Source organism: Anabrus simplex, chromosome 14 (genome assembly GCF_040414725.1).
Source record: "Anabrus simplex isolate iqAnaSimp1 chromosome 14, ASM4041472v1, whole genome shotgun sequence".
Lineage (NCBI taxonomy): Eukaryota > Metazoa > Arthropoda > Insecta > Orthoptera > Tettigoniidae > Anabrus > Anabrus simplex.
The window spans coordinates 13,707,636-13,851,814 of NC_090278.1; the positions used below are offsets into that span (position 1 = coordinate 13,707,636).

General features: G+C 40.1%; 1 protein-coding gene across 1 annotated transcript; it reads right to left on the reverse strand.

Moving 5' to 3' along the window:
- Nucleotides 1-54,374: 54,374 nt before the first annotated feature.
- On the reverse strand, nucleotides 54,375-107,174 carry LOC137503008 (uncharacterized). The gene is made up of 5 exons (XM_068230348.1): nucleotides 107,099-107,174; nucleotides 104,504-104,633; nucleotides 87,617-87,712; nucleotides 67,170-67,252; nucleotides 54,375-55,515 (listed from the first exon to the last, which is right to left on the reverse strand). Exons 2-5 carry the CDS (start codon nucleotides 104,567-104,569, stop codon nucleotides 55,398-55,400), a joined length of 363 nt encoding a protein of 120 aa, XP_068086449.1. The 5' UTR covers nucleotides 104,570-104,633; nucleotides 107,099-107,174; the 3' UTR covers nucleotides 54,375-55,397.
- Nucleotides 107,175-144,179: the final 37,005 nt, after the last annotated feature.

Sequence of the window (144,179 nt, forward strand, 5' to 3'; positions counted from 1 at the left end):
ATTGAGACATAACCACTCAATTATCCTTCGGTGAATCTCCTTAAATTAATTAAAATCTCTCCTGCTTCCCCCACCATGCGTGGTGAACTCCCTTTCTCGAGGAGGTGTCGTGAGAATAAACAGATGGCCCAGTACCTTTCCCCTCATGTTTAGAGGAGATATCAAGGAATGAAACACGCTACTATTTAATTATGTCAACTCACCGAAAACGCATAAATAACACCAAAACCTTCACACACAAATACACGTGCTCTTATGACGGAATCAGTAGTTCTCAGGTCTACCCGCTAGAGAGAGAGCTCTAATAGTTGTCCCTCGATATCTCGCTGATTGTCGCGTATTGTCTCTCCTGTATTTAGTTGTAGCAAGTGAAGCGCTCCACCGGTGTTCTCCGGTACTACTGCGGAGAATTGTGGCTGTATACGGAGGGTGGCGGAGGAAACGGAGCGAACGTGCTCTGCTCATTCAGATCAAACACTCCTTCCTGTCAGTTTGCGTGTGACGGGTGAACTTTCCGGCACAGTTACCTTCACTTTGTAGCTAATGCCACGAAAACCATCAGTTGTTCGGAATTTTTTTGATGTAGAAGGCGATCAGAAGAAATCTGGCAAGTGCAAATTATGTGCACGTAGTTTTTCAACGGGAGGCGGCACATCACATTGATCATTTAAAGAGGAGTCATGAGCAGTGTTTGAAACCAACAACTGAGCATAGTAGCGAGGTGGACGACCCAGGCAGTGAAGAGCATAAGCGCTTGAATCGGAGTTTGGCTATGTTTGTTTCTATAGCTATGCAACCGCTCGACATTGTCCGGGATGAAGGCTTCAGGAAGTTTGTTAACGATTTAAATCCGAGGTCTGAACTACCATGTCGCCGAACTCTGTCTGAGGTAGGTGGAAAATGAACTCATATTGCACCATTTCTTTCTTTCTTTCTTTGTCGTTTAGGCCAACGAGGACCACGGGGCTCGTATCTACTCTTGGGTAAAGTTGTTGCTTTCTTCTTCTTCCAATACTCCTTCATTTGCTGACTATGAGCCAGCTTTCTCTCCTCGGTCCACTTAGTTCCTGTAGTCTTCTTACTTGTAAGGGACGTTGGGAAAACTCCGTGTCGGATGGCTTGACGGAACAGTAGTCGGTCATGAGTTTGTCCCGGTGGGATATCTAGTTGTTCCATATCTGACTTAACTGACGTGATCCATTTGTTCTTAGAAGCCTTGCCTCTTCCTGTTACTGTGAATATCCTGTTGGTGAGTCTTTCGGAATCCAGACGGGCCAAGTGTCCATAAAAGTTCAGGCGCCTTTTCCTTATAGACGTGACGATGTCCTCCTGGTGTTCATACAGTTCATCATTATGGCGGATTCTGTAAGTGCCTCCTTCCTCTCTGATTGGTCCTAATATCCTCCTCAGGATGTTCCTCTCTTTTAACTCCAGCTTTCTAAGTGGGCCCTTCCTAGCCATTACAAGGCACTCAGAAGCATACAGAGCAGATGGTTTGACTACCGAGTTGTAGTGTCTGAGCTTGAGGTTCTTGGAGAGGCACTTAGATGAATAGATACTACGACACGAGTGATAAACCCTTTCAAACTTGGTACATCTGGCATCTATGGCTGGGTTCTCGCTCTGATTCGCAGAGATCCATGCTCCCAAGTACTTAACCGCAGGTACTTTTCGTATGGTAGCGTCTGTGAGAGGAATTGTAGAAGGGGCCTCCTTGATATTGGTCATAAATTCAGTCTTCTGGATGCTGATTTTCAGACCAGTCTTAACTGCTACACAATAAAGACTCTGTAAGTTGTAGGTAGCCTCCTCAATATTGTTTGCCAGTATAATGAGGTTATCGGCAAAGGCTAGGCACGGGACAATGAGGTTGTCTCTCTTGTACCCAAGCTTCAGTCCAGCTCCCGGTGGTAGCATAGTTCTCCATTCTCTGATGATCTTTTCCAGGACACAGTTGAAGAGAATGCAGGAGAGACCATCACCCTGTCTAACACCTGTTCTGATTGGAAAGCTTTCAGATAGTTCACCTCTGAACCTGACCTTGGACGTCGTGTTCCTCAGAGTGGCTTGAATCAATCGTAGGGTCTTCCCATCCAGACCAAGTTCCCATAGTATGGAGAAAAGGGTGTCTCTGTCCACAGAGTCATAAGCTTTCTGAAAATCTACTAGGACCACCACCCAGGGATGTCCACCTCGGCTTTTGTAATTGAGAACTGTCTTAAGATTGTATACCGTATTACAATTAATTGCCAGCTATTTCTGTGATCGACATCTATGTTATATTTATTTTTTCTTAGGGAATTCTAGGCGAAATATATGACGAAGTACGCAATAAGCTGAACATCGAACTGGCAGCAACAAAACATATCGCTTTAACGACGGACTGTTGTACATCCAATAGACAAGACCCGTACATAACTGTGACTGCCCATTTTATATCAAAGGCGTCAAATGCACTGATGTCCGCATGTCTGGCTACGGAAATTCTGGAAGGAAGTTATACCGCGGAGCATATCGCTAGCCGCTTGTCAGACATCATCAATTCTTGGCAGCTGTCTGGTAGTGCCAGCAATTACTACAGATAACGCTGCAAATATGGTAGCTGCGGTGCGAAAGTTAAATATCCGCCATGTTTCCTGTGTTGCGCACACACTTCATTTGGTCATAAGTGATGTGGTAAAGAGCACGTTCCCTTTTCGTACGCTTTTGGATACTTGCTCAAATATTGTCACGCATTTCAAGTAAGTACGCCACAGTAAGATTAGGGTTGTACGTTTTGAAATGTTAAACTCAACGTATTGCCTAACTATGGCTTATAAAAATACATTTGCTCCACGCCTTCTCGCAACGCTGCTAGTGTTTGTTTCCTTATTTTTCTTCTAGACAAAGTACTGTTGCAAACCATAAATTAAAACATCAACAGTTAGAGTCCGGTAAGCAGTCACTCTGGCTTATTCAGTACTGTACGACCCGATGGAACAGTCAGCTTGCCATGATGCGCCGTCTCCTCGAGGTAAAGGACCAACTCATAGTGCCTCAGTCGGAACTTGTGAATACGCCGCAAGCGCTGACAGGTGAGAATTACGAATACAGTGTAATGTTTCGAAAATTCTGTCTTTTTGTAACATTAGCATGTAATGTATGACCTCAACTTTTTCCCGCTGACGAATGGTTGACCTTAAAAGAGTGCGTAGCAATTCTAGACCCATTCGAAACGATGACTACCGTGTTATCCGGAGAACTATACACCACGTGTTCTCACGTGATCCCTTTGGTGCAAGAGTTATTTATCTCTCTTTCTACGGAAGTAAGAAAACCAGCTACGGAACCACTGTGGGACAGACTGTCCTCGAAGCAAATATGTAAGCCGTAAGAACGCGACTTTTTGCAAATGAAACTCGTTCTGTGACAAACTTTTCTTGGTCCTAGGTACAAAACAGGTGGATTTTGAATACTAGATCATGCAGAAGAATCACAAAAACAGGTTAGTGTTACTATTTTGAATGGAACAAAAGCACGATGTGTTCACTGTCTGTATAGCCTATCCCTTTCAAAAAACCAAACATGTGACAATTTTTCAGGTTGAAGTCGAACTAAGGACTACGATCAAAAGGCGCGATAGGCTACAAGCAGCAGCAGAAAGTTCAACATATTTGGAAGAAAAGCCTGTTGCAGGAAGAAACGAAGGCAGACGTAATCTCCTAGCGTTTTTTGATGCAAAGCTTGCCCAGAAGCGACGTGTTGCGACGCTTACGTCGATTACCACGATACTCCTAAGGCAGTGCGTGGAATAAGAGCCAGAGCATAGGTTGACTGACCCTGTCAAGTACTGGGCTCAAATGGCGAACCCATCGAATCCGCTTCATGAAATAGCAGGATACTACCTTTGTATTCCAGCTACCTCTGTCCCAGCGGAGATAATGTTTTCTGCTGCCTGACTAATAATCACAGCAAGAAGAAAAGCTTTATCGCCAGAACGAGCTAACACTTTCCTTTTCTTACATGGAAACTCTAAATATTTCTTCAAGTAACGTATGTAGCCTTGTTCTTGACTGAAACGTTTGTTTATTGATTGATTGATTGATTGATTGATTGATTGATTGATTGATTGATTGATTGATTGATTGATTGATTGATTGATTGATTGATTGATTGATTGCTGTGGCTCCGAAAAATTGGGTGCATTTACTGTGAGGCTGCCTTTTTATAATATACACTGACTGACAGAGCAAATGCAACACCAAGAAGGAGTGGTTCGAAAGGGATGAAAGTTGGGGAAAAAACAGAGGCGGCACGGACGAATAATTGATGTTTATTTCAAACCGATATGCAGGTTACACAATGCGCACGGCATCGACTCAGTAGGATGTAGGACCACCGCGAGCGGCGATGCACGCAGAAACACGTCGAGGTACAGAGTCAATAAGAGTGCGGATGGTGTCCTGAGGGATGGTTCTCCATTCTCTGTCAACCATTTGCCACAGTTGGTCGTCCGTACGAGGCTGGGGCAGAGTTTGCAAACGGCGTCCAATGAGATCCCACACGTGTTCGATTGGTGAGAGATCTGGAGAGTACGCTGGCCACGGAAGCATCTGTACACCTCGTAGAGCCTGTTGGGAGATGCGAGCAGTGTGTGGGCGGGCATTATCCTGCTGAAACAGAGTATTGGGCAGCCCCTGAAGGTACGGGAGTGCCACCGGCCGCAGCACATGCTGCACGTAGCGGTGGACATTTAACGTGCCTTGAATACGCACTAGAGGTGACGTGGAATCATACGCTATAGCGCCCCAAACCATGATGCCGCGTTGTCTAGCGGTAGGGCGCTCCACAGTTACTGCCGGATTTGACCTTTCTCCACGCCGACGCCACACTCGTCTGCGGTGACTATCACTGACAGAACAGAAGCGTGACTCATCGGAGAACACGACGTTCCGCCATTCCCTCATCGAAGTCGCTCTAGCCCGGCACCATGCCAGGCGTGCACGTCTATGCTGTGGAGTCAATGGTAGTCTTCTGAGCGGTCGCCGGGAGTGCAGGCCTCCTTCGACCAATCGGCGGGAAATTGTTCTGGTCTATATTGGAACAGCCAGGGTGTCTTGCACATGCTGAAGAATGGCGGTTGACGTGGCGTGCGGGGCTGCCACCGCTTGGCGGCGGATGCGCCGATCCTCGCGTGCTGACGTCACTCGGGCTGCGCCTGGACCCCTCGCACGTGCCACATGTCCCTGCGCCAACCATCTTCGCCACAGGCGCTGCACCGTGGACACATCCCTATGGGTATCGGCTGCGATTTGACGAAGCGACCAACCTGCCCTTCTCAGCCCGATCACCATACCCCTCGTAAAGTCGTCTGTCTGCTGGAAATGCCTCCGTTGACGGCGGCCTGGCATTCTTAGCTATACACGTGTCCTGTGGCACACGACAACACGTTCTACAATGACTGTCGGCTGAGAAATCACGGTACGAAGTGGGCCATTCGCCAACGCCGTGTCCCATTTATCGTTCGCTACGTGCGCAGCACAGCGGCGCATTTCACATCATGAGCATACCTCAGTGACGTCAGTCTACCTGCAATTGGCATAAAGTTCTGACCACTCCTTCTTGGTGTTGCATTTGCTCTGTCAGTCAGTGTACTTCTCTTTAATATACCAAAAAATTATGAATTATTGTTACATTAAATGATGTATCGGTATTATATGATATACAGTAGTTTCTTCATTCAAAACAGCACTACTGCATCTGTTGCTTAAAAACGGTACCATACATAACAGTCCAACAGCTTGGCCGCGTTGACACTCTACTTAAAATAGGTTATAATAAAACAAACTACTCCGCTCCTACCGCTCCTTTCCTTGCATAACGGTTTTAGCGGAGACAACGGAGGTAATCGGTGGTACCGATTCACGTTGCGCGAAAAACTGCTCCGCTCCTACCGTTCCTTTCCGAGCACTAATACATAAGAGGGAAGGAACCTCTGCTTATGTGGTTCTCCCTGATCCTTAATACCACATCTTAACCAGGGAGTAAAGAATACAGGTAGATGCCTTGGAGCTCTGAGAGTGAAGCCCAATGACAGTGGGCTACATAGGGGGCGTGGTCGTAAATAGGCGCGAGAACCCATGCTAATTTTTGATAGTCACATCTGTCACAGCTCATTGAAGTGAATACGGTGAACGCAAATTGTAATTGCGGGAATTTTCAGGTGCAATCACTGTACGACACGCTAAAACGGAAAAAATGTACTAACATTTAGTTGACGTTGTAGCTCGTACATTGTCGTCTTGTGCATATGGTTGCACGAATCGGAAATCCAAAAATATTCCTGGAATAACATTTCACGGGTAATATTCCAAGTACCTATGGCTTGTAATATGTAGTACAGTATTACCGTACGTCCATTGTTATTGTCTCAGAAACACCGTCCACATTTCGTAAGAATTTTTAGGTTAGACTTCTTGTTTATCGTCAATTATTTCTGTGGTTTCCTGTTCATGAATAAGGGAGAACAGAGTGGATTAAGGCCATTAGAAGGAAAATTGGATACCTTTTCCTTACACCAGAATATGTTCAGCACAATTCAAACCGGAATTGTTTGATCGGTCCATGAATAAATTTGTTTTGAAGGTGAATGCAGTACCTACTATTTTCGAAGCATTACCTTCTTACCTACAGAATTAGAGCACTCGAGGCCTAGAGAGTTTTTCATTTTCACGCCCTTCGTGGCCCTTGTCTTCCTTTGGCCGATTCTTTCATTTTTCGAAGGATCGGATCCCTTCAATTTTTCCTCCTAATTAGTGTTAATAGAGGAGGGTTGCCCAGTTGTATTCCCTCTTAAAACAAAAATCACTACCACCCAGGGGCGGCCGTACCTTATGTGCTGAAGTGCTGCAGCACATTGTCTACTTAAAAAATAAATTACTTTAAAAATATTATCTGCAATGAAATACAGTGCATTGACAAAGACGTCAGCCAAAGAATAGGAAAGTCTTCAACTCTCCTCACAACCAGGTAAGTAGTCGTGTGCTGCACGCAGGGTGGCTGTGCTGGGCTGTGCGATCACAGATCAGCGAGAATTATTAAACTTTTTGCCAGAAAGCAGGAACTCTGCCTTTTGCTCATGCGTGCCCAACTTTTCCGATAGGATGTGGAAACAATGGCCAAGACATCACTTCACAGCGATTCTTCTTCCGAACACAGACAGGCAGCACTAGTCACACTTGCTTTACGACTGAAATGAGAACGTGGCAAGTGGCACCTTCTTGACTCAGCGGTAGTATTTAAGAGGGGATCGCTCAAAGAAAACGGGAAAACAATATACTGTAGAGCTGTTCCTACCAGGTATTTTCATACCAAAGAGGATGGAATACTCCCAACTTGCCTATTCCCTAACCACCTTTGTAAATCGATGAACTATAAAAATTGTACTTTTTATGTTGTCTAAATAAGGATATGATATTGTGATTTTCTTTAATGAAAATGTCTAGTTTATAAATGTCCCTATAAAAACATAACATGTAATTTTGCATTACGACGTTGCTGGTTTTATTTCAATTTCTTACCACCTACACTTCCCTGTAAACCCAGATGAACAAGTCCTGGGTGTCCTAAGATGTGTCCTACCATTCTGTCTCTTCTTTTCATCAAATTTAGCTAAATAGATTTCATTTCGCAAAATCGATTCTGTACCGTGAATCGATCTATCCAGCTCACCTTTAGCATTCTTCCTTTACACGACATTTCAAAAGATTCAATTATCTTTTGTTCTGAGCTCGTTATCGTCCATGTTTCACTTCCATAGTTTGCCACGCCCCAGCCGAAAGACTTCAAAACGTCTTCCCGATTCCTATATGAATGTTCAATGTGAAGAACTTTCTTTCCTTAAGAGGGACCGTCCCTGCTTGTGCTAGTCCGCATTTGATGTCATCCTCACTTTTACCATCGTTAGTTGTTTCACTACAAAAATAACAATATTCATCTGCTTCCTTTGAAGACTTCATTTCCTAGTATAATATTTCCTGCATCACCTGACTTCTTAACATATTAATTATAAAGCAGGCCTACGTTTTTATTATATTTTATTATGTAATTACCTTAAACATAGAATTTCAATTACATGCATTTCTCAATCTAAAACGGGTTCCTTTACGTACTGACTTCCTCTCCACTATTCCTTGTGGGATGGTATCGCTTTATGTGGCTTTTGTCAAAATTGTATTGAACATGTTGACCAAACAAATATATTCTCTCGAAGAATTGTATTGTAAAATATGTTTGTCCTTACCATTTAAAATAGTTTTAAATGAATATATGTTGCATTCCATTCCGTTTCAGCTAATAGGAATAACATTTATGTAGTACCAAGTATAATTCTTCGCTTCAGATATTTCTTATGCCACAGTATGGATATCAGAGAGTAAACTTGCTAAACAGGAACACTGCCAGGAGGTGGACATTTTATCTTCGACGCCAGTTTAACTCTGCGGAAGTTGATCTAATTTTTATGTTAAGAAATTTCACATTCACATCCTCATTGCAATTATTAGACATAAGGACAATTTATGGATGTTGTACGAGCTTTATTCTGTGTTACAAGAATTATTAACATATTGTAACAGATGCATAACCTGCATTATTATATCCATGTACTTATTGCGATATTAGACTTGGAAAAATATGATAAAACCATGTACACTGCGAAAGTACAGAGAAACATGTGACCACTTAACATGACCAAAGATGTATCGTCACTGTCCTTAGCACTTGTATTTTCTCCAGGAAAAGATATTTTAACACTTTCCCTCCTTCATATTGAATTATTGACAACTTCCACGTTTTCCTTTTCAGGATGTTCGTTTAAGCTGGGTGTAGTTACTGTCACTTCCTGAAGCAATCAGAGAACAGGTGCCATCGTCTGTGCGGGACGTCATACTTAAAGAAGTTAATGACCGATTATTTCATTCCGTGCATTCATAACGAAATACATATTTTAATAAATAGACGTTATTTACAGGAACGTACCCGCGAAGAAACAGACTTACCTCTTGCAACAGATAAAACATGGTAGGTGACAGCTGGTCTACAAGACCAAGCCACTCTCCGACGCCAAATCTGAGGCTGCGCTCAGGTTGTTTTAGGATGATACTAAAGAAGGCAATATTTAAACTTGAGGCAATATACAGTATATAATGTGGGATCTGATACCCGGCACGAGCTCTCCAGCGATACGAAATTTAGTAAAATTGGAACTTGGAATTTGTTCGCACATATTTGATTTGAAGGTGTACTGGTCTACTACTGGTGTGGTTACCAGATCTGCACTGGTGGGGCAGCAGGAATACAATAGTGGTTATGAGAAGGGACGGCAAGAAAATTCGGAATAATAAGAAATATGAGATGGATAGATCGAATCACGAATGAAGACATACTGAATCGAATTTGCGAGAGGAGATCGATTTGGCTAAATTTGCCGAGAAGAAGAGATGAATGATAGGACAGATAACTGTTTGCAAGAGGTAAGTCTGTTTCTTCGCGGGTACGTTCCTGTAAATAACGTCTATTTATTAAAATATGTATTTCGTTATGAATGCACGGAATGAAATAATCGGTCATTAACTTCTTTAAGTATGACGTCCCGCACAGACGATGGCACCTGTTCTCTGATTGCTTCAGGAAGTGACAGTAACTACACCCAGCTTAAACGAACATCCTGAAAAGGAAAACGTGGAAGTTGTCAATAATTCAATATGAAGGAGGGAAAGTGTTAAAATATCTTTGCCTGGAGAAAATACAAGTGCTAAGGACAGTGACGATACATCTTTGGTCATGTTAAGTGGTCACATGTTTCTCTGTACTTTCGCAGTGTACATGGTTTTATCATATTTTTCCAAGTCTAATATCGCAATAAGTACATGGATATAATCATGCAGGTTATGCATCTGTTACAATATGTTAATAATTCTTGTAACACAGAATAAAGATCTTACAACATCCATAAATTGTCCTTATGTCTAATAATTGCAATGAGGATGTAAATATGAAATTTCTTAACATAAAAGTGAGATCAACTTCCGCAGAGTTAAACTGGCGTCGAAGATAAAATGTCCACCTCTTGGCAGTGTTCCTGTTTAGCAAGTTTACTCTCTGCTATCCATACTGTGGCATAAGAAATATCTGAAGCGAAGAATTATACTTGGTACTACATAAATGTTATTGCTATTAGCTGAAACGGAATGGAATGCAACATATATTCATTTAAAACCATTTTAAATGGTAAGGACAAACATATTTTACAATACAATTCTTCGAGAGAATATATTTGTTTGGTCAACATGTTCAATACAGTTTTGACAGAAGCCACACAAAGCTCACAAAATGCGTCATATTCAGCTCGTATACATGGAACATTTCCCAAGTGAAGTACGTGGTTAAGTCCTTGGTTATTCACAGAAATTATGACTATTTTTGTCTACCATATTTTCTTTCGTATTGTGCATGTATGCATGTATTTATGTATGTAGCGTATTCAACATGAAGGCAGGTTGGATTTTCATAATTGTTATTATTTGCGAACTTGTCAAACGTCTGAGTCTTAAAAACTCTCCCACTTTTTTTTGCTCAATTTCTCAGCCAGAGATTTTGTTTGGCTATTATTTTTTTTTTAATCCGCGGAGCAGAGAAGGGCGAATGGTTGTCAAGATTAAAAACAATTTAATACAGTAAACAAATCATTTTGGAAGTTTGTCTTTTCTTTCTTAATATGGAACAGTTAACAAATGTCGCAGATCGGAAAGTTCCTTCATTTATTTCCCAAGAGTTGAAGTGCTCTGGAATTTACATTGATTAATTAAGAAATTTTACAGCATGAGGAACTCGCTGGCTTAAGATATCTACAAGAGTAATATAAATTAACTGCAACTCGGTTTGAGTAGCACAGCCGAACTTTTTGACCCGCAGGTCCTAAGATACTAGCGAGAGGGAAGACAAGGAGGAAGACGAAGTTTCACCTTCCACAATATTTACAATGCGCAGGGTTTCTAACCCCGAGAGATTATTTACATCATAATACAATTTGCTCCTTGTGGGTTATGAACTTACACCTCTGACCACCTCGGTCATCGTCACAGTATAAAGCAGCAGTACACTGCTGTACAAATACCCCTACAAGACTAAAATTAATGCTACCCTCGAAAATAGAAATGATTTACTGAGGCATATACCGACACTACTTGGCCGAAGAAAGAGAAGATAATTTTTCAGTTTACAAGGCCGAAAGTACGCAGTGAAAGGGAGGCGAAAATCCGAACTCTTCAATTTCATTTTAAAAACAAAATCCCAAAGTAGGAGTCCAGCCCCGTACCACCAGGTGACTAAATATTTGAAAGACTAAAGTTCGAAGAGTAAAACAAATTTAGCGGCTTAATAGAATTTGGACACCTCACATAAATTTTGAGGAAGTTTAACGAGGGTGACACTCGTGCTTCCTTAAATTTACACTACTTCCGCAGGGGAAATGCAAACTAAAGACTAAAAGTTAAATTTACTCTTGAAAGAGAAAGCCGTACATTTACTCTCGAGAACGGAGCCGGTGAAGTAGTATTCACAAACTGAAGAGGCGCAGAAATCTTCCCTAGCTTTACACGCAGTAGTTGACTTAATAAAATTGATTGCCATACCTTCTTAATTGTGATCTCACGATGCCGAACCCCCGCCTCTGCATCTCCCGAAGGAGATTTACCTCTCCCCTTAGTTCGTAGAACTCACACTAAAGCTGCCGCAAGATCAGACAGGCTATGCTCGAAGTTCACGTCTTACATAGGGGGTTAGGGTGAACCATGTAGACGTTTTATTGAAAACTCCCTTGACTGTGTAAAACGAAATCCATATCAGATATTCTGATAGGTGAATTAGCTTCACATCACGTCTCTAGAGCGGCGGATTAAATGATTTTCAGTTAAGGTAACTTCACAGAATTAAAATAAACAACAGAAGATCAACAGTATGAATAACACCTAAATACAAACTTTCTCCCTGATAAGTAACGACATCTGAACTCTAGATTAGGTAACATTTTGATATCAGAGACATCTACTCCTCAAATGGAAAAGCTACTGTGATTTTATCACGTTCACAGTCTTTCATAGAGATGGATGCACAGTCTGAGAATCCACAACTTTATACCTCACCGAGAGGCCTTACTCATGGCACAATTATTATTATTATTATTATTATTATTATTATTATTATTATTATTATTATTATTATTATTATTATTATTATTATTATTATTGTCTGTTAGGTTATCAGCCCAGAGGCTGGTTGGATCCTCAAATAGCACCACCAAAGGTTATGTGGTTATAAGGAAACCGCAAAAACCAATGGCAGCATTGAAATGAGGCGTACTAAGCAAGACGAGGAGTGAGGTAGTTTGCCATTGTTTTCCTCACTGGGTCAGAAAGTGCTATTGCAGCACGACTGACCCTATGAGCAACACCTTTCATAACACTCAGACGCACTAGTCGTGCTCTGAATGCCACTACTCAGCACCACCCATACTCCAGCAGCTTCCATATTGTCACAGCCATGGATGAGACTGGGACTTCGGTGGAAGCTACACTTTACTCTGGCCAGTGCCAAGAGATGGATACAAAAGTACTGTATCCATCATAAAATGGCAACAGGCAAATATTATTATTATTATTATTATTATTATTATTATTATTATTATTATTATTATTATTATTATTATTACTTTCAATAACGTCTACGAATGCCTGTAGGGGCGTAAAATATATTTTTAGGAATAACTCCAGCCAGAGTTGGTGGAAACCACACATGATTATTATTATTATTATTATTATTATTATTATTATTATTCATACACGGAATCAGGGAAAAACACACTGAGAATCGCTGCGCAGAGCGTGTTAGAAGATTTACTGGCACGTAAGAAACACTTGCGAGACAAAATTCCGGCACTTTATCGTCTTCGAAAACTGTTTGAAGCGTGGATTGCAATTTCAGCACCTGGTTGCTGAGTAGCTCGGACGGTTAAAGTGCTGGCCTTTTCTTTCTTATTGTGTGTGTATGTTGAGTATTCAGCATGAAAGCATGTTGGATCTTCAAAATTATTATTATTTTCAATACCGGCTACGAAGGCCTGAAGGAAAGTACATTTCAAAATTCTTCTACCATACGTAACCTCGGCTGTAGGAAATTTAACGTTTCGCCATCTCCGAATGCAAGCATACCCAATCCTACCGAGTGATTTTTGTGTGTGTGCCCGCGCGCGTCCATGCGTGTAAATTAATCCTCTAACAAGTGGTCTACTTCCATTCACAACTTTATTTTGAAAATTTTGCTTCTAAAGTTAAAAAGTCTCGAATGAAACTTAATTTTTTTTGTGTAAACAAAATAGATTGATGATGGAAACATCCATTTCCTCAAGAACTCAATACCCCCTAAACAGTGAGCCGCAAAATTATGAGGTTTAGCTCAAAATTTATCCCCTAACAGGTGATAAATAACAAAGAATCTCCGACTGTTTCCTTTCGAAATTCCGAGTAAAAATTTATTATTGACGTTAACAATTTTTTAAATGATACTTCAAATGACGTTTAGAGTGAAATATAGGTTGGTAGTTTATACAACACTTAAATTGAAAATTAAGTAACGCTTCAACTGTTCATTGTAGAAAATTGATTTCTAGCCCAAAATGTATCAAAACATTATGCTCTAAGTAGTACAAGATATCAACTAACCCCTAAATGTCTTTTTCCGAAGTTTTATTGCAAAAAAATAACGCCGAACGTTAATAAAGTTTCGATAATACTTTAAATAATGTTTAGAGTAAAAAAGTTTGGGTCTGGAAAAAAACTACTAATTTAAAAAGAATATCTCCTCAACAGGGTGTCGTAGAAAGCTGTTCTTAAGCTTAAGATGTTTCGTTAAACGTGCTCTATGTCTTCACATAACGGTTCTTCTCTTTATCGGGCTATCTATACTACGAACTCTGTAGCGCCTATATGATGTATTACACCACTTACGAAGGTCCGATCACACCAAGTAAAAAGTCCTATCTTGTACAAAACAAGTCCAAAAAGAAGCCTTATAGCACCCTAAATAGGAAATTATTATTTATCTTACGATGAATTTATGTACATATATATAGTTTCAGGATTAATGTGCGTAGTCACAAGTCCATACAATACTACAACTCTAGGTATAGTATGTTGATATGCGGTAAATGTCCATTAGCGTTCCTTTGAATGCTCGAATTGGGCAATCAGCAACAATGTGGTGGATTAACTGAGAAGAGGCACCACAATCACAATCTGCAGAGCTAGTTCAACCCCTTTTGCACAATAGATAACCACATCTGCCTTGTCTAGTTCTTATTCTATTGATGATTCTCCACTGTCGCCTGGAAGATCAAATCCTTGTACGCGTTTAGAAGGGTTCTCAACTAGATGTTTGTTGACTACTGAAGACTGATCCCACTGGGCTTTCCATGAATTGTTAACATGAAAAGAGGTTCTTTCAAGATCTGTTGTTGTACGCCGGGGTGGTTCCCTTGATTTCAGTCGTTGATGTTCAGTGTTTGTAATATCTTGATGGATGGGTAGTTGGGGGTTCTGCTGAATGATTATCCACACCTCTGGAGAGCTTCTGATCGTCTTAGGGCTGGAGGTGGAATATTGCTGAGAACTGGAAGCCATAGCGTGTTCGTGCTCCGAATGCATCCCGTGATTATGCACATTGCCTGATTGAGTTGTACATCAATCATCTTAGTGTGAACACTATTGATCCAAGAGGGGCAGCAGTATTCAGTAACAGAATATGATAAGGCTAATGCTGTTGATCTTAGAACATGAGTATTGGCTCCCCATGATGTACCAGCAAGTTTCTCAAGAAACTAGTTTTAACTTTAGCAGCTACATTTGAGAGATGTTGATTGAAAGTCAAAGTTATATCAAGTGTTATTCCCAAGTATTTTGGTGTACTGCAGAACGGCAACACTTGACCTCAAAATTTTATTGTTGGTTTGTAATTAGACTGTGTGTTGCGTAAGTGGAATGTAGATATAACTGTTTTTGAGGATTTAGGTGAAGGCACCATTTCTTGAGCATTAAATCCAAGGCTTCCAGATCAGTGGCTAAACTAGTTTCAACGTCATAAAAGTTGGAGCAGTGAGTCACCAAACAAATGTCATCAGCATAAATTGATTTTCTTGATGATGTGTCTGGGAAGTCGTGTATGTACAGACTGAAAAGAAGGGGGGCGAGAACTGATCCTTGAGTAAATCATCGATTAATTTGAACACTCTCCTTCTGTCATTATCAGCATAGATCTGGAAATACCTATTACTAAGCATATTGCTAAGTAAGGCCGTAAAACTACGATATGAGATAACACTCACACATTCTAGAAGGAGTTCTTCTCCGCAGACAGTGTCATAGGCAGCTGATAGATCAAAAAATGCAGCAACGCTTACTGATTTCCTCTCATATCCATTTTCGATATACGTGGTGAGAGACAGTATTTGATCATTACAACTTCTTACAGGTCTAAATCCTACTTGCTCTATAGGAATGTAGCTGTTGATAGTTTCAAAGTTTTTATTGCAGATCAGTCGCTCAAGGAATTTATATGTGACACTTAGAAGTGCTATTGGACGGTAGCTTTCCATTTTATATGGATCTTTATTCGGTTTTATTATGGCTATTATCTTTATTTTCTTCATCAAAGGTGGGATGTTTCCAGTTTAGAGAATATTAGTGAAGAAGTTGGTTAACCATTTTATTGTGGCTGGTCAGCAATGAGCCAAAAATTCAGGATAAATTCCATCAAATCCTGCAGCTTTTCGAAGTTTCATACTTTTTATTGCGGCTTTAGTTTCCCCTTCTTTGAATGGAATATAGAATTCAGAAGACTACGGCGCTGCTCTTTCCTTGATGTTCAATTTAATTCTATATCCTTTTTGGTTCGCTTGTCTTTTGTGTTTTTGGAAACTGATATTAGATGATTAGCAAAATCATTCAGATTGATGGCTGTTTTTTATCTTTTAGTTGCAGGGTTTGAAGAGTCCAACTTTCTATTTATAGACCAGGCCTTTCTGCTAGAATGGGCGTAATCTAGGGATTCCACTGTTTCATGCCAGATCCTTCTTCGACTCTCATCCAAGGATTGGAGGAGACCAGCTGCATTGTCTGAATTAGGATGTTCTTCATATTCTCTTAGGAATTCCTCGCTCTCTGAACTCCAGCCAGGGATATACTCCTTACGATATCCTCTAGGGATGCATCGTCTGGCTGCACCTATTATAAGGCCTACAAATCTGATGTAGTTATTGTGTGTTGGTTTGATCCATCTTATATTTAAGTCTGCTCTGAAAATTCAGTCCAGTTGGCTTTCTTGAAGTTCCACTTCGGTTTAGGATGTGATCGAACAACAGGTATAGACATCCCAACCTCCAAGAGAACAGGCCTGTGTTGACTATGTGGGAAAATGTTGAGCACTATACGTCGAACTTGATTGTGTGAATTATGAAGCCGATTTGTGAAACAAAGATCTGGGGTGTAGCCTCGAGACCAGCGAGCTGATTGAAAGGTAGGCAGGTCCTTAGCATCAAAAATCAGATTCAAATTTTCAGTTTCCATCCAGTCCACAAGAACTTCACCATTACAGCCATCCTTGTATCCCTAAAAATGATGATGACTGTTGAAATCACCGAGATATATATAGTAGGATACTGCAGAGAAGGTATAGGAGGATTAGGCCAAGTAATATCTGGTGGCTTGTACACATTAACTATTGTCAAGTTTTCAATGTTAACTGTAGTAGTAAAATGTCATTTTCAGAGTTTACTGATAGTATTTGGTAATTTGTTATATAATTCCTGACATAAATTGCAAGGCCGTAATTTTGATGATAGACGCTATCAATTTAAAGCCCGGAATTTCCCCCTATTGAGTAACTGTAGTTCTTCTGCGGTGTGTGTTTCATGAAGCACGATGACATCAACTGCATATTTCAGTGCAATCCTGGAAAGATACTCATATTTCGCTCGACTAATCCCTTCGATATTCAGTTGACAAATGCGCAGCGATGGTCCAATTCTACGAACTTGAGGGTCCTGAAAAGGACCACACATCTCCTTCTTGTTCGCTCTTTGACCTAGAGGTCGTTTTCGCCAGTTCGGTCTCATCACTAGGTTTATATTTATATTTAGGTTTTAACCTATTTTTCCTCGCTATTTAATTCACAAATTTTGATATATTTGTTCGTTTCACACCTCCTGGAGAAGAATATGTGAATTTCATTCCACCTAAAAAAACCTAAATGAGGGGTTGACACCTAAAATAACCTAAATAGCTGTTTTACATTCTTCAAATAAAGAATGTTATTTTCCCTGCATTGTAAATTATTTCCACCGAAATTACAAGTAGTAGGACGGAGGTAGTTCATGTTACTACCGTTAAATGCAGCACATCCCATGCTTCCCACTACATATGTGACATCTGGTGGCTCTTTGATGTATCTGATAGGTCAGGAGGAACGTAAACAGTTTCGCCTCCAGTCGTCCGTAGAGAGTACAGCCGGCAGAGTGTGTGGTGACTGGTTCCTGCAGTATTTTCTAACCGTAATTGTTGTATAGCGAAACAATGCCTAAATCGCACTTATTGAGAAAATGGATTGCTACAGATGGACACTTCACTACAGACGGTCGAGTAGTCTTCTGTCAGGCATGCTCCAAAGAAGTAAGTTTCCCGTAACTGATCTAAAACCTGCATCGCAATACCCTAGCTCGCTTACTGAAGAGTACTTATGATTTGGATTAAGTCCAGTAACAAGAGTAAGCAAACGTTTATTTCTTCCACAGTTGGCAAGCCTGAAAATAACTTTAACTTTCGCCTATGTCAGGCGTTGGTGTCTGCAAACGTCCCATGGAACCTGCTAAGTAACCTGACCATGAAAACATTCTTAGGAGACATTAGCAGCCGCAGTACACCTAATGAATCGACTTTAAGGAAGAATTATTTTCATCCTGTTTACCAGTAGACATTAGATGAAATAAGAGAAGATATAGGCGATCACTATATTTGGTGTTCTGTCGATGAAACATCAGACAGTTGCGGTCACTTCATTGTGAATATGGTAGTAGGTAAGCTGGATCAAAATGAACCAGGTAACGCTCATCTAATTCTTTGTAAAGAAATAGAAAAAACTAACAGCACAATAGCCTGCGCTGTGAGGGATGCTTTACGCATATTGTGGCCAGCAGAGAATCAAGATATTAAGTTCCTTTTGTTAGTGACAGACACTGCTGCCTACATGTTGAAGGCAGGCCAAGTTCTACAGTCCTTCCACCCGAGCATGCTACACGTTACGTGCTTGGCCCATGGCCTGAACCGCCTTCAGTGACGTCAACAGCGTAGTTTCTTCAGTCAAGAAAGTTTTCCTCAAAGCCCCAACACGTATACAGTTGTTCAAAGCGAAACTATCAACAACACCTCTTCCAGCTGAGCCGATACTTACCCGCTGGGGAATTTGGCTGTCTGCTGCTATTTACCATGCCGAGCACCTACAAGAAATTTAAAATGTTGTCAATGACTTGGAAGAAACAGAAGCTTTCTGTACTGCAAAGGCCAAAAAATCGCTCGAGTGCCCGACCCTCGTCGCTTCCCTAACATATATTAAGACACATTTTTGTTTTATACCAGAAGCTATTCTCCAGTTGGAAAGTGCAACCTTGCCACTCAAAGATTCCCTGGATATTATTGGCAATGTTTCCAGAAGAGAAATACCTGGGGCATTGGGAGTGGCATGTTCTTCGAAGCTGGAGAGGATTATTCAACGCAAACCTGGTTTTGAAGATATGAAAGTTATCAATTATGTATTAGAGGGTGGAAAGTATTCAGGAAAATGCTTTAGCATCTATGTACTACGCTCTAATGACGTCGTGTTCCATTGAAAGAACTTTTTCGTCATATAAGAATGTGTTACGTGACAACAGGAAATCATTTACGCCAGACAATTTGGGTATATACGTTGTTATTTACTGCAATGCCAAAAAATAACTTACAAAGGAAACAGTACAGTGTATTCTCTGTGCATTTTTATGAATATGGCAATGTAAACTTTTGTGAAATATGTACACAAACAAATTTTACAGAACTACGAAAACCAGAAAATATTGCTGCCTGGAGGCAAAAACCCAAAATAAAACCTGAAGTGAAGATTTATGCCACCTAGCACCACCCGAGGGACACGTGTAGGGGAGTGTAGTGGTTAAACCTACAGACGTGAAGCAACATAGAACCCCAACAGGAACTATAATGCCCAGAAAAGGTCCTACGAGGCTAGCCTAGAGGGTCGAACTCGAAGTAACAAGTTGTGAGCCTCCACAAAGTTAGCTCTCTAATGTTAGCGAGTCATAGAAGTAATATATATCCTTAAAGTACCACCCAAAGAAACATGTGTAGGCACTATCATCTTCTGAATTCGAAGCTCAACTCCGAGTCCTTCAGGTCGTCTTCTATTCCTATGTAAGCAATGCACAAGTATTCAGTCTTACACCAGATCCCAGGTCCTATATGACCAATGAACTGTTGCCATCTTGTAGCTCAGCACCGATGCCCTGATGTTGCCCTACAAGTTACTCCTCTATAAACGATGCAAACGTATTCAATATTTTAAACCCACTACTACAGTAACACAGGTTATCAAGCAAATTCTGCATACTTATGAGTACACAGGGCAGATTACCATGATGTTACGAGGCTCCTAATAAAATCAACCTAAAATAGTCCTTTCATTGTAGAGCATGAAGCCTTCTATTCAGGTAACGCATAACAGTAGCCCAAGGCTACAAGATAGTGTAAGGAAATGCAGAAACTTAAGAAGAAGAAGAAGAAGAAGAAGAAGAAGCCAGAGCTGTCACCGTTTGTCCATGTGTATAGCAGCTAGTAAGTAGGCTAGTTTGAAGTTCTTTAAGCATCAAATTTTGGTCTGTATGGTTGATAATCCCTCTGTCAGGTTGGCAAATAGCCGCCATCTTGCATGGTTAGGTTAAGTCCTGGGTCGAACCCGATCGCGCACACACAGCCAGCCATCCTACTTTTCAAATCGCCCACATCAAATCTGTGAAGTTGAGCGTCTCTCTGTTAAGTTGGCTCACCTGTAGGTACTTAGTTTTCAACATCACCCACCAGAGCGAAGCTCAGTCTCCTACGGCCTGTTAACATGAGAGTCAACACAACTTCTAACTTCCCTCGCTTTTTAGCCCCACTCCCCAGCCAGTAAGGAGACAGCATGCGCTCTGAAGTGAAGAGTCACAGAACCAGCAACAATCAAGCAAAGCTTGATCTACTATTCCCCCTAGACCCGTACTACTAGTGAATGTCACTTACAGAAGTAAAAAATGCATTCATATTTTGGGTACTTTCTCCATTTCAGTACAGATGGAGATGTAATATGAAAGCAGACTACAAAAAACATATATTGCTAAAGATGACTGCAGGTGTTAAAATTACTAGGAATTATCGTACCGTTGCATTTCTTGCGGATATAGGAGGACTCTATTTGATAACCAGACAGCCCATCTATCTGAAGATGTGGACATTGTACAGTGAACTGTCACCATGTTCGCATGACGCCATGACCAAACATATGGCTTCCGATTGAGATTGACGACTGAGATTCCTGAATTTTACATTACGCCATGTTCGATTTAACATGGAATATGTCGCAGAGAGTTGGAGTCTGTTCTCAAATTCGACAGAGGTACTGAACCCATAACTTAGCGGTCATAAGACGAGAATTAGCATATTGTTTAAGGTTTTGTCACGTTCTGCCCTCTTGTGGGAGTAACAGGTTTTGGCGCACGGACAAGACAGTCAGTTGTTATAGTCTTACAATTATGAATCCTTTATGTTCTTAGATTTCTTGTTACCTTTTCCGTAAATATAAAAGTGACTGCATTTTGACGAACTAGTCTGCCAGCTAGCTTTTCAGGTTTGATAGAACATTAGAGGTCACCGTGACTGGACCTGAGGTCAAGATGGAGAGACTCGTTAAATTGAGAAAAACCCATACGAGCAGCATTCAAGAAGACTTTTGACTCATTGATGACGGAAACACAACTCGACAAGTTATGAAATGAACTGAGCTGACTGTATAGTTCTAGACGTGATTCTCAACAGTAGCGATGATGCGGATTAAGAATGTAAATGCGATGGCGTTATGAATTAGACAAAACACGTCGGATGGTCGAGAACGTTTATCCAGTAAATGTAGCAACCGTCACAAGTGAAGTTGTCGATGGGCTGAGTGACAATTCCGGTTCCGGCAAGAAAAAATCGAATTGAGGGAATTCAGGGGTGAAGTTAAAGACTGGTTAGGTTCCTGCAGGATACATGATGATCCGGACATAGAAAGGGAAGATAAATTCCAGTATTTAATTCAATCTACTACAGAGGGAAGTAGGGCGGGAGACGTCGTAAAAAGCATTCCGCCTACAGCTGATAACTATGAGAAAGCAATTCAGTGCTTACAGGGCAGGTTCGGAAGAGAAGAATTATTGGTGATGTTCTACTTTCGTGAACTGTTAGGATTATTTATTCAGAATTTCACAGCGTCTCAGAAACTCACTCCTTTGCAACACTATGACCGATTAGAGCAGCATCTTAAGTTGCTTGAATCGTCATCACCCCCAGAAGACCTGCTGAGGGTGTGGTTTAGAACTGCTATTTCTTTGCCTATCAGTGAAACACCAGAGAATTTCTATTGTGAGAAATTGTCGCAACTGTCACCTTTCCTGAAGAACGAAGCAGAGGAAGAACAGCAATTTCTCTCGCCCAGGGGGGATACCATGTATCCTCACACAAACCGGGAAAGCAGAAGAGCAAGTCACACAAACCTGAATCTATACCTACTGCTAGTAATCTGCTTTCTGGAGAAGCAAGGGGTACATCATATGTAAGGAATTGTGTCTACTATAAGAGAAACCATGATACGAAAGATTGTTTCAACCCACATAATATTACTTTGTCTGAGAAGAAGAGTATATTGATGAAAACGGGGTGTTGCTACCAGTGTCTGAAAGAAGGTCATACGGCTAAAGCTTGTGAAGCGACTGTGCGGCGTCGGGTATATACCGTGCTTTTATGTGCCCAAGTTCGCCGTTTAAGGAGTCGAACGTAGAGCAGAAGAAAGAGGAGCCAAGTTTGGAAAAGCACAGTGCAAACTTGAGCAGTCAAAGCTGTGGTCAAGAGATTCTCCTTCAAACCCTAATGGTGAAGATCTTATCCGGAAGACGAGAACGCATCGTCATTGCTTTGATCGACAGAGGATCTGAGCCATATAATTTATTGGAAAGAACTGATGTGTCTGTATGATTTCAATCCTCATCTACGGACGCTTTAACTCATCCTTGGTTTGGAGGTGCTAAACTGACAGGCAATTGCATTCTGCAGTGTGGATGGGATCCCTGTGCTCAGTCAGCCGGTGATTTGTGGTGAAATCCCTAGGCTTCAAAGGGCTCCTGGATGAAGGAACTGAAAAATAAACATTTTTGTTTCTGTTTGTGGTCCCGATAGACCTAAAATTGAAGTAAGCTGACATGTATGGGCCCTTAGTGATCGGGAGAATTTTGGAACAGTAACTTTAGAAACCCATTTGGGGTGGTATGTTATGGGAATTTGGCGGGTCGTCACTCCTCCTGTAGCGCTAACCTGTTTGTAACATACCTGCTGACATTGAATTCTAGTGTGACTGAAATTCTACCGATTCTGACATGATTTCGCTGTGGGAGAATAGGCGCAGTGTCTGACATTAGGAAGGCCTTTCTCTAAATTTCTTTTGTTCCACCCGATGGAGATTTTCTCAGAATTTGTTCGTGGAAGGATTTTGCCCAAGGGAAATTCAAGGTTTTAGACATAGAAGAGTGGTGATTGGACTTAACTGTAGCCCCTATCTGTTCAGTGCTGTGCTTAAACTTCTTCTGGAGGAAAGTTCACCAGAATTAAGGAATACGCCTAAAATGTTAAGGAGGTCTTTCTATGTTGACAACTTTATTATGTCTATTGACACTGAAGAGGAATTGATCTACTTCATTGATGAATCCACAAGACTTCTTGCAGAAGTAAAATTAGAACTTTGGGGCTGGGAAGGTAACTTGTTGGAAAGGACTATACGACTTAAAAGTGTTAATACCGTACTTGGCCTGCTGTGGGATAAAGAGAATGATGAATTCTTCTGTGACGTTCGAATGATGACTGAAGCTGGAACCATTACCAGAAGAAAGATCCTGTCTATGGTTCTAAGGGTTTTTGACACTGAGGAATTTTCATGTCCGTTTACTTTGATCCCGAAATTTCTTACACAGTGTACTTGGAACCTCAAGATGGGCTGGGGTGATCCGTTGCATGAAGAGATGAAGAAGAAATTCAAAAGGTGGGAGCAAGTAATTCCGCAGCTTTCTGAGTTGAGAGTACCAAGACTTAACTGCTTGTGAAACTGAAGAAACTTAGAGTCGCCACACCTTCTACGATGCCATTAAAAGTTCCAATGCAGCAGTTATTTTCCTGACAAGTGGACCGGAAGGATACAGCTTGTCATGGCGGTCAAGAGTAACGCCTCTGAAGAATTTTTCAACACCCAGGTTAGGGCTTCAGATTTGTTGTATAGGGATCTGTTCGGCAGCCAGCGACAGCACTGCACTGGATCAAGACAAATGGTTGTCAGTAGAACACTCATGGGGCAACAAGACTCGAGACATATAGCCGATGATATGAATCCTGCCGAACTTACATCCCGAGGATCTTCTGCACGATCTCTGATTGACTCCCGATGATGGGAGGGGCCAGATTGGTTAAGGCTGGAAGAAAAGGACTGGCTCCTATCATGTGTTAATGCAGACGAAAATGGAACTCAGCAAGAGAAGAAAAGGTCGTCTCCATGCTTGATTACTAATTCACACCAAGACGTAGAATAGTATCTAAGACGGTTTTCCAAATTTACTCAGACTACCAGACTTGTAGCCTGGATACTGCGCTTTGTTGGCAGAACGCTGAGGCAGATCAGGTTCGAAAGCGATGACCTCACGGTTGATGGAATAGAAGACACTCGAAGAAAACTTCTGAGCTAGTCCAAACAGAAGCACTAGGAAAGGGAGTAAGTGACAGTATGAATATTTTGCACTGTCATTGATCGGGATGACCTCCTAAAGCTGAAAACAAAATTACTCGAGCGGAAGGCACTGAAATCTTCAGAGACCAGATTTTATTGCCTTCCAAACACAGAATCACAGAACTTCTGATAGAAGAGTACCATGTGAAACATTCACACGCTGGACTTCAGATGTCGATGGGAGGCCTAAGAGAAAAATATTGAATTTTGAGAGGCCGGAAGACTGTTCGATCTGTAATATCCAAATGTGTTACCTGCAGAAGGTTTAAGTTGAACACAATGGCTTAGCCTGCACCGCTGCCGAAAAACAGGGCAAATGTTGCTTTGGTTTATAGAGTAACTGGAGTGGACCTAGCCGGACAGCTTTACCTGAAGAATGGTGAGAAGTTAGGGAACATGTTGTTTACTGGCGCAGTCTATCGTGCTGTACATTTGGAGAAGGTTATTTGTCTCTCTACAAATGCATTTCTCCAGAGTTTGAGGAGGTTTATCGCAAGAAGAGGAAGGCCTCGTGTGATTTATAGCGATAATGCAAATTGGAAATTGTTCTATGTTATTTTTTATTAAGATATACCTGATTAGCGTGAATCGTGTGTGTCCAGTTTACTTGGTAAGCTGGTAATGCGATTTAAATGATATGGTGCCATAGAATTCCCTACGGAAAGAAACTGACGTACGTTACCGGTCCTCATGAATGTAACAATACGTATTGTGATTGTACGTTGTCATCATCCCAGTGTAGCATTCTATTATGTCACAAATTGGTCACATCTAATTACATAGCTTTCATGTGCAATCAAATAGAGCTGCCCCAAATATAGGACAGTAGGATTATACAAAGAGGTTCGTACTCGCTACCATGTACAGTATTACATTAGTATATGTCTTAATTGCTTTAACAGAATCCGTATGCAGCATGGAAACCATTAATCCTGATGAAATCATGGAGGAGTTGAAAGATAACAAGCAGATGACGGCACGCTTTCGTTTCATCTCCAGATAATGCTGTCCTACACGTTACGATGGCGACGAAGAATATGGCTTATGTTGTAGTGTTTTATTAACATGTTCTTATATCCTGAAATATTTGAACCCAAATGTAAGCTAATACGTCCTTGAATATCCTTACAAGTTTTCCTTCGACACTCAGGTAAAACGAGCATGAAAATCAAAGCTTAAACCACAATTCGAGACAACAGGACATTGAAATGCACCGTAGTGGATAATGCTGCTATGCAAAGGAAGAAGTCGGTTCCTTTAATTACAAAAACTCCAAAAATCAAGTGATTGTTTTTAGTGCATACCTGCCTACCTTCAAGAAGAGAAATTCAGAAGATCCAAAAGCGGACGATCTTTAAGAATACGTCCATGCGTCGCAAAGTCTTGACACAGTGAAAAAGGACGGCAAGGGGGAGATTAAAAACAATACTAATACAAGTCAAATACATGTTGTGATCACCCCTGAAATTAAATACCTACACAAAGTTACATCTTGATGAGTTTCACTGAACCCTGGGAACAGTTCACACACTACAGAAGCAGTGTTTCTCCGCACTTTATACATGCGGGTCACATCATCAATGTCACCGTCAAAATTAAACTAAACATGTACACTTGTTTACAAAATTCTGTCACGTTCACAGTAAGCAGGCTATTATCCAATCACAGTTTGGAGAGGACAGATGGAGATGAGTTGCTTTTTTTGCTTTCTTTGCTTTCTTCAGAAATTCTGTAGGAGAACTACTCAAGTAACACGAACCAGTACGTCTGGTTTTCAAAACAAAAATATAAGGCAGAATTTCGTTTGACATTGAGGACCTACACTGATGTTTGTTCCCTTTCACCAAGCTGAACACACGTTCACACTCAGGGTGAGAACTGAAAGCATTAGCCTGGATATCCTATCATACTTTTTTACTATTGGCTTTACGTCGCACCGACACAGATATGTCTTACGGCGACGATGGGACAGAAAACGGCTAGAACTGGGAAGGAAGCGGCCGTGGCCTTAATTAATGTCTGGTGAGAAAATGGAAAAACACGGAAAGCCATCTTCAGGGCTGCCGACAGTGGGGTTCGAACCCACTATCTCGCTAATACTGGATACTGGACACACTTAAGCGACTGTAGCTATCGAGCACGGTCCTATTTATACTTAGTGACACCATCGGCTCCACAAATGTTCATCAAGCGAACCCATTTTGTGTCATCTGTCAGATTCTCAGACTCAACATTAGCCCAGTCATCAATCTGAAGAGCTACAAATTGGTTCTGAAGCACATTCATTGCATCCTCAACCGACTCACTGTCCTTCTTCGGCGGCAATGATGGAAACCATTCTATAAAGAATTGTACGAAAGAAAACGCGGCGTCTTCAATTTTTGAAAACTTTGCAAACATTGCATGTTTCAATACTTCATCATTGAGAGGGAACCCGTTAATAATAAAATTATATGCTGTACAGAAGTAACCCTGGCAGATGAAAATAACGTTGATTTATCTCTATTATTAAGTTTCTTCACCATGTTCATTGTCTCAACAAGACTAAACCTCACTATTGCCACGTTATGCACATGGTGGCGGGCAATTAAAAAGCCACGGGCTTTTCAAAGCTGTCAGGCCCTACCCAAGTGGGCGTGGGATTTTTAAGAAGTGAACGTGGCTAACATCAGTGCTGCCATCTTGACGGGGCTAAACCTCACTGTTGCCACCTTTTGCACATGGTGGCGGGCAATTAACAATAAGCGTGTTTTTGACAGCTGGCAGGTCCTATCAACGTGGGCGTGAGACTTTTAACAAGTGAACGTGATATACAGCATTTGCTTATCCTACATTCAATTCTATATTTTTGCGTGATGATTGCAATCGAAGAAAGTATTACCTTCTCCTTACCGCATCCTCCTCCTCCTTCCGCTCCCTCAACAATCGAAAAGGGTAAAATCTTATGCGACGAGAATAAGAGGATAACGCTACACCAGTTTAATAACGTAAGTATATCTGCACTCATTCTTTAGTGATGTGACGTTCAATTATATTTGCGCAGGAAGGTATCTGTCCGTAGGAGGAGGGATTGAGCTAACCTCAGTAACTGTGAGGAGGAGTTGCCCTTTTGCCATACGGAGGAGCCCTTTTGCCCTTTTGCCATACGGAGGAGCCCTTTTGCCCTTTTGCCATACGGGTGAGGAGGAGTCATTTTGCCCTTTTGCCATACGTATGAGGAGGAAGTACCCTTTTGCCAGGCAAATAAGGAGGAGCCCAGTTGCCATACGGATTGTCGGCACGGAACTACGTCCTCAAGGACAGCTTGCTTAATCCTCTCTCCAAAAATGGTGTCGCAAGGGACCATGTCGGGAAGGGCAGCTTGCTTGAAAACGATATCTGGATAAGTCATGTTGAGAAGGGCAGCTTGCATTAAAACTCTGTCGGGGAAGGGCTGCATCCAGAAGGGCAGGTTGCAAGAAAACTATGTCGGGAAGGGTCTTGTCGAGAAGGTCAGTCAGTATGCCTTAAAACTCAGACCTCTCCAAGATGGTAACGGGAAGGTGCATGTTGAGAAGGGCAGCTGGCCTTAATCCCCTGTTGTTAGGTCCCTGGCTGTGTCCTTAAATTCCGCAGCGTGGTTAAGTCCTGTCAAGATCATTTGAATTCCGCGCTCCGCAGTGAGCATACGTCCTGTCAAGATGGCAGCAGTGCACGTGGTTAGGACCTGTCAGATGTCAAAAACACGTGGATTTTAAAATTCCGCGCCCCTAGATAGCAACAGTGAGGTTTGAGTTCATCAAGATGGCAGCACAGAGGTTAGCCACGTTCACGTGTTTAAAATTCTGCGCCCACGTGGTCAGAACCTGACAGCTGTCAAAAAGCACGTGGATTTTAAATTGCGCGCCACCACGTGCACAAGGTGGCAACAGTGAGGTTTAGCTCCGTAAAGTTGGCAGCACTGGGGTCAGCCACGTTCACTTGTTAAAAATCCCAAGCCCACGTGGGTAGGACCTGAAAGCTGCCAAAGCACGTGGATTTTAAATTGCCCGCCACCATGTGCATTAGGTGGCAACAGTGAAGTTCAGCCTCGTCAAAAAGGCAGCAGTGAGGTTAGCGATGCTTTGTTGTCTATAAAAGTAAGGTTTGCGTCCATAAAGATGTCAGCTGTCAAGTTTACCTCTGTCAAGAAGCACGTGGATTTTAAATTCCGCGCCACGACATGCATAAGGTAGCAGCAATGAGGTTCAGCCCTGTCAAGATGGCAGGAGTGAGGTTAGCGATGCTCTGTTGTCCTCGAAAGCGAGGTTAGGGTCCGTCAAGATAACAGCTGTCACGTTGACAGCTGTCAAGAAAGCACCTGGCCAAGCACGTGGCTTTGTTTACACAAAATGTGACGTCACGGTCACGTGGTCATGACGTCATGGGGTAAATGACATTGGCCGGTTTCAATAACCTCGGGTGCTGATGCTAGCGAGGTGGCTTAGAATCCATCTTGGCCTACTACGCATAGCGTTTGTTCTCCAGAACAGCGGCTGCAAATGGCGTCTATTCTCCATGTCAGGGGCGGCAGCAGCTCTAAAATGATTGGTGACAGGCTCCGTGACCAGTTGGCTGTAAAATTGCACCGTCATATCTTTATGGAAATGTATCACATGGGATGTTTGAACGTCCCCAGCAAGGGACGCGTGTTGGCAGGCCCAAGGATGGCATGGTTACCTTCTCTCGGGCGGCGACAGCTAAGCAAACGATTCATCACATTCTGTCTCATATCACTGAACGATGGCTGGTCGAAGTAGCGAATGAGCCACAGTACTTGAGAGAAGCCATATAGACATTTGTACGGTGCAGGAAAAAAGATGGAGTGGAGAAAGGTCATTCGACACTAGGTGAGGTAACAAAATTATGTACAACGGATCCCGAAGAACAACTAATGGTGTTGGCATTGTTATGTTGCTTGAGTCATCAGTCCATAGACTGATTTGATGCAGCTCTCCGTACCACCCTATCCTGTGCTAACCTTTTCATTTCTACGTAAGTACATCTGCACTAATTTGCTCATCATATTCATACCACGGTCTACCCCTTCCGTTCTTACCGCCTACACTTCCTTCAAAAACCAACTGAACAAGTTCTGGGTGTCTTAAGGTGTGTCCTATCATTTTATCTCTTCTCGTCAAATTTAGCCAAATTGACCTCTCACCAGCATTCTTCTGAAACACCATATTTTAAAAGCTATTATGCTCTTTCTTTCTGACCTAGTTATCCTTCAATTTTCACTTCCATACAATGCCACGCTCCAGATAAAAGTCTTCAGAAACTTCTTTTCTAATTTTTCTAATTTCTATATCAATGTTTTGAAGTGAGCAAATTTCTTTAGGAAGCTCTTCCTTGCTTGTGCTAGTCTGCATTTTATGGCTTCCTTACTTCTGCCATCGTCAGTTATTTTACTACCCAAGTAACAATTGTCATCTACTTCCTTTACGACCTCACTTCATAATTTAATATTTCCTGCATCGCCTGGCTTTGTTCGACTGCACTCCGCTACTTATGTTTTGGACATATTTATATTCATCTTGTACTCCTTACCCAGAAAAGGTACGATGATCGCTCTACGAAAATCGTATTTATTGCGGATAGAGAGAAAATACAATTTTTCAGTGCCAACGCTCCACAAAACAAAGATGCCTTTTGGCCACTGCTTGACAAGAAGACCGCTGACTATGTTATCATTGGTGGTGATCTGAATGGACACGTCGGACGGAGGAAACAAGACCACACAGCCCATTCCATACATTGATATGGATAAAAGAACGACGACGGCCGACGAATTCCCGATTATGCAGAACCTGACCATCGCAAACACATAGTTCTAAAAGCGTGATACTCACCTAGTCACATAACACCGTGGCTCCGATGGAAATCACATTGACTACATCCTTGTGAGACGACAGTATCTCAAAGATGTTCTAGACACAACAGTTATTCCTTACGAAGCCGTTCGGATGCAACATCGACCAATCATCTGTAATCTGCGGATAAATTCGCCTAGAGATCAATAGTTTACCAGAAATGGACCAAAAAGTATCAAATGGTGGCGCCTTTAAAATGACACCGACATTGTTGCAAAAATTACGATGCCACTAACCACCAATGTTCAAGCAAGCTGGATTCAACTGAAAGACGCTGTAGGCTCTACTCTTGTAACAACTAAACCAGGACGATGAAGGGTTGACAATGACGGGTGACGATGTTAAGATGCAGTACGGCCGATGAAACAGCTGCATCGCAAGTTTCTTTCAGATAAAACTCCATCTCGAATCAATGCCTACAAAGCAGCCCGTAATGAAGCGAGGAAAGTAATTGCCGTAACAAAAGCAAACAGGTATGCAGGCCTACACGTGAAACTTAAAACGCGCAAAGGCGAGTGGGACATTTACTTGCAAGTCAAATCGAGGCATTGCAAAACGGGAGACATCCAACGTTTTAGGCATCAGTAAGGAAACAGACGATCTGCTCCTCTATTGGCAGGAAGCGCGGGACGCTGGAGAACTACTTTGACAAACTTTCACTCTCGGAATTTCCCCATTTACCAATCCCAGCCACCTCGACTGTTGAAGGCCGAGTTATGGATACTGACGTCTGGCAATGCTGAAGGAGATGAAATCAGGGAAAGCCGGCAGAATGTTGTTTCTCTCAATGGTGGTATGCAGCAATGTGGCTAAAACAGATTTTCAACCAGTACATCAAAGAAGGTCAAATACCCAAAGACAAGCGACGGAGCATCTTTATACAAATTAGGGAAACCGTGCCTATTTTTCTAATTACCATCCGATCAGACCTCTGAGAAACAGAATGAAAGTTTTCGAACAAATCCTCGATAAAAGGATTAGTGATTTAGCCAAGCTTAGAATGAGCCAACCTGGATTTGTGAAAATGTGTGGCACAACAGCTGCAACCCACACTGCATGCCTGTTACTTAAGAAACACCGTGAAAAGGATAAGGGATTCCTAACGACTTTCTGGACCTTGAGAAGGCCGTCCATCGTGTGCCACACGACCTAATCTGATCAGAGCTACAAGAACATGGCATTCCAGAGCACCTTGTTGAGAGGGTACAATTGCTTTATGTAGAACCAAGGAGTTATGTTCAAGCTACCACGTCCCATGACTTCCGCAGAACTGTAGGAGTCCACCAAAGCCATGCCTTATCCCCATGATGTACATTATTTGTGATGGACACCGTTATATCAGACCTGAATTAGCCAATACCACGGACACGTCTCTATGCTGATGGTGTCATTTTGGTTATGGAGGATAAGCTTCATCTCCTGAGCCAAACAGAAGACCGGAACAATCGACTAGAGCAATATGGAACGCACCTCAACCAAAAGAAGACAGAATACATGGCATTAGATCCTCGAGACGTTAAAACCATCCACGTTAACAGTGATGATACACTACGAGTAGATAAATTAATGGATCTTGGCTCCACAATCTCTGACGATGAAAAACTTACAGATGAAGTGAACTTAAGGATATAAACAGCCTGGTTGAAGTGGCGAATGACTACGGGCGCCCTTGCTACCATCGGACGAAGTACCATCTGAAATCTCAGATCTACAAAAGTGTTACCCGTCCTGTTTTTATCTACGACACCGAATGCTGGCCAGCTACGAAGGAGGTAGAACGCCATCTAGGAGTCCTGGATACGAAGATGATTAGGTGGAAGGCTGGCATAACTAGACTGGATCATATGTTATTAGGAAACGCTTTGGCATTTCACTGATCCAGAAGAAAATTCAGGAAAGCCATGTGCGCTGCTTTGGACATATATTGCGTGCAGAGGATGACAAATTGTCAACGTCAGTGTATAAAAAGGAAGTCAGTGGAAAGAGGCGCAATGGACGAACAAGACAGTAAAGGGATGATAAAGTGAACAACGACTTGAAAGCTGTAAGACTACGTACACACATGTCCCCAGAACAAACTAACTGGATACAACTAATCAAAACACCGAACCTTGCCACCAGGCAAGACAAACGCTAAAGGCGGAGAATAAAAAGAAGCAGATTGATGAATATTCTGATGTACGAAAATGGGAAGCAATGGATACTTTACACATTCTAGCATTCAAATAAATGTGTTCAAATTCCCTGCCTCAAAGCCTGTGTCCATTATCTATAAACGACATATTTTCACCAAAAAATAGTTTTTAAAACAGAACGCTTGTTGATTTCGTGTTTAATTCAATCCATTATCTGCATTATTGAGAAAACACATAATTCAACGAAAGAAAAATTTCAGGACTATCTAGGTTGACAGTGGTAGTTTGAATATCTGCTGTAATTCTATGAGTAACAACAAGAGCAAAGTCTCTCAGTGTTTCCTAGGATGTATGGAATTTCACAATTCATATGTCTGCTTACACCCCATCATAGACAGCAGTGGAAGGTAACCCTATCACCAAGTGGATCAGGATCATGTGTCTCTACACAAGTGGAAGATAACCTTGGCATTATGTGGTTAGCTCAGGGCCATGTGTCTCTACACAAGTTGAAGGTAGCCTTGGCACTAAGTGGTTAGCTGAGGGTCATGTGTCTCTACAAAAGTTGAAAATAACCTTGGCACTACGTAGTTGGCTGAGGGCCATGTGTCTCTACACAATTTGAAGGTAGCCTTGACACTAAGTGGTTAGTTCAGGATCTTGTGTCTCTACACAAGTTGAAGGTAGCCTTGGCACTAGGTTGTTAGCTCAGGGCCATGTGTCTCTACACAAGTTGAAGGTAGCCTTGGCACTAGGTGGTTAGCTCAGGGCCATACGTCTCTACACAATTTGAAGGTAGCCTTGGCACTAGGTGGTTAGCTGAGGGCCATGTGTCTCTACACAATTTGAAGGTAACCTTGGCACTAAGTGGTTAGCTGAGGATCATGTGTCCCTACACACGTTGAAGGTAACTTTGGCATTAAGTGGTTACCTCAGGGCCATGTTTCTCTATACAAGTTGAAGGTAACTTTGGCACTAGGTAGTTAGTTCAGGGCCATGTGTGTCTATACAAGCTCAATGTAACTTTGGCACTAAGTGGTTAGCTGAGGATCATATGTCCCTACACAAGTTGAAGGTAACATTGGCATTAAGTGGTTACCTCAGGGCCATGTTTCTCTATACAAGTTGAAGGTAACTTTGGTACTAGGTGGTTAGTTCAGGGCCATGTGTGTCTATACAAGTTGAAGGTAACTTTGGCACTAGGTGGTTAGTTCAGGGCAATGTGTGTTTATACAATTTGAAGGTAACTTTGGCACTAAGTGGTTCGCTCAGGGCCGTATGTCTCTCAACAAGTTGAAGGTAACCTTGACATTAAGTGGTTAACTGAGGGTCATGTGTCTCTACACACGTTGAAGGTAACCTTGGTACTAAGTGCTTGGCTCAGGGCCGTATGTCTCTCAACAAGTTGAAGGTAGCCTCGGCACTAAGTTGTTAGCTCAGGGTCATGTCTTTCCCCAAGAGTGGAAGCTAAACTCAGCACTATGTGATAAGCTCAACACTATGTATCTCTCTACAAATGGAAGGTAACCTGAGCACTAAATGTTTAGCTCAGGGCCATGTCTCTCTCCATAAGTAGAAGGTAACCTGAGTACTAAGTGGTTATCTCAGAGCCATGTGAGACTCCACAAGTGTAAGGTAACTTGAGTACTGAATGGTTAGTTCAAGGCCACGTGTGTCTCCACATGAGGACAGTGATCTCATCACTAAGTGGTAAGCTCAGAGATGTGCACGTTTCTACAGTACCAAATTGAAATGGAAAATATTTTAGAAATTTTGAAAGAAGTCATTTAAGTTGCTGCTAAATATTTGTAGATTGCTGATATGAGAGCCAGGACAATACATTGCCAGAGGTAAGATATGAGAAAAGGTGGGAAGCAGAAGGTACTGTAGAAGCTGCTCGACTGGATCCTTCAGAAGCATCAAAGTCCTTTGATATTCAAATGGAATAAGCTATTTAGATAATGGACTGTCCTCTGCCTTCTATACAAAGGAAAAAGATTATATACAAAAGCCATGTTGCTTTCACGGTTAGAGTGTGCCCATCCACAAGGTATAATAATAAGAAGAAATCAACATTAAACCCTATGCACAAATAGAAATATGCATTGTGGAATAATGATTTTGTGTATGAAAAGTGTTTATAAGCAACATTTTTTCTAGTGGTATTATTAAAATAATGTTCTCTAAATTAGATTAATGTGCCCTGTTACACAAGAATTACAAAGAAACAGGAGAATTTGAACCTCGAACTGTTGATATATCTGAACATCGTCAGTTGTGTGCATGGCTCTACTCTGAATAATGAGAGAATATAAGCTGGTAATGGGCAGTTTTTAGGACTGAAATGAATACATCTTGCCACTTGTTATGAATTTACAATCGGAACAAGTCAGTGCATCGCGTAACAAATGAGAAGAATCTAACAGCCCACAAAATCAAATCAACCTTTCAGCAATCATAGTTTCCATCATCAGTCCAGTATGAAGTAAAGCTTAGGCTACAACTAGCCATTGCAGAACCTGCTGATACAAGGCCAAGCTTATACAATCAGTTTCCAGTGAGTGCAGGATGGGCAATGAAGGATCATTTCACGCAGTAACCAACAAAAGTGTGACAACAGAAAATTAGCTAGCAAATAGCTCAACGGCACACCCAAAATTAAAAGTACAATACGACGTTAAAAGTTCGCAAACAGGATATACAGTGGCACTACTCTGTAAGGTCACTGACCAGTAATTATGATTCCATAATAAAATTATATCATTGCATTACTATTTACCTACATTTATGAGATGGATTTTCTTATGTGAAGAATTCTAGCAATTTATAATAACTGCGTATATGTGTTTGCAATCAACACAGTACGAGCACTTGACTGACTATGAGCACTAAAATGAATAGTAGGAAATGGCAGCAATCAGCCAGTATGACCATAACCCAGGAACAAACTTCGATTCAATACCACAATATCTTGGTACTCTCACAACAATGTGGGAATTGTAGTTGAAACCTATTATATCTAAGAAGTAACTTTCCTACACTGAAGGTTTAATTTCTGCAACACAATATCTGCTTTGGTGTCCACAAATGGAAGAATTCAACTTTACAAACAGGAAAACAGGAAAGATCATAAAAAATGCAATGTATCAAAATACACTGACTGACAGAGCAAATGCAACACCAAGAAGGAGTGGTCAGAACTTTATGCCAATTGCAGGGTAGACTGACGTCACTGAGGTATGCTCATGATGTGAAATGCGCCCCTGTGCTGCGCACGTAGAGAACGATAAATGGGATACGGCGTTGGCGAATGGCCCACTTCGTACCGTGATTTCTCAGCCGACAGTCATTGTAGAACGTGTTGGCGTGTGCCACAGGACACGTGTATAGCTAAGAATGCCAGGCCGCCGTCAACGGAGGCATTTCCAGCAGACAGACGACTTTACGAGGGGTATGGTGATCGGGCTGAGAAGGGCAGGTTGGTCGCTTCGTCAAATCGCAGCCGATACCCATAGGGATGTGTCCACGGTGCAGCGCCTGTGGCGAAGATGGTTGGCGCAGGGACATGTGGCACGTGCGAGGGGTCCAGGCGCAGCCCGAGTGACGTCAGCACGCGAGGATCGGCGCATCCGTCGCCAAGCGGTGGCAGCCCCGCACGCCACGTCAACCGCCATTCTTCAGCATGTGCAAGACACCCTGGCTGTTCCAATATCGACCAGAACAATTTCCCGTCGATTGGTTGAAGGAGGCCTGCACTCCCGGCGTCCGCTCAGAAGACTACCATTGACTCCACAGCATAGACGTGCACGCCTGGCATGGTGCCGGGCTAGAGCGACTTGGATGAGGGAATGGCAGAACGTCGTGTTCTCCGATGAGTCACGCTTCTGTTCTGTCAGTGATAGTCACCGCAGACGAGTGTGGCGTCGGCGTGGAGAAAGGTCAAATCCGGCAGTAAATGTGGAGCGCCCTACCGCTAGGCAACGCGGCATCATGGTTTGGGGCGCTATAGCGTATGATTCCACGTCACCTCTAGTGCGTATTCAAGGCACGTTAAATGCCCACCGCTACGTGCAGCATGTGCTGCGGCCGGTGGCACTCCCGTACCTTCATGGGCTGCCCAATGCTCTGTTTCAGCAGGATAATGCCCGCCCACACACTTCTCGCATCTCCCAACAGGCTCTACGAGGTGTACAGATGCTTTCGTGGCCAGCGTACTCTCCGGATCTCTCACCAATCGAACACGTGTGGGATCTCATTGGACGCCGTTTGCAAACTCTGCCCCAGCCTCGTACGGACGACCAACTGTGGCAAATGGTTGACAGAGAATGGAGAACCATCCCTCAGGACACCATCCGCACTCTTATTGACTCTGTACCTCGACGTGTTTCTGCGTGCATCGCCGCTCGCGGTGGTCCTACATCCTACTGAGTCGATGCCGTGCGCATTGTGTAACCTGCATATCGGTTTGAAATAAACATCAATTATTAGTCCGTGCCGTCTCTGTTTTTTTCCCCAACTTTCATCCCTTTCGAACCACTCCTCCTTGGTGTTGCATTGTCACTGTCAGTCAGTGTAAATAATTTTAAAATGACAACATTCTTTGTGTTAACACACTATTTAATGGAGCCATCAATATAGTGATTAATGAAGTTTTATTACGTAATCAGAAGTAACTATATTGTTTTCATTGTACATAAAAATTTAACCATTTTGAATTTGTAGATTTACTCTTTAATCTATAAAAATGCCTTCCTCTGTGTTTCACTGTTGGTACTAATGTACAAAATTTCTGAGAATGTCTGGAGTTAATAGATGCAGATGACACTTCAGATGATAAAAACGTGATGAAGAAATGATGCAGTGCCAGAGAAAGGAAGAATATAATCTTCATGGCAGCATAATGGTATTATAAACAAATACACTTCAGATATATCTAGCTCTACCAGAGATAGTTTTTGAGATATGTATTCAATACAACTACATCAGGGAACATTGAATATGATCTTAAAGTTCCTGAGTATTTCATATAATTTCAACCAATAGATTTTTACGATGTTATAGCTTAAATATAATCTTGTAAAGAAAAGATTTATTTGATCAAAATGGCCAGTTTACAGAGATAAAGCTCTCACTACTGAACACATATTCCATATTGCATAGCGTTTGTGATGTACGTACTTCTTTGATGTATGGCACCAGCTCATTAACTGTATGTTGTTCTATATATATTTTCTCCTTAATGTCTGCAGAAGGCTATAAGTAAGAAATAAGGAGACGAGGAACAAAATATATAAACAAGATACAGTTGAGAAAATATTTTTCGTATTGACACAATAAGAGTATAATTAATATACTGTATGTCTCAAAAAAATATAAGAACAGGAAGGAACAGGCAAGTGATAAGAGAGATAAGAACATGAAAAGTAACACATGATAGGATAGAACTGGATGAGGTATCAATAGAAGAGGAGAAACATGAAAGGGCAATGACTATCTTCAAATCCTTACCCAATACAATTCCTTGCTTCTTCTTCTCTTTCTGCTGATCCCTACTTCCAACCTGAAAAATGTTTTCTTTATCCTCTTATATTCACATTCCCCATTCCCATTCTTCTATGCATGGCCTGACTTGTTCTTTTTTGTTCCTTTCAATGCCCCTATATACTTTCTTTCCCAAATCACCTCACTGTAATATCAAATAATCACACATTATTCTTACCACTTTCCAAAGAAATGGACAATGCTTAAATCAAAACCATAGAAATAGCCATCATCCTTCTCTGTACATCACATTAAGACCATCAAGAATGAATGAATAAATAAATAAATAAATAAATAAATAAATAAATAAATAAATAAACCACTCAATAAATCAATCAAACACACATAAAATCCATCAATCACCACTGACCAGCATTTAGGGCTGTCACACAGCTGGCAGAATGTTTATCAATTGTTTACATAGAAAAAGAATTAGGAAATTTATGAAACAACTCCTTTGTAAAATTATTTCCCTCCCTAACTCCCCTTTCTATAAATGAACATTTGCCAAAATTGTCACCTTGAATTTCAAAATAATGTATCTTTCCTACTTTTGCAGAACACTGACTTAAATATATTCATCTACTAATGCCATTCCAAGAGATCTCTCCAATGACAACACACAATATGCCACTTAGTTATGCAGCTTGCCTCCCTTCTCCAAGTCTTCCCAGCGCAAATTTTGTAACACCTCTGTAACACAACCCTTTTGTCAGAAATCACCAATAAGAAATGGAGCAGCTTTCTGTGGATTATTTTCTGTACTCTAATAAAGTAATCGTGGTGATGGTCTCATACTCTAATTGTGGCCTTGCTGGAGATATAAATGCCCTATCTTTTACAATCCCTACATAACCTCACAGAATCATTACAGGATCAAATAAAGCTCCACTTACCCCAATGCTCTAATAGCTCTAATAGCAACACGATGGCGACCAGTGCTTGGTAGCGTGTGTTTCAGTCTCCAGGTTTATCAGTGATTTGAAGGTGCAAGATCGGAATTTACGTGTGGAACTTTCAACTAAGTGATAAGTAAAACCACCGTGCTATGAGTAGCCAGTTCAAAATGTGCCACAAGTAATTTACAACATAATCCTTCTTGTAAACATGACGATTCTGCCACTTATCACAACACATCACATAGCCACGTCACATACATTACTGAACTTAATTGTGAAGAATAAACCTGACAGAGTACTGACCCACGGGCAGATGTCTGCTGGCGGACTATCCAATCAAGACTTAATTTATTTAGCTTATTCACTTAAAAGCCCCAAGTACTGACCTAAATTTATTATATTTCGAGACCAAAAAATATAAATGACGAAGCCCTACAAAGGGCACTAGGAAAGTTTTGCAATACGCAGAAACGGTTGGCTGGACATCCCTGTTATGGTGAGGGATGAAAAGAGGGGTGAAAACGGGTCTAGAAGACAACAAGGTGCGACCTTCACCCCATTTGTTACCAAGCAGTAGGACTGAAAGCAAGTTAAGATGTCATTGTGGTCTAAAGTTGAATAACGCGCAATTATCCGCTACAACTTTGCTCGTGGATTAACCGCTGGCCAGTGCCTGGAGGAAATGACTCCTGTGCTGGGGAAGGAGTTTCCACATCGGACAAGAAGTTTCTCTGGCACAAAGAGTTCCAGAGGGGGAATTTTGGGGTTGAAGACGATCCTCGTTCTGGGCGATCACCTGAATCAGTGACTGAGGAAACCATCGAAGCTGTGTGAAAAGTGTTGCAGTAAGAGAGGCGGTTGATATTTCGGCAAGTAGAAGAGACCCTCCACGTCCCTGCACAAGCTATTCATTCAATTCTACGCGACCACCTCCATGTTAGAAAGATTTGATCCCTTCATTTTCAGAGGAACAAAGGGCGTCGAGTGAAATGATGCCGAAAATGCTAAAACAGTTTGGGAATGGGACTTCGCGTAACGTCAATAGCATCGTTACAGCTGACGAAAATTGGTTTTATTATTGCGATGTCCCTACAAAATCCCAGAAAAAGGTGTGGCTGTTTGAAGAGGAGGGTACTCCTGTGTCTCTGCGAAAGTCAAGGTCAGTGAAAAAAGGCTGATTGAAGTATTCTTCACTAAACGGGCATTCCTGACTCGGGTTGTGCTAGAAACACAAAGGACAGTTACTGCGGAGTGGTACAGTCAGACTTGTCTCCCTCAGGTCATCCAGGCTCTCAAGTAGCTCCGTCCAAGGTCACAGCTCAACACTTGGCTCTTGCATCACTACAATGCTACAGCACATCGTGCTAATGTTACAATGGATTTCCTTGCCAGATCAGGGTTGACTATAATTGATCACACTCCATACAGTCCTGATCTTGCCCCATGTGACTTCACACTCTTCCAAAAATATGAAGCTAAAGGAGAGGCGTTTTTCATCCAACGAGGAGCTTCTGGCAGCATGGGATCAAGAGTGTGAAAATGTAACCGAATAAAAGTGGCAGAGTTGGTTCAGTGACTGGTTCCGACGTATGGAGAAGTGTACTGAGTGTGGTGGAATTTATTTTGAAAAAGTCTAAAGCATTCACTCACATTGCGAAACTTTCCTAATGCACTTTGTATTTGATAAAACATTGTTTTTAAGAGCCAATGCAATTTGTTTAAGAACTATTATTCGTGCGTGTGCTTTTATCTGTTCGATAGTAGCTTACGAATATTTTTGTCCACAGGCCCCTACTGTTACGTTGCCCAATTTTCTGAAGGAAAGCATGAAGCAGATAGGGGGAAAATGTGTTAAAGTGAATTCGCATTACACGGACGTAGGTTAAAATGATCAAGTCTCCACGCCTATTTACTTACCGCTTGTTGCTGAAGAGACTAAAATAGAATGCAGTGCCAATTTTCAAGGGCTTGTGGGTAGTTCTGGTAAGAGATCACAGTCCCCACAAGAGCATTCGTTGGAGAGTGACTCTAATGATACCCCCTCCAGTGCCCTTTCTTCTGACCGTGACATCAAGCAAACAGAGAGCGGATCATTTTTGCTCCCCTCTCGTACAACTGGTGCTAGATTGGTTCCGTACTCAGATTCTGAAGATGAAGATTTTGAAAATAATAAAAATAGTTGTAGGAAAAGGAGAAGAATTACTTTTTCGTGGAAGAAGAATGTGAGGATAGTACATTTATTAGGTGGAGAAGAATGTTTCTCTTCAGCTGATAAGTTAGTAGGTAAGCGTGTCCTTTGTTCTGAATGTAGAAACTGCAGAATGAAATGTCCAACAAAGGTTACTGAGGTTGGAAGGCAGCAAATATTTAATGAATTTTGGAGCGCAGAGAAGAGTTGGGACCTAAAAGACAGTACATTATCTCCCTTGTGGAGGAAAAGCCAGTTATAAAGCATAGGCCACGATGTCATGAGAGACAACAGCAAAGAACCGCAACACATGTTTATCATTTAAACGTGTCAAACAATAAAATACCCGTTTGTCAAGGAATGTTTTAAATACACTAAGGATAAGTATTGAAATGGTGAAAGCTGCCTTGAAAAAGGCCAGTGAGTATGGTATGATTGAAGTTGATGGAAGATGTAAACACACGCCATCAAATAAAATCTCAGAAGAGCTTTGTCATGGCATTAGAGCACAGACAGATATCCAGTTTATGAAAGTCATTACAGCAGGGAACGAACGTTGAGGAAGTACATAGGAAGTGAACTGAATCTATCTGAAATGTATTCTTTATACTGCCAAGAATGTACCAAGGAAGAAAAAAATAGCAGCAAATGTATGGTTGTTCCGAAAAATATTCAATGAAGAGTACTACATCGGTTTCAAGTCGCCAGATAACGTACGTGTGACACGTGAGATGAATATAATATCCAGATAAACCAACAACAGTCCACACAATAAGAGATATCTGAAATTATGGGAAGGAAGAAAGAGCACTTGGAAGAAGCCATCCGCCGCTACGAGCTGAAAGCAAATGACAAGGAAACTTGAGGCGAAAACGAGAAAGTCGTAATGGTGGACCTACAAAAATGTTTACCGACACCATAACAAATTCAGAGTGCTACTATCTCAGGAAGTTATGGACATTAAACTATACTCCATATGATTCCATACTAAGGCAGTCCTATTGCATGATGTATCATGAAACCTGTGGAGGCCGTGGAGGAAATGAGATGGCTTATGTTTCTTGAAATAGGCGAATAATAATCTAACTGATGAAACACACATCCTCACTGTCTGGTCAGATAACTGCTCAGACGAAACAGAAATCATCAAAAGATTATCATGTACTTCTGGGTTATTTCAAAATGGTAAAATTTTCAAGTTACTAACCACACGTACTTGTTGCGTGGGTACACCCACATGGAACTGGATACTGTACACAGCATTATTGAAAGGATGAACAAAGGAATCGAGACACAAAACATATTCACTTTTAATGATTGGATAAGCTTAGTAGAAGAAAGTGGAGGAAATCAAATTTGAAAGAATGTGCTTGGCAGATTTCAAAGATTTCTTGTGTTTTTCAAGCAAAGACAGCAACATGACTGTTCTGAGCAAGAAAAGCACCCTGGGAGAAAAACGCACATATTTCTGAAATGGTTTGGATGCAGGTGAGAAAAGACAAACCAGACACCAATCAGTCAAAAACCTCGTTCCAGGATGAAATGTTTAATGAAGTCGATTTGAGGAGGAATACCAGAAGTGCCAGGACATCTTTCCCAGAAACTCTTCCTGTGATTAGAACTGTTAAGAAGTCAATTAGTAAAGAAAAGTATAAGGATTTGTACACCATTTCGAAGTGGGTTGCAGAAAAATATCACTTGTACTTCAGGAATCTCAAGACTGAAGAATCCGTCACGGAAGACTACCCTGACTCGGAATAAAAATTGCCTGGTTAGCAGTTTTGGTTCATGATCTATAAACTTTAACATAAGCGCAGTAGCGCTCAATGCTGTACTGAATTTTATTGATGTTTTCTTCCTTGTGATTTTTATATGTTTATAATAAAGTCGATCTGAAAGAAGTTAGTAATATAATTTTATAGCTTGACATGTCTTTCTCCTATTCTAAGTCCTCTCCACATCCTGACAAACAAAAAGTATTTAAGAATGTGAGAACAAAAACCCGTCATCACAGTAGTGAGTACAAGTGCTTATGATTATATAAATGTAAGATAAATGTTATTTCAGTCTTTTGTTACGACCCTGTACGGAACGTTGCGAGTAAAAGTTCGCTTTCTACTGTTAAACTTACTTAAGATAGTCTGGATCTCACGTACAGTATTAACGTCGTGCGTCTATCTTACAAGTACTTCATTCTCAAATAGTGTAGCTTCAAACGAAATCACTTCCTTTCATATAGTTGTACTTTCATTACTACCATGCCTATTTATTCCTTCATTGACCATGTAAAATCTACAGATTACTGGCGAATATCGAGACAAGAGAAGCAAGGTTTATTTTCACTTCATAATGCAATTTGTGTGAGGCACATGTGGACTTAAACGAAAAGTATGACAACATAAGTATACGATTCCCCTCTCGTGCAACAACTGTCAGTGGCAGTTTCTCACAGTTCAACAAGATGAAAACCACCTACGAGTGGGAATGCAAAATACAGTGTTTCCAGGAAATATTGTAGTCTCTTCATTCGGCAGGTAAAAACGAACTCATTATCTCATCATGACAACATTTCTGCAGATAGAAGGCAATTTACGAAAAGAAAGTAAAAATGATTATTATTATTTCGAGTGCGCTAAGGATCCTTTTACCCATACCGTGTTAAGGCTCTTCCTGTTTTACTTACGGCGAATGCATAGTTCGAACTGAACTGACACATAGTTCTACTGACGAACAGTCAAACGAACAAACGTTTTCTGTCACATAAATCTTGCATGCAGCTTAGTTGAGTTACGTTTTCTTTCACTTTCCTTATCGCCTTGATTGCTTGCTTGTTTACATAATTCAGACACTTCCTTAAAACTAAATTTTCAGCTATTTTAGGTAGACGTATCGTCAGAAGCCCTCGCGACATACGTAAACAACCACAGGCCAGCATATACCATATGGTACCACAATAAACATACGAATTCCTTTAAATCCGCGCGAGCCATGTAAACATTGTACGCAGAAACCCCAGTCAGCAGCGCGGTCGTTTTTACCAATTCCTCCACAGTCCACAGTGAATTCTAATCTCGTACTCTACTGTAAACGTTCATAACAATTTGCTTAGACTTCCTACGTATTTCCCCCTTCTTTTTATTAGATTTAAAGTATTTCACTTGCGACTCAAGCGTCACAGCTTCACCCACGTGTAGCTCACGGCGGGCAGCCATTATGAATATTGAGTATGCTATTGCAGCCAGTACTGCCAAAAGTTCTCTTGGATCTACCTTCAATGCCGTAAAATTTATGCGAACTATACAGCAATGGAATGAACTCGAGCAAAGCTTAAAAGTATACAATGCAATAACATAGCAAACTCACGATAAAAAATTATTTATCTTGTTACATACACAACCGAGAACAAAAAATATTCACGGCCATCTACGTATGAAATATAAGAGCTGGTAACGAGCCCCAATAACATACAACTTGTGAAGTATTTTCCATATTTTTAAAGGGCAAAATTGTTTAATTAGTCAAGTCAGTTCACCAGAAAATCTAACCCAATTGAGGGAAGCTCCTGACTGCAGCGACAAGCAACAAACATACCAACGATTTACCGTTGCGGAAACTTCTTCACTGACCAGAATTCTGGCTAATATCAAAGGGGCCGCTTAGGTCTTGAGTAGACTCTCAGTATAGCCTAGGACGTCATCAGATAGCGGTGCACACTACGGTACTGCGTAGTCTTTCATATAAGGACATCAATAATTAAATGTGTTCAACATGGCGTTTGTACAACATGCTTTGTAATCACCGTGTACTAGAAAAAATAACTACTTTAAATGTTGCCATAAAGTATGAAGTACAAAATAAAAGGCTTTTGGGGGCGTTTAGCATACTCGGTTTCCTACGAAAACAGTTATGACGCAGAACTATCCCGAATACTATGCAGCTTCTATATCGTTTCTATAGCAAAACGTCATGATTGTATAAACTCAAACAAAGGAAAATAGAATACGATAAATGTAGCATCTCCCCAAGTAACCATGTGGGTACAAAAGTACACAACTACAGGTATACGCTAAACATTACATTGTCAATCCTTATGCCATAGCCTATGTTTCAACCATTACTTGTAAACCAAAACAGCCATGCACGTAAGCGCATCATCCTCCATATTTCCTGCGGCTACTACCACTGCCGTTGGTTCGTGCTGTACGACGTCACTTCCAGAAACAGTCAGAGCCAGATATAGTTACCAGCTACCACAGAAAAAATTCTAAACAATCTGGGCCAGCGGTTAAAAGAGGAGGAGGAGGGTCAGCACTGCTAAACATCCGTCTGTGAGTGGTGGCGGTAGAGTAGCACCCACCGCATCCCCTGCATGTCATAAGAGGCGACTAAAAGAGGACCCAGGGCCTCTCAACTTGAGAGCGTGTGTTGGCAACCACGGCGCCCTCACGTGAGTTTTGTCGCTTCCCCTTGTACCAGATTCTTCACTTTCATCTTTCCTATCCGACCTCACTCCGTTAACCCTTGTTCTTTTCCGACCCCGACGGTATTAGGTATCGAGGCCTCAGGGGTCTCTCATTTTTAGCCCTTTGAGTCTCTTGTCTTTCTTTGGCGGATACCTTCATCTTTCCGAGTGTCGGATCTCTTCGATTATACCCTCAGATGAGTGTTAATAGAGGGTGGTTGTACTTACTCTTAAAACAATTATCACCACCACGATCTGCTAAACAGACCAATGGTTTACTGTCACTAGCCAAGCTGTGCGCAGACCAATAAATGAAGGCCGTGGTTCCGGGATTGGAGAAACAGCAACCGCTCGATGTGAGCACTGCACGTGGAACTATCAACAAAAAATAGTAGAGCATCTCAACCTAGCTCCAGCATGACTCGGAATCGACGCGGGGATATCGAGTAAAACTGCAGTTAATATGGTGCCCGAGTTGAAGCCAGCGGACACGCGTGACCGCCATATTGTGTGTATCAAAGCATCGGAGATTTTAAACAAATACAGGGTAATTTACAGAAACGGCCCCATTCCCGTCTGATAACAGATAGGAAGATTCGATTGCTTTCTTAATGTGAAGAAACTCTGTGAGATTCAGTTACCAATATTTAAAATCAATGCCCACGTTGTTCTTTGTTAGGTTTCAATTGTTTTTTTGTTGCCGGCTTGCCTGCTGTTTGTAAATTCACTGAATATCCAGTGCACATTGCCTCGGCGCGTGTTTTTAGTGTAATGTTACTGGATTACCAATTCCATTGTACCCACACAAAGGGCGTTCTGGAGAGAGACACGATACTGGCTATAGTGACAAAGATGGAGGCTGGTAAGCATCGCACATCTGATTTGGCAGGAAATGTTCACTCGTTTGCTTCGGTCTCCTACGAAATCACTACGGCGTTCGTTTCAGGAGGCGGGGTATTGGTATTCAATTGTTAAGGTACTGCGTCTATACACGATGACTCCATTCACGAGTTGCTGGAACCGGGTAAGTAAGAGCGAGTCCGTTATTACACCTAGTTCTTGTACGGCTACTGGGAATTCTGAACATCAAAAGGTTCACAGGTGACTTCTAGTTCCATCTAATTACGTGAACTAACCCATTCCATTTTAACCTTCATCATTGTGCCTGTAAATATTCACGTAAGAAACTGCAAAAGCTATATGAAGATAAGTTGAGTTCATATGCTGTTTATATTAATTTGCTTTCTCCAAAACTTGCCAGTAGGCCCTATTCATTTGTGAGAAACACTTTCGGCTGATTCATTTCATTCTATTACAAATTAAACCATAAGATCATTAATTTATTTAATAAGTGTTTTATGTAGGTTCAGCGACTGAGAGCAGACCCTCCGGTTATGGTGGGCGTTGTCTGGCATGTATAGGAAACTGTGGAGGGTGTTTTAAGTTGCAGGGATGTTCAGTGATGGTGGTCGTGGTGATTATTGTTTTGACTGGAAGAACAACTAGGCAACCATCCTCTATATACATTAATCAGAGAGAAAAATGGAAGGGATCTGACACCTCAATGAAGGTATCGGCCAAAGGAAGACGAGGGCCATGAAGGGCTTAAAAATGAAAGACTCTCTAGGCCTCTAATACCATCGGGGTCAGAAAAGAACAAGAGTTGACTAAGGGAGCTCGGATAGGATAGATGAAAGTGAGGAGCCTAGCACAAGTGGAAACAATGCCGGGAACAGCTAAGGGCCCTGTGGTCGCCAAACCACACTCCAAAGCAAAGAGCCCTGTGACCACTTTTAGTCGCCTCTTACGACAGGTAGGGGACACCGTGGATGTCATTCTATTCCCCACAACCACAGGAGAAGCAGGGATGTTGAGTATAGCGTAAACTCACAGTCCCCGAAACAAGGAAATTAAACGTTAATCTGCACGCGGCCAGGATTCTATCCTAAGCCCCGGGGACCGAAGGCCAAGACGGTGACCATTCAACCATGGGGCTGGACACTGTACTGATGCCTAAATATATCCCGATTTTATATTTACTTGGAATATGCTCACAAGTTCCATAATAATTACGTAGGATTAGTGCGGTATATGAAATTTTCACATTGGACTTCTAATTCTCTTATTTATAAGTAGGCCTATCATATGTATTTTTGTTGTGTCTGGTATATGTGTATACTAATATGAATATGTTCAAAATGTTGTTCACTATGGCTTTGTAAACTTGTTCCGTTATTTTAGCTGTACTTCGCAAATCTATAATACGTTTCAGCTAAATACAATTTGATAAAATAATAGACTATTTGATCCCATAATTCCTAATCCTTAAGTTGCTGTGATTTAAAAATTGTTCAGGAGTCTCGACTGCGTACTTTTACGATTAAGATGCCCTTCTATACCGTCAATTTGGTAAAAACAACACCGAAATGCCTGATCCTGTAGGAATTAAATGGCACTGGTCATCCTCCCAATATGGCCACTCGCACAAAACTCCGCTTTGGAGTAAACACCGCCATTTCTATATTAATTATGCATGCGCTGCAATTGCAAAATCTAACTGCTACACTGAAGGTTTCTTATTCAACATTTGTCTTTATCTGATAATAATGGTATGGCTCCTAGTACCGGAAGTTCGGCTCGCCAGATTCACGTCTTTTTGATTTGACTTGCATGTCTTTATCTGGTAACCAGTGATAATTTAGTGGCTTAAATTTTATTTTTAAGTATTATTTTATGATTATCAATTCGGTTTTCTAATAAGGATATTATGAATGCAATGGTTGATATTTTGATTCAGCTGCAGGATGTATTAAATAAAGATTATCTAGCCATAAGTTTATTCACAAATAGCTGTGGTCTAATACGTCGAACTCGTGGAAGAACAAGGGAGGTCGGATAAGGTAGATGAAAGTGAGGAGCCCGGCACAAGTGAGTGGAAGCAAAGCCAGTAGCCTGTGGCTGCAAACCCATGCTCCCAAGTTGAGAGCCCCTGGCGCTCATTTTAGTCGCATTTTACAACAGGCAGCTAATACCATGGGTGTTATTCTATCGCCCCGTCACATAGCGGTATGAAATCTGGTAAGAAAATCCACACAAAATTTTGTGTGATATAAATCCATTCAACGCTTGTGACTGTACAAAAAAAAGAACGGATTTCGAAATACAGCCTAAAGATGTGCAATTACTTGCAGATGAACATACAAAGGTGATTGTGAACTGCTCCGTCCCCTGTCTTGTCGTACGAGGGTACTAAAAGGGTCGTTAGCTCTTGGCAGCTTTCCAATCCAGCCTCCACTATGTTCGCCGAGATACCGGGATTTTGTCATACAAAGGTCGTTTTAACTCTGATGTATGAAATTGGTTGTGGGGTAGAGGTCCGCCACTTCCATGAATGTACGTGTCGGCAAAACAACCTAGACTTCACAAACAGGAGACTGTAAGCAGGTTGCAGTCTCAGCTAAGGGAAATCTGGTCGTAATCCACAGAGTCTTCCAATGTTGGTTGTGGACTGCGCGTACCTGATAACTCCTTTGCACCAAGACTTGTTTTATCTTCCAAGTAATGCATCGGTGCGAGATTAATCATTGCCAGGCTATGCTCCATTTGTGAGTAACGTTGTGCACAACGATCTCGCGAAAATTCAGTCCCCTTCTACTGACGTGACCTTTATGAGTGGTTAGGGGCACTTAAGTTGAACTTCCAAAATTCATACCGAACTGGCTGACAGACACAATTTCTCGTACAACAGCCGAGGGCGCAGGTACAGTTTTGAGCTATTGGTCTGCTTATCATTAACGGAACACACTAGTGACATGCAGCAAAGGGGAGCACAGGTGTGCTCAGCCTTGAGTAACAATTTCCTCAATTGCATACCCTATTATGACTTGATTTGGCACTTACTTATTCCCTTGAATTGTTTAATCAAACGTTTAAATATCTTTCTCCTACGCTTCTAGTCTTTTACCACTTGGTTTCATCTCTTCGTATGATTCTTCCGTGTTCATCCGGATTACTTCTTATCGTAGCATCTAGATGGCCCCTCAATATGTGTTACTTATCGCACTTCTACTGATGTCTGGAAGCAGAAAAAGTGTCGTCCTGCGCTGAGAAAAAGTGGATGTAAATGATCTGGGATTAAGCAGGAGAAATCTCAAGAAAAGAATGCCCTTTGTTCTTCACACACGGACCTGGCATTTTGCTGACTGAATAATCTATCTCAGAGAAAATGGCACAAAAAGATGGACCGCTCTCCGTTGTACATCATGAGGTGTGCCGAGAAGGTGCTGTTCTGACGGAAAAACTCATACTACTACGCTGCGTGCAATCGCATGTGCCTGACCACATCTCCAGAACTGGAGAAAGTTTTGTGGGACTCAGAACCTTCGTGTAGTAGTTAGTGGAACATAAAAGCATAACATTAAATCTCATGCGGCTTCACCCCGGCGTGACGTGAGGTTTGTGCGAAATGACAGCGTGGTGCTACGTGCGAACGATTTGCCTCCAAGCACGCAGTAGTGCACCATTTCTCCACCTTGGTTCGTATGTGCAATATAAATTTAGAGAACATGATTCTCTAAGCATTTCATTGCATTACTGAGCACTGGTGCACATTCACACGCATGTACGTTCGGATTTGAACTGTTAGATTGCCTTTGGGGCTAAAGATTTGCCACAGACATTTCAGCAATGTGCCTTCTGTCTGCATGTGTTTCGAAAGTGCAATTCTCCCAGAGAAGTGCCTTCTTTAATATTTAGCTAATATATTTACAACCCGTCTTTAACCTACAGGTATATCGTGGGATAATTTAATAACAACACATAGATAAATTATTTAAGTGAATAGAAGATTTTCTTGAGGAATTCTGTTACTTCGACAGTGTTCCAGTGGTACTTCAAAATTGTTGGCAGCAGAGGTGATCGGGGTAACACAGCTGGTCGTTCTCATGAGTACGTGGTGCATTCAGTCAACAAGTGTTGTGCAGTGTGTGGACACTTTTCCGGGCAGCTGCAGAGTGATGAACCTATTAGTGAGTCCGCAAGTGATCACTTTGGCTGATGGATTTGCCACAGACCTAACAGCAATACTGCTTCTCACCTGAGTTAGTTCGCACGCGATCTCTTAGACCGACACGTAAGAGAAAACTTACAGGACTAAATTTTGGTTTGGCACGTCAGCATCTTCGAATACTGTTTGAAGCGGGGGTTACAATTTCAGCACTTTGAAACTTAGCAAATTAATTGCCAAGCTGAGTAGCTTAGACGGTTAAAGTTCTGGTCTTTTCTTTATTTGTGTGCATGTATGTTGAGTATTCAGCATGAAAGCAGCTTGGATCTTCAATATTGTAATAATTAATATTATTAATATTATTTGCGAACTTTTCAAATATTGAAGTGTAGTTAGTAAGATGTGAAGCAAATATTATTATTGTCCCCATCTCAAAAGCAAGCCACACTTGAAGCATTTCAACTAAGCACTCAAGCCTTTAATGTACAGTCATTTAGTTAGCACGTTTGTTTCCTTCCCAAGCAAAGGAGCCACTGGTTCAATTCCTAGTCGGGTCAGTGGTTTATTTAATTTCTTGTAGCTCGAAGGTTGGGTAATTTTGAATTTAATGCCCAATTATTTAGTTATTATAATAGTCAGGAGTCCAAGGAAAAGAGTGCCGATTTCAATTCAAAGTCGCGGTGTGCATTTGTTAATTTCTCGCAGATCAAACATTCGGTGTATTGAATTAACAGTTCCACTCCGCTTGACTGCATTAGCATTCGGGAGGGAGCCGTGCATTGTAGCCGGTCGACTGCTGTAGAAGTCCTATGTCTTTCGGCTGTATTCCGTTCAGCTACGATAGACTGTTGTGAAAGTTCGGCTTTTGGAGGTCTCTCTTAGCTGTCTTGGGAACGTATAGTTATGGCTATGATAATCAGATTATAGGAGTAACCAGTTCGAAGAGGAAAGCAATATGTCCGGTATGCTACTCACTTCGCGCCTAGTTGCTCCTCTGTGCTGGTGTGCTTGTGCTTCTCAATTTAGCTTTCAATCGCTTTGACATTGTGTAAGGCCTGATGACAGAGGATGATATATTGCTGAGGAAACTTTTTCGCCCATATTGGGGAGTGACTCTGAAGAAGATGACGATAGTGATTTGTCCTGGTGACGGAACGACTTCAATCACACTTTTTAAGTCAGGCATGTTTCCTATTCCAGGTGCCGTTTTGTCGTCTGAAAGGTCGGCCTATTTCGACGATTCGACTAATGCCTGAACCACCGAGTAGAAAACTAAATTGGAAAAAGTAGAACCTGAATCCGAAGAAATGTAAGTTCGACGCTGCTAATACCGGGTTGAAATGTTTAGTGGACAATGTTAAGTTACTTTCTGCTGTATTTTAACATGAGTACCATTACTCTTCTGTGCTAAAAATATAATCAGAAGCATTTCAACGAATGAGCATTACAAATGAAATAAAATACTTTTAAGCTCTGCCTATCACGAGCCGACTGCGGATTGGAAAGTGGAGCGTGACAAGTATCCCGTACAGTGGGCTCGGTGAACCACCCGCTGCTTGCGTCCAGACGGTCACGCCACCAAACTCGCTACACCGGAGTGAAAGGGTTATATGCATTCTTTCAATGCGCAGTCATTTCCTTCGCACAATACTCAGGGTGAAAAAGGGAAGAGCCCTGGATTCCATTCACAGTCATTTTTAGTGTAAATATTTTTTCTATTCTGAACACAAAGTTTTATTCTCTGAGTAATGACAAGAATATCAAACTACTATAAGTCTCAAATTTATAATCTCGAAATTGTGCAATAAAATATTCAGAGTTCCAAACAATAAACTAACAGCATGTTATGCATCAGCTCACACGCTAGCGACTTAGAATCTGCAGCCTCTCGGCTTCAAGACCTTCCATAGCTGTAGGAAGGTATATCCCTGTGAATAATGTACATGTATTAAACCTTTCACCATCTCACTAGTCTCATACCACCATCGTATTCTAAGTTAAGCCCCGAGTCTTAGACCATAGCCAATCCCCTACAGCTCTTCTGCCGTTGTGCCCTTTAAACTTTTAGCCTTTCAGCACTTTTCGCTTTAGTCCTTTAGATATTTAGCCCTTCTGTCATTTAGCCATTTAACCCTTCTTCCCTTTAGTCCTTTTGCCCTTTTGCAATTGCTCAGCTCCATGACCTAAGGTTGCCTTTCAACATTATGGCCCTATGAATAATGTAGATGTACTAAGCCTTACACCATTTCCCTAGTCTTATTAAAACAATGTGTGTAGCTGCCATCTTCTTCCAAGATCAGATTCAAAAGCCCTTGGATCATGCTCATCTTGTTCAGTTAGGTTAAGCCCGGGATTTAATCTCAAACTTGAGTCTGTAATGCCCTTGTAAGGTTAAGCCTAGGGATGAATCCAGGGCCTGTGATGTTAGGCCTCAAGTCGAATCTGTGCCTGTTAGGTTAAGCTTCACCCTTGGCCAAGCCCTGTATTGTAAATCTCCCACCAAGTAAGGCAATGTGAGGTGAAGCACATACTCTTAGTCAGCACATTCCATGAGGCGGTGGCCTCTCCCAGGGGAGTGTGGTGGCGGTGGCCAGCGAACCTGTGAATAATGTCTACTAATATCTACTTCTTTCAGTGTTACTTAAACCACGTTCCATACCTTCTAAGGACAGTGAAGAATGTCTTCAAAGTATTATAAACTTATACTGCAGAAATATGTGAGTGTTGATTTTCAATTCAAAAAGATTTTTAATATTTAACAATATCAAGAAGAATAAATTACTTTTTGTAATTCTCGTGATTTTTGAGCAGTGATATTTTAAAATAAATGTAGTCTCCTGTTGTACTTTGTGTCATATGCCAGACATGTTACAAATCCCGCCACATCTAAAATTGCATGAAGTATATACGCGTTGCCAACACAAGCAGTCCACCTCTGGTTTCCCTGTGTTCACTAATTGGGTGCAGAGTAGCTTGGTGGCAATATATCAACATGCAAGTTATTAAGATAACATTTTATTAGTACAAACAATACAAATAGTGTCCAAATTCTTTCATTTTGTTATGCTGTGGACAACTGTGTAGCGATTACAGGAGTTAGGTGATGTCTTGATGTCTCCATTGAGCATCTTACCAAGTTTTAATACAATCCATTCATTGTTTCCATGCACAAATACGGTTGTCATCACTGGTTATGTGAGAAATCTACACAAAATATATTGTATAAAATTAGTGTGAGTGAGTGAGTGAGTGAGTGAATGAACGTGAAGGGGAAGCTTATGACATATTGGCTGATCCTGATTTTGGTTCCCGAAAAAAACTGACGATGAAGTGCACGTTTCTCTTAAGGGAGAAGGAAATGACAACCTCAAAATATCTGATAATTAACTGCAAGGTGGGGTTGACTCTGTACAACATGAAGTTTAACATATCTAAATTCCTCTTCTGCCTTGAATCGTCCTTAGCAAGCTTATGACGTCTTTTGCACAGGTCCTTAGTGTCGCATAACCAAAATGAACAGAAATAAATATATAAAAACTTTTTACATTTGATCTTGCTAAATGCCAGTTTTTCCCTATTTTAAATTATGTGAAATAGAACATAAAATGGTATTGCTTTTAACGAATAATTTTTGAGACTGGAAATTTCTTCCATTAAATCTAGTTTATGATAAATCGAGGTCACCCGAAATCGGGCTTGTGCTGTAGTATGAACTATGTTATTGCTTCATTTAGGTACATTATGGACAATCTATATAAATAGGACTATAAACTCATCAAGATTTCAGTAGGTTATACTGTACTTATAAACTTGGGAGAAACGTACATATCAATTATGAGCATTGCAGATTGCGTAACAAAATGAGAATTGCAACACGACCCACGAATATGCTCATTAGAGAACAGGTGATTCCCAGACATTGGCAATGACGTTATTCGTCACTGATAAGTGCTGGAAAACACTTTATGGGAAACAAATTGTGAATTGGAGAAGGTTTTTGTAGAGAAAGGGAAAGCTTAAAAGCCCATTTCTTAGATAGAGCTTGAAGCAGTTTTAGGTACGTACGATTTTCACAATTTAGTAACCATAGCAGTATCTGCCTTTATTGTTGACTGGTAATAATCACAAGCAAAAATGACACAGTAATCTATATGTACAGTCTTGGTTTTGCTGGCCGAGTCCACAAAATCAGCGGGCAAATCACTTCCGCAATTGTCCGACTCGTTCGCTGAAAGGTCTGCATACTAATCTTCGCATCAGAGTTTCCCGGGTTCGATTCCTGGCCAGATTGGAGATTTTAACCTTCACTGGTTAATACTAATGGCTCGTAGGCCGGGTGTTTGTGCTGTTACCAACATCCCGGCAACTCACACACCACACAAAACATTATCCTCCACCACAATAACATGCAGTTAACTTCAGATGGCAGACGCCGCCCACCCTCATCGGAGGGCCGGTCTTGCAAGGGCTCGCTTGGCTAGAAATAGCCACATGAAATTATTACTATTATTATTATTACTTCAAGAATTATAAAGCGAAGCAGATGGTCGTCTTATTCTTCGAGCTACTATATCCCTTGAACAGTTCTAAAGTTTGTTAACATGGAAGACAGACCCGCCCTTAGACGTAATAACAAGTTAGCAGCAATGAGGAACGTCTTTGAACTTTGTTTCACAACTACCTAAAGTGTTTGTTCCATACGAAAATACTACTGTGGTTGAACAGAAGCTTCGCTTTAGGGGAAACTGCCCCTTTAGGCAGTATTTATCTACCAAATCAAGAGGAAAATTTGGAAAATATGAATGGCTACGGTCACTGAAGTTAAAATTTCAATTTTCATTCAGGACCGGTAGACAGAAACATTGTTCTCGTGCAAGAGCCGACGGCGCAGGTACAGTTTTGAGCTACTTGTCTACTTATCAATAACGGAACACACTAGTGACATGTAGCAAAGGGGAGTACAGGTGTGCTCAGTCTTCAGCAAAACTTTCTTCAACTCATGACGTATTATGATTTTATTAGGCACTTATTTATTCCCTTGAATTGTTTACTCAAACGTTTGAATATTTTTCTCCTGCGCTTCTAGTCTTTTACCACTTGCATTCATCTTTACCGTATGATTCTGCTGTGGTCATGCGGATTACTTCTGATCCTCGCATGTAGATTGCCCCCTCAATGAGTGTTACTGACCACACTTCTACTGATGTCCTGAAACAGAAAAAGGGTCAACCTGCGTTCAGAACAAGAGCGTGTAAAAGATCTGGGATTGATCAGGAGAATACTCATGAAATGTCCTTTGCTTCTTTCACACACAGACCTGGTATTTTGTAACCAGAAGATTCTATCTCAGAGAAAATGGCACAAAGGGATTTCCCACTCTCTGGTATACATCATGCAGTGTGCCAAGAAGGTGCTGTTCTGGCTGAAGATCTTTTACTTCTACGGTGTATGTGATCGCATCTGCCTGGCTACATCTCCAGAATTGAAGGTCTTGTGGGACTCAGAAAACTCGTGCAGTACTTAGTGGAACATAAAAACTAAATAACATTATTAAATCTAGTGAGGCTTCAGCCCGACGCACAGAGTAAATCTTGCAAAAAATTGGCCAAAAGTCGAAAACATAAACTTGGCCAGATACCCCTTGAAGGTCAATAAATATTACGTCACATATCAGTAGTTCTAGTAACACCACACCTAAGATCTTGCCACACAAGCAGTTGGAAGTGAGTCATCATCTGATATGCTCGTGTCACTCTTGCTAATGTGACAAACAGTATGAACTACTTCCTTGTTATGAGATTGTGATCACATATGAGTGAATACTGAAGCGTGCATTATGTTTGAATTTATCCAATTTTGCCTTACCTTTTCGATTTTTATTTGTAATTATTAATTTCATTATTATTACTTTTCTTCCTGTCGTTTTCATTGTTGGTTAATGTTTCTGAACCTACCCTCCATTTGGGTGATCTTCTTTCGATGCCGTTGGAGTGATGCACTGTGTCACGGAAAAGTGTTTATTTCTTTGTTTAACTTCATGGTTGGTTTCCAAGGTTAACAATTATTTATTTTGACACGAGTTCTACACCTTATTCAAATTTGGCCTACCTTAATGTTACTTCTTGATATTATCGTTCTGCTTTGGGGATGCGGATAGATTGTTTCCTTTAAAATGCTTCCGTGTTCACTAAGGTATCTCAAATCATGTAATTATGTATGGTAGTTGGTCTTGTTGGCTTTTAATTGTTTTCTAAGGATGTGGTAAATGGGTAAATTGGAGTTGCAGCCGTTCCCAGGAACGTGCACATAAATTATGAATTTTGAAGAGTACTCATTATATCCTCCCGTTTAATTGGCTAAGATACCGACCTCGGACAATAATATTGTAATGATTTTAACATAAATTTCAACTTGTGTTTAATTTTTTAAAACCTTTTGTACTCTATTCATTGGTTGAGTTTGAAGACTTTTCGCTTGTGATCACGTTTTGGGTGGTAATTTTTTAATGAACCTTATTTGGTAGCTTTTTAATAGGTAACAATTTGTATCCTATATTTTACGTTTGACCACCCACCCTATTTCTCGATTTTAAAGTGTATTAAACATAGGTCCTTAAGTGTGATAGAGAGTGTTATTGTAGTTGAATTGCTCTACCCTTTGACCTTTTCACCCTCTATTATGGTCTTTGACCTACTGGTATTGCCCAGATTCCATCGCTTACCAATCCTGTATCTGTGTGTTTTTATCGAGGCCTTCCCTAAGTAGTTAGCGTGATTTCGCGTAGGGATCGCTTCTTGTATCTTTTGTGCTAGCAATCGAAGACCTGGGCCGTGGTGTTGTGCCGCTAGTTGTTTGCTTGACTCTTTCTTCGACTGTTGGTATGCCACAATTTAAATGAGGAAGGGTAACATAATTTTTAACTCTTGTCCAAGTGGGGTTGCGGTGGATCACAAAAGCAACAATTCAAACAAGTGTTCCAGAATTGTGCGGATAGTCACGCAAGTATCTTTAAAGTTCATTTGTGCACTTGAGTGAAGAGACAGAAGAAACCGATATTGATGAGTTGATTAGAAACATACAGTCATATTTTATAAACGACGGCATTAGACCAATTCGAAGAAGATACTGGATATGAGTAAGTGTGCTTATTTTCGTAAATTATGAATTACTGTTTATGACTATGAATCATTTGTAATAAGTTGTTATATGAAAGGATACGAAAATAAATCGGAGGGATTCCAGATACACTATATAATTGTTTCATATCACTAAACTCGTCATGTATTATATATTAATACTTAAGAATATTACAAGTGTGTACAAGTACTAAATATGTAACTGATAGTCTCATTTCTTGGGATTTATATGAACTATGTCCTAACTAATTACGCTAAATCACTTTTAATTGCTTATTTTGCAAAATGAAAACCCTAAATAAGTTATGCCGCGTTTTGATGTGAAATACAACTTTGTGCGGCGTGACCTGTCGGTCATGCACACTGACAGCGTGATGCTGCGTGCGATCGATTCCCCTCAAAACACATAGCAGTGCGCCATCTCATCAGTGTGGCTCAAAACTGCATGGTTAAGTTACATTATTCTCTGAACATTTTAGAGCATTACTGTGCAAGCATTTGCCTTCATACATGTGTGCTTTCGGATGTGAAATGCCGGATCGACTTTCTACCTGAAGAATCTCTATGGGCATAGCCTCTTTGTGTCTTCTCGCCTGGGTGACTCCGCGTATGATCTTGTAAGTGTACTTTCCGAAAGAAGGATTTTCCACAGACATTGCAACAGTATGGCCTCTTCCCTGTGTGAGACCGCATATGAGCTGTAAGATAGCTTTTCTGACGATACGATATGCCACAAAGTATGCATGTGTATGGCCTCTCGCCCGTGTGAGACCGCATATGACCTGTTAGATTGCCTTTCTGGCTATAGGATGTACCACAAACATTGCAGCTGTATGGCTTCTCGCCCGTATGTGTCCGAATGTGAGCCACTAAGTTAAGTTTCAAACTGAAGGATTTGGCACAGTCATTGCACGAGTACGGCTTTTCGCCTGTATGATTCCGCATGTGTTGAGTTAGGTAGTTTTTCCGAATGAAGGATTTACCACACACATTGCAACTGTGTGGCCTCTCACCTGTGTGAGTCCGCATGTGTTCTGTAAGATTGCTTTTCTGGCTGTAAGATGCGCCACAAACATTGCATAAGTGCGACTTCTCGGCTGTGTGAATCCGCATGTGAACAGTTACGTGTACTTTTTGACTGAAGGATTTGCCACAGATATTGCACAAAAATGACTTCTCGCCCGTGTGAGTACGCATGTGAGAAATTAAGTGTCCTTTCTGGCTAAAGGATTTAGCACAGACATTGCAGCAGTATAGTTTCTCTCGTGTATGAGTCCGAATGTGCTGCGAGTGTGTGCTTCTTTCGACGAAGGATTTACCGCAGACATTGCCCCAGTAGGGCTTAGCACCCGTGTGAGTTCGGATGTGAGATACTAGGTTTACCTTCATGGCGAAGGATTTACCACACATACTGCACCAGTATAGCTTGACGTCTGTGTGAGTCCGCATGTGATCTGATAGGAATACTTTCCGGCTGAAGGATTTGCCACAGTTATTGCACCAATGTGCCTTCTCGCCTTTGTGAGTCCGCATGTGGTGTGTTAGAAGGACTTTCTGCCGAAAGGATATGCCACAGACGTTGCACCTGAAACAAGATGCTCCGCCTTCTGGAAGTTGATGATCCACGTAGCTCACGTCTGGTCCCGATCTACAGTGACAAATTGAAACGATGTGACCAATAGTTCAACACTCAACTCCACTAAAACTCTCACACAAAAGAAATGATACTGAACATTCCACTAACTGATATCCCATACACAGATGACATAGACATTGCATTCCTGAGAGTAAATAACATCTGAGGTCAAATTCAGTGTGTAATCGTAAAGCTGGAAGGCTCTCACATCTCTTTAGGGATGTGTTAAGTCTTTGTAACGATATCATGTGCAAAAAATTTCTGACGATTTAGGAACGACGAACTCACAGGCAACTTCATTTAAATAATTCACGGCAAGTGGTCCGGCCTAAAATGTGAAATACCCAGCTCTTTAATCCAGCATATATTTATCTATTGAAATTCGATGTCTGTTCTCCTACGTAAAGGGCGGCATATGATTTCGAGATTTGATCTTGTTCACACACTGTGCACTTCCTGGCAAGCATGTAATATTTTTTGAAACAGGCCCTCTTGTCGAGGTTGTTTGACAGAATCTCAGTGTTGTAGATATATATTAATACAGTTGAGAACATTGTTTGCCGACTGCCAGCGAGATCTGCTGTACCATGAGAAATCGTTTATAAATATTATTTACTGTTGTGCAAACGTAGGTGTTGAATTTATGGATTGTTATCATATCACTGCAGCAATTATTATGTCATAGTTTGGTTATTTATAACTACGCAGCTTTGAAGTGCAATTAAACACAGCCGACCTACATACAGGGCGGTAGGTTAATACAAGGAAGTTCATACTTACTACCATGTCTTACATCAGTCTACATCTTAATTGCTGTCCTTAACAGAGGCCGTATGCAACATGGAAACCACTAATACTGATGAATTCCTCGAAATACTAAAAGACAGCATACAGATGACGGCTCCTTCCCTAACCCAGACGCTCTCATTTCACCTCCAGATACTGATGTCATATAAATTATGATGGCGACAAAGAATATGGCTCCATTGTAGTGTGTTCTTACTATGTTCTGATATCGAGAAACATCTGATCCCAAATGCAAGCTATCACGTCGTCAAATATCCCTACAAGTGTTCTTTTAACACTACGGCTATAAGGAGCATGAAAATCTAGACTTGTCCTAACCCCAAGATGACAGAACATTCAAATGCACCATAGCAGATATTGCTGCTATGTAAAGGAAGGAATGAGATACGTTTTATTTCAAAAACTTCAAGGAACAAGTGATTATTTTTAGGGGAATGATAACATCGTTGGATATCATCCAAGTCTGTGCCTATTTCCTCACCGCAGAGTGGTTCTAGATACTAGGAAAGAAGAGTGAGAAATACAACTTTCTTGGTTAAAGGTAAGATAGGTGAGATTCGCTTGCAACAGGAGCATGGAAAAAGTGGAGCCAGCAGGCCTAAATACATCATAATATGAAGTGGCAGTTCCCAATTCATGCTGTATACACATGGCCCGGTGGAATGCATGACTTCCTCACAATTAAAGTAGTGGGGGGCTCGACAACATGTAGTTACTGCACCTTTAAGAGGAAATAAGTGGACAAATGGAACGGGGACATTGATTCCAGATACGACAGGTTTAGACCACACGATCCCCACACAAGATATTGATATTCCCACCACAAGACAACAGGGTTTGTATGCCTTATGTTTTGGGGGATATCACGTCAAGCAAAAGTTGCAACAGACTGTGGTAATTCCTCTTTACGTGATTACGTAATTTTTGTGACAGTGATTTATCAGGTTCTCAGTTAGTTCTCCAGTGAAATGGTATTTCATTTTGTATTGATGAATATTCTCCAAGAACCAGTTGGTAACACGTGACGTGTCCCAGGTGACGGATAGGTGTTCCCCACAGGTCCGCCGACAGACTTGAGCGAAATACAATAGCTCTCGCGGCACAAACACACACAAAATCTTTAACTGAAACTTCGCGGGAGTGAAGACGTTCCGTACGGAGCAGTTAGCAGAAGAGATACTCTACCTTTCTGGAAGTTAATGCAGAAGGGAGCGTAGCATTCCTTCCCCAGAGGAGCGGCTACAAGAGTCGTCTGTTCTCCATGTCCGGAGCGTCGTAACTACCTGCTGTCATGAGTTCTAAAACTTTTCGTAAACAGGCCGACCGTAAAAGGACACCTTCAAATTCTTATGGAAATATGTGTCATGGAATCGGAACAAAGGGTAGGGCGGACCCTGGAAGGGACGCACCGCGGCAAGGCCCTCTCTTCTTGTTAATTCTCAATCCTAAGATTCGTTGGCAGCAATTCGTCTTCTCCAGTCTTCTCTGTAATCCGCTAATCTCTTCATTTCCACATATGAGCCTGTTCCTACATCATCTCTGATCTGTCTTGAATATTGCAGTCTAGGTCATCCTCTTCCTCTTTTACCTTGAATCATTCCTTCTATGACATTAACTACGAAACCATTGTGCCTATAGAGATGGCCAATTAACTGGTCTCTTCTTTTTCTTATTGTTGCTAAAAAGGATCTTTTTTCACTTATTCGTCGAAGAACTTCCTCATTGGTGAGTGTTTCTGTCCATGAGATCTTTTCCATCCTCCTCCAGCACCACATCTCAAATGCTTCCAAACGTTTATTATCACGTGCACTAATAATCCACGTTTCTGAACCATACAAGGCCACACTCCAGACATAGCTTTTAATAAATCTCTTCTTGGTCTCCACATTTAAATTCCTTGATGTAAGTAGTATCCTTGTCTTGTAAAAACCAATTTTTGCTTGGGAAATTCTGCTCTTTATGTCGACTGAACTTTTGCCATCTGGAGTGAATTTACTTCCTAAGTAGGTAAAAACCTTTACTTGCCTTAGTGGTATATCACTAATTCTGATGTCGACTGCAATATGCTGGCGGTTGCATAACATAATTTCGGTCTTTTTGTATTAATTTTCATGTTATACTTATCTCTCAATATCGTATTCATTCTTATTAATGCACTTTGTAGTTTCTCTTCGTTCTCCTCTATGACAGCTATGTCATCAGCAAATCTTACCATTTTGATTTCTACTCCATTTATCTTTATCCCCTCCATTTCCTCTTTGCATTCTTCAATTCCTTTCTCAATATACAGGTTGAACAGCTCTGGTGACAAATTATATCCCTGTCGTACTCCTTTCTTTATATAAGCCTCCCAGTCAGCATGAAAAGTATGCAAGTTTTCCTGTCGCATGGGCTTTGATGGTTAAACAAGCGAGTACCCCAATTCTGTATCGTATCAGTGAACTACGTCGGGATGAAGTAGCGAAATAGCCATAGCACTTGAGAGAAGGCACATAGGCAGATGTGAGGTGCAGGATAAAAGATCGAGTGAAGAAAAGCCAAGCGAAATGGGGCGCGGTTACTAACTAACCGATGAACAACTAATTGTGTTGGAATTGTTATATAAGCAAAATTTTTACACTTCAGTCTCCGAAGTGCAAATATATGACAATCGCTTGTGTAACTCGTTTACATTTTTGATGGAAGGAAAATCCATTTTTTCAGTGTAATGCGCCACAAACTAACTAAACTAAGGGAAACTAAAGATGCCTTCTAGAAACTGCTTGTCAAGAAGACCGTTAAGTATCTTATTGTTGCCGGTGATATGAATGGATGTCGGACGGAGGAAAGAAGACCACACAGCCCATTGCAGTCATGGATAGGACAGAAGAATGATGACGGCGGCCAACGAATTCCCGATTATGCACAGACTATTATAGTCTATTCGTTTTAATGTCCGTAATGATATTTTAGTACACACAACTATACAGATGGGAATCTTCCACCTAATCAATATTTTATCGATATTCTCTAATATATATCTATGTCACATTAGTATACAGGACCGGCTTCGACCACTAATCACATTATCTTCAGATGATTATAGAACCTAATGTTAACATAATGTACAATTTAACACATCACTAATGCAAATAATGATTATCACTTATGTACAAATGGTAATATTGTAATGTTAAAATATGTTTAGTTGTTTTTCTTATATGTTCGTCAACGTTCATATGACTACAATGCGTGTCACTAAAACTCCATTTAATCTATTTCTGAAGGCCACATAATATGTTAAAATAATGATGCCAAATGATCTTCGAACTCAAAATTATTCTAGGGTATTCTTATAGCACATTGAAGCATTTTTATCTGTGTTAATAAAACATTTCATTGATTTGTAGAGTGCAGAATGTTCTAGCATATACACTGGTGTGGGCTGTTGATCTTGATGTGTGCACACATTCAGTATTTGTGTTATGCCACTTAATTTACATTAAAACATCATAATATGTCCTCTTTCTTCGTTTCATGGTGTCACTGGTGCACGACGTGCTCTCGAACGACACACATCGACAGACTAAGAACGACTCATCAACTGACATGTCCATCGGAACTAAACTATGAAGAGGAGAGCACTTGCACTTATTAAACTAGGCAATGAGGCTGACACTATCAAAACGAAAAAGTGGAGTTTTAGTGACACACATTATAGTCATATGATCATTGACGAACATTTTAGAAAAACGCCTAAACATGTTATAAAATTAAAATACTACCATTTGTACATAAGTGTTAATCATTATTGGCATTAGTGATCTTTTAAATATTACATTATGTCAACATTAGTTTCTGTAACCAGCTGAAGATGACCTGAAAATGGGCCATCTGTAAGCTACGGATAAAATTACCAAGAGCCCAATACTTCGCAGGAAATGGACCAAAATGGATCAAATGGTGCCACTTAAAGAAGGAGGCCGACGTTGTTGCAAAACTTAGTGCCACCAATCACCATAGATGAAGTGAGCCGGACTAAAATGTAAGACGTCGCATGCCCTATTTTTGGAACAACTAAATCAGGGCGACGACGACGAAGGATTAGCAATGACACACGGCTGCGGAATGACGATGTTAAGGATGCAGTGAAGTTGAAGGAACAGCTGCTCCGCAAAATGTTTTGATTTTTGGAATGCCCGCAAAGCAGGCAGTACTAAAGTGAAGGAGGTCATTCACATAACAAAACCAAAGAGCTATGCTGGTCTATATTTGAAACTTGGCATGCGCAAATACGAGCAGGATATTTAACGGCTAGTCAAATCGAGGCATCGCGAAACGGAAGAAAGGCAACGTTTTTACGGCATCAATGACGAAACAGACTATTTGCTACTTGATTGGCGGGGAGCGCGCGAGCGTTGGCAGAACTGTTTTGACTAAATTCCAATCTTCGAATTTCCGTATCTACCGGTCCCAATTATCTCCGCTGTTGAAGGTCCAATGAAGGAAATTGACGTCACTGAAGTCCAGGCTCTGCTGAAGGAAATGAAACCAGGTAAAGCTATCGGTCCCGATGATTTCCAGCAGAGTTTTCTTTTGCTCAACGGTGAAATGCAGGAGTTGTGGCTAAAGCAAGCTCTTCAAGCATATTACAAACATGGTCAAGTACGAACAGATTGGCGATGGAGTATCCATTCAAAAATAAGGGAAGCCTTGCCGAGTTTCATAATTACCACCCCATCAGAATTCTGAGCTACGCAATGACAGTTTTCGAACAAATGCTCGACAACACGATTAGCGATTTAGGTAAAATTACAAGCCTAGCTGGATTTGTGTAAAAGTGTGGCACAACCGTAGCAATGCACGCTGCACGGCTGTTAGTTGAGAGACAATGTGAAAAGAAAAAGAGGCTCCACCTTGAATTTCTGGATCTTGAGAAAGCCTTCCATCGGGTACTTCATTACCTTATCTGTCAGAGCTACTAGAACATGGACCTTGTTGAGAGGGAAAAATTCCTCTACACAGAACCAATGAGTTATCTTTAAGCTGCGATTGGAGCGCCTGATGACTTCCGCATAACTGTAGGAGTCCACCAAGGCCCTGCTTTATCACCACTGTTGTTCATTCTTGTCAATGACATCGTTAGATCAGACCTGCACAAGCCAATACCATGGACACTTCTCTATGCAAATAATGTCAGTTTGGATGTTGAAAATACGCTTGATGTGCAGCGCCAAACAGAACATTGGAACAATCAACTAGTGCAATATTCCCCGGGCCTGAACAAAGAGACGACAGAATACATGACATTACATTGTTGAAAAGTTGGAACTATGCATGTTGACGGTGAAGATATAGCACGAGTAGAGAAATGTAAGTATATTGGCTAGAGTGAGCTAGACAATCTCCGATGATGGCCGACTTACTGATGGAGTCAACTTAAGGCTATACAAAGCCTGGATGAAGTGGAGAGTGACAAGGGGTGTCCTTGCGACCGTCGGATGAAGGACAATCTCAAATCTAAGATCTACCGAACTATTAACCATCCTGTAGTTTTCTACCACAACAAATGCTGGTCAGCTACAGAGAAGGTAGAACGCCAACTAAGCGCCATGGATACGAAGATGCTTAGGGGGAAAGCTCGCATAACGACTGGATCACATTTCAAATGATGTTATTACGAAATGTTTAGGCGTTGCACCGATCCAGAAACAAATGAGGAAAACCGTGTGTGCAAGTCTTGCATGCAGGGGGCCATATATTGTGAAAGTCAGCATATACACAGGAAGTCAGTGGAAAGAGGCGCAAGGGATGCACAAGACAGCAAATGACAGATAGAGTGCAGAACGACCCAAACGCTGTGAGACTACATACAGACATGGCCAGAAACCGATCTAACTGGAGACAACGTACCACAACACAGGACACTGCTAACAGGCAGGACAAACACTGAAGAAGCAGAATAAATTGCAGATTGGTGAATATTCCATTGTAATAAATAGGACAAAATGGATATTTTGCACATCCTAGCATTCAACTACATATGTTCAAATTCTCTTCCCAAAGGCCTATGTCCAATATACATAAATGACTTATTTTCAAAAAATAGTGTTTGAATGACAGAACGCTTCTGGATTTTGTGTTTTATCGACTGGATTAAACGTATTATATACAAAAAAAAAATAACTTAACAAAAGAAAAATTTAAGGATAACCTGTGTTAATCAGGAGTGACAGTTTGAATATCCAGTGAAATTCTATGATTACCAGCAAGTCAGTGTATTCTAGGCTGAATGGAATTTTGCGATTCATATTTCTGCGTATATCAATCATAGATAGCAAGCGATCAGATCAATCAATTTATTTTCACCCTGATCAAGTGTATAAATATGAAGACCATGGCGGAGTGGAATAAATTAGTCAGCTCTGGGCCATGTGACACTGGACACTCTCCAATTGGAAGGAAACTGCAGCACTAAATGGTTAGCTCAGAGCCATGTGTCTCTCCACAAGTGGAAGGTAACCTCATCACAAACTTTTAAGCTCAGAAATATGTGTCTTTCCACAAATCAGCAATTGTGAGATGTTATGAATCTTAAAACCTGTTCTTATGTAATTCAGTACCAAATTGACACGGCAAATCCCTTGGACATTTTGAAATAAGTCATTTAAGTTCCTGGATAACATTTGTAGACTGCTGAAATGAGAGTCAGGATATCACAGCAGCAGAGTTAATATATAAAAAAGTGGGAAGGAGTAGATAGTGTAAGATCCAGTTGACTGAATCCCTCAGAAGTATCTAAAACCTCTGATATACAACAGACCAGCAGCCCTGGTCTAGAAAGCCAAGAATAATGGCCGAGAGGATTGGTCGTGCTGACCCCACGACAGCTCGTAATTTTCAGACCTTCGGGCTGAGCAGCGGTTACTTGGTAGGCCAAGGCCCTTCAGGGCTGTAGTGCCATGGGGTTTGGTTTTGGTTTGGTTTGGCTTAAAGGTATTGTAAACAAATACACTTCAAAAATATCTAGCTCTATCAGAGATTTTCTTGTAGATATATATATTTAATAAAACTACATGAAGGGACATTAAATATGATATTAAATATGATATTAAAGTTCATGAACATTTTGGAAAATTTTATCCAATAGAATTTTAAGATATTCATGTTTAAATGTAATGTCTTAAAGAAAGGATTAAACTGATGAAGATGGCCAGTTTTTGGAGATAAAACATCCGCTACTCAACACAACTGTAAATAGGTACAGCATATTCCATATTGTATAGGGTTTGTGGTGTACATACCTTATTTCTTCTTTCATGTATGGAATCAGTTGACATATTGTATGTTGTTCTATGAATATTTTTTCCTTAATGTCATTGGAAGGCTGAAAGTAAGAAATAACAAAAGTAGAATGAAGAAGTAAGGGAATAAAAATTCATAGGCCTAAACAGCAAACAGCAAAATAAATTTCATATTAACACAATAAGAGTATAATTAATTTATCTCGCAATTTAAAAATGAAAACACTTAAGAATGGAAAGGAACAATCAAATCAAATCAAATCAAAATCACGTTATTTGCAAAAGAGTGTCTACCGCAGTGGCAAATGGTACACAAATATACATTATAATCAAGCATTAAATTTCAAATTAACAAGAGAAGAAGACATTTTCCTAAAATGCAGTATTATACAATTTACAATACCATAACAATTTTTTAATAATTCCACAGCTCATCCTTAAAAAATTTATATTATTTAAAAAAACAAGTTTCACTGAGAAGCTCTACATGATGCTGATAGCGCAACGTACAAAACCTCAGTTGTTGGTGTATAGCATCTTGATCCAAATTATAAGCATTTCTTGGTACACCATGGTCACTAGTGAAGACCAGATCACATGGTGGGGATCACAGTCGAAAGCCATTTCAAGATCAAGGAAGACAACAATTCCATGCAGAGCATGCTTTCCTCCACTGAAGTCAAGATGGGCTGCCTACCGATGATCTTCGGTTCTAGAATTGAGTCAGCCCTTACACCTTTACAGTTTCTCTGTATGTCATACATCCAGTATCTCTTTAAGTAAACTACCAAGAATACTCGCATTGTAATTACGATAGACCATGCTTCCAAGTTTATGCTTATATTCTCGTAGCACTGTCTGAAGTAACTGCTCATAAGCATCCCACTAATTAAAACCACCAAAGACACAATTCTTGAGGTGACCAAGCTAATGCAAGTTGATCCTAACCTAACTTAAGGCGGTGTAAAACAGACAAAACAATTCACATTAAGTAACATTTGTTGACAATGTGAACATTCAGTACAACATGATACAACAAAGAAATTCACCCACTGAGGGACAGAGAAAAAGAGACAACAATCAATAAAGAGATTTATCACAATAGTGCTATGAACTTTAACTGACCAGTGTCAACACAGGTCTATCTGTATTAAGAAATGAATTGTACACTGTTTGATGTTAAACCGTTGCCCAGAATAATCCCATGGAATATTTTGAAGCTAACACTCAGAGAAGTGTAAGAAAACACTAGTAAATTGCAGGGTATATGCTGTAAATGGGAATCATGGATCAAAAGTATCTGAGAATAGAGAAATGTACATGGCTCAATTTAACTCCAAAGGGAAGAGATTGCATTGGATCAAACACATTTGGATGACACTGTGAAAAATGATCAACTAACAAAAAGTAAATTTAATGATTAACATTATTTTACTGTAAAACCAATCATAGTAGTAAAATTAACAACTGAAATATAGCTGGGCAGCTCAGAAAACGTAATCATTCATAATGTATAATGACAGTGCACAAGCACTGTACAAATCTACAGATAGTTCCACTTTAAATTTCTACATAACAATTTGTCCTGAAAATGAGATTTTCATGCCAAAAATAGGATTTCTACAAACCAATTATTCTAATTCAACAGGACATCTATATATCAATATATTACATTTTTAGTACTTCTGTACCATTTATACAGTAGTATATACAATATGTTGTACCCGTATATTTTGGCATAATTGGAGTTAAAATTGCGATGGCCACAAGAGCCTAATTTAATTCGGTCAGAGGGTTATTTGTAACAGCTGAGGTGAAGGCCACGATCAGATAACCTTGGAGCAAGTCGCCTTTAAGCTCATAGCTGCATGACCACATGGGGATCCGTTCCTTTTCTCTCATTGGTCAGGAGCCTAACATGCAACAGACATAAAACGTTAACATTTTCAAGTCTAGCACTGCCCAGCAAGTTTTCAGAACTCATCACAAGACCAGTTTCGAACCATGATATTTTAAGAAGATCTGAAGAAAATTTGTGATTGGTTTCCAACTAATCACATCTTCTAGACTGAGAACTGATAAAGGCAGTTTGTAATTGACGTTCTACTTACTTAGCTCTTACTCTACAGCTTTAATACTGCTCTACTTTAAAGCACAACTTCACTTTGCTTTCCCACTACAATTTTACAAAATATTCTACACCAAGTGATGTGATGTCGCATAAAGGTAACAGTTTATTTCATCTTCTGATTTTTATTTTCTAGATTTTGTCATTCCCAGCTGGTTCGAGGACTTTACTCTTGACAATTTCTGATAAGATGCGAACTCCAACAGGACTAAATTCCGGCACTAGATAATTTTTTTCTTATAAGATATATATGTAGAGTTTTCAGTACAAAGGTGGGTTGGATCCTCCAAGTTATTATCACTATTATTTTATTCATTGCCAGTGTGTCGCCTCTGTAATGTAACAGTAAATGTTATTGGCTGCCGTTCTCGTGCGCCCGGGTTCAATACCCGGTATTGCCAGAAATTTCAGACTGGCAGGAGGGCTGGTATGTGGTCAAAATGTTAGCTCACCTCCATTGGGGGACTGCCTGAAAACAGCTGAAAGCTCTGGGTATGAGGACTTGAGTTTACTTTCTCGGCTCCCGTCGTGTAACAGTTAGTGTTATTAGCTGTTCCCTTCGGGGGCCCGGGTTCGATTCCCGGTACTGCCAGAAATTTCAGACTGGCAGGAGGGCTGGTATGTGGTTGAAATGTTACTTGCAGCTCACCTCCATTGGGGGTGTGTCTGAAAGGAGCTGCTCCACCGCAGGAAGAGCACTTATTGTTAGTGTGTGTTTTTGGCACTGAATAGTTGAATTGTCAGGCTTAGTAGCTTAGACGGTTAAGGCGCTAGCCTTCTAAACCCAACTTGGCAGGTTGGATTCTGCCTCAGCCTGATGGTATTTGAAGGTGTTCAAATACGTTAGCCTCGTGTTGGTAGATTTACTGACACGTAAAAGAAAACTTACAGGACTAAGTTTTGGCACATCAGCATCTTCGAATACTGTTTGAAGCGGGGGTTACAATTTCAGCACTTTGCAACTTAGCAAATTAATTGCCAAGCTGAGTAGCTCAGACGGTTAAAGTTCTGGTCTTTTCTTTATTTGTGTGCATGTATGTTGAGTATTCAGCATGAAAGCAGCTTGGATCTTCAATATTGTAATAATTAATATTATTAATATTATTTGCGAACTTTTCAAATATTGAAGTGTAGTTAGTAAGATGTGAAGCAAATATTATTATTGTCCCCATCTCAAAAGCAAGCCACACTTGAAGCATTTCAACTAAGCACTCAAGCCTTTAATGTACAGTCATTTAGTTAGCACGTTTGTTTCCTTCCCAAGCAAAGGAGCCACTGGTTCAATTCCTAGTCGGGTCAGTGGTTTATTTAATTTCTTGTAGCTCGAAGGTTGGGTAATTTTGAATTTAATGCCCAATTATTTAGTTATTATAATAGTCAGGAGTCCAAGGAAAAGAGCGCCAAATTTCATTTCAAGGTCGCGGTGTGCATTTGTTAATTTCTCGCAGATCAAACATTCGGTGTATTGAATTAACTGTTCCACTCCGCTTGACTGCAGTAGCATTCGGGAGGGAGCCGTGCATTGTAGCCGGTCGACTGCTGTAGAAGTCCTATGTCTTTCGGCTGTATTCCGTTCAGCTACGATAGACTGTTGTGAAAGTTCGGCTTTTGGAGGTCTCTCTTAGCTGTCTTGGGAATGTATAGTTATGGCTATGATAATCAGATTATAGGAGTAACCAGTTCGAAGAGGAAAGCAATATGTCCGGTATGCTACTCACTTCGCGCCTAGTTGCTCCTCTGTGCTGGTGTGCTTGTGCTTCTCAATTTAGCTTTCAATCGCTTTGACATTGTGTAAGGCCTGATAACAGAGGAGGATATACTGCTGAGGAAACTTTTTCGCCCATATTGGGGAGTGACTCTGAAGAAGATGACGATAGTGATTTGTCCTGGTGACGGAACGACTTCAATCACACCTTTTAAGTCAGGCATGTTTCCTATTCCAGGTACCGTTTTGTCGTCTGAAAGGTCGGCTAATTCGACGATTCGACTAATGCCTGAACCACCGAGCAGAAAACTAAATTGGACAAAGTAGAACCTGAATCCGAAGAAATGTAAGTTCAACGCTGCTAATACCGGGTTGAAATGTTTAGTGGACAATGTTATGTTACTTTCTGCTGTATTTTAACATGAGTAACATTACTCTTCTGTGCTATAAATATAATCAGAAGCATTTCAACGAATGAGCATTACAAATGAAATAAAATACTTTTAAGCTCTGCCTATCACGAGCCGACTGCGGATTGGAAAGTGGAGCGCGACAAGTATCCCGTACAGTGGGCTCGGTGAACCACCCGCTGCCTGCGTCCAGACGGTCACGCCACCAAACTCGCTACACCGGAGTGAAAGGGTTATATGCATTCTTTCAATGCGCAGTCATTTTCTTCGCACAATACTCAGGGTGAAAAAGGAAAGAGCCCTGGATTCCATTCTGAGTCATTTTTAGTGCAAATACTTTTTTCCGTTCTGAACACAAAGTTTTATTCTCTGAGTGATGTCAAGAATATCAAACTACTATAAGTCTCCAGAGTTCAAATTTATAATCTCGAAATTGTGCAATAAAAAATTTAGAGTTCCAAACACTAAAAACTAACAGCATGTTATGCATCAGCTCACACACTAGCGACTTAGAATCTGCAGCCTCTCGGCTTCAAGACCTTCCATAGCTGTAGGAAGGTATATCCCTGTGAATAATGTACATGTATTAAACCTTTCACCATCTCACTAGTCTCATACCACCATCGTGTTCCAAGTTAAGCTCTGAGTCTTAGACCATAGCCAATCCCCTATAGCTCTTCTGCCGTTGTGCCCTTTAAACTTTTAGCCTTTCAGCACTTTTCACTTTAGTCCTTTAGATATTTAGCCCTTCTGTCTTTTAGCCATTTAACCCTTCTTCCCTTTAGTCCTTTTGCCCTTTTGCAATTGCTCAGCTCCATGACCTAAGGTTGCCTTTCAACATTATGGCCCTATGCATTAAGCAGATGTATTAAGCCTTTCACCATTTCCCTAGTCTTATTAAAACAATGTGTGTAGCTGCCATCTTCTTCCAAGATCAGATTCAAAAGCCCCTGGATCATGCTCATCTTGTTCAGTTAGGTTAAGCTTGGGATTGAATCTCAAACTCGAGTCTGTAATGCCCTTGTAAGGTTAAGCTGGGCATCACATCCATGCCTGATAGCTTAAGCTAGCACTCTTGTACCTAATCACATTGGCAGTTAGGTTAAGCTAGCACTCTTAGGCATCAAATTTAGTCTGTAAAGCTAACACCCTTGTAAGGTTAAGCCTAGGGTTGAATCCAGGGCCTGTGATGTTAGGCCTCAAGTCGAATCTGTGCCTGTTAGGTTAAGCTTCCACCCTTGGCCAAGCCCTATATTTTAAATCTCCCACCAAGTAAGGTAATGTGAGGGGAAGCACATACTCTTAGTCAGCGCATTGCATAAGGTGGAGGCCTCTCACAGGGGAGTGTGGTGGCTGTGGCCAGCGAACCTGTCTACTAATATCTTCTTCTTTCAGTGTTACTTAAACCACGTTCCATACCTTCCAAGGACAGTGAAGAATGTCTTCAAAGTATTATAAACTTATACTGCAGAAATATGTGAGTGTTGATTTTCAATTCAAAAAGATTTTTAATATTTAACAATATCAAGAAGAATAAATTACTTTTTGTAATTCTCGTGATTTTTGAACAGTGATGTTTTAAAATAAATATAGTCTCCTGTTGTACTTTGTGTCATATGCCAGACATGTTACAAATCCCGCCACATCAAAAATGCCTGAAGTATATACGCGTTGCCAACACAAACAGTCCACCTATGTTCACTAATTGAGTGCAGAGTAGTTTGGTGGCAATATATAAACATGCAAGCTATTAAGATAACATTTCATTAGTACAAACAATACAAATAGTGTCCAAATTCTTTCATTTTGTTATGCTGTGGACAACTGTGTAGCGATTACAGGAATTTGGTGATGTCTTGATGTCTCCGTTGAGCATCTTACCAAGTTTTAATACAATCCATTCATTGTTTCCGTGCACAGATACGGTTGTCATCAATGGTTATGTGAGAAATCTACAAAAAATATATTGTATAAAGTTAGTGTGAGTGAATGTGAAGAGGAAGAGGAAGCTTATGATATTGGCTGATCCTGCTTTTGGTTCCCGAAAAAAACTGATGATGAAGTTCATGTTTCTCTTAAGGGAGAAGGAAATAACAAGCTCAAAGTATCTGATAATTAACTGCAAGATGAGGTTGACTCTGTACAACAAGAAATTTACATATCTTGGAATGGCACAGAATGGAGAAAATAACCCTATTGACAATCACATGTAAGGTATGTTCAACATAAACAGTAGAACCCCTATTTAACGTTTTTACAGGAACTTGATTTTTACCCTTAAATTGGGGTTTATCTTAAATCCAGGTTTCAGTATGAACCAAACCTTGTCCAGAGATCTTTGTCTGTATTAACATATATTGTACCATCATACATTATTTACACTATGCCAGCAATGAAAGGAGATATCTACCTACACTATGTACTGTAGTTACAGTTTTTGCTTCATTTTGACACATTTTTGTCCGTGAATGCAAACCGCTTCAGTTTAAGGATATTCTTATAACATTATACATATTTTCTCCTAAAAGTCGGGAAAGATACCAAACATCCACAAAAACAATTAAAATTGGTTTGAACCAGCAATCAGTTTGTTTAAATATTTTTGCCGGTGTTTTCCAAGAACCGTCTTACTCGTTAGCACTTGTTTTCTAATTCCAATAGTCTGAACATGAATATTCCATTTCATTCTCAAGAATTGTAATGGCATCAATCCAGTGGATTGTGGCAAACATTTCCCTGTAGAATAATCATGACATCCTTACTATAAATCTACATGGAAAGAGACTTTCTGAAATTTAACAAGACATGGAGGTACATAACCTAACCTCTGAAATTAGTTATGCATACCGCTGTATCTTGAGTAGAAGTACCACATTATTATTTTATTTCAGTATTTAGTATTAAAATTAAGCAATCTTATTTCAGCTTTCATTTCTAAGGAATTAGCAACTGCTGTCATTGCACTTACTACAAAACCATGTTATCCCGATGTTTAGTACACCAGTTGGAGTTGTTAGAAGACCTTAGGCTCGCTCAAGATTGAATAACTCGCATTTAGTGATGAATCAATACAGATGATGATCGATCGCATTCAATAAAAATGCTGGAGTAGAGTGTATGCATATTGATAATGGATAAAAACTAACATGCCTGAATTTTCCTGTAATAACAGATGAATCAGCAGAAGGGGTCTCATTTTAACTGTAGGATATTGCACAGATTAATATAGGAATTATCAAAGGTTGTAATAACATCATCATTAAAATGGGGTTTCACTTCAACTAGAGAGGCTGCGGCTGGATGTGTATCAGAGTCCGACATCTCACTTTAGCCCTAAGTGCCCATGCTCTAAATTCCTCTTCTGCCTTAAATCGTCCTTAGCAAGCTTATGGCGTCATCTGCATAAGTCATTAATGTCGCAAAACCAAAATGAATAGAAAGAAATATCTTTAAAAATTTACATTTTCTCTTGCTAAATGCGAGTTTTTCCCTATTTTAAATTATGTTAAATAGAACATAAAATTGCATTGCTTTTAAGGAATAATTTTTGAGACTGGAAATTTCTTCCATTAAATCGGGTTTATGATAAATCGAGGTCACCTGAAATCGGGCTTGTGCTGTAGTATGAACTATGTTAGTGCTTCATTTAGGTACATTATAAACAATCTATATCTATAGGCCTATAAACTCATCAAGATTTCAGTAGGTTATACAGTACTTATAATACTTGAGACAAACATAATTTCAATTATGTGCATTACAGATTGCATAACATAATGAGAATTGCAACACAACTCACGAATATGCTCCTTAGAGAACAGGTGATTCCCAGATGATGGCTGTACCGGGCGGTACACCTCTACGACACAAGTTCAAATCTTGCACCAATTTAATTTACTCTACAGAAGAAACCCTGAACTTTAAAAACCGAACTAACTCTATTGTTTATCAGAAGATGTCACTGTGTGTTTTCAATTTGCTTCTGTTTCGTTAATTAAGAAGTGTGGACATGCTCTAAAAGATGTCTCTACAAAAAAACTATGGTAATGCACTCTGGTGCAAGGGAATGAACTCTCTGGAAGAAATTTTTTATTTGTAAGTTTTGTCTTTACTATATTTTGTTCTGTTATCTTTGGGTTGGCAATATTAATCCTTCCTTCCGCCAGGTTTGAACTTAGCCAATCCCGAATTTCTTTAATTAACTTTCAGCCAATCATGTATGTCTTCTTCGATATGGATATGTTGCTCTAAGCTATCCAATAAAAGAGAGGGTGTGTCTACTCATTCCTGAAAGGTCTCGAATTTTTCACGAGGGTATAAAAACTGCTGTTTTTCTTGTCCTGGGGCCACTAGTATAACATCTAACTCAGTGTGTGAATATGTACCAGGGGGCGGGAAGCGCCTTGTTCCTCAGACAGCAGTTCTTCAACAAGGTAATGGCATTTTGATAGCTTTATTTCGTGCTAGCTCAGCAGTTTAACTCTCGGGGAAGGTTCAAAACCTTTAATATGTAACCTACCACTTTAAAATGTAAATTCCTCTTCTGTCTATGTAAAAACTACAAAACTCTTTAACTGTAAAGCGGGGATAGAGAGTGCTTTACACTCTCGAGCTCCCCTTCATTTTGAAATTGAGGTGACTGCGTTTTCATAACCGTTTTTACGCTTCCTTAAAGTATTAAAGTTTTCTCATACGGGTCACCTCCCTAGCTTGGGATTAGCCCCTGTGTACCGGCCTAGAGCCATTTAGGTTTTAAAATATGTATTTGGAGTGCATGTTCACGCCTCCAATCCTTTCTGTACTTTGGGCCAGTAACTTAACCTGATGTTTTATTTTCATTGCGAAGGCCCCGTAGGTTGGGTAGTAAATACCCCTGTTTCTTTGTGCGCCTTGAGGGCAAATAGAAGTGAAATTCGTTGTGGCCTCTGATAGGCTTGAACTTTGAGAGCGGGTCTGCTCTTTCCTAAATTCGATTTCTGTGTGCCTCTAGGAGGCTTAACATTGTAATTTGGAGCAAGTGCTCCTTAGCATGATGGAGTTTTCTGCCCCTTTGTTCAATTTTGTACCTTGGTAAAATTGGCTAAAAGCTTAAGGATTATGATTGTGGGGCTCGAAGCCCAAATCTTGTAATGAACTGTAATTTGTAATTTCTTAATTTGTTGATCTGCTACTTGGTACCTGTTATACTCTGTTATTGGTTGATTTTGAAAAGAAAATATAACCTTCGTTAAAGTTTTAAATTAACTTTAATTTTGTAGTTGAAACCTATTCCAGCCCGCACCTTCTTTCACCTCTAACTACCACGGATATCTCCGTAACATTGGCAATGAAGTTATTCGTCACTGGTACAATGCTGGAAACCACTTTATGGGAAGCAAATTGTGAAATGGAGAGGGATTTTGTAGAGAAAGGGAAATCTTAAAAGCCCATTTCTTTGATAGAGCTTGAAGCAGTTTTAGGTATGTACGATTTACACAATTTAGTAACCACAGCAGTATCCGCCTTTATTGTTGACTGCTAATAATCACAACCAACAATGACACACACTTATCTATATTTACAGGCTTGGTTTTGGTGGCCAAGTCCACAAAATCAGCTTGCAAATCACTTCCACAATTGTCCGACTCAGTTGCTGAATGGTCTGCATACTGGCCTTCGCTTCAGAGGGTCCCGGGTTCGATTCCTGGCCAGCTTGGAGATTTTAACCTTCATTGGTTAATACTAATGGCTCGCAAGCCGGGAGTTTGTGCTGTTCCCAACATCCCTGCAACTCACACACCACACATAACATTATCCTCCACCACAATAACATGCAATTACCTTCAGATGGCAGATGCCAGCCACCCTCATCAGACGGTCGGTCTTGCAAGGGCTCACTTGGCTAGAAATACCCACATGAAATTATTATTATTATTATTATTATTATTATTATTATTATTATTATTATTATTATTATTATTATTACTTCAAGAATTATAAAGTGAAGCAGATTGTCGTCTTATCCTTCAAGCTACTATATCCCTTCAACAGTTCCAAGGTTTGTTAACAAGGAAGACAAACCCGCCCTTAGACGTAATAACAAGTTAGGAGCAATGGGGAACGTCTTTGACAACTTTGCATCACAACTACCTAAAGTGTTTGTTCCATACGAAAATACTACTGTGGTTGAACAGAAGGTTCACTTTAGGGGAAACTGCCCCTTTAGGCAGTATTTATCTACCAAACCAAGAGGAAAATATGGAAAACACTATGGCTCCTCTCGGATTGGGACACAACTTGTGTGTGTGCCACTGAAGTTTACAACAGTAAACCAGTAAACGGACAGAGTGAAGTGAACCAGGGATGTAATGTGGTATTGAGACTTGTCAAGGATGTTGAGGGAACAGGGAGAAATGTCACTAAAGACAATTTCTTCACCGACTTCACCCTGGCTTTACATGTTACTAATTGTATTGAAATGTATTGAAATGTACCTGTTCAATACATATTGAACAGGTGGAATTTATAACCTAGTATTATTATTTGACTTCACCCTGGCTACCAAGCTTTTGAGAAAGAACCATAATTACAACAAAGACTGCATTGTTCTTTCTAAAATAACTGATCATCACCTGTCCCCTGGAATGTTCCAAGAGACTTGACACTAGATGATTCCATTTTCCACACTCCTTAAACAGACCTATTTCCATGAACTCAAGTTTTCATGCAGCATTTAATAATGGATCAGAAAACTCATGAAACCTAACCAGTTCTACAAAACACAAAACTGAGATAAATCTGTGATGGACTGGCTAGTATAATAACTTACGAAAGATAAAAGATGATCGTCAAAGAGTCATATGCAAGTGCTGGCCAATGAGGGGTATACCATGGATGGTACACAGGGGGAAGATATAAATAATGTATAAGCAGTCAGGAAAATATAAGGACACTAGTGAATGAACAAGAATTGGCTACTTCAGGTGTACTGAAACACAAGAGACAACAAGTTACAAATAATACAGCACAAAAAATATTGAAAGGTATTTCACAACAAACCACAAAGGAAATATTACAACGATCAGTCAGAGTGACACTAACATTTACAATTAGATTCATTAAACAGAACAGACGTTTCCACACCAACTGTACAATGAGAAATAAGAAACATTAGGAAATAATTGTAGAAAAGAACGAATAGGAGAATGAATTATAGATCAGCATTTTCAATTAAAAAGTGCAGGCATATAGCAAGACTAACCCGACTAGAAAGTGCAAATGTAAACAAGTTCAAGATAAGACTATTATGCAGTTGCAGAATGTAAAAAATGTTTAATACCAGTAGTTTTCGAGAGAACTGACAAAATGTTCATTTTCAAATAAATTCCAAAAGTGTCCCAAACAAAGGAATTAGACATACAGCTGCTTCCTTAACATACATAATCGAATACAACCAATTAAGAATCAAGTGCAGTTTACAATAACTTATTGCCTAAGAATGAGTTCCATATGAGTGTGAAAATTTACACCAGCATAACACAATGATGTGGCCCTCTCCCCAACAGCCAAAGAATGCCTCGAGGTAGCAGGCAAAGAGAACTACTTATATAGACCAGTTGAAGAGGGGAGGTACAGGGAAAGACATGACACATGGCACTAGAATCGCTGAGACCATCCAGAAAGAGTGCAGTGTGCAGTCTAAAAACTATGATGTCATCCGTATTTGACAGGTAATCGCCTGACTCTAGTCCTGTAACTGTGGTAGTGTGAGCATGTCAAATGCAGCGGTAAATAACAAATATGGAGGAGGTGAGTTGACAATGTTAAAATATAGTCTGTTGTGGCTATCTACAAACAAGAAAGGAAGATAAAAACTATGCCTATGGTGACTTGCTTGCTACACCAACAGAAAAAAGTGTGAAGCAGACTTCCAGCAACACATGATGACAGACACGTCAGGAAGATACACTGTACAACTCCCTATTAAGAAGTACTTTGAAACAGGGTAGATCTATACAAATGGCAAGTCAGCATGTTCTGTCCTTAGGAAAAAAAAAGACTGAAAGAAAATGAGAAGTTTTGCCAGGAATATATTAAATTCATGTGAGAATTTGAATCACTGGACCACATGAAAGAAATGAATGTGAAACCCTCGCTGCAAGAAAATCACTTTTAAATTCCACATCAGTCTGTCACAAAGCAGTCAAGTTGAAAAACAAAAACACTTGTTAATTTCAACGCTTTGGTCAAGACTGACAATGGTATAAGCCTCAACCACATCCACCATTTTGGGCCTTCCATTCGAGGACATCTCTTCTCTATAATCATCTGATTGCAGGTTCAACAAATAGCACTTATCTGTGTATGTCAAATCATTTAGCAAAGAAATTCCAGTGACAAAAATGTATACCTGTGTAAAAGGCAAGGTAGTACAGCTAAGAAACTCTCTCTTCAACGTCTAAGATTTGTGGAGACTTTCTCTAGACAAGACTACTAAAGAAAACATTAAAGGCTCTCAGCTTGAACTTGCTAAAGATACAAATGAGTGGCACCATGTGCTATCCCAGGAGAAACCTGTTGACTTAGTGTCCAGACAACTAAAAATGCAAATAATCATCAACAATACCATTTCCTGGCATGGTCCTGGATCGCTGAATCAAGATCCCTCGAGTAGACCAAAATGAAAACATGTTGTTCAAATTAATCTCCCAGATCAAAAAAGACACTGATGCTTCTTACAGCCATGCATGATGATCTATTCATAACAGAAGTTTTAAGATTAAAAAACGTACAAAGAGAAGATGCATATTGTTTACTAATTACCTCAGATTGTTGTAAACAACCCACGGAGTGAAATTCAAGCCTATTATTCATATTGGAGTTGAACTCTGCACTCAAATGTTACACTGATATTGTGCAGGAAACCATCAACTCATATTAAGTATATAAACTCAATCACAGATCAAGAAGACAGTCTTCTTGTCGGTGGAAGACTGCACAATATTCTATTTCTAGTGGGGTGGAAACAATATATCATTCCGTATCCACATCATCATCTCACAAATCTAATTATGATGGCGGAACACCTTCAACTACTTCATCCTGGCACTCAACCCTTAATCACATCTCTGAGAGAAGTTTTGGATCCTATCACGAAGGGGGATGGTAACGAAGCCACACTCATGCACGTATCAAGTGTTCTCAGTTGGATGCAGATACTTCTGAACAATTAATGGGATATACACCAAGGGTGCATGTAACCCTGACGTACCCATTCCTTAACACTAGAATAGACTATGCTGGCCCAATTCTCACAAAAACTGGTGTGAGATAGAACAAGACCAGACTACCTACCAAGTCTCTCTACACAGACATGATATCTGATATCACCACAACTACATTTCTCGCCTCTCTTTGTTGACTGAGTTCTCATAGAGGTCAACCCCTGAACATTTACACCGATAATGGCAAAAACTTCTTCGGAGCAGCTAAAGAAATCAAGGCCTTTCTGCAAAACAACCCTGAGAAAAACAACTCTTCACGGCAACTTCAGGCATGGGACTGACATGGCATTTCATCCCTCCTGCAGCACCACACTTTGGTGGAATCTGGGAGCAGCTGTCAAGAGTCTGATAAACCACCTGTTTCACCAACAGGGAATGGACCACTCTTACAACACATACTCACATCCCCTCACTAAAGTTAATTGATGACCCTTATAACACTTCCTATCTAACTACATCCCATTTCCTTACAGGAGAGCCAATTACTACACTCCCTGATCATGATTGTACTTCCTCTTCCATCACCCAGATGGCTATATATTCAGCAGCTAACCCAGAACTCCTGAAAGAGATCGTCAACTTAATATCTCAATAAATGGGCAATTAAATACCCCATAGCAACATAGTCATACTGAAGGAAGACAACACACACGCTATGCAGTGGAGGATGGCAATGATGAAATGTGTATCCTGGTAGTGACAGATTAATTCATGTAGCAAATGTTCAGGTGAGTAACGGTGAACATACAAGGCCTACTCACAAACACTGCCCCTTACCACGTATGAAACAGAAAGGCAAGATCTCTCTCGAAGGGCTTATTTATTCATTGCAAGTTTAAGTAATATTATACGTCATAACAGGCTAGTAACACCACATACCAAATTAGAAAAAATAAGAATGTTCTTTCACTTGGCACAAGATGGCTACAATGTGTGTAGTATTATTAATAATCTTGACCATGATGGTCGGGATTGGATCCGTATTGACTTAGTAACAATAAATATGTTGGAAGATGGTCCGCCTAGTCAATACTATTCATTTATTTACCTTTTACCTTAACATCTAGTACATGTTTCGAGAATATAATGCATTCTCTTCCTCAGCTAGTAGATTAAAATTCATTATACAATAAGACCTGACTAAAATACGGGGGCCCCCATTAAAATTCAAATCAATGAGTATGACAATGTGACATTTAAAAATTTTGGATAGTACAAACATAGAATTAAAATCCCATTTTGTCAAGTACAAATTAAAAACACAATATAGTCTAATTAATGTCTAATTAAATACAACGTCTTGTGATGATATGAATTCACAGTGTCCTTGAGGTTGCCTTGCGTACTTCAAAAATGTTGAGTTAAGGATGAATAAAATTGCATTAGAACTTGAAGTCTTGCCGATATCCACCGTTAATGGGTGTTAAAATGATGGCTATTAAAATTAAAATATTGGACACAGCGTCGTATAATGATGTGAAATTACGGTGTACTAGGAATTATAATACTATCTTGCGTAGTTCAATTGGATTTGTACAAGAATAAATGAAGTTGCGTTAAAACTTGGAGTCCTGCCATTATCTTCGGTTGATAGATGTATTATGCAGCCAGGTTGAAGATAGGTTAAAATGGTCTATAAAAAGGAAATGGATTGAAAATTAACAAAAGGCTCCGACATGAACAAATGAGAATACAACGTGGTAAGGTTTAATATTTTTACCCCGTTGTATTCTCATTTGTTCATGTCGGAGCCTTTTGTTAATTTTCAATCCATTTCCTTTTTATAGACCATTTTAACCTATCTTCAACCTGGCTGCATAATACATCTATCAACCGAAGATAATGGCAGGACTCCAAGTTTTAACGCAACTTCATTTATTCTTGTACAAATCCAATTGAACTACGCAAGATAGTATTATAATTCCTAGTACACCGTAATTTCACATCATTATACGACGCTGTGTCCAATATTTTAATTTTAATAGCCATCATTTTAACACCCATTAACGGTGGATATCGGCAAGACTTCAAGTTCTAATGCAATTTTATTCATCCTTAACTCAACATTTTTGAAGTACGCAAGGCAACCTCAAGGACACTGTGAATTCATATCATCACAAGACGTTGTATTTAATTAGACATTAATTAGACTATATTGTGTTTTTAATTTGTACTTGACAAAATGGGGTTTTAATTCTATGTTTGTACTATCCAAAATTTTTAAATGTCACATTGTCATACTCATTGATTTGAATTTTAATGGGGGCCCCCGTATTTTAGTCAGGTCTTATTGTATAATGAATTTTAATCTACTAGCTGAGGAAGAGAATGCATTATATTCTCGAAACATGTACTAGATGTTAAGGTAAAAGGTAAATAAATGAATAGTATTGACTAGGCGGACCATCTTCCAACATATTTAATGTGTGTAGTATGTAAGTGAATGCTCACAGTAAGCATGTATATCACCTGCAACTTGTGTCTACAAATTTTAAGGTCACAAAAACTTTTTTTGAAAATGTAGGCGATCTTTATGTATTTCGACCTCCTGAATTTGAAAATGATACTGAAAACATGGTATCACCTACAGGTTTTGCACAAATCACATAAATTTGTAATTGATGGCAATGCAATTTACTGGTATTATAATAATATTCTGATCGATATTCTGAGCTTCATATGGGGTTTTAGTGTTTATTATAATAGACATGAAAACACCATATGAAGCTCAGAAGCAGTTTATCGCTTTCAATTGTTCAACACTTGCACTCCTAGTGGCACGTAGCGAACTGTCGCGTAGCAAATGATGCTGCATTTCGTCACTGTGTTGTGTTTGTGGAAGGAAGTAAGTGTTAGTCTTAGTGCAGAATGTCTACCCGAGGTTGTATAAACTCTCCTAACAGTTTTTGTTATATATCTGGTGAACTTGTGGTGAAAAAGGACCGAAGAAACATTACTACTTTCGTGAAAATGGTCTACCATGCCTACTTCAGAATGAAACTCGGCAACATCGATAAACCATGGGCTCCACAGGTCGTGTGCATTGTGTGTGTAGTAGATTTACGACGGTGGGTGGCAGGTAAGAAGTCATTATGATTTGGCATCCCTATGGTCTGGCAAAAGCAACAGGATCATACCGACGACTGCTACTTCTGCTCTTGTAAGGTAACTGGTTTCAACAAAAAAAACAAGACGACTATTGAGTATCCAAACAACATTCGCTCAGCTATTTGTCCTATTCCACATGGCCTGGATTTACCTATACCACAGCCTCCGCAGACATCAGATACGGATGACAGTGATGACATGGATGCCGTGCAGGTGATGGATGATACTGACTTTGAAGTAGGCACAGATGAGGCCCTTCGCCTGTTCACTCAGCCTGATCTAAATGATTTAGTCATCGTCGCCATAAGACCTATCTCTGTCAGTGCGATGTAAAGCAACTAGCAAAAAAAAAAGATAAAAAAGATTTAGTCCGTGATCTGGGACTGTCAAAGGATAAAGCAGAGCTCCTAGGGTCAAGACTGTGTGAAAGACATTTCTTAGCACCCGGAACGTCCATTATATTTTATAAAAAAATAAGGGACTTGATATTCACGCAATATTTTTCTCAAAATTATGTGTTTGTGTACTGCAATGATGTAGAAGGTTTGATGGGTCAGTTCAACATTCCGTATGCACCAGGTGACTGGAGACTATTCATTGATTCATCTAAAAGAAGCCTGAAGGCAGTTATGCAGCACAATGGTAACATGCATGCCTCAATACCTGTCGGCCATTCTGTGCACCTGAAGGAAACATACGACAACACGAAGGTGCTTCTTACTAGCATTCATTATGAAAATCACAACTGGATGGTGCATGGTGATTTGACAGGGTTGGGTATGCTTCTAGGACAACAGGGCGGTTATACCAAGTTTCCTTGTTTCATCTCTGAATGGGACAGTCGTGCTCGTGACAAACATTGGGAGCAAAAGCAGTGGCTCGAAGGTTGGAATTGGTTCCAGGGGACAAAAATATCAAGTATGACCCTCTAGTGGAAAGAGACAGAATACCCTTGCCACCTCTGCACCTCAAACTGGGCATAATGAAGAAGTTTGTCAAAGCATTACCTAGGTGTGACAACTGTTTCAAATATCTATGTAACAAGTTCCCCAACCTGACAGAAGCTAAGCTGAAGGAGGGCGTGTTCAATGGTTCCGATATTCGGAAAGTAATGCTAGATGAAGATTTCCTTAATTCAATGAATGCCGTGGAGCGAGAAGCCTGGACTGCCTTTATGTGTGTGGTTCAAAACTTCCTGGGAAACAATTGCAGCCCAGAGTATGTTGACATAGTAGAGAACATGCTGACGAAGTTGAAAATTCTGGGATGCTCAATGAGTTTGAAGTTACATTTTTTACATTCTCACTTCAATCAACACTGATCTGCATTTAGGGCAGTCGCCCGGGTGGCAGATTCCCTATCTGTTGCTTTCCTAGCCTTTTCCGAAATGATTTCAAAGAAATTGGAAATTTATTGAACATATCCCGTGGTAAGTTATTCCAATCCCTAACTCCCCTTCCTATAAATGAATATTTGCCCCAGTTTGTCCTCTTGAATTCCAACTTTATCTTCATTTTGACTTTTTTCCTCCAAACCTGGGTGCTGTAAGTGAGGAACAGGGTGCAAGGTTCCATCAGGATATAAACGACCTTGAACAATGATACCATGGAACTTGGGATGTTCGCATGTTGGGCGACTACTGCTGGATGCTTCACCGTGAGCACAGAGAAATGCCCCATAAGAGGGAAAGCAAGGGCCTCGCCATGACAACTAAGAAAGCACGGAATGAATTACATTAGTGCATGATTTACCACATTCTCTGTATGCATCTGTTCACTGTGTGCATATTTCAATATGTTGTTGGTTTAAACTTGTATTATAGTTCAGCATGATTCTCGTGCCATATATATATGTACTACTTCAATATGTGATATCATTATTAACAAAATATACGTTTTGTGCTAAAACTGTGTGTGATACGATATTTTCAGTGTCATTTTTTAATTCAGGAGGCAGAAATATACACTGACTGACAGAGCAAATGCAACACCAAGAAGGAGTGGTCAGAACTTTATGCCAATTGCAGGGTAGACTGACGTCACTGAGGTATGCTCATGAAGTGAAATGCGCCGCTGTGCTGCGCACGTAGCGAACGATAAATGGGACACGGCGTTGGCGAAAGGCCCACTTTGTACCGTGATTTCTCAGCCGACGTGTTGTCGTGTGCCACAGGACACGTGTATAGCTAAGAATGCCAGGCCGCCGTCAACAGAGGCATTTCCAGCAGAAAGACGACTTTACGAGGGGTATGGTGATCGGACTGAGAAGGGCAGGTTGGTCGCTTCGTCAAATCGCAGCCGATACCCATAGGGATGTGTCCATGGTGCAGCGCCTGTGGCGAAGATGGTTGGCGCAGAGACATGTGGCACGTGCGAGGGGTCCAGGCGCAGCCCGAGTGACGACAGCACGCGAGGATCGGCGCAACCGCCGCCAAGCGGTGGCAGCCCCGCACGCCACGTCAACCGCCATTCTTCAGCACGTGCAAGACACCCTGGCTGTTCCAATATCACCAGAACAATTTCCCGTCGATTGGTTGAAGGAGGCCTGCACTCCGGCATCCGCTCAGAAGACTACCATTGACTCCACAGCATAGACGTGCACACCTGGCATGGCGCTGGGCTAGAGCGACTTGGATGAGGGAATGGCGGAACGTCGTGTTCTCCGATGAGTCACGCTTCTGTTCTGTCAGTGATAGTCACCGCAGACGAGTGTGGCGTCGGCGTGGAGAAAGGTCAAATCCAGCAGTAACTGTGGAGCGCCCTACCGCTAGACAACGCGGCATCATGGTTTGGGGCACTATTGCGTATTATTCCATGTCACCTCTAGTGTGTATTCAAGGCACGTTAAATGCCCACCGCTACGTGCAGCATGTGCTGCGGCCGGTGGCACTCCCGTACCTTCAGGGGCTGCCCAGTGCTCTGTTTCAGCAGGATAATGCCCGCCCACACACTGCTCGCATCTCCCAACAGGCTCTACGAGGTGTACAGATGCTTCCGTGGCCAGCGTACTCTCCGGATCTCTCACCAATCGAACACGTGTGGGATCTCATTGGACGCCGTTTGCAAACTCTGCCCCAGCCTCGTACGGACGACCAACTGTGGCAAATGGTTGACAGAGAATGGAGAACCATCCCTCAGGACACCATCCGCACTCTTATTGACTCTGTACCTCGACGTGTTTCTGCATGCATCGCCGCTCGCGGTGGTCCTACATCCTACTGAGTCAATGCCGTGTGCATTGTGTAACCTGCATATCGGTTTGAAATAAACATCAATTATTCATCCGTGCCGTCTCTGTTTTTTCCCCAAGTTTCATCCCTTTCGAACCCTCCTCCTTGGTGTTGCATTGTCACTGTCAGTCAGTGTATAAAGTACACCCACTTTTGTTAAAAAAGATTTTTTTTTCCTGTTGCATAGTGTAATTGTACTATCTAGATATCAATAATAAATATAATCAATAAGATTACAAAGGTGTTTCATTTGGAAGCAACTAGCAAAATACCAAGGAAGAGTAAGAAAAGAACGTATCTTATAACAACTATCTGTTCAAAAATATTTATGAAGTCAAAAGTATCATTAGCAATGATACCAGCTCCCAAATGGTATACAGTAAAGGGCTTTGGAGCTATCCAAACTGCTATGTAATACATAACGCAAGATCTTGGAACAACTTGAAAGAAAATTGAAAATTAGGTCAATCTCACAAGAAGGTGTATATTTTTTAGTAATATCAATCGTATGCATTGAAATGAAGGGTTAACCACTGATATCTGTTGAGACATTTTCTAACTATTTTCATTACCTGACAATGGCTTAAAAAATGATGTACATTACCTCAAGAGAGTTTTCCTGTGTTGGCTCTGGCTCTGTTAACTCTGATTTGGCTTCTTTTTTCAGAGCTATCACGTCTGATATATGTCTAATATTTTCCTGCGGAAAATAAAATATATTAGGTACGCACATAACATATATCTACAAATATTGTCACCAACAAAAGAGCACGATAATTCATTACTTCCCAGTATTACAGTTAGTTTCAAAATTTTACTAATGTGTAAGGAAGATTTCTACCAGCAGAGGATAGTTAAAACCAACTGACGTACTGAGAATGTTGTTACTACCCTCACTCACATCTGTTGTCATAGAAAGGATGAGACCGAGAACCAAATAAAAAGTGAGAAACATTTTCTAGCTATATCAGAAGATATCCTACTAGAGATGAAATTGGGGCCATCTCACGCAGAATTTTGGAAGGAAGCTGCCACAGACTAAAACACTAACTCGTTTTAACTGTTTCCATAGATTATATCCAATTATATCAATCAAATCCTAGAGGTTGTTGAACCACTTCCAATAGTTAAAACTGTTCTAAATCTTTCGCCGTACAGTGAGAAAAATTAATACTATGTACTCAGCATAGTGTGTGTTTACAGACAGATTACAATCCCTTGAAATAGTTTAATCACAATTCTCTCCTCTGGTTTTTCAGCGCTCACGGGGGTTATATACTGCATTGAGACAGTTCTGTTCAAACAGCATACTTCAATGCTTCCAAGTGCAAAAATGAAAATTTTAGGTTTCTTGTATTCTTAATGTGACGTGAAAATGGCAACAAATATTTATTTGGCATAATGGAATTGTAACATGAAAACATCTACGAGTATTTATTTATCTGGCATGTCTACTTGTGTATCGAGACGTTATCAAACATTATCGGCCATTGTTGGAACTCTCGCCTAATTGTGGAACTTAAGAGGCACATTTAATTAAAAAAACTGTATCTCCTATTGTTACGTATTTGCTGGATTAATCTGATTTGCTCGATTATCATTCCATTGCTGCGGCAAGGACTTTGAATGCTGGGAGTTTATTTCTTCCGCCTGCCCCGTGCAAGCAAAATCAGATTGTTTGCTGCCACCGTTCAACATGGCTGCGTTAAGTAGAGCTCTTAAAGAGACATCTTGGCGTAATGGGAGACCGATAGTATTGGGGAGGATAAATCCGAGGACGTTAGGGCTATGCCCTTTACCTTTTAAATGTTCCTCAGTGTGCTCCAAGCTTAAATTTTTCATTGGTGTAAGAAGAAAACTTTGTGTGTGTATTAACCGTTAACAACATCGCAAGTTCTAAATGTGTTGTAAGTCTTAGTTTTGGATAAATCTACTCAAGTAAGTACTGGAAAGTATATATTATTCAAGTGATCTCGTACAGCCAAGGAGCACATCCTTCTAAACGTTGGTTCATTAATTAAAAACTGTAAACGTCTGGTAACAAAATTTATTGTATCGGTTATGGTCTAAATACGTGAAAGTATGTAACCACATTATGTGGGAATTTGGAATCACTAGTTATGCGTGTATGAGGTTGTATTTTGTGTCAGTTGTAACTTACTGTGTTGTCGTTCGTACTTTGTTTGCCTACTCATTTGTTGAGATTATTATTATTATCGTCGTGATGTTGATTATTATTATTATTATACTGTTAATTTATTTTGGTGTTGATTTCCCTTCCTAATTTTTCTCCGTTGTTCATATTTACCTTCTAACTGTTGCTATTGCCTTGGCCGGCTAATTAATTGGATGTGATCGTTATTTGCGTTGTTCAGGACTTTAATTAATGACACCTCATGTACGTATCCTACCGTAATCCAAAGCCCCCTCCATTCTAAATTATACAAGCTGTAGGCGAACTGTTTAACAAAAGAAAATGTAAATTCTAACTATCACCTCTTGCATAATTAATTTTTTTTTTTTTAATAACGTCAAATCTGTGAAAAATTTAATTCTCTTAATGTTTTCTTGTCACATTCATCTCTTTGTTTGGGGTTCCTTGCCTTTGTTATTACTACGTAATGGTCATCTCTTCTTTTCTTATCTGATGGACACGTTATAATTTTTGGTGTTTTGATGACCATTATGGGATGATGGCTTGGCGTCGGTAAATAGTCGCTCCTGTTGTGTGCTTCCGTGTTCTGTTATTATGTGGGAACGTTTATAGCATTTTTCCCTTGATATTCTTCATTTAGTTGGGCTTGCTATCCACTATTATTTTATTATAATTTAATCTCTTTTGGTTAATTTATCTAATATTAATTCACGGTTGGAGCCACTATTTTCTTTGTATGTGTGTCCTTGTGTGTGATTTTGCATGTGAATTATTATTTGTTTTGGTAGTGTAGCAAATTTCAATTTTAAGCAGTATTCATTGTCGCGGGCCTGCATACTGATGATCATCCAAGTATATTATTTTATTTTAAATGAATTTCTATGTAGTAATTACCTAGTAATTATCGTTCGAATATTCTGGTTTTGCAACCAATTTTTCTTTTTTTTTTTGTAAAAAAATAAATTTTAATCTGTACATTAAGTTAACATAATTGACAATTTTATTTAACGGTATCTGTTATAAGCTTTTCAACTTTGATATTTTGCGGAAGCCTATGTTGATTTGATGTCAGCTTCATTTTATCTTAATTTAAAATTCATTATAAAATGGGGTTTCTACCTTAAGTTTTAATTGTGTTTTGGCTTCCAAAAAGAAGTATATATTTACTATATTTATATATTTTTTAATTTTTCTATTTAATTTATTAAGTAAAAAATTCCTTATTTTAAACTTAATCTTGTCTCTTATTTAGTAGCTAGTAATTTTGACCTGGCAACCTGTCAAACGTTAATGTAAGAACTTGGCTTTCTTTTTCTTCGTGTTTTTGCCCTCCATGCTTCGTATTTTGTGGTGCTGCCCTTACAGTAAGTAAGAGTGTTTGTTTTCATTTTGTTGTTTGCGCATTTGTTTGAGTTTTGTATGTTTCTTGGTGAGGTCGCACTTAAAATAGGTTATTTTAGGTTTGCCTCCAGGAACAACACAGGCAACAATAATTTTCTGTTTTCCTGGGTCTTTCAATTTATTTAAGTACTTATTTCACAAAAGTTTGCATTGTCATATTCATGAAAACATACAGAGAATACACTTTAATGTTTCCTTTGTAAGTTATTTTTGGCATTGCAGTAAATGACGTACATACCCAAACTGCATGGCGTAAATGATTTCTCGTCGCGTAACAAATTCTTACATGACGAAAAATATGATGTAATTGGAGCATAGTACACAGATGCTAATGCAGCAGGTTGTAGGAGTTACTTTCCTGAATACTTTTCTCCCTGTAATACTGAATTGATGACTTTCATATCTTCAAAACCAGCATTGCGTTGAAGAATCTTCTGCAGCTTCGAAGAACACGCCACTCCCAGTGGCCCAGGTATTTCTCTTCTGGAAATATTGCCAACGATATCAAGAGAGTGGCAAGGTTGCACTTTCCCAATGGAGAATAGCTCCTTGTATAAGACAAAAATGTGTCTTAGTGTATGCTAGGGAAGCGACGACTGTTGGGCACTTGAGCGATTTCTTCGCCTTGGTGATGCAGGAAGTTTCTGTTTCATCCAAGTCATTGACAACATATTTAATTCCTTCTAGGTGCTCAGCATAGTAAATAGCAGCAGACAGTCAAGTTCCACAGTGGTTAAGTATCAGCTCAGGCGGAAGAGATTTTGCCGGTAGTTTCTCTTTGAACTGTATAGGTGTCGGGGCTTTTAGGAAAACTTTCTTGACTGAAGAACCACGCTGTTCACATCACTGAAGTTGCATTTAACCTCCTCCGCAAGGCGGTGCAGGCTGTGGGCCAAGCACGTAACATTAAGCATGCTAGAAAGAAAGACTCTAAAACCTGCCCTGCCTTCAACATACAGGCAGGACTGTCTGTTACTAACAAAAGGAACTTACTATCATGAATCTTTGCTGGACACAATATGCAGAAAGCATCCCTCACTGTGCAGGCTACTATCCTGTTGTTAGTTTGTTCTATTTCTTTACAAAGAATTAGATGAGGGTTATCTGGTTCATTTGATCCAGCTTACCTACTACCACATTCACAATGAAGCGACCGCAACTGTCAGATGTTTCATCGAAAGAACATCACATATAGTGATTGCCTATACCTTCTCGTATTTCATCTAATGTCTTCTTGTAAACTGGATCCAGATAATTCTTCCTTGAAGTACATTCATTATATATATTGTGGCCACTGATGTCTCCCAAGAATGTTTTCATGGTCCGGTTACTTAGCATGTTCCATGGGATGTTTCAACACACCAACGTCTGGCACAGGCAAAAGTTAAAGTTATCTTCAGGACCGCCAAATATGGAAGAAATAAACATTTGCTTACTGTTGTTGTTGGACTTATTTCTCCTTGCTATGCCAGCAATGTGAGCAACTGCAGATTTATGCTGATCAAGATGGGATTTCTGCTCACATTTAACCTGATATGAAATATCCAAATCCTAAGTACTCTTCAGTTAGTGATCTAGGGTATTGCAACGCAGGTTTTAGGCCAGTTATGGGAAACTTACTTCTATGGAGCATGCCCAACAGAAGACTACTCGACCATCCGTAGTGAAGTGTCCCTCTGTATCAATCCATTTTTTTTCAATAAGTGTGATTTAGGCATTGATTTGCTATACAACAATTACGGTTAGAAAATAATGCATTGTGAGCTTGCATCCGGGAGATAGTAGGTTCAAATCCCACTATCGGCAGCCCTGAAAATGGTTTTCCGTGGTTTCCCATTTTCACACCAGGCAAATGCTGGGGCTGTACCTTAATTAAGGCCATGGCCGCTTCCTTCCAAATCCTAGGCCTTTCCTATCCCATCGTCGCCATAAGACCTATCTGTTTCGGCGCGACGTAAAGCCCCTAGCAAAAAAAAATAAATAAATAATGCAGGAGCCATTCACTACACACTCTGCTGGCTGTACTCTCTGTGGACACCTGGAGACAAAACTGTTTATGTTCCTCCTGACCTTCTATCAGGTGCATCAAGGAGCCAACACATGTCTCATGTGTAGTGGGAAGCACAGGATATGCTGGATTGAACGGTGGAAATAATTTTACAATGCATTTCAATGTGGAAATAACACTATATTTGAAGAAGGTAAAAGAGCTATTTAGATTATTTTAGTTGTCAACCCCTTATTTAGGTTTTAATAGGTGCAATGAAATTTACATATCCTGCGCCAGGAAGTGGGAAAGGAAGGAATACAATAAAATTTATGAATTAAATAGCGAGGAAGAAAATAGGCTGAAACCTAAAAATCTGAACCCTACTTCTCACAGTCACATACCAGGGAAAGATGTGATGTAGGTCAAACACAAAGACACTAAAAATGAAATGTTTTACTACTACAAGGATGTTGTGTAGTGTTCTGTGAAGAACTATGGGGATGAGAACACAATCAGTGGTGAGCCGGCTGTGTTGAAGTGTAGATTTGCAGTTTCAGAATCTCTTTCACAATCTACTACAAGAACTTTAAATTTCTCACTAGAATTCATAAAACCTCGTCGGCACTAAAGGGGTGTAGGAGGGACTGTGATCAAAAGCTTACATTCTAACATAAGTTAATTTACTAATAAAAGTGAACTAAAGTATAACATTCTAGGATACACCAACTTATCCCATTCAATACAGAAGAAAGCTAACAGTAACCGAGCTAAGGAAAAGGAAGAAAAATTATGCACGAACAATTTTAACATAAATTATAACACTATAAACATACCTGAAAAAATATGCATTATTATAATAACATGTTTCATTCTACAGGAATATCCCCAGATTCTATGGAATCACTTAAAACATGCATATATATATTTGTTCACACTGCGTAAACTTGTCTCTGATAGAGCGTTTAGTAATAATAAGAACCAATATTGCCAAATAATACTTTTACAAGTATTAATATAATGAAAAAACTTCTGTACTTCTTTAGACTGCTGCCACTAAGTCCGTTGTCACAAAATACTATTTCAGGACTGTGGTCATGGAGAGGCAAATGGAAAATTTTGGCTACAGCACACTGCTCATGGAGAGGGGAAGGAAAGATTGGTAGGGGTGTGTGGAGCATTGTTGGTCCTTCTTCTTGGATGTTAAAAATCTAGTTATACTATAAAACGGAGAGGAGAGGGGGAAATAGGGCAGAGAGAGTGGAGTGCTGTGGAACCTTCCTTCAACATTGGAGACAGGAGAGAAGGTTATTAACCTACTTCATGTTATAATGTACTTTTATGTAATATGGATTAATGCAAGTTAATGATTTTAGGTAAATAAAGTATGGAATTGAAAGAGAAAGTATCTATTGGATATTATTATGATAAATGCTAATTTAATGAGTGAGTGTTGTCCAGATTCTATATGAGTAGGGCAAAGAGTTGGGAATTTCTTACTGTGTATGGTCAATTTAGGTTGGTTATGTTAGCAATTTTTCTGATGTAGATTGTAATTTCTTGCTTTATATTCAAAGATTTACTTTCATTTTTATGGGCAAAATTTTTAGATCTGTGTTGATATCTGTGAAATAGTGTGTACTGTCGTATATGTGCTTCCCGAAGACTGAATGCCGGTTATATCTGATCTTGGTTATCGTGGTATTCGTGTTCTTTGTATCTTGTGTGGAAGTTATGTTTTGTTTGACTTAAATATGTGGCATAGCAGTTAACTTGAGTTCATAGACTCCTCACGTTGAGAAAGGATATTATTTGTTTAGGTTGCACTTGCTGATGTGTCTCTGCATTGTGTTGTTCATTCTAAAGGCTACTCTAAAACCTTGTTTCTTGAAAATATCAGCTACTTTTTGTGTGTTCTTCTTAACATAGTTGAGAACCACATATTTTTCATTGTCATGCGTGGTGGTATCCCAGAGAATTTTCTTATGGTTATTTAATAGATTATCCACTGTGCCTGGAGGGTGGATGTTTTCTTTTGCTATGTGTTTAACGATTTGTATCTCTACATTGAAATCTACTGTGCTCCTTGGTATAGAAATAGCTCTGTGTATCATTGTATTTAGTCCTGCTATATTGTGCATGTATGGGTGATTCGACTCTTTGTCAATAGCGTGCAACATCTAAGTGGGCTTTCTTTATACTTTGTAAGATAGGTTGCCATTATTCCTGCTGATTGTTAAGTCTAAATAATTTATTTTCTTGTTACTTTCTGGCTCCATTGTGAACCTGATGAAATTATGTAAAGAATTTAGTGTGATTAATAACTGTTGTGCATTGGTGATGTCATTATCATACATGCATATGATGTAATCTACATATCTGCTCCAGTGTAAGATTCCTTCTGAACGCTGACACATTCAGATGTTTTTGAAGTTATTCAGAAGAATGTTTGCTATTATACCTTAAAATGCTGAGCCCATGGCTAACCCTTCTCTTTGGCTACAGATTTTGTCGCTGAATGCAAAGCAATTTTGGTGCAGCATTGTTGTAAGGAGGCTAATAATTTATTTGGTTTCTTGTAATGAAATGTTTTCTTTAAGACGATTTTCGATAATTATAATCGATTCATCTATTTGTATGTTGGTGTACATGTTAGTCATGTAAAAGGATGTCATAAGTGTGCTCTCAGTTATTTTAACTTGATTTACTTCTTTAATTAGTTCCAGGCTGCTTTTAATTTATCAGTCTTCTCTAAGTGACATTTTCTCTATTAGAATTTGGTTGAATTGTTTGCTTAAATTGTAACTTAGAATATCTTTTAAATTTACTATTGTTCTAGTGGGACACGAGTTTTGTATATTTTGTGGAGTGCTCATAGTATGGGCAGTTTGGGATTTTTTATGGTGAGGCTTACTTTTCCTTGTCTTGTGAGAATGAAGTCTGTTTCCTTGATAGCTTGTCTTCTTTTGTTTTGATATTTATTTGTAGGGTCATATTGTAATTCTTGAAATCTGTTGTTGTTGATTAAATCGATTGCTTTTTCTATGCAACCAAGAACAGAATTCATCAAGAACAACGGAATAAAGAACTACAACACAACCCTACAAAGAAATTTCAAAACAAAATAGAACAAGCTGAATCTATTAAAGAAAGTAGTTAAAATATTTTATGTTGGGTCCACCTTGTTAATACACTTTTAATAATTGAACATTTTTTATTTCATCATACATGTTTCAGGAAAAATATGCATTCCCTTTATCAATGATGTCAAATCAAGGAATAAAGGAGGCTAAGAATTTCTTTGGTTTATTCCTTGATTTGACATCACTGATGAATGGAATGGATGTTTTTCCTTCAACATGTATGATAAAATAAATAATTTTCAATCGTTAAAAGTGTATTGAAAAGGTGGACCCAACATAAACTGTTTTAAATAGTTTCCTTAATAGATTCAGACAAGTCAATATAAGGCCAGGATGAGTGGCTCAGATGGTGAAGGCCCTGGCTTTCTAACCCCAACTTGGCAGGTTCGATCCTGGCTCAGTCCGGTGGTATTTGAAGGTGCTCAAATATGACAGCCTTGTGCCGGTAGATTTACTGGCACGTACAAGAACTCCTCCGGGGCTAAATTTGTGCACCTCGGCGTCTCGGAAGACCGTAAAAGTAGTAGGTGGGACGTAAAACAAATAACATTATTATTATTAGTCAATATAGGATCAAATAAAATACCTATGATGGTTAAGTTTATCTACAATAAAACAAGCTAACAAGGAAACAGACTTCATTCTCACAAAACAAGAAAAGGAAAGCCTCACCATCAAAAATTCCAAACTCCCCACACTAACAGCCCTTCCCAAAATAAACAAAAACTTGTGTTCCATTAGACGAATTATAAATTTTAAGGATGCACCAAGTTACAACTTAAGCAAACAATCAACCAAATTCTAAAAGAGAAAATCTCACTTAAAGAAGACTAATCAATTAAAAGCAGCCTAGAACTAATTAAAGAACTAAATAAACTTAAAATAACATACAGCACACATATGATATCTTTTAACATCACTAACATGTAATAATGAGAAATAAATTGACAAGAGGGTCCACTTTTCAGTACAATATATCAAGTAAGTGATATTACATCAGCCTTGGGACTAGTTTCAGGCACTCAGTGGCCATCTTCAGCCAAATATAAATTTAAAAGATTGTGTGATAACTAAAACATATGTATAACAGACAAAGATAATATTGCAAGAATAATTATAACATTAAATTACATACAATAAAATATTTTATGGTTATGATCTTCTTGTCATGATAAGATGTGTTTATGTTCACTTTGGACCTCAGACAAGGAAGTCTGGAAATGATAGCCAGAGTTAGGAATGAATAAACATACAGAAAATAAATGAAAAAGTAGAAAAAATATTTATGAGACTCACTTCTAATGTCTGATGAAGAACAAACACTGACTTGCTGGATGAAGCAGGCAGGCCATATGACAAATGAGTGGGTAGGGAATAAGCACTTACTAGTTGTAGGAAGCAGGCAAAGTAAAGAAAAGAGTAGAAAAGATGAGGAGAGGGGGGAAGGAGGGGAGGGAAGGGGGAAGGAGAGAGGAGGTGTTTAAGGTGGGGCTGAAAGATATGAAAGGAAAGACTGCTGTTGAAAGGGGAAATTCAAGAGATTATAAAAGAATTATTTTTATCTGTGACATGATTACTACAGATAGGAATTAAAAGGTCAAATTAAATATTTTTCTCTGAAATTTCATTTAGATTGAACCTTGGGCTTGAAATACTGTTCCAGATGGATAAAACAATTTTCTGCAATACTGAGAATTTTCACGTCTTGGTTGATATTATTTAACTTATGGTTAGTACTACACACGTGCTGTCGCATGGCCAAAAATTTGTTATATTTCAGGACATTAGAAACATGCTCTAAGTATCTTGTATGGAAGCTCCTACCTGTTTGACGTACATAAGATGGGTTACAATTATTACAATTGAGTATATAAACACGTGACTTGGTGAACTTATTGCTATGATTAAGAGAATTGGTATTGTGTAAAATATCTGTGTTTCTATTGCAAGTTTCGAAGGCTATTTTGACACTTAACATTTTTCAAATATGTTTGTTATTTGGTAGACATATTTATTATTAAACATAAAAGTAGATAAAAAATTGTTGTGAGTAGTTTCTTTTGTTAAGGTGGTTGAAGGCTGGTGTGTGCTTATTGATGATTTTCTCTTTAAAGGAGCTGTTGCAGCTATTAAATTTAGCTCTACTGCAAATGGTGTTTAATTCATTTTTAAATTCTTTTTTAGACAGCGTGATGCTAAAAGTGCTGTGTACCATACTAGGGTATGCTGCACATTTTTTTCCTGTATGTTTATTCATTCCTAGTTCTGAATATCATTTCAAGATTTACTTCTTTGCCTGAGGTCCTAAGTGAACTTAAACACATCATAAGAACATAACCACAAATTTCGTTTTTATATGTAATTTAATGTTATAATTATTCCTGCAACACTGTCTTTGTCTGTTATACATATGTTTTAGTTACCATATAATCTGTTTATTTAATATTTGGCTGAAGATGGCTACTAAGTGGCTGAAACTAGTCCCAAGACTGATGTAATATCACTTACTTGATATATTGTATTGTCAATTTATTTCTTATAATTGCGCTTCAAAACAGAACAATAATGAAATTTACAGCTTATAATCATTAAAATCTACATCAACATACCAATAAATGAATACATTAAAATTACTGAAAGAAAACACTTCATTACATGAAACCAAAGAAATTATAAGCCTTGTTAGAACAATGCTACACCAAAATTGCTTTGCATTCAATTACAAAATCTATTGCCAAAAAGAAGGGTTAGCCGTGGGCTCACCATTATCAGGTATAATAGCAAACATTTTTCTGCATAACTTTTAAAACATCATAATGGGTCAGAATTCAAAAGGAATCATGCACTGGAGCAGATATGTAGATGATGTCATATGCATTTTTGATAATGACATCACTAATACACACCAGTTATTAAACACATTATATTCTTTACACAAGTCCATAAGGTTCACAATGGAGCTAGAAAGTAACAAGAAAATAATCTTTTTAGACATCACAATCAGCAAGAATAATGAAAAATTGTCTTACAAAGTATACAGAAACCCCACTCAGATGTCACACGCTACTGACGAGTCGAAACACCCATACACACTCAAAACAGCAGGAGTGAATACAATGATACACAATGAGTACAATGGATTTCAATGAAGAGATACAAAGTATCAAACAAATCGTGAAAGAAAACAACCACCATCAAAGCACAGTAGATAAACTATTAAATAAACATAAGATAATTCCCCCTGGAAATCACCACACATGACAAGGAAAAATATGTGGTTTTCAACTATGTAAACAAGAACACATACAAAGTAACTAAAATTTTCAAGAAACAGGTTTTAAAGTAGCCTTTAGAATGAACAACACACTGCAGATACACATCAGCAAGTGTAATCTAAACAGGAAAGACCCTTCTCAAAGTCAGGAGTCTGTGCTCAAGTGACAAGAACCTAGCTGCAATGCCACATATAGAAGTCAAACAAAACATAACTTCTACACAAGATATAAAGAACACAAAAACACAATAAGATATAATTAGCATTCAGCCTTCTGAGTGCACATATACAACAGTACACACCAAGTCGCAGATACCTACACAGATCTAAAAAATTTACACATCGAAAATAAAAGTAAATCTTTGAATGTAAAGGAAGCAATCGAAACTTACATCTGAAAAAATACTGACGTAAACAACTTCAATAAACATACACACTTAAAAAACTCCCCCCGCTTCAATCAAACATAATATATGGAGAACTCTTACTCATTAAATTAGCATTTACCATAACAATACCCAATGGATATTCACTATTTCAATTCCATTCTTTATTTACCTAAAATCATTGACTTGCATTCATCCACATTACACATTATATCATGAAGTAGGTTAATAACATTCTCTCCCCTCTCCAATGTTGAAATAATGTTCCACAGCACTCTACACACTCTGCCCTAATTCCCCCTTCCCACTCCACAGTACAGGATACTAGATTTTAACATCCAATAAGGAGGGATCCGCAATGCTCCACTCGCCCCTCTCAATCTTCCCCTCCCCTCTCTGCAAGCAGTCTGCTATACCCTAAACATTTCATTTGCCTCACCATGACCACGGTCCTGAAATAGCCTCTGGAGACAACAGACTTAGCATCGGCAGTCTAGATAAGTACAGTAGATTTTTCATTATATTAACACTTGTACATTTATTATGTGTCAATACTGGTTCATATTATCACTAAATTCTCTATTATTGACAAGATTATGCAACATAAACAATACAGTACATATATACAAATGCTTTAAGTAACTTGATAGAATCTGAGGATGTTCTTGTAGAACAAAATATGTCATTCTTTGTATAATAGTGGGTATTCATTACAGTTGTCTTTAGAGGGTTAAAATTTATATTGAAATGGTCGTATGTTTGACAGACTGGAAAGTGTTTATGTTACAAAATGGAGAGGAAAGGAATGACAAGGAGGAAAGACAAGGTTTTTTAATGTGCCTTAAGTCCTCAAAATCCCAGAAGAAGGGGCATATTAATGATAATTTTTTCAGAAAACATGCATTCTAGAGCATTTAGACATGTATTGGAGGAACAGAATGAAATAGAAGTAGAAACATCAGTCAAGCTAGCGTTGCTGGAACAGCCCTCAGACTTCATTAGTTAGTCAGAACATAGAAAAATGAGAACTCTTAAGGTTTCACTTTACTTGTCCTGTCTGCTGGCTCTTCAGAAATGTGTGCACGTGTGTTTTATATTCAGGAATCATTCAAGAAGAACACTTTCGCACTGCAAGATGTGTAGTTAAGGTTATTTTTAATATGTATAACTTTTGTTTTCTCAACGATTCATTTGTTTCTATACTCGTCCCTGTTTTTATCTCCTTGTAAGATGTGTATTGTTTAATGTAACGCCTTGTGTAATATAAATGCCTACATGCTTGCCTATTCCCACATTTTGGCCAATGATGACGCAAATCAGCGTTGAAACTAGTTCCAAGTACAAATACATGTTATAAATAAACTAGAACATTTTTGTATTGAAAAGGTGGACCGTTTTAAGTTTTCCCATCATCCGTACTTAACGTGCACCCTATGAGTAAAAACTCGATTATTTCTTTGAACAAATCTTTCAACAGGGTTAATAATACCCACTTGACCGTCTTTTATATCCAATTGATTACCGTACTAACATAACTAAACACTGACATCAGCTAGCTTTGACACAATATTTTATCATTAGTAACGTCTCCACAAGAAGTCCCATCAACCGCACATATTTGAATACATTTGATACATTCATACTTCTATTATAAATAACTGACATTGATTTTACTATCTTGAACTCATGCTATGGGAATGGAGCAAACATATCCCTAGGATGATGTGCTTTTACACTCAAGGCCATTACAGTCCTAATGATGTATAAGAAGAGGATCCATTTTGGTTTTAAATGCTCAAATATTCATGATTAACCACGTTATAATCTCCAAAAACTGTTATTTCACATTATTTTTAAACATACTTTCTGTGCAATACCCCCACTTTTAGATGTTATAGTATAACATTTTATGAGATCATTGTCCAACATTTTACTCTATAGTTTATAAGATTAGAAAGATCCCATATCCATACTTTTTAAGATTGACATAGGCTGATGATGCCCGTAAAAAAAGGGTGAAACATGTACTTGTGACTTTTATGTATTATGTATAATTTTAACCACATGAAATTGTATTGTATTGTATTGAACAGGCAGAACTATAAATATTATAATAATGTTTGTGATATACAGAGGAAGAGGTCGCAAACTTTGTGCATCAAGTGTGATACTGCATACTAAATTTGCAGCTCATAATAAGTGCCCTAAATAAACAAGCCAACGGCCGTAGCCGTGTTGAAACACCGGATCCCGTGAGATCTCCAAAGTTAAGCAACATTGGGCATGTTCAGAAGATGGATGGGTTGCCACTCGCTGTTGGTGGGGGGTAAGGGAATGGAGGAGCGGAAAGGAACTGGCCACCCTACCGCACATAAACTCCGGCTCGGGAACACCTTTGCGGAGGTTCGGACCTGCCTTCGGGCAGAATAACCCTTACCTACCTACCTACCTAAATAAACAAAATATATTTAAAGTTCTATTTGAACAAAACACACAGATTTTTATGACATTGCAATATGCTTTATATTGTTCCTATTAGTGTTAGTGATAAGTGATTAGTGTTAGTGTAAATACCCATAAGTTCTTCAACAGTGGTCTCAAACTTTGAACAACATTATATACCTGGTGATGAGTCTTTTTTCTCAACAATTTTTGGTGAGTAAATTTATTTTGTCATTTTCCTTCTTTTTACTAGTGACATAATCAATTTGAATCTGCATTTTTATTGTTTTTCTTTTTCTCGTTCAGAGTAATTATTGTAATTCTGTTCAGAAATAAATTCTCTATCATTACGTAAATGCCGGTCCCCGCGGGTCAAGTGTAGTGTGCCTACCTCTTACCCGGAGGTCATGGATTTGATTCCCGGAAAGGTGAACGACTTTTACCTGGGTCTGAGTGTTGGTTCGAGGTCCACTAAAACTAAGTGACCCTAAGTGATTAAAGTCAAGAAGATATCTGAGGCTGAGAGAGCTACCTTGGTCTAGAAAACTAAGAATAATGAATGAGAGAATTTGTCTCACTGACCATGCGTCACCTCGTAAACTGCAGGTCTTCGGACTTAGCAGCGGTTGCTTGGTAGATCAAGGCACATCAGGATTTTAGTGCCATAGATGTATTAATTACACATATTATATTGTATTGTAAAATGATTTTTTAGAAAATACAGGAACCGGAAAAGAGAAAAAGGTTTTCCGTGAAAATAAAAAATATAATCTCAACTATTCTTTCTTACTTTTTAATAACTCAGAACTATTTTTATTCAATCTAGCCCACACATATAAAGTTTATTTTCAGTATTTGCCATACATCGATATATACATGAATTTCATCGGTGAGTAAAATTGTCTTATTTTTATTACTGTCATACTTTTGAATTTTTATATTTTATATTTTTATTTTTCCCGTTCAATGTAATTATTTTTTAGAATTATATTTAGAAATAAATTCTACATTAGCACGTATATTCTTTTGAATTGTACATGATATTTTCAAAGTAGATATTGAGAGAGATAGTGCAAAAATGTTTTTCTCTTCCTAAAAATAGACGTTATCGACAACCATAGTATCAACAATAATACTTTTTAATTATTTATATCATTCGGAATCAGTTTTTCATTTTATGCAGTTGACGTGTAGATAATTTCTTGCCGGTATTTGCCATACACCAGTAGATATACACGAATGATAAAATGCATGTATTTCCACTAAACCAACTCGGCACTTTACAGTAGTAGAGTGGAGGCAGAGCTCTGGCCTCTTCCAGCTGATGGTGGGCGGCCAACCTGATCGGCTCCTGGCTCCAAGAGGGTTAAGCAACTCTTGGGCAATATCACATCTAAAAATTAGCAGTGCACAGTGTTCGGAATAGATTATTACTGTCAAGTCACAGTTAATTACTGAACATGCCACTTCCTAATTTCAAGGTTTACAATGACTCTAACGTGCCAGACTGATGTTCAAGAATTCACTTTCATGCCAGAATAACTACAGATATGTTCTCGGAAAATTCAGCTTCTTCAAATAACTCTAGACCGAACGCAAACACCACTCACCTACATGATATCAGCATGTTGTCACGTCACCCTCCAAGCCATCAGATGAAGAGCCACTGAACTGAAAGCCACACACTCAGAAGATTGCAATGGACTGCATTTACAGTAGCAACAAAGCAAGGAAAGATGATGAAAATATCTTGCTTCTTCTCCAAAATCTTTCACTGCTTCTCTGCCCTCATAAGTGTGTTTGCTTTAGATGTGCTAAACTGACCTAAACAGCCTCTGCCTTCATAAGTGTGTTTGCTTTAAATGTGCTAAACTGACAGTAAACTGCCAAGGCAGAATTTTACTACATGCTCACCTAATATTAGTAACATTGCAAAGAAATTTAAATGATGATATTCTCACCTGGAATTTGTTTTGAAGGAAAAATATATTCACTATGAGAGCCGGCCATAACCATAACCACTGCAATTGGCTAATATATGACACAAAATTATGTCATTCCCACAATGATACCATTACGGAACCATGCAGAGTGAAAACGTAAACACACATCCTGCAGAAATCCATTTCAATAAACAAGACAGGTAAAAAAAAAAATACAGTCATTTGATGTGTACTTAGCATATGAAATGCCCTGATGCCTGTCACAACTTCGTCATTAGCAGGACCTAACAAAGGATCATTCACTATCAAGCTCAAAAAATTAATTCAGCATTCTGACACTATCAAACATATCAACTGTCGACTCGGTGGCCATATATGAGGGCTCATGCTACCAGAACCCCTTTCCATGTCCCATTAATAATGTTATTGTCAAAATGATATAGGCTTTTGGGCTCATGCTGTGTCAAGAAAGATAATGTGAAATTCTTTACGTATTGCAGTCACTAGTTGGACCCATAGATGTACATCAATATTGCTGTTTGTAGTTCCTGAGAGTTGGCAGCTTTGTGTAGCATGCTGTGGCATATTCCAAGACAAAGAAACAAAACAGAGACATACCACCCTAGATGTCCATGCAGCAAATGGTGACTGCTGGTGTAAATAATGGAGAAGCACGCAGTAAATTAAGCCCCTGCCCAACTTATTGAGCTACGGAGAGCTAACTTCCAATTTCTATAAAGTTATCGGGAATGAGACTTACAAGTGATGCATTTGTTGTTCCTTCAAGCCAGACTGGTTCCTCTTTGATCTTTACTTCTTGGGCCATTTCACACTGCAACTGAAGTAGTTAGAATGTACTGGGGTTGTTGATTACTTCTAATGACTTTACACTGAAACACATGCCAGAAAAATATATTACCTTACTGCTGTCATTGCTACTTACATTATTTGTCAACAGACTAAGCAACAAGCTTGTAATTTTACATGACTGTCAATATTATGATCATATCGAAAAGACCCAAAATTTTGCATTACTGCTGATATCATTTCATACATACAGGACCTCAAGTTTTCTATGACTGATACTACAATCATAGCTAAGGACCTCCAGTTTTTTATGACTTCTAATACAGTGATCACTTTCGGAGGAAACCTAATTTAATGTGTCTGTCGATATAGAGTTCATCGTCAAAGGACCCCTAGTTTTACATGACACCTTGTGTCATATTCATAGCTGTATAACATACAGTTTTATATGGAACTGAAGCCACAGCAGGAAAACTCTTCATTGTAAGAATCCAATGTATATTGATTGTGATCGATATGCACAAAACTTTTTGAAAATCAGCGACTATTTTGTTTGCAAACAACTCTGATCACCCAGGTCCATATCTATGAATCTTCCTACCATTTTTATCCTTTGCACTGAGCTTCAGTGCCTTGAGATTTGCTCTATCAAAATTGTCCTCCTTAGGATGAAATTATCTCAAACCATTCTCCTCTCATCAAGCTGATTCACTATTTCTTTATTTGAGACATGTTCTATTCATCTTATCTTTCAACAACTTCTGATAACATGGCATTTCAAATGCTTCAACTCTGTTTTCCTCGGCACCAGTTATTATCCATGTTTCACTTCCATATATTGCCATACCCCACACATAGTGTAAACATAATTTTTAAGCTTTTCAGTCTGTTGAACCAAAGAACTTGGTGGAGAAAAGATGGGAATTTAGGCAGGATTTATTTATGATATTTATAGATATTGAGAAGGCACATGACAGTGTTATAGATATTGGTTCCCATAGGGAACCTGGATTATTTGTCCTGAATGAGTAAATTTATAATATAAATATAAATGATCCATTATTGGACATAATAAATTTTCAACCTAACTCATTCCTGGTTGCATTTCACCCCAGTGTGCTAAGTTTGACTCATCAGTTGGTACATAGCACACCACACCAAGACACATGGCTAGTGCATACCGTGAAGGCCACTGCGAAGGCTACATGGAGCTAACGGCAGTGCCAATGCAGTATGAGAGACTTTGTTTTATTACCAAAAATTTATGTCTGCCTGGCCATCAGATGATACAGATGTTGATTGAAATATGGAACCTGAAATATTTGTCCCGAATGAGTAAATTTATAATATCTATATAGTCCGGCTCCATGGCTAAATGGTTAGCAAGCTGGCCTTTGGTCACAGGGGTCCCGGGTTCGATTCTCGGCAGGGTCTGGAATTTTAACCTTCATTGGTTAATTTTTCTTGGCACGGGAGCTGGGGGTATGTGCTCTCTTCATCACCAATTCATCCTCATTATGATGCGCAGGTCGCCTATGGGAGTCAAATCAAAAGACCTGCAACTGGCGAGCCAAACATGTTCTTGGACACTCCGGACACTAAAAGCCATATGCCATTTCATACCAATGTAAATGGTCCGTTATTGGACATTATAAATTTTCCAGCTAACTCATTCCTGGTTGCCAGTATTTCATCTCAGTGTGCTAAGTTGGACTCATCAGTTGGTACATAGCACATCCACCAAGACACATGGCTAGTGCTTACCGTGGAGGCCACTGCATAGACTACTTGGAGCTACCAGCAGTGCCAATGCACTATGAGAGGCTTCTTCTCATTACCAAAAATTTATGCCTCCCTGGCCATCAGATGACATAGATGTTGATTCCCATAGAGAACCTGAAATATTTGTCCCAAATGAGTACATTTAAAATACTAATATAAATGATCTGTTATTGGATATTGGTTAATGATGTGATAGAGAACAATCTCCATAACAACACTGATATACCAAGAATTCTACATATGATAATCTTACAGATATCCTAAACGCAACAAGTCTCAAGATTTCTAACCCCACTACCATATTTTGCAGCCTACAGTGTAAGGAACATCTCAACATTCACAGCGACACTTGAAATCGCACACAGATGTAAATAACACATCAACACAGTAATTAAAATTATACACTACATCGTGTAGTTTCTTTCTGAAACTACCATCCGCATTCCTTCTCCTGCGTAGCTTTTCAGAAAAATTCCTTATTGCACTAAATGTAGATATACTGTACAGTACATTGTTATAATACACGACTTGCCGACACTGCAACGCAAAGGCTAGGAGTTTTCAAAAAGAATGTTAGTTACATGCGTATACATTTTTAATGCTCAATTACAAATAATATTTAAGAAGATTAAAAATATTCAATACCGGTAATAAAAATGTGTAGGACACTGAAACCGAGAAAGATTAGTACCGTATTAACTTCTTACGGTTCACAACTGAGATCTATAAGTTTAGCAAATGTAAATTCCTAAAACTTGAACATTACCGACAAAATGTTAGAGGTTGTGGACACAGTGTAAAATGATAGAAATAGCAATTCCTCAATGAAGAGGATCTTAAAGACGTAACACAATTAACGGAGTAAGCTAAACAACTGGCTAATACGCGTCATATGTAACAACGTACCTAACACTTCGAAACAAAACCTGATATTTTAATATACCCAGTTCAATCACTTAAAACAAACTCTTGAAGAACAAATTTGATTTGTATCAGTGTGTGGAACAGGCTGAATTTACGAAAAGATGTATTACCACTGACAACTACAGAATATACGACATTTATGAAATGAAAAATGAATTGTCGTATGGCTTTTAGTGCCGGGATATCCCAGGATGGGTTCGGCTCGCCAGGTGCAGGTATTTCTGTTTGACCCCCGTAGGCGACCTGCGCGCCGTGATGAGGATGAAATTATGATGAAGACAACACCTACACCCAACCCCGTGCCATTGGAATTAACCAATTAAGGTTAAAATTCCCGACCCGACCGGGAATCGAACGCGGGACCCTCTGAACCGAAGGCCAACCGGACGGACGACATTTCTTCTTCTTCTTCTTCCTCTTGGTAAGTTGTTGGACATCGTCGTAAGACGCTACGTCCAGTCACTGGTTTGCGGGTTAATTAATGTCGGGGAGAGGTGCCAACAGTAGAAGAAAGTAGTACACTACGAAAGAGGAGGGAAAGCTATGTAAAAAAGCGAATTGCAACGGTTAATGATAAAACTTAGGAAAATACCAATGATACATAGGCTAAACGATCAGGGAAGAACACAAAAACACTGGGACACAGGGTTCTAATTCTTCACGTCTTACTACAAACAAACAAAACCGGACCGCATATAAGGGTGAGTATGTGCAAGTCCGTATCCAGATGAAAGGAAAAGGTTACAAATGGATGTTACATACAACAAAAAAAAAATTGATGATTAAGTCCACAACGTGAAAAGTCGATTAGGACACGAAACACGAAACGTTTAACGGCAGTTGGTAACCCTCATGAAAAAGCTTACCTATGCATTCGCGACGGTGATGTTCATATGTCTGACAGTGGAAAAAGATGGGAGTTACAGTACTGACTACTCGGCCACATGGACAGAAGGTACTGTCAAGAAAAGCAAGGCAAGAGAGATGTGTAAGCTTACAGACACGATTGAGGCGGAGGTGGATGTGTGGAGAGTGCTCCTACAATTCTATTACAATAGCCGTATGTTTTACTTGGAAGGAGGGGAGGGTACAAATAAAAGAATATCTTCCTGTAATGACTGTAACAAATGCTTCAAGCGGACATTTTGTCCCACGTCTGCTATTAAATCGTCAATTTTCTTAGAAAATATGCGACTTTGGTCCATAAAATTAACATTGGAATTATCGTGTAAAGCCGGGACAGAGGGAGATGCTGAAAGTGTTGCGTGGGAATCCGAAGGTTGCCCGTGGGGACTTGACTTCCGTGATGTAGAGGCAGGCTCGTTGGAAGTAGCAGGTATCAAACGCACGACTGGAGTGCCAGAATGTTCTGGAACCGTCTTCGGATTACTGATCAAATTGAGATATGATGCCCTGTCATAACCTGGTTTAACGGGTGGGCGGGACGGGTTACTAACCACCATAGTAAATTTACGCTTTCGAGGGAGAGTTTCTTCCGATTGAGAGGGTCTATTGGGTAAAGGAGGGAAATGTTGTGGCATCAGAAGGGGGTTGGATAGGGACTGTAATGGGGCAAAATAGTTTTTCACTTCTAAATATGATTTGTTTTCAACACTCATAATGCGTTTAATTTCTTTCTGTTGTTTGTGGATTTCACAATGTTCTGCTCCCGCAGGATGATTTCCGCCACAATTAGCGCATTTAACTACTTGGTGGGTGCAATCTTCAGTAGAGTGAGTAAGGGAACATTTTCCACATCTCGGCTCCCTGGAACGACAATTAGTAGCGGTATGTCCATACCGCTGACATCGTTTGCATAATAAAGGAGAGAATATAAAGGCCTGAACCTCTAAAATGACTTTAAAAATGGACACACTTTTCGGAAGTTGTTGGCTTTCGAATACAACCTTCACAGTACCTGTAGGGATATATTCAGTTTTTCCTTCTTTGGATGAACGTCTATTTAGACGTTGTACCTTCACTACAGGATATGGTGAGTCTAAATAGGTGAGAATGTCGGATTCGGAAATAGTAGTGTCTACTCCCCGTATTACCCCTACTCGCTGAATATTCGAGGACGGAATAAAAGCTGTCAATTTCTTTTTTTTTAAGAATGGGATGAGGAAGAAAGGCGTTTGCAGCCTTACGAGACATGAAAGTAACTTGAATCCTATTTCTTCCCTTCCGATGGATGGCCTTGACGTCACCAATTTGTCTCTCGTAGAAAATCCGACCCAGAGTCATAGGGTGAATATGTCCTATTTTATTTTGAGATTCGGTCGATTCGACAAATACTATGTAAGGGCCAAGATGAGTGTTAGAATAGGTAGGTACAGGAACATGCGGACGCTGATCCATGTCACGTATTGTATCTTGAGAACTGTCTCGGTGGGTATCAGTATTGCTAGTGTCCATGTGTAAGTCCTCACGCACGGCATCTTTACCAATATCGGGAGGTCGTCCTAAAGGGCCACCGCCACTATCTACAGACATAGTACTCCAAAAGGGGATTACACTATACTAGCACCGAAACAAACACAAAAGAAAAAGTACTAGGATACAAACACAAGCATAAAACACTCTACTTATCTACAAACGGGAAAAAGCCGCTGCACCAGTGACCGGAGCGAGACGTGTGCACTGCACAACAGCCGAACACTGAATGGACGACATTTATGAAAAGAAGGTTGGATACAATGTCCTACTATGTCTGGCCCAAAGAGGATATAACAGAATGTACATTTTCCGGTATAAACAGACGGAGTACACAAAATCGACGTCAGTTGTTTCAGAGGAGAAACAGAATACGACAGCGGGTTCATAAGCCATAACGTATGTGGACAGCCATGTAAGGAGGCTACAACTGACTGAACTTTACGATCCAATTCTTCCTAGGCCTATAACGGAAATAAAATCGTACAGTTTATTATGATTATTATTATTATTAGTAGTAGTAGTAGTAGTAGTAGTAGTAGTAGTATTACGGGGTTTCCGTGGAACAGAATGAGGTGAAAGAATATCTACGATATCAAAGATTAATTTAAAACTTCAAAATAAAGGTTATAGGTAGTTCTTTTCAGATACGGTACCGGTACTAAATTTTAACAGAACTCTTCACTTGGTGAAATAACAAGGCTACAGGTACAATAGCTGTTTGATAGAGGAATAGAAAACGCAAGAGGTGGCAATTTACGAATTTGGAGCTTTTAGCACCAAGTATACACGTTTACAACGTCGCTAATGTTGCGTTTAAGTAGACAAAGAGAGAAATCTCCCAAGACACAATTTTCAAGAGCACTTAGCTCCAACGGTTACAATTTACGGCCTTCCAAAGGCATCACTCATTATTACACAAATATCAGAAAAGAGCTGACACGCTCTCCATATCCAAGCACGGAGACTGTGCTCCCAACCTTTACAGCCTACTCAAGGCAACTATACACAATACCCTACAATTTTTGGCCTCTCTAGGCCCATCCTACAATTTACAATACCATATTTAGATTACACAGGGGTATCTGGTACCCATGCTACTGGGCCTTCATGTAAAAGGACAGGTTAAATTACTGGCCCAAGCTCAAAATGTATGGAGGCGTACACTTGCGCTCCTTGAAAACCTAGTTTTAAAACCCTATTTGGGCTTGCAGCCCGACGATGCAGGGCTAATCCCACACTACTGAGGTGACTAGAAGGAAAGGTTATTTTAAGATTAACAGGAGAAAAAAGTTACAATATCATATTCACCTTAATATTTTTTTATTATTTTGCAATTTGCTTTACGTCGCACCGACACAGATAGGTCTTATAGCGACGATGGGATAGGAAGTGGCTAGGAGTGGGAAGGAAGCAGCCGTGGCATTAATTAAGGAACAGCCCCAGCATTTGTCTGGTGTGAAAATGGGAAACCAAGGAAATCCAAGTTCAGGGCTGCCGACAATGGGGTTCGAACCCACTATCTCCCGAATACTGGATACTGACCGCACTTAAGCGACTGCAGCTATCGTGCTCGGTCACCTTAAGATTAACTGAAGGGGAATTCGAGCGGGTAACGCAGTCGCTATCCCCGATTTACAGTTTAAGTCTTTATGAAATTTCACACGAGAAAGAATAAATATTACATTTTAGAAAACAGACTGTTACATAGTTAAAGATTAGAACCTTCCCTACGGGTCAGTTAGCAGAGATAACTAATTAGATGGAAAAACTGTTGGCCATTACCTTAACTGATGTTCTGCCTGCCGAAGATAGAGGCTCCCGCCTCCTGCCTTAACACGCACGCTCAGAACCCGACGATCAATAAGACAAGTTAACTTGAAATAGCCGCAGCTTTTATACCCGATGGGAAACTTCGAGAAGGCTCTGGACTAAATCCGGGCACACCCTCTCATTTTATTGGATAATCAAATAGGTACAAGGAGCTTATGATAAGATGAAAAATAAATACAGAAAATTTACAATTGGCCAGGCACAAAGCTGGCGGGATGAGAAGGAAATGTTGCAAACATTAAAGTTTCAAAATAATAAAAGTCAATTCAGTTGAGAAAAACTTAAAACACAAAACTTCTATAAAACTCTAATTATACCACTTTGCCCCAGAGTGCATGACCTCAGTTTTTTAGTAGAGCCATCTATGGAGAAAAGTGCGAACTTGTGATACACCAAAACAAAACAAGGAAATACAATCTGCTGTTTCAAGATTTGTTCCATAGATAGCGTTCCTTAAGGCGCTTCTTTTAAATGCACGGGGATGAGGTGTACCTCCCGGTACAGATCTCCCCCAAAGGTCCTTCCATGGGGCGACACAGTAGAACTTAGGAAAAATGGAAAATGTTACCGTTGGAATTTCACAGAGGAAAAATTTCTCGCTGACAGTCATTTTTAGAAAAAATAATTTGGAAAACTAGTTTTGAAGTCGTCTTGCTGCCGTAGAAGTTCGAGATACAGCGTTCAGGTTTGATGGCAAGATCGGCCGCCACTGCCAATACCCAGGTGTGGTTCCCCGGACCCCCCAGTACCCTCAGATACACAACTCCCGCTACTATGAAATGGGAAGTCATGGTGATGGTCGCCGCAGACAAGAAGTACTGTAGAAGTACAGTTCCACGATGGGTTGGCGGTAGGGTTACCGCACGTCAGCCCTTGCCGGAAGGATAGAGCTCCGGCGCGTCGCTCGTCAGGAAACATGACAAGAGTGCAGTGGGCCCATGCCGCACTCCGGTATCGCTCGCCAGATGTTGGGACACGGCCGCCGATTGCTGAGAGTGCACTGACACAATCATTATCTCGGCGACAGACATTGTTTGATGGAGCATGATAGTACTAAATTTATTTTTACGGGTGGTAGAGAGGCGGGCGGCATTGATAGGGAGTGTGTGTCAGTTAACAAGGATTTAGGAGACGGGGCTAGGTAATGGCCACCAGGTAATGGAAAACAGAGGGGAAGGTTTTACAACTCTGATAACAATACACAGTATAATTTGTTATAATCGGGGCAGAAGGCCTCCATATTACCATCTAATTAATTTTAAGATCAACGACCCTTCATAAAAAATTACCTTCACCTCCTGCCAAGATTTGGTGGCTACTGTCATGCAACAAACAGTTTATACTGGTTTCACCTGAGAAAGGTGAACCCTGAATATCCTCTCTGTGGCTGGGTTATTGGCCAATTAGAAAACGGGGGTCAGGAAATCCAAAAAGATACACGGCTCATGGAATCTGGGAGCAAGCTTGTCCGCAGGTACAAAACTTTTAACTATGACCTGATCTCCGACTTTGAAATTGGTGGGCCACCGTCCACGATCATATCCTTCTCTAACGTTTTCATGAGAAGCCTTCAGATTACTCTCAGCCTTCTTCCATAGGTCTCTAAGATTATCGGGATCTATTGTCTCAGGTAATATGTCATTAAGTGACAAAAGATTAGAGAGCGGCGTGTTAAGAACAAACTAAAACATGAGAGATGCCGGAGTAAACTTGTGGGACTCGTGAACAGCCGAATATAGAGCAAAAACGCCAACCAATGCAGTGAAGTATCACACCTGGAATGATCTTCACGATGAAAAGCAATTAAAGTCGATCGAAGATTACGATTGACCCCCTCAGCCAGAGACGGTTGAGGGTCATAAGCAGAAGATGTTACGTGAGAGATAGACAGGTCAAAGCAGAATTTTCGGAATAAGTTAGATGTATTATCATACACTATTTATTGACAAGGACCAAAAGAAGCAAAGGGTATTCAAGCAAGAAATTGTAGATTGAGCGGTAGCTAGCTTAGTTGGAAATAACCATGAAATTCTAGTGAAGCTGTCTACACACAGCAGAAAGAATTTATTCCCGTTCCCCTTTGATTGTGGGAAAGGTCCGACGTGGTCTATATATAGGCGTTCCATGGGACGAGACGCTTGATGCGATGACAATAGCCCTAGCTTAGTGGACGAGGTAGGCTTACTACGCAAGCAACATTCACAGGCTTTCACCTTTTGTCGAATTTCACCGTCCATACTCTTCCAAATAAACATCTCGGGGATCTTTTCCCGAGTATTGAAGAAGCTTAAATGCCCCCTAATGGGGTCTCACGATAGTATTTGAAGATCATGGGCACAAGCACAGCTGGAACCACTCCTTTCATCTTCTGATCGTGCCTCGAAGGGCAACACAAAACACCGTTCCTCAATACATAAGGGACAACATGTTCCCCAGAAGAATGGGTTTCCATTATAGGAGCCAGCACTGGACCTTAACGTTGTTATCTATATATATAAAAGCAAGTCGGGCTGGAGCGATGTATATATAAATATATAAAAATGAAAAAAGACGTGAATTAATGAGGCACTTCCAGAAATCTCAGAAATTTGAAACTTGGTACGAGGGAAACTGATGACCCCCAGGATCCCTAGAAAAATCGGAAATTCTCAAAATTCCCTGAAGGGGGCACGCTGGGGGGCTCAAATTTTGGGCTCAGCATAAGAACACAGTCGTATAGTATATCCAAAACGATAACCTATAGGTTTCGTGGGCTTAAAAATTTTCGGGAATTTTCTCATTTTTACCCCCTATCCCCCCAAATCAAGATGGCGGCACAACCTGCCAGACGAGATAGACAATTGAAATTTGGTGAAATTATAGCTTTTGGTCCCTAACCGACGGGAAAATTCCAAAATGTTCAAATTTTTCACTTTTTACCCCCAAAGATATCGAAATATGGAGGCAATTTTAATGACTGTGCAGACATTCCTTTTGAGCTATTTTTTGGCTAAACGGTAAGTCGTATCACAAAACGGATCGCACAGTGTCTCTTCAATTCAGAGTGATTTACAACTTTGGTCCTGTGACATTTTGTCGTATCTCTCTCCCTTATACGTTAAATTTGGAAATTTTCGGGAATTTCGTCACTTTTATCCCCTATCCCCCCAAATCAAGATGGCGGCACAACCTGCCAGACGAGATAGGCAATTGAAATTTGGTGAAATTATAGCTTTTGGTCCCTAACCGACGGGAAAATTCCAAGATGTTCAAATTTTTCACTTTTTACCCCCAAAGATATCGAAATATGGAGGCAATTTTAATGACTGTGCAGACATTCCTTTTGAGCTATTTTTTGGCTAAACGGTAAGTCGTATCACAAAACGGATGGCACAGTGTCTCTTCAATTCAGAGTGATCTACAACTTTGGTCCTGTGACATTTTGTCGTATCTCTCTCCCTTATACGTTAAATTTGGCCTATTTCTGGATTGTTCGTAAATTTGGTGATTTTTACAAGTATATTTCATTGTTTGACACACTTATAAGAATGATAGGATCATCACGTTGGGTGCGCACATTGGCACGATTAAGGGACATATGTGTACCAAATTTCATGATTCTAGCTTATACATAAGTAGGCAAAATGTAATGGAAAATGTTAAAAATGCACCCAAATTTCACCCTATTCAAAATTTGAACTCAATTTACCCCCTTAATATGGGAGATACGAGGATATGGTTTAGAAACAAACATTTAGAGCAATAAATGAGACGTCTGATGGCGCAAACCGTTTCTTAATATCATAAACCGTTTAGGAGATATGAATCTCGAAGTGGAAGTCTGCACTTTTCAACGTGCTCATGCTTATCCGTCATCTATATATATAAAAGCAAGTCGGGCTGGAGCGATGTATATATAAATATTTAAAAATGAAAAAAGACGTGAATTAATGAGGCACTTCCAGAAATCTCAGAAATTTGAAACTTGGTACGAGGGAAACTGATGACCCCAGGATCCCTAGAAAAATCGGAAATTCTCAAAATTCCCTGAAGGGGGCACGCTGGGGGGGGGCTTAAATTTTGGGCCCAGCATAAGAACACAGTCGTGTAGTATATCCAAAACGATAACCTACAGGTTTCGTGGGCTTAAAAATTTTCGGGAATTTCCTCATTTTTATCCCCTATCCCCCCAAATCAAGATGGCGGCACAACCTGCCAGACGAGGTGGACAATTGAAATTTGGTGAAATTATAGCTTTTGGTCCCTAACCGACGGTAAAATTCCAAGATGTTCAAATTTTTCACTTTTCACCCCCGAAGATATCGAAATATGGAGGCAATTTTAATGACTGTGCAGACATTCCTTTTGAGCTATTTTTTGGCTAAACGGTAAGTCGTATCACAAAACGGATGGCACGACGTCCCTTCAATTCGGAGTGATCTACAACTTTGGTCCTGTGACATTTTGTCGTATCTCTCTCCCTTGTACGTTAAATTTGGCCGTATTTCTGGATTGTTCGTAAATTTGGTGATTTTTACAAGTATATTTCATTGTTTGACACACTTATAAGAACGATAAGATCATCGCGTTAGGCGCGCACATTAGCACGATTAAGGGACATATGTGTACCAAATTTCATGATTCTAGCTTATACATAAGTAGGCAAAATGTAATGTAAAATGTTAAAAATGCACCCAAATTTCACCCTATTCAAAATTTGAACTCAATTTACCCCCTTAATATGGGAGATACGAGGATATGGTTTAGAAACAAACATTTAGAGCGATAAATGAGGCGTCTGATGGCGCAAACCGTTTCTTAATATAATAAACCGTTTAGGAGATATGAATCTCGAAGTGGAAGTCTGCACTTTTCAACGTGCTCATGCTTATCTGTCATCTATGTATATCAAAGCAAGTCGGGCTGGAGCGATGTATATATAAATATTAAAAAATGAAAAAAAGACGTGAATTAATGAGGCACTTCCAGAAATCTCAGAAATTTGAAACTTGGTACGAGGGAAACTGATGACCCCAGGATCCCTAGAAAAATCGGAAATTCTCAAAATTCCCTGAAGGGGGCACGCTGGGGGGCTCAAATTTTGGGCTCGGCATAAGAACACAGTCGTATAGTATATCCAAAACGATAACCTATATGTTTCGTGGGCTTAAAAATTTTCGGGAATTTCCTCATTTTTATCCCCTATCCCCCAAATCAAGATGGCGGCACAACCTGCCAGACGAGGTAGACAATTGAAATTTGGTGAAATTATAGCTTTTGGTCCCTAACCGATGGGAAAATTCCAAAATGTTCAAATTTTTCACTTTTCACCCCCAAAGATATCGAAATATGGAGGCAATTTTAATGACTGTGCAGACATTCCTTTTGAGCTATTTTTTGGGTAAACGGTAAGTCGTATCACAAAACGGATCGCACAGTGTCTCTTCAATTCAGAGTGATCTACAACTTTGGTCCTGTGACATTTTGTCGTATCTCTCTCCCTTATACGTTAAATTTGGAAATTTTCGGGGATTTCCTCATTTTTATCCCCTATCCCCCCAAATCAAGATGGCGGCACAACCTGCCAGACGAGACAGACAATTGAAATTTGGTGAAATTATAGCTTTTGGTCCCTAACCGACGGGACAATTCCAAGATGTTCAAATTTTTCACTTTTTACCCCCAAAGATATCGAAATATGGAGGCAATTTTAATGACTGTGCAGACATTCCTTTTGAGCTATTTTTTGCTAAACGGTAAGTCGTATCACAAAACGGATGGCACAGTGTCTTTCAATTCAGAGTGATCTACAACTTTGGGCCTGTGACATTTTGTCGTATCTCTCTCCCTTATACGTTAAATTTGGCCGTATTTCTGGATTGTTCGTAAATTTGGTGATTTTTACAAGTATATTTCATTGTTTGACACACGTATAAGAATGATAGGATCATCACGTTGGGTGCGCACATTGGCACGATTAAGGGACATACGTGTACCAAATTTCATGATTCTAGCTTATACATAAGTAGGCAAAATGTAATGTAAAATGTTAAAAATGCACCCAAATTTCACCCTATTCAAAATTTGAACTCAATTTACCCCCTTAATATGGGAGACACGAGGATATGATTTAGAAACAAACATGTAGAGCGATAAATGAGGCGTCTGATGGCGCAAACTGTTTCTTAATATCAAAAACCGTTTAGGAGATATGAATCTCGAAGTGGAAGTCTGTACTTTTCAACGTGCTCATGCTTATCCGTCATCTATATAAATAAAATCGTAACGACCGTGTGTCTGTACATTGATTATTTTGGCGAAATTTCCGTACAGTTATCCGTTTCAGGTGTAATAATGACCATCTGCATCATTTTTAGCTTTGGTGTCTGTTTGTCTGTTTGTCTGTCTGTTTGTCTGTTTGTCTGTCCTTCTATAACTTGAAAACTTTTTGGTACAAATCCCAGCGGACTTAACGCAAGAGCGGGTGCTTTTAAAGCGTACTTCTTACAACTTGAAAACTAACAAGATATTTGAACCAAACTTTATATATAGCATCCATCTGTCCGAGGGTAGGTTTCCTTGGTGTCTGTTGGTTAGTTTTTTAGTTTGTTTGTTTGTTTGTTTGTTTCTTTGTTTGTTTGTCTCTTTGTCGGTTTGTCTTTCTATAACTTGAAAACTAGTGGATATATTTCCACCAAACTTCATATTTAGAACCCACCTGTCCTTTGGGTATGTTTTACTGCAAATATTGTTTCTAAATCCCTGAACTAATTGGGGGTTTATACGAAACCGAAACCGTGATTTTGCACTCCCTCAAAATACACACAACCAAACTTAATGGAAATCTACCTGCCTTAATGGAAATTAACTTCTAAACCTTTTCTTCTCATGTGCATAATTTCAATCACTTACAGGAAAGATAGTATGATCAAACTCTACACGAACATTGGCCCACCCAGTACCCATATGTGAGCCAAATGCTGTCACATAATTATCCGAAAAGTAATGCAATGTAAGATATTCTTACACAAATTTCAACCTATTCAACGTTTCTGATTCAATCTGACCCATGAATAGATTAGATGCGAGAAAATATCATAGGACCAGCCATTTAGATCGCTAAATACTGCGCCTTACGGTACAATCCTTTGTCGATATGACGTACCGTTTAGCAGCAGTTAATCTGTAAATGAAGGTCTGCAATATTGTAAACATTCATATACTTTCGTATGTCCATCTGTATATATTCATTGATGTCGATTTGTAGCGATCGAGAAAGGATGTGTCTGCTATTGTAATCAGTACTCCCTACACCGACTTTGACTGCTGGCAGTAGGAATGGGGTCCTTCTCCAACTCCTGTGTAACTGGCATTAGTAAGGAGGGCAAACCATTTTAATGAATAATTCACTTTTCGATTTGTCTTGCAGAAGGCAAGGGATCATGCAGTTTTGTTCGAAAGTCCCCTACTCTATTGTGTTTGGCTCTAGGCCAGGGTGCCCGCCATTATAAACAAATGTTCCAATCTGAAATTTGACTAGCATTAGGCATAGTGGCCTGCTATTTTCATGGAAACTCACTAATTCTGTGTGACTGGCACTAAGCTGGCTAGCAGCAGTAAAAAGGGACTGTCATTATAATGATAACTGCACAACTCAATTTTGACTGGTGGTAGGGAAGTTGCCTGGTATTATAATAAAAACTCCTCAACTGTAACCTGTCTGAAAGTAGGAAATGGGTCTGCCATTGTAACTAAAACTCCCCAAATCGATTGTGACCGCGCAGTAGGCATTGGAGCCTGCAATTATAATGTAAACTTGCCAACTCGATTGTGAATGGCAGTAGACAAGTGAGCCTGCCGTTATCATCACAACTCCGCAACCCTCACTTTACATTGGAAACAACATATGTGGACCTCCCCATGCTATTTCTCGGATAAGGCTAAGAGACATGCAATTTTAAAACAATCTCATTTGCTGCACGCACAGTATTTACGTCCATATCCGTATACAATGTAGAATACCGTAGCGAAGCACGGGTACATTTGCTAGTTTCTCAATATCCCGAAATACATTGGGGCATCAGTCAGAATAGCATTAATACCCGAATGTACGGCGTGGGAAGAGAAGAACTGTCTTCCTGTTCATTGTCTCCACTTCATGTGAAAACATGCGGCTTAGTCCATCAGCAACTACATTTTCTGATCTTCTAATGTGCCTCACATCAAACTGGAATACAGAAATCCTGATGGCCCAACGAGCGATACGTCCTGTACGACGTGGCCTAGCTAACTGCCAACTTAGAGCTTGGTTATCCGTTTCTAAGTCAAATTTGACATATTACAGATAAAAGCGGAACTCCTCTAGGGCAAACAAAACTTCCAAACCCTCAAGTTCGTAGATAGAATATTCGTCTTCTTGAGCCGATAAGGTTCTAGAAGCATACACGACAGGCCGCCTTTCGAATTCCGTTCCCTGAAAAAAGGATAACGGCAACAGCAGATGACGAGGCGTCAGTTTGGACAACGAATTTGTTGAGGATTGTAAATAGACAGTGCCCCGCCATCTACTGGGGAGTTTAGGTACTAAAATCTGTATCGATTTTATCTGTATCGATCGTATGTATCGAGTTGAGAGAATAACAAATAAATGTATTGAAGGTGTGCTGATGTGTCGTGCTTTACTCCCTACCATTTTGGTGCCGAAACCCGGGAGTGACTGTTACAATACGTGATACGGCTGTGTGAGAAGACGAACGACAACCTCCAGGAATTTGGACGACCACGCAGTGAGAGAAGAGTTGAAAACGACGAATGTGTAACCAGACGCCACGAACACATCACCACAGAGCTAAGTCGCATGGACTTATATTTGGGACATATAATTTACAGATTAATTGGAACTAATGCATGGTTGCAAATATAATAGAAACATCGCTAATGCTTAGAGATAATGCATCACAACAAGACAATACATTCATATTAAGAAAAGCGTGATACCAGTGATATCTAGTAGCAGTGAAATGTACTAACAAGCACGCTGATTTTCATCGCGATAATAGCACCTAAGACGACTCCAAGACGAACGTTGCAGATTTAGCGCCATATGTCATCTATTTACTGTACTGTAATCTCAGTCAACGATCTCCATCTAACAGCTACTGAGCGTACTACTACTGCTAGCCTTCACCGTTACTTCATCCCTCTCACAACTACCCTCCTTTTCCAGCGAGCAGGTAGTGAAAGGGATTATAGCCAGCCGGTCCCCTTCTTTACTACTTAAAACATTTCAGCCGACCAGCACACCATGACAGAAGACAAGCCTGATTTACAACTGAGGAATTTGAAAAGGAAAAGGACGACCTCCAGGGCACTGCTAACTAAATTTAGCACTGCAGTTAACGAGGCTACTGTGGACACAGTAATTGACTACGAATACAATAGCATAAGACTTCAAGATACACTAGATAATCTCATCACCCTGGACTCTGCTATACACGATCCTTTATCCGAAGAAGAATATGAAACTGATGCCGCTAAGTGTGAAGAGTACATTGACACAGCCAAGAGAGCAATTCTTAAAGCAAAACGCGCGATCGAAGAGAGACTTTCCTCATCGGTCACCAGTTTGAACCTCACTCCAGTCACTCCAGCAGTACAAACACCGCAACCGTTTACGCATACTGTGAAACTCCCTGTCATCAGATTAGAGCCCTTCTCTGGAGACGTAGAGAAGTTGTCCCGCTTCTGGGAGCAGTTCCAGTCATCAGTAGACAGCAACCCTCCAATCTCTAATATCGACAAACATGTCTTCCTCCGCGAGTACCTAGAGGACGAACCTAAGGATTTCGTTGATGGAATACCAATAACCGGCGACGCATACGAAGAGACAAAACGGATCCTAATTTCACGATACGGAGACAAGAATCGTATAATCCAGGTTCATCTGGATTATCTCGAAGCTCTGAAACCCATATTGCACGCTTCTCCCGATGCCTTATATAGCACTTACATTGAATGTAACAGACGCATACAGGCATTACGAGCATTAGGGGAAAAGGTTGACGACTACGGACGGATGCTAGCTCCCAAGATATTACGCGCGTTTCCGGAGGATATCGTCCGCCAGTAGATCATATATTCTAAGAGAGAAAAGATCGCAGAAAGTCATATAACGAAACTTATGGAATTATTGAATGACGAGGTGGAAGATGCCGTGACCTCATACAAAATTAGAGGAGACAGTACCTTTTCAGACACGTTCACACCCACAGCTGCTACGCTTCACGTGAATGCGAAGTCGAAAACGGTGGACAGAAGAACGAAGAAAGGACCATCGGTATTCTGCGAGTCACGAGACCACTGGGCACAAGACTGTTCCAAGGTGTCCAACATTAAGAAACGAACTGATAAGCTACGAGCTGCTCATCGATAATTCTTGTGTCTCAAGTGAGGACACAATACGAAAGACTGCAGCAAAAGAGGCAAGGTAGCTTGTTCAAAATTCAAGAAATCTCATCATGTGTCAATCTGCAACGAAGAACAGGAAGTTTCAGTAGGAATGATCGACGTAGAATTGCCTCACTTCACGCATCTCCAGACTGCCAGTATTTGGATCACAGGTCCAACTCGGTTAAGGAAACGTACACGTTGCCTATTCGATGCAGGAAGCCAATCCAGCTTCATCAGCATGGAACTGGTAAATCAATTGAAGCCACGCGCCGTGGGACACAAGGCTATAACCGTTACAGGTTTCGAATCAACTCACTCTACATCCAGAAATCGTCGTCTCATCAGCATTACCGGAGTTTGGACAAACGCTACAGTAAACCTCTCAGCGTTTGAAAGTGAAAACACGTACTCACCACATACAGCTGTCCCGCACGACATTCAAGCCTTACCACGAATTAGAAAGCTGCAGCTTGCGGATCCCAATGATGACGGAAATGACCATCCTATTGAAATCCTAATAGGTGGAGATCAGTATTGGAAGGTGATGAAAGATGATGAACTGATTCGCATTTCAAGTTCCGAAGTGCTCCTTCCGTCAATATTTGGTTGGTTTTAAGTGGCAAAAGTCCGGTATCACTGTAAACCATGTCGCTGTGAATCACGTGCACTTCAACGACGAACCTACGGCATTGGACCACGAAATTCGCCGCTTCTGGGACCTGGAGACCTTGGGAATTAAGGAACAGCAGGAGCGATCACTAACGACGAAAGACGCTGCCATTCTACAAGATTTTCACGACACCTACCGAACAGAAGACGGACGGAGAGTGGTTTCTTTGATTAGAAAGGAAGACGCATGCCCGTCTTCAAACCGCTGCAACGCAGAAAAGCGTTTCGAAACACTTCAAAGAAAACTTAATGGCAATTCCGAGTTCCGTAAAATGTAGCACTATCTAATGATAGACTACATTGAGAGAGGACACGTCGAGATGATCGACACACTGGACACCACGGACGACATCTTCTACCTTCCTCATCACGCAGTGAAGAAAGAGAGACACGGAAAAAGCAAATGGAGGATTGTCTTCGATGCTTCATCCCACGACAAGGATTCACCATCCCTCAATGATTTTCTGGAGGCAGGGTCTAATCTCTTGCCGGAAATACTGTCGACACTGATCCGTTTCCGAATGTTTCAACGAGCGATCATCGGGGACGGAACTCAAGCATTTTTGCAATTGTCTTTGGACAAGTATGACAGGAACTTAACCAGGTTCTTCTGGTTTCGCGTCGAGAAGGACACAAATGGAACTTGGTGTACAACAGACGACGTAATCACGTACAGATTCACTCGTTTACCATTCGGGCTCACGTGTAGTCCCTTCCTCCTTTCTGCTACCCTGCGTGAATTGGCTACCATGTTCAGTGATCAATTCCCCACGGCTGCGAAACTGCTTGACAAGAATACGTTCATGGACGACTTCGCCGCCAGCTCCGAAGACGACAACGAGGCTATAACCTTGTACAACGAGATGACAGCACTGTTGCGTCAAATACGCCTTCCAATGGCAAAGTGGGCTACGAACTCCGTGCCACTCAAAAATATATGGAAGGCAGAAGGGCAGGATATCAAACGCGAAACTACAGTTCTGGGCGTCAGCTGGGACACCGAATCTGACTCACTGTTCTTCGACCATCACGATCTTACTGGCAGGCTGCAGGACGAACCCGCTACCAAGAGACAGGTGCTTCACACTATATCCAGATTTTACGACCCTCACGGCATCCTCTCTCCAGTATCCATCATGGGAAAAATCCTTTTCCAAGACACGTGGTATAGGGGCATAAAATGGGACGATATTCTTCCCCCAGACTTTGCAGCAAGATGGCAAATTTGGATTTCAAGCCTATCTCACTTGTCAGTCATAACGGTCCCTCGTTGGCTAGGGATGGCTAGTCCTAAATGCAATGTATTGTATTTATTCATGAACATAACAGGCGTTCAGCCCCAAATACATGTTCACAATAAAATAATCCAACCTAAGCCACCACGTTCACAACAATAAATAAAATAATCATAACACAGAAGAAAATAATAATAACTTAAACAATTAACTAATAACAATAATAAAGCCCTACAAACCAACTAGCCTACGGTCTAGTCTAGTCGAACACAAGAGGCTTTCCAGGTTCATGTTCTCTGCGACGCATTCGAGAGGGCTTACGGAGCTGTATTGTACGTGAGAACACAACTCGACGACAATATTACGGTTCGGCTTGCATGCAGCAAAAGCAGAGTTTCACCAGTAAAGAAAGTGACGCTGCCAAGACTGGAGCTACTGGCCGCCTTGATGGGCTCACGCTTTTTAAAATATTTCTGTAAGCCAACTGGATATGACATCACGAATGCAACGATGTGGAGCGACTCTATGGTAGAACTGGGTATGATACGCAATGAACCCAATCGGTGGAAGACGTTTGTCTGTAACCGTGTCACGGAAATTCAAGAATACCTGACTCCAGCTCAATGACGACATAGTCCCACGGATAGTAATCCAGCAGATCTCATGTCACGTGGAATGTCACCGCAAGAAATACAGTCTTCCGTGATGTGGTGGCAGGGACCACCATGGCTCTCCGAACACCCAGATACTTGGCCTCCCAACGTATTCCCCGAGGATTCACTTCCAGAAATCCGAAAGACGCACCAGCAGGTGCTAATGATGAGTACCTGGGAACCTCCCATCGACGCCTCAAAATACAGTTCTTACTGGAAGATATTACACATGATGGTATGGATTCTACGTTTCATCCATAATGCAAGGCACTCCGAGAAACTCACGGGCCATCTGACCGCACGCGAATTGGAAGCTGCAAGACTACGTTGGATCCGAATGTCCCAGCAAGAGAGTTTTACCGCTGAGTACAACGCCTTGAGTGATAAAAGAGAACTCCCAGGAAGATCCAAAATTGGACGCTTCAATCCCTTCCTACAGGATGGCCTCATACGACTAGGAGGACGCCTCCAATATGCAGAATTGACTCAGCAGGAAAAACACCCTCTTCTTCTCGATGGTTCCCATCCATTTGTGAAACTGCTGATAAAACAGACCCATATACGCCTACATCAAGGAACTTTGGGTTCTCAAGGCAAGACAGTCAGTCAAGAAGGTCATTCACAGATGTTTACCACGCAAAATTGCCAAGAACGACCGAGGACGTGAAATTGAAGCTCCTTTGCCACCTGCTCGTGTGCAACTCACGCAACCATTTGCCGTCACGGGTGTCGATTCCGCCGGCCCACTTTACATCAAGGTGGGGAGCCGGCCACAGAAATCTTACATCGTCCTCTTCACGTGCGCTACGACAAGAGCACTGCACCTTGAACTAGCATCGGATATGAGCACAGAGAAGTTTCTAATGGCGTTTAGACGGTTCTGCGGTAGAAGAGGAGTACCACATACTATCTACTCTGACAACGCGAAGACGTTCCAAGCAGCTAATAAAGAACTGGACATTCTCACCTAACTGTTCACCAGCCCACCCACGAGCCAGCACTTCGCTCGCCTACAGATCTCTTGGAAGTTCATCGCTCCGCGGGCGGCTTGGTGGGGAGGCTGGTGGGAAAGGATGGTCGGAACGACCAAACGGTGCGACGGTCGCAGGTTGACGAAGAGACACTTACAACCTTACTGGTGGAAATAGAAGCCGCCCTAAACTCTCGACCTATTATTCAAGATGGTGCCGAGACACTGACACCAAGCCATTTTATAAATGGTGACTTCCTGAAGAGATGGAAGAAGGAATATCTTCTCGAACTAAGGAACTACCATGAAGTCCAGATACCGAAAGGAAGAATGACGGAGTGCAGAGCAGGAGACGTTATCCTTCTTCAAGGCGACATGAGACCAAGGCATATGTGGCGGAGAGCTTGCATCACAGAGAGAAGACCCGGACGAGACGGAAGGGTGCGGACACTCATCTTACGGACAGCTGACGGGACCACTATCTGCAGGCCCATACAACTGGTCATCCCCCTCGAGATCGACCAGGGTAGGGAGGATGTTGATGATTGTAAATAGACAGTGCCCCGCCACGTACCGGGGAGCTTAGGTACTAACATCTGTATCGATTTTATCTGTATCGATTTTATGTATCGAGTTGAGAGAATAACAAATAAATGTATTGAAGGTGTGCTTGGTGTGTCGTGTTTTATTCCCTAACAGAACTTCTTAGAGAAATCTGGTATGGCTAATACAGGGGTGTTACAAAGGCCTAATTTCAGATCTTCAAAAGCGGCTTGGTGCGACAGCCCATAATCAAATTTGATGTCTTTCTTACGCTGTAAGTTCAGGGGCGCTCTGTTAGTGAGGTTAGCAAAAAACTTTCTGAAGAAGTTCACCATGCCTATGAACCTGGCAATGCATTTGATGCAATTAGGAGGCTTGAAGTCGCGAATAGCCCGAGTTTTGGAATGGTCTAAGGATACACCATAGGGCAACACGATGTGCCCTAAGAACGACATAGCAGGCTCAGCAAAAGCTACTTTAGACAATTTGACAGTCAACCCAGTCTTACGAACGCGATTGAGTTCTTCGTTCAGATGATCTAAGTGTTCTTCAAAGGTCTCAGAAAACACGACGACATCATCGAGGTAATGATACAGATATTCGAATTTGATGTCCGAGAAGACCCTATCTAGCAGTCTAGTAAGAACAGCTGCACCAATGCGGAGCCCGAAAGGCACGCGGTTGTATTCGTACAGGTTCCAATCCCTGGTGAACGCCGTTAAATGTTTCCATTCTTCTGCTAGAGGTATCTGGTTATATGCCTGATTAAGATCAAGGATGGTAAAGAACTTGGCTTTTCGAAACCATGAAAAGCAAGAGTGAAGATCAGGAAGGGGCACAGATTGTAACACCACCTTACGTTTCGAAGCCCTGTAATCAATCACAGGCCTGAAGCCACCTTGGGGTCCGGCACGAGAAAACTGGGCGATGAATACGCCGACTTAGAAGGTCGAATTGTACCGTCCTTTAATATCTGATCGATGATTTTCTTAAGAGCCTTCATTTTAGGTGGGGCAGCCTATAAGGCGGAAATCTAACTGGAATAGAATCAGTTAACTCTATCTTATATTCGATGAGGTCAGTAACCCGAAGGGTATCTGAGAATACGTCAGAAAAGGACTGACACATCCTTCGAATACTTTCAGCCTGCTATTCACGTAGATGAATATGATCTAACAACATCTCACCCTGGGTAGACGAAATAGATGAACATGACACAGAATTGCATTTCAAAAGTGGAATAGTACAGTTAAAGCAAATTTGAAGGTGCACGACTTGCTCTGAATGTCGAGCACGAGACCCGTACTGGACATGAAATCAGCCCCCAATATTACAGGGCAAGACAGTAATTTAGTGACAAATAACGTCAATTTCCAGGTAAATTTTGTAACACGAACTTTAGCCCAAATGAAGCCTAAAATTTTTAATGGAGATGAGTTAGCCGAAACACATTTAACAGAAGAGGAACAATAGTCTGGAAACTTAAAAGCAGTTTTTAATTTAGAATGCCACTCATCCGAAATTATGGAACTCACACTTCCAGAGTTTAATAGAGCAGGGACGGGTTCATTGCTTACTTCTATTTTCAAAAAAGGCACGAATGCAGGAGTCTCTGTCGCAATCCTAAGACATTCTCTAGGGCCTTCAAATGACAAATTAGAAGACATCGGATATTTACATGGTTTAACGGGGGTTGAGCCTCGGGTAAGTTAACATGCTGACTCAGCCGATGATGCTAGTCATTTCCTGTTATCGGGTTAGTGGAGGTAGCACCAGAAGTTGAGCAAGAGGGCGTGCTATTGAAATTGGTGCAATTCTTGACAAGTTGAGCAAACAAGCCGCATTTAAAACCGCCCGGAGAGGGACCAGGTCCGTTCGTATTTCCGCTCGATTTAGTCAAGGGGCATTTGTTGCGAAGATGTTCTGTTTACCAACAAGCGTACCATTTACGAGTTGGAGAGGTTCGGCGAGGTGGTGGCCGAGAACTGATAGAAGACTGAGGGGGCCCCTTAGCAACCCGTAATATGTCAGCGTACCTTACTCCTTTGGCTGACACAGCCATTGCCTCTAATTCAGAGAAGGTTTGAAGTCGAGATACAAAACATAGATACGACCTATAGGGCAGAGAGATGCATTCGACCATCGCTTGCACTATTTGGTCTTCGGAGAAATGAAGAGCGAAAACCCTGGAGTAAAACTTAATGTCTTGAATAATGTCTGCTAAGTTTTCTTCCAACCGCTGTATAAGGTATAACTTTTGAATAATGATGACATAGCTGTTTCGGAATAAGGTTTGCCAAGAGGTGAGCCTGAAAGTATTCTATAGAAGATCGATCAGCTATTGCTTTAAAAATTTTGTCCCAAAGGACGCCTACAGAATAAGGATACATAATTTGAAGTATTTGGGAATGAGTAAGGGAAAACACTAGCGCATGGTCTTGAAATTCTACTAAGAAACTTAGGAAGGAAATGACGTCATTAGTTGAATTTACTGAAAATTTTAAAATGCCCTTAAGCAACAAAGCTAACGGGTGAGGCAAACTACTAAAACCGGATGACATAATAGGTGTCTCCATAGTAGGCTGAGAAGGCTCAAACACAGAATTAGTCACAAAGAAGTTTGGAATCTGTTTTGGATGACCAGACTCAGTTTCCGTTAGGGCAGATATTTGTTGAGGGGCGACGGATTTCCTACTCTCAATAGATATACCATGATCCTCTTCAGTAGGTAGATTTACCGAAGGAACTTGGTCGGCCTTAGGAGTGGTGGCCCCGGTCAAAAATTGAAGGACTCTATTAGACATATCTGACAGATGTTTAACCAAATTACTAGCCTCGTTAGCATGGTCATCCTTTAACTTTAGAGACAATATGTCCCTAGCCCAATTATAGAAATGAAACAGTCGAGCCTGTACTCTCTTAAGTTGGTTAGCAGATAGATCACTCACTTGAAAAAAGCTATTTACAGACACTAGTTAGGTGGTATTGTCTGTGATAGTGGACGGAGCCTCATCAATATCTTTCTCCCCACAAACTGAGATGAAAATAGGAAGTTCTAACGACTTTTAGTATGGCAATGTCTGCCACAAGCGTGCCTCCAGATAGGACCTTTCTAATGAGGAGCTCGTAGATCAATTCCTCCTTGTGCAAGTACCCAGGAGCGAGGACTTTGCAAGGACCAGACATGTTGGCAGAGAAACATAACTATTTGGAAAACTTCCAAAAACCGAGAAAATTCTAAGGGTTCGAAACGGATTCTACGTTTAGCCGACAAAGGGGGCTATATCTAGACACATTCAACCACACACTGCTACCAAATTTTACGGAGTATTCGTGGAACGGAGAGAGGTGAAAGAAGGTGCTTTTGGGAATGGGTCTATCTACGATAACGAAGATTAATTTAAAACTTTAAAATAAAGGTTATTTCTTTCCAAATAGCAAATTTTAACAAAACCCTTCACTCGGTGAAATAAAAAGGTTTCACGTAGAATAGCAGTTTGATACAAGAATTGAAAACCCAAGGATTTGTTATTTACACGTTTACAACGTCGCTAATGTTGCGTTTAGCTAGAGGAGAGAAATCTCCGAAGACACAATTTTCAAGAGCACTTAGCTCCAACAGTTAGAATTTACGGCCCTCCAAAGGTATCACTCATTATTACACAAATATCAGAAAAGAGCTGACATGCTTTCCATATCCAACCACGGAGACTGAGCTCCCAACCTTTACAGCCTACTCAAGGCTAATTTGCATAATACCTTACAATTTCTGGCCTCTCTAGGCCCAAAATACAATTTACAATACCATCTGTAGATTACACAGGGGTATCTGGTACCCATGCTACAGGGCCTTCATGAAAAAGGACAGGTTAAATTAATGGCCAAAGCTCAAAATGTATGGAGGCGTACACTTGCGCTCCTTGCAACCAAGTTCACAAAACCTACTTGGATTGCAGCCTACGATGCCCGGGCAAATTCAACACTGCTGAGGTGACTAGAAGGAAACCAACCAGAAAGCACGTAGTGAGAGCATTTCGCACGACCAGGTATCATAACAACAGAACAACAATTATAATTGTACCGGGTGGTACACCTCTACGCCGCACATTTAAATATTGCTCCAATTTCAACTCTTCTACAGGAGAAAAAATGAACTTGGAACTAGACCTACTTAAACTTTTCCTCAGAAGATATCACTACCTAATTTTGTGATCGTGAAGTGAATACTATGTGAATTTCAACTTGTTTTGTTTTCCGTTCATCACAAAGTTTGGACATTCTCTAATAGATGTCACTTCAAAAAAAAACGTTGATCAAGCACCCTGGTGCGAAGTGAAGGAACTTTTTGAAGACATTTTGTATTCATAAGTTTTTCTCTTACTAAATTTCGTTCATTCATTTTTGGGTCAGCAATATTTATCCTTTCTTTCCGCCTGTTTTGAATTCAACCAATCAAGAATTTCTGTAATTAATTTCCCACCTATCACGTATTTCTTCTTCGATTTTGAATGTAAACGTATCCTCCAATAAAATTCTGTGGGTGTGTCTTGATTATTCATGAAAGGTCTCGAACTTTCCCCGAGGGTTTATAAACTGCGGATTTTCACGGCTCTTGGCCACTTGATCAACATCTAACTCAGTGTGTGTGTGTGTGTGCGTGTGTGTGTGTCAAGCAGGAGGCGGGAGGTGCCTCTTTCTTCAGACAGCAGTTCTTCAGCAAGGTAATGGCCGTTTAACATCTTTGTTTCTTGCCAGCTCCGCAGTTTAACCCGAGGGAAGGGTCCGAAACTTTAACGATGTAACCTACCTTTCTGTAAATGTAATTTTCTTTCGGCTTATGTAAAAACTTCATAAAATCTTTAACTGTAAATCGGGGATAGAGAGTGCTGTACCCTCTCGAGCTCCCCTTCACTTTGGTTTGAGGTGACTACTTTGTAACTGGTCTTTTTCCTTTTCGTAACGTCTTAAATAATTCTTATTCGAATCACCTCAGTAGTTTGGGAATAGCCCTTGTTTCATCAGCCTAGTGCCTCTTAGGTTTAAGGAAGTCACATCGAGGAGTGCATGTATTCGCCTCCTTTCATTTTGTGTTCGGGCCATTTATTTAACTGATAATTCTTTTACACGAAGGCTCTGTAGGTTGGGTACACGATAACCCTGTTTCAAATTTGTAAGCTGGGTAATGGAAGGCCAAAAGATGTAAGATATTTTTGGTGTTGCCCTGAATAGGCTAGATAACTGAGAGCCTGTTAGTTCTTTTCAAAGTAAAATTACTGAATGCCTTTTGAAGGCTTGATATTGTGATTTGGGAGCAAGTGCTCCAGGTATTAGGGGATTTCTGCCCTTTGGTAAATTTGTGTTAAGATCTCAAAAAATTGTAAAACTAGGGGCTTGTAGCCCCAGAGTGTTAAAATTCTGAAATCTTGGATCCTTCTAAGTCTTGTTTCCAAATTGCTGTTATAATTTTGTTGTTTCTTCTGAAAATATAACCTTTGTTAAAATTTTAAATTAACTTTGACTTGGTAGTTAGACTCATTCATCCCGGCACCTTCTTTCACCTCTGCTGGTCTACCAACCACGGTAACAATAATAAATAGGAAAACTTACCGACTGAGATTCCAAGGTAGGGTCGTCACAGTGTGTGAAAGCAAGAGTTCACGAGGCAATGTGGAGCGATTAAAACTTAATTTTAATTAATCTTTGACTGAAATAATAAACTATTTACTAATTTTCCAGAAGAAAATATTTTAAATAAAATGAATTGATAAAAATACCTCCGACAACGATTAACAGATTTAAAAAAAACATATATTAATTAATCAAATTCAGGAATCAAGAATTAGAGGTCAGTAAAAGAGAAGTATTCTTTAACGCCAGTCTCACTGGCTTCGAGAACATCGGTTTCAGATATGAAGAAAAGGAAACAATTTCTATGGGACTAACTCGGATCGTAGTTAGAATTTAACTCGTCAAAGTCCAAGCACAGTGCAGGAAATAATTCTATGTATTTCCTTTTAGATTATGTTAGCTACACTACAAAAAACAACGCAAAACTAAAAATCTAAAAAAAACATGGTCCACAAGGAAAATATAGGCGTGTCACCTGTAGGTAACATTGGTCAGTATAATTATAGTTCGCAGCTTGCTGGTAGCCTAATTTCAAGTGTGAGGACAACTGCTGCCCCTAACAAGTAATCGGACTGTCCCGGATCCTGAGCCGATTTAGACCCTTGGTAAGGCTCAAAGCGTATGACTTAACCAAATCGTATAGCAATTGACTACAGTTATGTCTAATGGTTCTTGTGCGGAGCGTATAACTGGGACCTTTTCACAACGAGATTCTTCTTCTTCAAGGAACAATAACTCTAAGAACTGAACTGGAGACAGTTGCGGTCCGTCATATTCAGAAGGTTCCTCATGTACGTCACCTCACCCAATCGGAAAATAAAATTCTTCTCTGTAGCTGCTCACAATGTATTGTATCTTTTCGTAGAAGATGCTGGTTTATTTGTCCTAGAAAGACCAGATGCCTAATGCATTTCATTAGAAGGTATCGGCGTAACGTCATGTGCTGATATCACATATATTTACACTGTCAACCTCGACATTCTACCAGGAAGGGAATTGGCATCGACAGAATTGGTTGCTTCATCACCACTTTCCCCACAGAGTAATATCATCTGGGGTGCATTATTACTGTCTTCCAACATGTGTAGTAGTTCATCCAGTGTCAGGCTGAAGAGAGAGAAATAACATGAAGTGAATATCAGATACTATTCATAATTGAAACTGGACAAAAAGGGCTACTTGATGTAACCAATGTCACCTACAGGGGACACTATGACTTTTCATGGCAACAGCATATGCTTAAATTGTAATATTATGCTTAAGAATGCATCACATTCATTATTGAAACTTTAAGCAATATACATGCATAAAATGCAATGTAAAATGACCTTTTATCACATGCTTTCCATGCAACACAATAACTTGCAGTTGCTTCACCACTACAATCCAGTCTGATTCCTCTTCTATCGGAACGATAGCTGACTGATCGGTGCAGGCTGCGAGTTCGAAAAGCATCCATTTCAAATTACAAGACCTTTATTTAAATACTTTCAATAGGCAGAAAAGTTCAAGCAGCCTGAGGAGCAGGAAATGTTATTAATATTAGGTGTCACCTGTAGGTGACATTGGGCTTTGACAGGTTAAAAAGGTAATAAAACGCAAACGGTATCCAAGGTCCTATCAAACAGGACAAGAAAATCAAACATAATTCAAATAACGCCCACGAGAAAATAATTCAGAGTCAAATACAATAAATATAAATACCACAAGAGCCTCAGTAAATCAGAATTATCACCAGAGCAGATAAAAAATCCGAGCACAAAAGGAAAAATTTCTCATCTCAGTCGGTGAATGTCAACATACATACATACATTATCATTATAGACTGTTATGCCTTTCAGCGTTCAGTCTGCAAGCCTCTGAGAATTTACTAAACGTCGCCACAATCCTCGATTTGCAACTAGTGTTGTGGCCTCATTTAGTTCTATACCTCTTATCTTTAAATCGTTAGAAACCGAGTCTAACCATCGTCGTCTTGGCCTCCCTCTACTTCTCTTACCCTCCATAACAGAGTCCATTATTCTCCTAGGTAACCTATCCTCCTCCATTCGCCTCACATGACCCCACCACCGAAGCCGGTTTATGAGTACAGCTTCATCCATCGAGTTCATTCCTAAATTAGCCTTTATCTCCTCATTCCGAGTACCCTCCTGCCATTGTTCCCACCTGTTTGTACCAGCAATCATTCTCTCTACTTTCATGTCTGTTACTTCTAACTTATGAATAAGATATCCTGAGTCCACCCAGCTTTCGCTCCCGTAAAGCAAAGTTGGTCTGAAAACAGACCGATGTAAAGATAGTTTCGTCTGGGAGCTGACTTCCTTCTTACAGAATACTGCTGATCGCAACTGCGAGCTCACTGCATTAGCTGTACTACACCTTGATTCAATCTCTCTTACTATATTACCATCCTGGGAGAACACACAACCTAAATACTTGAAATTATCGACCTGTTTTAGCTTTGTATCACCAATCTGACATTCGATTATGTTGAATTTCTTACCTACTGACATCAATTTAGTCTTCGAGAGGCTAATTTTCATACCATACCCATTGCACCTATTTTCAAGTTCCAAGATATTGGACTGCAGGCTTTCGGCACAGTCTGCCATTAAGACCAAGTCGTCAGCATAGGCCAAACTGCTTACTACATTTCCACCTAACTGAATCCCTCCCTGCTATTTTATATCTTTCAGCAGATGATCCATGTAAACTACAAACAGCAAAGGTGAAAGATTACAGCCTTGTCTAACTCCTGTAAGTACCCTGAACCAAGAACACATTCTACCATCAATTCTCACTGAAGCCCAATTGTCAACATAAATGCCTTTGACTGATTCTAATAATCTACCTTTAATTCCATAGTCACCCAGTATGGCGAACATCGTTTCCCTCGGTACCCTGTCATATGCTTTCTCTAGATCTACGAAACATAAACACAACTGCCTATTCCTCTCGTAGCATTTTTCAATTACCTGGCGCATACTGAAAATCTGATCCTGACAGCCTCTCTGTGGTCTGAAACCACACTGGTTTTCATCCAACTTCCTCACAACGACTGATCGCACCCTCCCTTCCAGGATGCCAGTGAATACTTTGCCTGGTATACTAATCAATGAGATACCTCGATAGTTGTTGCAATCCTTCCTGTTCCCTTGCTTATAGATAGGTGCAATTACTGCTTTTGTCCTATCTGAAGGTACCTTAAGCCACCAGCGCAGTAAGACACTACACTAGTGATTAGCAAACATGCACCGGCTGGTACTACCTATAAACCGGTGTTAAATAAACAAAGTTTATTAAACAAATTAAGGAAATCAGTCACAAGAATAGGAAAATAACATCCAACAGATACTTACCCAGCAAGGCCCAAATAAAACACCCAGAGGAAATGGATAAAATTCCTTGTTTCGGCGCTGAACCACACAGATAATAAAAGGAGACACTGGTTTCAATCAAATAAACTTTTAATTAAAGAATGAAAACTTAACAGGAAACCAAAAAAAAAAAAACATCGTCCTATCTGAGGGAATAAAAATATTTTAAGTAGTTCAAAAAACAATTAGTGAATAATAGAAAATACACAGATGAAACTGAAAAACGTAGTCCTCTTCAGAAAATGATACTGATGGAAATCATTAGCTTAAAACAGAAGGTTGTACTAATTAAAGGCACTAAATCCATCACTAGAAATAGTACACCTTGGTAATATTACCATAATAACAGAAAATGATTCGAATTAAAACTTAAATTGTTCACAGAAGGTTAAAACGGGGCCCGTTTGTTAGACTTACTAAAATGAAATTAAAACTAACGTATTAAACCTAGGGAAAGCCACTCAATTAACGAGTTTCATTGCACCTTCTTAATAAGAGGAGACTTCGCAGGAGCATAGAACTCTAGCCCAATTAATAAACTACGAGGGGTCAAATAAGATTAGCGCACGGAAAACACACACAGTAAACAAGGGGAAAAGGAAGAAAACCGTAAGAGATCAAGTGAGGAGCAAATAAATCTTCCACCAAAAGCGGAAATTCTTAAGCAAACTCAGGCTCCACAATAAAACACGCAAAACCAACAAGCAACAATCACCATCATCTCCCGAAAACAAATCGTTACCATAGCAACAAAAAACATCCGCCCGCCAAACCAAACATAGTACAAGCACAACAAAGGCCAGAACCAAAATAAAATCAGGAAACACCAAAGTTTAAAATACCAGAAAATAGAAGCAAGGTTATTCTTTTTTTTTTTAAACCCAGGAAACCAGAATTATATGCTTCTGCGGAACCTCACGCAGTATTAAGGCCATTAAGTGCCTGACACATATTGAATTTACATGATCAATGAAAATCATTAACGGGAGAAAATGATAGTTAATTTAAAAAGGATTTCCTTATTTACGTAGTCACTACATACCAATAATTTTGAAATATTATTAGAATAAAGCACACGTGCGTCCTTTTAGTAATTTCCAAAAAAATTATTTTCACGAAATTCCACCTTGAAGGAGTTAATTTTCCATACACGAATCACACGAATTTCCTTGCCGTTTCATATTCACAGGATATAACTTGCCAAATGATGAACCCACTTACTTGGGTGAAGCTGACGCTCAGCCATGATGAGCTAGTTCCTCACATACTTACAGATGCTTCCTGATGAGTTTGCTTTTCCCTGGTCAGAATTAGTTGAAAAGTATCATAATAGGACGATGCAGGAAACAAAGTAATTTGGGTTTAAAACCCACATCTCAAGACTCTCAGCCGGGGTCTTCACACCAACACGACGCCAACATCTTAAGGATCCAATAAACACAACCGCACGCCATGACTTCTCAATGCGTACTGTCGGGGACAAAATGGCGAGGTTTGCTCCATGAGGAAGTAGCCGCGCTCTGATAGGAGAAGAGCGCTAGGGGAGGGGAAACTCATTGTGGGTGTCTGGCAGAAGATTGCAGCACTTATTGTAAGAGAAATGAAACAGTCCGTACAATTCAGAAATGCGATAATCCAAGGACGTTGCCATCAGTCCACAATAAGAATTATAAATAAGTTCGATGAGTATCACCAAAGCACGTAGTAGTACGAGGGAATCCGTCCGCTTAGACATATAGAAAGATTAAGATTTTCTACGGCGATATTGCCAGTTCAAAATAGGTTCACAGGGTAGGATAAATTGCGTTACACCGTAACAGCCCTCTCCCCCCGAAGCTTAGTGTATTCACTGATATAGCTTCCAGCTCAGTTTAGTGGTCAAGAAGTAAGCTAAATTTCCAATCGTGTCCACATTAGATAGAGACCACAACTGACTTCATGTATGTATAACAATAACACACCGACCTTGAGTCATTTTAATATCACAATCCTCACTTCAGTTCAAGTTGGTGGTGGCAAGAGTTTAGTAAAGAGATCACGCTTCCCTCAAACAGGGTTCCACTTACTTAACGTCTAAAACAGCTAGGTTTAGCTGAATTTACACTCTTTAGGCCGTGCGCTTCCAGTAAAGCCTGTTACATATTACAATTCACCCGTTTAAAGAAAATTAAAATTAAGTACTTTATTACAGGTTAGGAAATAAATATTCTCTAGATTATCAAGAAATGCAGTATCTCGCCCATTTCCTTTTGACATAATAGTCAATCATACAAGCAAAAGAAAAGGAAAAATCACAAGGAGAGAAACAAGTCCGGTGATTCATACAGTAAAGAAAATTTATAAAATCAATAATAAATCACACATAGCTTAACTTAGTAGAAGGCGGACTCAAGACTAAATCGTACCAATTGACCCACCAAACAAAATTACACAAGAAAACAAATTAGGTTAAACTAAGTAGGTACGAACCTAATAATCTACCAGCACCCCAAACATCACAAGATTACAACACATAATAGATAGACACAAGCAAGGGTAATTTTAACCCACCCTACTCCAAGGGTGAAACATAAATGCCAAGCTTACAGTACTTACCACAAAGTACCAAATGGTTCAGTACACTAAACTTAAACGTAGGAGGAAAATGAGAACAATGGACATGACATCCACTAAGGTTTTCTACCTATACAGGGAGCCACAAGGAGAACAATCAATTCACGTGCTCCACCGGAGAACCCTTACCACAATAAGAAAAATCCCCAAAACCAGTAATATTCTAAGATACAATCCTCCAAAACACAGCTTTAGTTAAACACCCACAGACGGATAAGATGAGAAAGAACCCCTACTTTTTCCTTTATTTTTTTTTTTTTTTTAAACAGACTGAGATCTACAGATCAGTGAGCCACTGGTTCATTATTTGTTAAGAACCCACCATGACTCAACCCAAGTAACTAATTAGATCATAAGGTATGGCAGATTTTAAATCATAAGTAATTGACCACGCATAACCCAGAAGAAGAGATTATTCAAAAAGGACACATCAAGTAGAGCAACTACCGACCATAGCACAAACATTGTGAAGCCATAACTGAGTTAATGGTAATTCCCTTTCCGAGCAAAGGAAACCCTAGGTAGAATGAATTGGAGACCTCTAGTACTATCAGGTGTAGGGAGCGCAACAGTTTGTCATCGACAATCATTCCGCGGGGGTACACTAAGCAAGGAACAAACTAGCACAGAGGAAAGTACCATTCAAGAATTGATGGACAAGGCTTCAGGAGGATATAACACGGAGTCTCATAACCAACCCACATTGGGAAAGGAAAAACTAGAGCACCTTCCACAATAGTGCACCCAATTAAAACAGAAAAGGTAATGAGATACCTCAATTAGATGACTACTGGGGACGTGATGGGCAATAACCCAACATACCGAATAAAGAATGAATTCCACTAAGGGATCATCGAAATTAATGGGCAGGATGACTCCAAAAAGGAGATAGCACCTAGGTAAGCAATAACACGCTCAACAATCCAGAATGCAGAACGGTAAGCAGACAAATCAACGATAACTACTAATGTTAGCAAATTAACCAAAGGAAAAACAACCACAGAAGGTAGGATTAACCAAATTGAACTTTACAATATTATAAGTGAAAAAAAAAAAAGGATGACATCAGGGCAATAGGTTATGCGGGTAACTACAATTTTCACTCACCAAGTCCATAACATACCATACGAGTTGCAGGCACAAACTGTTTAATTAATTTCCATCTTCACAAAGACACAATGGTTCAATGAAAGGTGCTTAAACACCCCCCCAGAGTGCAATAACACAACTAATACTGACTCACAGAATCCTCACAGGAGCATTGCTAACCAGCACTAAGAGACATATCAACAGGGTCCCTCTACCACGACATGCCACACAACATCTTAACCAATTCATGGTGCAAAACCACACCACCACCAAATTCAGGACCAGGAAACCAAGCACAAAGGTGAAAGAAGATAACTTCTCAGGCTTCAAGTTCATGAATTGACTTCTCTACTCAACATAATATCAACAGATGGAAGATGGTACAGATAACACCCCAACATACACTCCACAACTCGCACAGAACGATAAGATCGACAAGAAGATAGTAAATTTAAGAAAATATTTCAGTAGTGTGGCGGTAATAGTAATGCGTGGAATAAAATACAACAAGACCCATAAACATCATAAAGGACAACCTAATACCACCCATAGAGGAAGAGTAGTTTTAAAACAGGACCAAATTTCAAAACGATGGGATAATACATTCAACCAAAGGAAAACCATAAGCTAAATAAGGAATAAATTGAGATTACTAAGAATAGAGGTACTACTGTCAGTCCTTAGAATAATTATCAAAGGGCAACGCATCATTTGATATGACGAGGGACTGAAACCAATAGCTAGAGATGGAAAAACCATAAAGATCCAAGATCCATGCACGAAGCAAACGGTCTACCAACTCCGACACAGGTTAACAGACCACCCCAAAGGATTTCACCCAAACAAAAGGATTGCAGAAACTGATCAGCGGTAAGTAACTGTGTTAATCTTCGAAGCTTAAACAAATGGCATTCAGGCACACTTATTATTGAAAGTCGATAGTAGCCCACAAATAAGATACAGAACAAGATATTAAACCTAATTTCAAAGGGATAAATTATGATAAGATCACCAATACCAGAAACAAGTCAAGGATATGAACAAAATATGCCATGATTAAATCAACCACCAGATAGTTAAAACTCGACCAAATTTTTTTTTTTTTTTTTTTTTAATATATTTTAGAACGATCACCCAGGTGACAAAATTAAAACAAGCAACCATTAGTTCAGAAGGCTACCAACTACATACCCTGCACAGGAGGTTAAATACATATCAACAGGACACCGTCATAACATTTTTGCAATACCACAGTATGAGTATCAAGGATGACAAAAGGTAGACTCGAAGAATTCATTATCAAATCCTACTCACAGCCAAGGCAGAATTGACATGATAAATAAAAATTTAAACCCAGAAAAGGTAAGATATTAGGTGTACAGCTCAGGAAACTTATAGGTAACAAACCCCAAGAAACAGACATGTGATAAATTCCACACACCACCAAACCACCATGTTCACACCTGAAACATTAGCAGTACCAAAACAAATAGGAGCATAACAACCTTAGGTTCCAAAATCACAGGAACATGCACCTAAATGAAACTGACAAGTTCACTTACAATAAACCGTAACGTGTTAATAGTTTAATTAGCTCACTGAAATGCAGTTCTCAGTTGTATGTTGTTTCTAGCACCCCAGGTGCTTGACCAAACAGAAACCCCAAAGTAAGGGAAATGGTAGAACAGTACTGTACATCAACCAGGTTTAATTTGAGACAGATGGACACGCCTAATTCTTTTAGCAACCGGGTCACTCACTAACATAGATACCGGGGACAGAAATTGTAATACGGTGCAAGGACCTTGATACCTAGGTGCCAGTTTGGCTGAAAATTTATTAACAGCTTTACTGATGGGATAACATTTAATGAAGACTGAGTCGCCAACCTTGACTCTATTTGATTTCCTACCCAAATTGTACCTTCTCTTGGCTTTCTCATATGACACGGACAGGTTTTTCTTTGCTTCGTCCCAAACCTTGCGAACATCATGTGGTTTTGAGAGAACAGGCAAAAGATCATCAATGGCAAGCACATTTGACATTGGGGAATATGGAGTGTAAGAAAACATAAGGGACATGGGCGTTTTTCCATGAGACTCATGGATTGCAGAGTTGAAAGCATGAGCTAACCAATGCAAACAGGAGTCCCACTTAGATTGATTAAGGTGATGATAGGCTATCAATGCAGACTTCAAATTCCTATTTACTCTTTCAGCATAAGATGGGTTTGGATAATAAGGAGTGGTTGTGACATGTGAGATACACAACTCGAAAAGGTATCTTTTAAACAGATGACTAGTGAAAGCACTGGCATTATCAGAAACAAGGAACTTGGGAGGGCCGAAAGAAGCAAAGATATAATTTAGACAGTTAATAGTAGTCCGAGAAGTGGTAGACCTAGTAGGCAAGATCCAAGTGAACCGTGAGAACGCATCGACACACACAAAGATATGAGTGTTTCCCTGAGAAGATCGAACCATTGGTCCCACGTAGTCTATGAATAGTCGCTCCATCGGGCGAGAGGCTTGTGAGGATGATAACAAACCTACACGGTTGTTCAAACTAGGTTTACTGATGGCACAAATTTTACATGACTTAATCATGTTTCTGATGTCACAGTCCATCCTTTTCCAAATGAAAAACTGCCTAATCTTCTGCCTTGTCTTGAACACACCTAAATGACCTCCGATTGGACAGCAGTGATAATACTTGAAGATAGTCGGTATTAGCACCTTGGGCACAACAATTTTGAAACTATGGTCTCCTCGACCCTTACAACACAGGACCCCCTTGACAAGAGAGTAAGGCTTCACAAGAGTTCCATTATTAATTTTGTCGATGATCTCACTTAATTCCGGGTCAGATTTCTGATGATCTTCAAATTCATGGTAAAGTAAAGGTAGATTAGTAAGGATGGCACTAACTCCAACGACATTACTTTCATCAAAATTTACAACATCAGATTTTTCCTTAGGACAAGGTTCCCCATCAAACATTCTGCTTAGACCATCGGCGATGACATTATCAGTACCTCTGATATGCTTAACTTTAAAATTAAAGGCAGAAATTCTAAGTGCCCATCGAGTGATCCTCCCAGTTCTTTTGGGCCGGTTCAAAACCCACGACAAAGCCTGATTATCTGTCTCCAGGTCAAAATTTACATGTTCAACAAATGGCCGAAACTTTTCGAGGGCAAACAGGACTGCAAGACACTCCAGCTCGTAAACAGAGTATTTACTCTCAAGATCGGTTAGGACACGGGAGGCATATGCAACAGGTCTGCGTCCATCCTCGTACTCTTGTAGGAGAACACCAGCAATAGCCTTTCCAGATGCGTCGGTCTGAACAATAAAGCGTTTAGAAAAATCAGGTATGGCCAAAACAGGGGCGTTCGACAGAGCAAGTTTCAATTTTTCAAATGCTTCTTGTTGAAGAGGACCCCAGAAGAACTTCACATCCTTCCGCCTTAAATGATTGAGAGGAGCAGCTACCTCAGCGAAATTGGGAATAAATTTTCTGAAAAAGTTAACCATTCCCACAAAACGAGCAATGCCTTTGACATCTTTAGGAGGCTGGAACTCACGAATGGCCTGTGTCCTGGATTGATCAACGGAAACTCCGTCTGAAGACACAACGTGCCCAAGAAAGGACATACTCGGTTGGGCAAAGGCTACCTTAGATAGCTTAACGGTGAGGCCAGCTTTCCTCAAGCGCTCAAGAACTTCCCGAACATGGGTCACATGTTCCTCAAAGGTTTTAGAATATATAAGGACATCATCAAGATAGTTAAAAACGCATTTAAATTTGATATCAGAAAAGATAGAATCAAGCAAACGAGTGAGAACACCAGCCCCAGAATTTAAACCGAACGGGAGCCGGAGAAATTCATACAAATTCCAGTCAGTAATGAAGGCAGTAAGAGGTATCGACCGCTTAGATAAGGGAATCTGATAGTAGGCCTGGTTAAGGTCCAGTACTGTGAAAAACTTTGCCCCAGAAAACCACCCAAAGCAGGTGTGCAGGTCAGGTAACGGAATAGACTGAAGAACCACTTTCTGGTTTAATTTCCTATAGTCCAAAACAGCACGGAAGCCACCAGAGGGCTTGGGTACAAGGAAAACAGGAGAGGCATATGGAGAGGTAGAAGGACGGATAACCCCTTCCGCGAGCATTTTCTCAATAATCTTTTTTAATTCCAACATACGTGGAGGAGAGAGTCTATACGGGGGAGACCTCACAGGTTTGGTATCAGTTAGTTCGATATCATATTCAAGAACATTAGTTAGCCCTAATTTACTGGTGAAAACTTCAGGAAATTCACTGCAGAGAACACGGATTACCTCAGCCTTTTCTTTACTTAAATGATCAAGTTTTAAGTTTTCAATACCACAACTTTCATCTGGTTCAGACCCAGATACACAAGAGACATTAAGGGTACCCCTAGAACTCTCAATCAATTTAAATTTACAGGAGGGGGAAAATTTAAAAAAGAACATTTTGTCCTGAAGATCAAGGACTAATCCCGTTTTTGACAAGAATCCAGATCCTAAAATTACATTGCAGGGTAGTTGGGATGCCACTAGGAAGGTAACTTTCCAAGTGAAATTTCCTATTCTTAGTTTTACTCTCACAGTTCCTAAAATATCCAATTTGTTACCATTAGCTGCAACACATTTAATGCCAACGGGTTGCAATTCAGAAAATTTACAGGCACTCTTCAGGCGATTATACCAACCAAAATCAATCAAATTCACCATACTACCCGAATCCACCAATGCAAGAACAGCTTCATTATTTATTTCCACCTTAGTGAAAGCACCATGGGAAGAAACAAGCCCATATATTTTATTACATTCGGGGGGACAGAGAACTTCATTCACATTGTTTGAATTCACAGAATTTTGAAATGCAAATAGTTTACCATTACCCTTTTGTCATTTGCTACGTCTATGGAAGGAGTTAGGGCAGGAATTCTTGGAATGTTGCCGAGAACCACACAAATAGCAACAAATATCCAGTTTCCTGTTCTTGGAAGGGCAAGAATTCCTGAGATGCTCGACAGAACCACATACAAAACATGCTTTAAGATTAGAACCATTACCAGTTTTAGGACCCACTGGATGACTGGGATAAATAGGGGGGGGTAGGTGTACCGATCTGGACGCGTCTCCATGCTTTACATCTTCTGCAAAGGAACACGCGGCCTCAAGTTCACTAAAATTAGTAGGACACCTCGTGAGGGAAAGGTAAGACCGATAGGCAGGAGATATCCCTTTTATTATTCGAGTCACCATTTCTTCTTCAGGGACCGTAATTCGGAACACCTTACAAAAGAATTTCACATCAACAATGTATGTTAGTAAGTTTTCATGAAGGTACTGAGTCCTGAAGCAATGCTGTGGAATGAGACTCTGAAGGGCTAAGGAGGGAATAAATTTATCAAGAATTA

What these genes read in the sequence shown, in the direction of transcription:
- LOC137503008 (XM_068230348.1), bottom strand. Translation starts at nt 104,569, where the DNA reads ATGGCCCAAGAAGTAAAGATCAAAGAGGAACCAGTCTGGCTTGAAGGA. An exon ending in GAACAACAAATGCATCACTT is followed by an intron (nt 87,713 to 104,503) that starts GTAAGTCTCATT and finishes TATTTTCCGCAG; the next exon opens with GAAAATATTAGACATATATC. An exon ending in TACATGAAAGAAGAAATAAG is followed by an intron (nt 55,516 to 67,169) that starts GTATGTACACCA and finishes TTTCTGTTTCAG; the next exon opens with GACATCAGTAGAAGTGTGGT.